The sequence below is a fragment of the Eleutherodactylus coqui genome, chromosome 9, assembly GCF_035609145.1.
Source record: "Eleutherodactylus coqui strain aEleCoq1 chromosome 9, aEleCoq1.hap1, whole genome shotgun sequence".
In the NCBI taxonomy this organism is placed as follows: Eukaryota; Metazoa; Chordata; class Amphibia; order Anura; family Eleutherodactylidae; genus Eleutherodactylus; species Eleutherodactylus coqui.
Genome location: NC_089845.1, coordinates 36,342,764 through 36,486,942, shown reverse-complemented (window position 1 = coordinate 36,486,942; position 144,179 = coordinate 36,342,764). Strand labels below are relative to the sequence as shown.

The window sequence follows — 144,179 nt, the reverse complement described above, 5'->3', positions numbered from 1 at the left end:
CATCGTTCTCTTTCAGCTTGCTGAAAGACAACGATGAACGACTCGTTAACGAAAACTGCACGTTGTCCATGCAGTTGGACCCAACGATTCTTGTTCAGAAGACTGCTTTAAGCAATTTTTGAGCGAGAATCGTTGGGTCTAAAGGGGCCTTTAGTCTAAGCACTACAGCTGATTTGATTAACCGGTATAGCAGACTACCAATGTATACTATGGGCAGTACGCATCAGGTAGAAGCTTTGCGGCCATCTTTGTCCAGGCCTGGAAGGTCAATTCAAATGTATTTAAATGAAGTCCCAGACATGGCCAATGTTCAGTGTTCAAAGCTTTATTATGTAGCACAGAAATGCGGTAGAAAGGCATGGACGCACATCCCGTATACTATACATTGATCTAGTGCTTCTTAACAATATTTATTAACACAAGGTTCTTTGTTGTATTTGATCAAATTGTATAAGTCCACTAGCCACTTCATGGCGAACGTGTTTTTTTTTATTTTTTTATTTTTTAATTTTGAGTGGGTCCCTGCGTTACTGGGTGCAGCGCCAGATAGCAACCCCCACCACCACAAAAGGCTGGGAGCTGGTGGGAGGCATCTCCTCTGCTAGGACAGAGCTGTAAGGAGAGAGTGCCCTGAACAGAGCCACAGTGTGCAGTGTCTCCTGTCATGGTGGTCCACCAGGGAATTCACCGACTACTGGTGGGCGAGTCCACATCTTGAGTTCTATTGATTTGTAATGGAGTTATGTTTATATTGGTATTCACTGCAGACTTTGCTATTCTTGCCATCAGAAATACCAGATTCATTCCATCCATCCATCCATAAATTGCATATTTCTCTGTACATGAGAGAACGCAATAAGAGAGCAGAATCTCCTCTTCCCTCTGTGTGCAGGGCATAGCAGATATCATTGCAGCTAGTCTCCACTCACCAGCTCAGGGAAAACTGGGAATGAAAGAATTAGAGATGGAGCCTACAGACTGGAAACTGCTAAAATGCAGAATACAAGTCATATGATGGGCAGAAATCATGCTATTCTTCATGTACAGACACATGACGGCTTATTACTGAAAATCACATGAAAGTTTAGGTATTCTTTAAATTGATCATGTGCCTATAATTCTATATTTTTAAAGTAGACCTGTCATGTACGTGCAGCCCTGTTTTGTCAGCAGTATGGTATAGAGCAGAAAGACCTAAGACGGATAATATAGAATTTTATAGAAAACTTTAAATCCCTGCTCATTTTTTACTTGGGAGTCCGGTGGGCGGTTCCATCAGTAATTGACAGCTAACTGTGTGTGTACAGTCACAGAGGGAAGGCTGTCAATCACTGATAGTACCGCCCACTGGACTCCTAGGCATAGAGTGAGCAGGCATTTAAATGAATAAAATCTAAGTTGTACTGAATCTTCCCCCATGAAACTATACATCCGTCTGCTCGGCTCCTCCTGCTCTATAACATGATTCCTGCAGACAGGTAACCTTCAAGTTTAGGAAGGTTCTAGATCTAACCAACCTCAGTTTCTCAATTGACTCTGAATGCTACGGCGTATTTCTGGCCCACAACATAGTCGAACTTTTCTTGTGTCTGCTAACAAGTTATAATATTATTTCCCTTCAGTGTGTACATATGCAAGAGAAGGGCAAACGTTTCTGTCATGGCAGTGCCACAAAACCAATTTGGCTGAAGACTAGATCTGGGGTTGCACCTGGAGTTTCCTGTTTTTCACCCTTTAGCCCCACCAATTGTGATCTGGCATTCACTGCAGTAGACCCCAGACCAGAACGCCCAGAAGTAGTCTTGGTTATGAGTCAGCTGACACAAACTGTTAGAAGTTTCCATAGTGTGGTACTGGAGGGTGTAGACCGAGACATGGTCATAAAACAAAGCTGAGGTCAAGACAGGCGGAATACTTTTGTAATGATGAACAGGCCAAGAGCAGGTAATTTATAAGTCAGGAGTGAAGGGGATGGGAAAGCTGAGTGGAACGGAGAATTATTAGAACTACTAGATACTTTTTGTATACGATAAAGATTGATTGTTCAGGCATTCTCTAATAGGAGGTGTAGCCCTAAAAAAGCCAACACCGGGTAGGATTGCCCAGAAACTGGAATATTGGGTCTGCACACTGGCCCTTTAAGAGGCAGACCATCTGCACGATCACACCCTATGTGACAGCTAGTATGAAATGGAGGGGAATGCAGTGTCTGCCGCCAATGACAGATGCAGGACAGGGAGGACCATGATCATAGTAGAGAGGTACCCCAAGCTTATTTGTTTCACTGTTCCATGTGCCCTCTTTAAAGAGTGCCGCTACTCCTGCTGAGCCCCTCACAGGGTTTTGTAGGTCCGAGACCCCTGAAAAGTCCCAGCAGGGATCGGCTGCCATCACTGTCGCCTCCAACTTGCAGCCTACTTCCGCACTCATCCCAGACACAGAGAGTTCTCTCGGCTGTCTAGCACTGTCAGTCTATCTTAATAATTTGTGTTGAGGAGATTAAGGTCGACACATCCTTGACCCGACAAGATGCCCAGCAAATGTGAGAAGGGTCACAGAAATTGAGCACCGAGTTAGCGACTTGGAAGATCTGCGATTACCAATGCAAAGCTCCCTGGCACAATTGGCAGAGCATATAGAGAGGCTGCGCCGAGGGCTGGATGAGCAAGGATCATCTGTGGTGGTGCAATCTCAGATTTGTGAAGGGGACCGTTCAAGTAGATGACAATCACGTAACTGACCGCTTGAGGTTCAGCGCAAATGTGCACCATTCTCACAAGCTAAATAACACCTCAGTGAGGTAAATTGTAAATATTCCATGCTGTTTCCTTCCAAGTTGCTTGCGGTGGATGGCGACCAAACACGCTTCTTTAAGACCCCTGAAGAGCTGTCCCATTGGCTCAATGAGGTGGCCTAACCTGCTCCCCTCATCATGATGGGGATTATTGACTTTCCTTTGTCCGATGTAGAGACCTTGCTATAGGTTTGTTTAGGTCAAGTGACGTCAATTGCTGAACAGGAAGATGTTTTTTCTCCTCTTACTACTGTGCTACACAATCTCTTAGATCCTCTCATTTCACTGCGTTTTGGGCAGATAACCGGCTTTATTTAGGCGGTGGAATGCCGTTAGACCCTACTTATATTGTATTGGGGGTATATGCCTCCACAAGGTGGAGGAGTGCAGTAGGCCGGGTGTGGGTTGTTCTATGTTCTGTAAGTATTCTGGTTGACCTGCTAGGGCCATCTTCTACTGGACTCATGACAGGCCTACCAAGTCTTACAGATGTTTATGCCCAGATACTAGAACTTAGCCATGAAGTTCTAGCATCTAGAAAAGATCTTTTGCTAATGGATAATGGTACTGTACCCCAGGTTCAGACAGCAGAATATCACTTCTATTCTTTATCAGATCATACCCTCTATTGGTGACTGTGGAGATCGCCCCCCCCCCCCCCTCGGTATTCCCATTAGAAGCTACATCCTTTTTGGCGCACCCAATTGCCAGTAGCACCCTACTTCCTAAAGAAAGGAGATAGATTTCCAGTAGACCAGGACCCAGCTGCTCCCCTACTTAACTGTTGGGACATCTATAAGGCATTTGTCAGAGGCGAAATGTCCCTGGCAATCAACGATTTGAAACAAGGTCTCCCCTCTAGTATCACAACCCTCGAAAAGAATCGCTACTGAAGCTGAACTATGTTACATTCAGGGTCCTACCCCACAATCCAAACCGCACTGGTTTGCCAAGAGTGAGATCCGCTAATGCTCTTCAGGAGAAGGGCCAAAATGAACAGTTTTTCACCTGCCAGAGGCAGATGGGGTGTTCTGTTAGCCCATATGGCTGCAGTAGATAGGAAGCCCTCGTTGGTCTCACAGAGCCATGACTCTGGTAGCCAGCTGCTTTCAAACCCTCAATAGGTATCGCATGAGTTTGGGGAACTATATCAATGCTTATTGTCCCACCTCAGTGCTTCATGGCAACCGGTGGAGGAGTTCATTGCCGGTACTCCCTTGTCTAGTAAAACACCGCTCTCTGCACCCGTAGGCCATTGCTCCCCTTGTAATTCCAGGTACCACAACTTGTTAACCATCGCCTTGCCATCTGCTGGTTAGTCTATACATTTGGCACGTGGGTTTACGTGCACCCTTTCTGCTTCTGTTCATGCTTTACTCTCCACCTTCTGCAATAGAGTATCTGAGGTCCCTTCTTGTTAACAAATGTTATATTTCACGTTGACTCCAGCCGTGTTTACATTCAGGAATATAATAAGCTTTATTGGTTTGTTTAAAAAAAAATTGGAAATGTAACAATTTTATTTGGCTTTTAAATTTGTGCGTTTTAGAAGCCAATAGTTCCCAGGTAACTTTTCTAGTCTGCAGCCCCGACATTCAATGAGTGATCGGTGCATGAAGGAGGATGTAGAGAAAGGAGCATTTTACTCTAATTAGGTATTTTACCAAGTTTCTTATATCAATTTGTACTACTGATTTCTGAAAGAGTTTAAAAGTTTAATTCCACCTTACAACATGGGTTCAATTACTTACCATTCACTGATCCAGAATTACAGGCTGTACTGTAGTCCACAGCCGCATTCACTTCAGGGGGAACTTTCCCAGCATTCCTGCTTCGTTGGCTGCAAAAAAAGTCTTCTTATGTTCAAATGGAAGTATAGAGTCTTCTACTAGAGTCTATGAGAATATCATGGCCTGTTCCATCCACTGAGATTACTGAGCTACACCTCGAAACCAAATGGGAGGCACGTAGACCAACACGGTTTTATGGCAGACCCAAATTACAGTCTGTATGCCTCCGTTGTTAATGTGCATGAAGCCTTGTTCAACTATATAACTAGATTGTATGTATATTCTATAATATATATATATATATATATATATATATATATATATAATATATATTCACGCACTGTTAGCATGTTGGTCAGTTTGTGTATTTTTAGGTTGTGAAGTCCTGTTAGCTACATTTGTAGCTTAACCCTTTCCAATCCACTGTCTGACCTCTGAAGACATTATGATTTAAGGCTGTACAGCTCCGATGTTGAAAGACATCCGTCAGGGTTCTCTTACTGTATATTGCCAGCCTCTCTGCTGTTGGAGCTTATGCAACGTGGTACCTCATGCAGTACTGGCTTTAGCCAGCAGATAGCGCCGTTGTATAACGGCAGAAAAGTGTAAGCCCCCTAGTAAAACCAGGATACAAATTGGATTGGAAAGGGCTAAAACCATATGAACCCTTGGGTAACTATGCAAATGTGATTTCCCTTCTTTGAGAAGGACTGTTGACCTAACAGGTAATCGGGACATTTACCACGCATTTCTATCCTAATAATTTGCAGAAGAGGAAAAAAGTTGAATGACTTTATTGAGAATAATGCAATTTACCAGACTTTACCGGTTACTATTTTCGACTCCTTCGCTGTTCCCAGAACGCCTGCAGTCACTTCTGCTGAAGTCAGGCTCAACTGGGAATTCGGGGGATATTTTCTGCAAGGAAACGATTGCTTTAGATAGAGATTTCTAAAAATAGTGGCGCTCGGATCGTGCGTAGGCCTCATGACATCACATCTCTGGACAAGGGTATATGGATTATGTATGGGTTGGAGATTGCATCAGGAAAGCAAGCAAAGTGTTAGCAAACTTAAACTGCAAACTTTATCAATCCAGTCATTCATTTTCAACACATAAGGAATTATTTTTACACACTTTTGCATTTTTTTTAACACCTTTTGAAGACTCCTTTTATAATGATTGTTGCAGGGAAATCATTGCATCCACGTGGAATCCACTTCAGGAATTCCCCTTGTGGGTTTGCTCATTGAAAGGGTCTAAATCCATGAGCTGATCTGCATAGCTGCAGTGGAAGTCTGCGGATTGCCGCCATTGTTTTTATGGGCAGAGTCCAGGTTGTTTTGCTCCGCCGGAGCTTTCTGTCCTCCCTCGTCTTAGGATACCTTTGTTACGGTGTGGCAGGGTTACTGCCCCCGTCAAACTCCCCAGCCGTCACGGTCCTCAGTTTTCAGAGGTGGAATCTGCGCTGGCGAAATGCAGCAACCTGACATTGCATTGATTCCACAAGTGGACAGAAGATGTCTGGAGGGAGGTTGAGCCGTCTGTATAGCCACCCTGCTTTGTAATATTTGTAGGTGCAAATGGACCTCTCCACCACATACTATAAATGCTGGACTGGGCTCATGTCGGTAGAGCGTGCAGGTCTCACCATCCGTAGGAATTCTCCAGTAGGCTCCTCGAAGCAATTCTGGACAACATGGGCCCAATGGGACGGTGCATTATCCTGCTGGAATATCCCATACTAGTGGGGGTACATGAAGCCCATGAAGGGCTGCAAATGGTCACAAAGCAGTAATAACGTAGCAGGCATCGGTCTATGAAATGTTTAGTGGGCCCAATCCATGCCATGAGAACACACCCCACACCACTATTGAACCACCACCAGTGCCTTGTTGACAACTGGGGTCTGTGCCACACACGAACTCTACCATCAGCCCGAAACAATGGGTGCCACGACTCCTCGGACTACGATTGCCTGTCTTCTAGAGTCCAGTTAGCAACCTGACAAGGTGAGGTGCTGATTTGGTTCTGGGTTTAATCTGGGGGCAACATCTGGGGAACCCTGCTATTCTCCCTTTACCCTGCCAATTTGGATCTGGTCTTCGCTGCAGGGTCCCCAGACCAGATAGTGTAGATTCTACTCTAATCTTATCCTCTTGGTAATACCTGGTTTAGACACAACGATTATTGCTCAAAAGATGTCTTTTAAGTGATAATCGTTGTGTGCATTTACAGGGCAAGATGATCGCTCAAACGTTGAGCGATCACTTTGCACTCCGAGCGGGGGATGCAGAAGACAAGCGGGGCCGCTTGTTTTCTGCATCCAGCTGTTCTCTGTTCGGAGTGCTCAGCTGTTATATATAATAGACCGGCAGCGCGGGGAAACTGGGAGAGGTGAGTATTGGCTCTGTTATTATTTTTACACATGGGGAACACATTTATACAAAAACTCCACGAAGCACTTTAATGCCATCTTAGTTGTAATACGGACAGCTCAGATAAGGTAGGACACTATGTATACAAATGGGTCTCTAGGCATCAGCCCTGTCCCTCTCTGCTCTCTGGAGGAAGGACCCCATCCCTTCCTGGAGTCTGTAATAGTTGGTTACATATCTCTGTTAATTGACTCATATCCTGCTTTACTGTTTAAACAGACAATACAGAAAGGGAACGTCTCCAATCCGGCTGGCCCAGGGAGGTTTTCAAGAAAAGAAATAAATAGCTATAAAATACAGATTTAAGGAGTAACTACACTTTTTTAAATACAATTTTAACATGTCAAAAGTTTTGATCAGTGGGGTTCTGGGGGCGAGACCCCCGCCGATCACTGAAATGATCGTTCCTTCTCAGCAGCTGAATACCTACACATGGACGCATAGAAGTCTATAGAAGTCAATCCTAAAATGCCGAGATGAGACAAAAAGCCATTGTTCTTTTTCCTTCCATACTGCCTAATCGACTACAGAGTAACATAGTATGTGAGGATGAAAAAAGACCGTTGTCCATTTAGTTCAGCCTACTACCTCATGTTGATCCAGAGGAAGACAAAGACCCCAGTGAGGTAGAAACCACATTTCCTCATCTTTTTTTGGGGGGGGGGGGATCTTTCCCAATCTGGCAATTGGAATAATCACCGGCCCTTCCGAGTAATCAGTAATATAACATGTAATATTGTAATGTTCATGAAAGGCGTCCAGAACTTCTTGTAGGCCTCCTGCAGACGACCGGGTCGGATCCCCCTGAGAGAATTCTCGTAACGGGATCTGACCCATGCCCCTGCAGTGACCACTGCGGCTCACCCACTTCCGGCGTCTCCCCTCCCTGCTATATGCCGGCTGCAGCCTAGCCAGCACATTTGCACAGAGCGGAGCCGCAAGACCCGCACAGAAATAGGACATGCCACGCGTGTTTTCATGCAGACAAATCACGGCTGTCTTCATTGGATTGCATTATCTAATGCAATCCTATGGTAGCGGGCACAGGCGGAAATTCTGCAGGAAATCCCGCCGCGGAATTTCTACCCATCTGCAGGAGGCCGTACTCCTATCACATTTGCCTTTACCACGTCCTCAGGCAGAGAGTTCCATAGTCTCACTGCTCTTACAGTAAAGAACTTCCTTCTATGTTGCGTAGAAACCTTCTTTCCTCTAAAAGCAGAGAGCGCCCCCTTGTTACAGTCCTCTGTATAAATAGAGGGGAGAGATCTCTGTACCGACCCCTGATATATCTATATATAGTTATTAGAGCGCCCTCTTGTTACAGTCCTGGGTATAATGGATGATGGGAGAGATCTCTGTATTGTCCACTGATATATCAATACATAGTTATTAGAGCGCCCCCTTGTTACAGTCCTGGGTATAAATACGGTAGATGATGAGAGAGATCTCTGTACTGTCCCCTGATATAGATATATTATAGTTATTAGCACGCCCCCTTGTTACAGTCCTGGGTATAATAGATGATGGGAGAGATCTCTGTACTGACCCCTGATATATCTATACATAGCTATCAGAGCGCCGCCTTGTTACAGTCCTGGGTATGACAGATGATAGGAGAGATCTCTGTACTAACCCATGAAATATCTATATATAGTCATTAGAGCGCCCCCTTGTTACAGTCCTGGGTGTAACTAGATGATGGGAGAGATCTCTGTATTGTCCTCTGATATATTTATATATAGTAATTAGAGCGCCTCCTTGTTACAGTCCTGGGTATAACAGATGATGGGAGAGATTTCTCTATTGTCCTCTGATATATCTATATATAGTTATTAGAGCGCCTCCTTGTTACAGTACTGGGTATAATAGATGATGGGAGAGATCTCTCTATTGTCCTCTGATATATCAATGCATAGTTATTAGAGTGCCCCCTTGTTCCAGTCCTGGGTATAAATACGGTAGATGATGAGAGAGATCTCTGTACTGTCCCCTGATATAGTATATATATATTATAGTTATTAGTGTGCCCTCTTGTTACAGTCCTGGGTATGACAGATGATGGGAGAGATCTCTGTACTAACCCGTGAAATATCTATATATAGTTATTAGAGCGCCCCCTTGTTACAGTCCTGGGTATAGCAGATGATGGGAGAGATCTCTGTATTGTCCCCTGATATATTATACATAGTTATTAGGTCGCCCCTCAGCCGTATTTGTTTCTAAACTAAATAACCCCAATTTTGATAATCTCTCTGGGTGTTGTAGTCCACCCATTCCATTTATTACTTTAGTTGCCCATCTTTGTACCAACTCAACCTCTGATATGTCCTTCATGAGTAGCAGTGGCCAAAACTGTCCACAATACTCCATGTGTGGTCTGACCAGTGACTTGTAAAGAGGAAGAACAATGTTCTCATCATGTGCCCCTAGACCTCTTCTGATGCCTCCCATGGACCTATTTGCCTTGGCAGCAGCTGCCTGACATTAGATGCCATACGGCCGCTGAAGCGTGCGCATTCAGTGCGTGAATTGAGCAGGAGTGTAAAGCTGGGCACTAGTGAAAAAAGACATGTCCTGCATAGGTTGAAATACGCAAAGAAAAACATTGACTGGCCCAAAGAGAAATGGCGCAACATTTTGTGGACTGCTATGAGCAAAGTTGTTTGGGTTTTTTTGGGGTCTAGTGGTCACCGACAGTATGTTGGACAACCCCTGAGCACTGAATTGAAGGAGCAAAAATGTGAAAAAATTACCCCATCCATCTAGTTTCTATCGCGCCAATTTCTGCATAACAGCACCACATATGCGTAAATTGCGTCAGTTTGCAATGTACCTCTTTATTTCCACTGAATTTTATTAGCCCCAGTTCTTCTGGCACCTTTTTGTATTAATGCTTCATAAATGTGTCCAAGATGGAAGCTGGCCACACCCACTTTGGGGGGGGAGAATTGGTGCGCTTGTTGGATCGGTTTCTTCTTTTTGGCGCAAACTATTTGTACTTTTGTCTAAAACTCCACGTGCCTTAATAATGGCGCAGGTTTAGACACATTTGTTGGAAGCGTATTGATGGGAGCCCTGCAGTGTAGCGGCATACTGGGAACAGCGCTTGTAATGTGCTCCACTATTCACCTACGATACTTCTTCTTCTTCTCCAGCCTTCGGTGTGGGCTAACTGGTACGGTGTGCAGGATGACAGCTCGCTGGGTGAACCGTCTGCACCACTCCCTCCTGCACCTTCCTACAGCCAGCTGGAAGTGCCCCCTCCATATGAAGCCATCTCTGCAGGTATCGTTCACCATTATTCTAAACTCATTCAACAAGTCTATCCCGAGGCTAGAAATATGATCTTAACCCTTTAGTGACTCGGAGGCGGAGCCTAATAGACTGGGTTATATGGCAGACGTAGAGGCTTTGTCAGGCTTCTGGTTGACCATGGGAACCCATTGGTACCTACTGTAGGGTGCCGATGGGTGACAGAAGGATCCCCCTACCCCTGTCATCTGCTTACATGTTGCTATTGATTGTGGCATGTAAGGGGTTGAATTGCCGGGATCTGAGGTTTCTTCCCTCCTTGCAGTTAGAGCAGGAGCCTGGCTGTCAGTAGTCAGCCAAGCTACTGACTTAAAAGATGTATGTGTACATTTAAGGCCTCATGTCCACGGGTGGATCAGATTCCACATGCAGAAGCCTGCAGCGAAATCAGACCCTGCCCGCGCCTGAGGACACTCCATTACTTGTCCAGGTCTTCTGCATCCTGTCCGGGTCTTCTCTTTTCTGGTCTGTGGATGCGTGTGGGCACACCGCCGCACATGCGCAGTACAATATTTTTTATTTTTTTAACTCCTGCTGCCCTGCCGAATCTACAATTCAATTGCGGACAGGCCGTGGATCGGATGGCTTCCATTACCTTCAATGGAAGCTGTCTGTGCTGGATCCGCACTGAAAAGGAGCATGCTGCGTTCTGTTTCCCAGACCAAAAGGTCTGCAAAACAAATCCGCATGCTTTAATTCCAGTGCGGACACCCATGTTTAAACTGCAACTTGTCCGCGCGGGTGACCCACGCAGATTCTGCAATTTCCTTTCTTCCGTGAACATTGGGCCTAAAGCCCATTAGTGAGTGAAGGAGTATTGGCTATCAGTAAAGGGGTAAAATATGCCGCTACTTAATGATGAGAGATTACTAAGAAATCAGTTATATTTTGCTTAAGTAATCCAAATCTACTGCGTTGCTGAAGTAGAAATGCGACCGGCAGTGCCCAGCGTAAGGCTGGGCGCCCACGTAGGGTGCGGTGTTGTCATGGAAATTACAGTTACTGGCATGTAGATTTTAAAGGTAAAAACAAGTCAAAAACCAAGTGTTATCTTTAGAAATCTCACAGCCAATAACCACAATACAAATGCGCAGCAACGCATGCGAAAACCTGTGTGGTGATTGGCTGGTGGCACACATCCACTATGGGGAAGCCCTATGGACACTGCCACCTTTTCTGTTTTTTCCTCCCACTTCCTGCTCTAACGTTTTTATTCATTCTTTGACATAACTGTGGGTGGGAGAATGTTAACGAAACGAGCTGTTTTTTTTATTGGTAGTATTTAATGTACCATATAATGGACTGAAAAACATTAAAAAAATTTAAGTGGGTTAAAATGGGAAAGAAAACAAAACACAATTCCGCCATCTTTTTGTGTGTCTTATTTTTACGGCACACATACTGCAGTAAAAATGACCTGATAACTTAGTTCTAAGGGTCAGTACAATTACTACAATACAAACTTTTATAGTCCTTTTTTTTTTTTCCTGTTCTACTTTTACCCCTTAGTGACGGCCCAATAGTGTTTTTACGTCCTATCTCTCTCCATACAGTGCGGGCGTCAGCTGTTTATTACAGCTGACACCCGCGGGCAATAGCTGCGATCGGCCGCTATTAACCCCTTGAATGCCGGGGGTCCCGTACACCCCCCCTCTTCCCGGTGAGATCGGGGGAGCCATACAGGTGTCATGGCAGGGCTGCCTTGGGAGACTGTCTATCAAGCTATCCCCGTGGGGTGGCTTCATAGACTGCCTGTTAAATGGCAGTATGACGTAATGCTATAGCATTACGTCATACTGCAGGAGCGATCAATGCATCACTGGTTGTAGTTCTCTAGGAGGACTAAAAGAAAGTATAAAAATAGTTTTGCTAATTATTAAAAAACAAAAAATGAAATGCACTTTTTTGCTCACCCTATCTCTAAGAAAAAATGTAATAAAAAGCGATCAAAAAGTCAATTGCTTGCAAAAATGGTACCAATGGAAACGACAGGATGTACCGCACAAAATGAGCCGTCACTAAACTATGTCAGCGGAAAATAAATAAGTTATTGTGCGTAGAAAATGGACACAAAAAATAATTTTAAAAAATTAAATAGCTTAAAAAAAAAATACAAGTACTACAGCAAAAAAAAACTATACAAGCTTGGTATCGTAGTAATCACACTGACCCATAGAATAAAGTTCATTTTTGTTGCAGTTTGTGCGCCGTAGAAACAAGACGCAACGAAAGACGGCGGAATGTGGTGTTTTTTTTTGTTTTGTTTTTTTCATTTCTCTCCACTTAGAATTTTTTAAAAGTTTTTTTAGCACATTATATGGTACATTAAATAGCACCATTGAAAACTACAACTCGTCCCACAAAAAACAACAAGCCCTCATACAGCGACGTCGATGGATAAATAAAGGAGTTACAATTTTTTAAAAGGGAGGAGGAAAAAACGAAAGTGGAAGAAGGCAAAAAAGCTCTGTCACTAAGGGGTTAAAAAATAAGATATCTTTGGCGGAAAAAAAATTCTGCCGCCATCCTGTGACAGCCATAGCTTTTTTAATTTTTCGTCTTTCGTTGTTGCAAGACGTCCGGTGGTTTCTATTGGTACCATTTTGAAGTACGTACGACTTTTTGGTTGCCTCTTATTACATTTTTTTTTGGAGACTGGGTGACCAAAAAAAGCGTAATTCTGTCAGTGTGAGTTTTTTTTTTCTGACAATATTAACCATGCCAGATAAACAAAGCATTACGATCATATATCGTGGGTCAAGAGAGGTGTCGACTTTCCTTAAGGAGAGCACCCAAAAAAGTGTGTAGAATCACCCAGGGGGTGATTGGGTCGGGGGGGGGGGGGGGCATCGTTTCACACAGCACATGCTGTGTATGGAGCTGGCTTGGGAGGATGAACCCTCTCCATGCACAGCGGGTGTCGGCTGCCGACACCTGCTCTCACAACAGCTGCAATCAAAGAGATCTTTTATTGTTAATAAGTAAAACTTTATTGTTCTTATCTTGACTTTCTTTCTTAGTCCCCCTAGGGGACCACAAATTGTGATGCTTTGATCGCTCCTACAGTATGATGTAATTCCATAGCATTACATCATACTGCGACCGGGCGGGCATTCTGCCATGATAGCTCTGGTGTCTTTCACAAGGCCCCCTGCTGCCATGCCACCCGCACAGCTCCCTGCGATCTCCTCATACATGTGACTCTTGTAGAACGCCCTTTACCCATTGTTTTTGTTCCCTATATACAGCAGATGATCTAAAGCCTCCGCCATACAGTGAGCTGACTCCAGAACCACATGACCAAGACTCCCAGTTTCTGAACATGACGGACAACTATGAAGTCTCCAGCTTGAATGAGGCGCCCCCACCTTATACACCTGCCATAGTCATAGAAGAGATGACTGCCCCTCCGTACCATCAGAGCAATACATCCACACACACATGTGGCTCTCAGAACGCTGGCCCTTAGCTCTTCCATTCCTCAGATGTAACATGCAAAGTATTAAACAACCTCCTAGATTTCATACAATGGATTATTTTCCTAGACCGGGGAACAGTCCTATCTTGGCGCCAAGGTGAACAGAAAGCTCTCGGTCCTGAAGGAAGTCTTTTTTTTTTTTTTTTTTTGTATGTAGGTTTTTTTTTTTTTTTTACTCATTTGCTATTCATCATTTTCTATGCATACAGACTATTTACAAGAAACCAAGGAAACATTTATCCGTCTTTCCAATACTACTGCCATTTTACAGTGTCGGCATGGAAACCGCTTGTCACAAAGAAACTTTTTCTAAAAATTTTCATTCAATGGGAAATTATTTTTTTAAGCGAATCTGAAGAGGACAGAAGAGCAGCCGTCCTACCGCCGGCATGTGGAAGGGGACGTAGAACGCCTTTACGTGCCGCCCACTGACTGCCGTTTCCTTAAGACTATGTGCAGTCAGTCCGGGGGCACCGGATAGGTTCCTGCTGTCAGTGAAGACGGGAACAATGTTGCAATGTCTTAGTGCAGGAAATAAACTACAACGTTTTATGTCACTACAGCCTTTATACCTTTATCAGCCTTCAAAATCCATGGACGGATCCCCACAACTCAAGAAGCAACGTTCCGGATTTCGTCCGTCTTCGCAGGGTTACCTCAAGGCTGTAGCCTGTGCATTCATGTTTGTAAGCACAAAGCCAGCAACCCTTTAAGGGACATTTAAAGCTCTTCGGTTGGAAGTTGGAGCACCATTTGCACTGGAGGACAACTGGAGCGTAGCTTGTATAGAGGCGCTTCAGCTGAAGAGCCAAGTCATCCTTTCCATGTCAAGGGTTTCCGGTTGCCCGTTCTTGTCTGCGGTAGATCTTGTTTGTGAATAGTGTGACATGTTACAGGCGAGTCTTGTATGTGCTTCTAGGGCAAAGCCTCTGGATCCATGAATCGTACCGCTGTCTGGGGCTTTTATGTAACCTCTAACTGTTCTTAGGAATCCAGACATTGTCAAGGATGTAGGTTGTGGGATGCCCGCGGCACAGGAGCCGGCCTAGTGTTGGGTAAGGGGGTAGCATTGGATATGAGCAGGAAGATAAATAGTGGGAATAGATGACCCTTTTATATGAATGCTGGCCAGTAACGACTTTTGGCACTTACCCCCTAAATCTGACATGGGATATCCACTGAACGGTTTGCAATAAAATGGACGTTTTAAAAGAACACTACATGTAGAAATAAGTGAGAAGCGTAAACAGGAGACGACTTGAGTCATCCAGTAAGACTGTCTGCACGACTCTGAATCAACTAATTTTGAAGAAATCCTCCAGAGAGCAGAGAGTTAGAATGGGGTTTCTGGCCATTTCTAGGATAGGTCGTCAATACTTGGTCAACAATTGGGGTCCGTATGCTCAGGACCCCAGCTGATCAGCTGTTTGTTTTGCCGTTGACAGAGGTCATCCAAAGAGTGGAAGCGGCTAGCTCCGTCCCCTGCGTAGTGGGCAGCAGCGGTAATTGCATGCACAGCTTTCACTGATTTTATCAGGACCTGCAATTACCAGCGCCGGCCACTTCAGAGGAGGTGGCGCCATCTTCTTCTGCTCCCTACATTGTGTTTCTGGCACTGACCGTGGACAAAATAGGTAATTGATAATTTATCAAGATTTTTACTCTTTGGTCCACACACGTCAGGAAATGGTGCTGACGGTCGGGAGAAAATGGCCCAAAATGTCTATTACATGGGCAGTTTAAGAAATAGTAGAATTACTTCTCCCCACATTTGCCATGGAATGCAAAGCAGCACCGTATCGAGAAGCAAGCATCTTTTACACGGCTTTCTGTAATTACACAATGTCGTGAAAAAGAGAAGCTTGTGGAGACGAACAGCGCTGGTTGTAAACGGCACATTTCACCCTTACAGGAAGGTATAGTCCAGTGTTTCCCACCTCCCGTCCTCGGGGACCCCAACCGGTCATGTTTTCTGGATTTCCTCAGTGTTGCACAGGTGATGTAATTATGATCTTCGCCTCAGACATTGCCACAGGGGTTCATTCTATAGGATATCCTAAAGACATGACCTGCTGGGTTTCGTGAGGACTGGAGTTTGGGAACCACTGGTGTAGAAGCACTAGAATCTATTGGGGTTGGATTCCGAATAACAAAACTGTAAACCTGCAATACCTATGAATGACTGACTGTGCTGCCAAAGCTGTGAGGTGTGAGTATTATAGGATGTGTTATTAGCCTATGACTAATTGCAGTCAAATGTAATCTTTAAACGGAAGTGATCGTTGACTTACACAGGGGGTGGACAAAAATATGGAACCGCCAAACACCAAAGCTCTAGTCTGCTTCTTTTTCATCACAACCCTACGCAATGATTGTCTGTCACTCAACACACATTTCCGTCCACGCTGGTCGGATGTAGTTTTTCCAGTCTTGCTGTATGCGGTCATAATCTTGGATACTGCGCCTAGTGATACTGCAAAAACTTCCGCTACCTTTGTTAGAGGCGCCCACCATGCAACCCCAACAATTTGACTGCGTTGGAATTCCATCAGCTCTGCCACGATTCCCTCACAACTGCGCAGAACGCCGTCTCGAAGACAAATGACGCTTACCACGCATTGACGCTCTTATACAGATCATTGCCTACTAAGTCCGCTGTAGTGCACATGTATGGATCCCAGATCATTAGGCAGGATCTGCATGGGATTTTATTCGTTAGTAGAGTTGAGCGAACATACTCTGCTGAGCTTGATGCTCGTTCGAGTATTAGCGTACTCGATGGTGCTCGTTACTTGAATGAGCATCAAGCCATGTTCGACCCCCGCCGCAGGTTTTGGCTCCTCCCGCTGTGACGTGCCTGTTTTGGCCCCTCCCCGCCGCAGCGCGCGTCAATGGCAAATTTTTTGGCAGAGAGAGACTGACCGACTGACCTAGACAAGAGAAAAAAAAAGCTTAGCACCCAGCGTCCCACATACAAAAATGTTCGAGTCTCCCATTGTAGTCATTGTAGTAGAGCTCTCGAATTTTACGAAAAGCTCGAATCGAATAACGCAGACCCAAACATTTGGGTGCTCGCTCATCTCTATTAGTTAGCACTGAGCTGCTCGTTTGATATAGTTCAAAGTTACTGGTAGTATTGTGAAATAGGATTCATAATCCCAGGTAGCTCAAGGCATGCATTTCGTAAGGTGTTTCCATATTTTTGTCCACTCCCTGTTACTCAACCCATAGACGATCCTTCAGTTCCGCGAAATAGGCTAAAAGCAGTTGGCGTGTTTCCATCCACTAATAATAGAAATGGAGTTACTTATTTATCACAGTAATGTTCTTTACATGATCATGGGAAGTATTTGGCTCGGCTATCTTTTTGGATCGTCCATTTTTAGGATCTTCTAGTTCCCTTAACTTTCAAATAATCTTTAGTTTAAATTGGAGCTAATCGAGTCTATATTTTCAGTAATTACATAGCATAATAGTTTGTCCTTTCCCATCCACATTTGTGGATATTCGTATAGGTGAAGTTAGTGTTCCCATAAAGCTCCCAGTAATTGGGGTTATACTGCTGTGACTTCGTAGTCCTTCTAAGACCTCATCCGTTCTACAAGACCAACGCCTCTTAACTGCTCCAAAAGTTCTATGTTTTTACCCTGCTGGCCCAAAGCAATACTGTAGTTGTGATTTCCCTTCAAATATTGGGTCAAGACAATGGAAAAAGGACCTGTTAGACATAATGTAGTACGGTGTCGGAAATTGACACCTATTTAATAAATGTAGAAACCTTCAGGGTTTTGTAGCTGAAGCCGATTTTCGGCTATTCCATATAGTAGGTGAATGGTAAAAATCATTTAATACTCGGCAACCAAATAATCACCTGAATACTAATGATCTATGGAGATATAAACCCTCTATTGGATATGAACTACCCCAGAGGTGCAGCAAGTGGGTTATTGTATAGATCAACTGCCTTCACTAGAACTCAATGGAAGAAAGTGGTGGTGCTATCATAGTAACATAGTATGTTAGGCTGAATGAAGACAATGTCCATCTAGTTCAGCCTGTTTCCACCCTCTAGTTGATCCAGAGGAAGGCAAAAACCCCAAGAGGCAGAAGCCAATTAGCCCATTTGGGGGAAAATTCCTTCCCGACTCCCTAATGGCCGTCAGAATAATCCCTGGATCAACCTTTGATAGTTCCTACCTTACTGGAAGACCCAGAACTACAACCCCGCTGGTCACCTAATGTCTACATCCTGTAATATCATAGCGCTCGAGAAAGACATCTAGTCCCCTCTTAAACTCCTCTATGGATTTTGCCATCACCACATCCTCAGGCAGAGTGTTCTACAGTCTCCCTGCTCTTACAGTAAATAACCCCCTTCTGTGTCGGGAACAATACTTCATTTTTGGTTGCACTATTACAAGCTTTATACATAAGCTTATGTATTCTTACATTCCCCGGAATATTCCTGCCAGTTGTACACATTGATCGGAATCCATTTACTGTAAAGCTAAGGATGGAGTATTCACACATGGCAGACTTTGTCCAACAGTCTCAGTTCTTTGAATGGGGCTTGCAGAAGGCCACGAGACAAACCACCCATTCAGATGTGAGAAGCTGATTTTCAGCTGCAGTGATCTTAACAATAAACATGGCGTCGGTAAGTTGACCCGAACTAAGTTGGAGACAAGTGTTACTACAGATTTGTGAACTAAGAATTTATATGACTATAAGGTCTTTGTGAAATGAACTGTTAGTATTTGTTGTTGGCCATATATAAAGCAGAAAGGGCGAGGATTTCCTAAAAAACAAGTGTGGAATAGATGTCATCTGCATAAGAAGTGGCCGATGTGCCCTAAATTATATTGTAGGGGTCGTCCCACAACTGAATATCAAGTTTCTCTTGTTAGGTCTTGCAAAACATAACATTTACTACGTTAGATGCGCCAAAATTCTCAATGTGTGGCAAAAAATGGGGCCTGTGCCTTACACCACACTTATGTGTTTTTAGAGACTTTTTCTGTGTCTCACTCAACAGAGAAATGTGGTTTAGTGGAGGGGAACTGAAGTGTGCACAAACCGAGCTAACCAATAGTCAGTAGATACGAAGGGGAAAGTGTCTAAAGATGCCCCAAAGTCCTCCAGAAAAGAGCCACTGCGATAAAGTTCCCGTTTCCACTGCCTATTAGACCGTTTCCAGACTGCCTATTAGACCGTTTCCAGACTGCCTATTAGACCGTTTCCAGACTGCCTATTAGACCGTTTCCAGACTGCCTATTAGGCCGTTTCCAGACTGCCTATTAGACCGTTTCCAGACTGCCTATTAGACCGTTTCCAGACTGCCTATTAGACCGTTTCCAGACTGCCTATTAGGCCGTTTCTAGACTGCCTATTAGGCCGTTTCCAGACTGCCTATTAGGCCGTTTCCAGACTGCCTATTAGGCCGTTTCCAGACTGCCTATTAGGCCGTTTCCAGACTGCCTATTAGGCCGTTTCCAGACTGCCTATTAGGCCGTTTCCAGACTGCCTATTAGGCCGTTTCCAGACTGCCTATTAGGCCGTTTCCAGACTGCCTATTAGGCCGTTTCCAGACTGCCTATTAGACCGTTTCCAGACTGCCTATTAGACCGTTTCCAGACTGCCTATTAGACCGTTTCCAGACTGCCTATTAGACCGTTTCCAGACTGCCTATTAGACCGTTTCCAGACTGCCTATTAGACCGTTTCCAGACTGCCTATTAGACCGTTTCCAGACTGCCTATTAGACCGTTTCCAGACTGCCTATTAGACCGTTTCCAGACTGCCTATTAGACCGTTTCCAGACTGCCTATTAGACCGTTTCCAGACTGCCTATTAGACCGTTTCCAGACTGCCTATTAGACCGTTTCCAGGCTGCCTATTAGGCCGTTTCCAGGCTGCCTATTAGGCCGTTTCCAGGCTGCCTATTAGGCCGTTTCCAGGCTGCCTATTAGGCCGTTTCCAGGCTGCCTATTAGGCCGTTTCCAGGCTGCCTATTAGGCCGTTTCCAGGCTGCCTATTAGGCCGTTTCCAGGCTGCCTATTAGGCCGTTTCCAGACTGCCTATTAGGCCGGACTTAGAAATCTGTCAACTGAATTCATTATAAAATGCTCCTGTGTCTCGCTAATGCTGTTCTTACAATCATAGTTAACGTTTCCTTCATGTGCTCTATGTAATCGTTGGGTTGTTGTCATCGGATGTACAGTATACTATTCGTTTTCATTCATTGTAATTCCGTATCCTAGTTTTTAATTGTTTTTTTTTTTTTTTTAAACTGTGGATTGAAGTGATTCAAATGAATATACAACATACATACAGTAGTAGCTGCTGTAGTTCAATTGGTTTTCTGGGACTTTAATATTGATAGCCTACCTTTATGCTAGTCCCTCAATACCAGATCAATGGGGTTTACTTCCTGATGACCCAACTGACTGGGCTACGGTGCTTGTCATTGTTTACCAGGCACAGCTCTGCACATTTCATAGAGGCCACGCCTGGTACTGCAGCTTACTCCCATTTCTTTGAATGGGTCGGAGCTTCGGTGAGCTGCAGTACCAGGCGCAGCCACTAGAAAATCTATGGAGGTTTGCCTGATAAATGATAGAGGCTGCAGCATTTGTCCAAGCAATGCAGCCCCTTTAATCAGCTGAGATGGGTGGTGATGGCGGCAATCTGATTTTGATTTCCTACGTTTAACATGAACCATCAGTACTGAAATCACAGAAAACCCCTTTAAGCTGTAAAACATGTTGTGCCAAAATGAGTTGTATGATAAGAAGACAATTACATTCCATGACCAGAACTGCGGGTATTTCACGTCCATATTGGATTGACTGTAAAGCACAATTGGAACATTTTGCAGGTTATCATTGTAACTAATATAAGCATGTTTTACTTTTACAAGTAAGTTTATATAGGATAACGCTGTTTATTAAATGGTGCCATAGACAACTTGTGCCAACTTAAAGACCAACCCCATCCAAGCCTGAACATTTAGGTTTAAAGGGCTCTATAACTGGGCTCTTGGCTGCTCCATCTCCCCTGTGCAGGACAGGCACATGTTTAGCAAGTAGCACCAAATTACAGACCTTTCCCCTCAACCACAATCATTGGTGAACATCTTTTTCGCCCCATGTCTGTTCTACAGGGCCACCAAAGCAGAACCTAGATACAAGCCATCCCAAGAAGATGTCCGTGGGTTGGTGGCCGTGCCGATTCTGCATCCTCAGACTACTTTCAGGTTCAGGGTGGAGGTGGGATTTAATCCGATCCCTATGTTATTGGGCCCATTACGTTACTTAGTAATATTTGCCTCAGTACTTGCTCATGTATTTCTCTACCGCACTAGGGCTAGGATTACTTAGTAGGATTAAGTACCGACAATACTATTAGTCTTAACTGTTTTTATTAAAGGTGTACTTCTTTCAGAAAGCACACTAGCGTTTTTATGGTGTACAGTATTTCTATCTAATGTACAAATGTTCTGTTGTCAGTTTGCATATTTCTCAATAAAATATCAAAAACGGATACATTTCCCTATTTTCTGACTTTATTTGCACGTTGAATCTGTAAGGAATCTACTTGTGTAACAAATCATTGTGTTATGTTCGTTTGGGCAAATAAGTACCGGACCCTCAGGAACGTGCCCAAAACAGGCTGGGTATACACAAAGAAGGAAACCTAAACCGAATTCAGACTGGACATGGTGACGGAAACACTAACTGAACAGAGAGCTGCGGACTGGACAGACAGACATCACTGAGGGACTGACTAATGACCAAAACACTCACCATGCAGTACACATAAAAGGATGATACACCTATAAAAATACATTAGCCAATGAACTTAAGCCGCAAAGCCACGACAGCTGCAGAAACATGACCGGTGCCTCTATTTAGGCATTAGAAGTAATTGTGAGGATTGATGCCATGCAAAGGAATTCTGGCATGCGGCATATTTGTGCCACACCTGCTTGTGTGAATGGACGAGAAAATGCTCATTTTAGCTACAACTCAATCACAGCTTTTTCCTGTTCGTGCGACTTTTGCCCGCGATGTGGGCAGCGTAAAAAAAAAAGTAAAAGTTTAAAAAAAATACAAATTTCATAATGCGGGAGCAAAGCAAACCGTAAAGGCAGTGGAGGTGGTACATAGCTCTGCATCCGTGCTCGGCCGACCCTACTTCTGGTTTTGTTTTCTTCATACTCCTCCTCATTCTCCCATATGGGCTCTTCATAGACGTGGCTCCTGCTGCTGCAAATCTGTCAATGAATGGTCCCCACTGCTATCTGTCAATGGGTGAGGTCATTCCATCGCTGCGGATCATCCACCGAGTTGGATCTATGAAGAGCCTGTGATGGTGGGGCCACGGCTCCAGAGCTAAACAGTCACACTACCTTTACCACATGACACGGCCTTCATAATCGTATTACAGGGGAATATTAGCCTCTAGGAGTTCTAAAGAGTAACAATCATGCATTATGGGATAATTACCCTTGTTGCTGAACACGGACTCAGGCTCCTTTTTAGAACTCCTCTCTCTACTTATATAGTTGGAGACGAGTATGAATATAGAACTCCCCAAAGCAACATTTAGTCTTTGGGAACCAAAGGTTCTCACTAACGAGCTGCTCATTATGGGGATTCTACAGTCACTGGGAGGATAAAGTGCAGGAATCACAATCACAGATCCTTCATGCTATTCCACTTTGTATTGGTAAGACAGACAGCTTAGGCTTCTTTCCCACAAGTGTATATTGGCCACCGTTTTCATGGCCGGCCGATATACGCTATGTTGGGAGAGGTAAAACTGGTGAATGGGCGCACAAATCAAATGTTTGTGCGCCCATTCAGACGCCATGGGTCCCGGCGCATATACGCCAAGACTAGCATGCCGTCGCCCCTTTTCCCTCCCTCCCCATCGCAGGCTCACCTCTGCTCTCCTCCCCGCTCGTTGTTCGCAATGGGTGGGGGCGGAGCTAAGCGCTGGGCCATCCCGCCTCCTATTGATGGCTATGGACAAGGGGTGGGAGCTTAGCTCCGCCCCTGCATCTCATTGCAAAGAATGAGCGTGGAGGAAAGCAGAGGTGAGCCTGCACGGGGGGGGGGGGGGGGACAGAGGGAAGAAGTTTAGCAGCCACGCTGCTAACTCCCTTCCACCTCCTGCCGCTGCCATGCAACGGCCCCCGTATTCTGGCCCAAAAGATAGTTCAGGGACTATCTTTTGGGCCTGACGTAAAAACGCCTGGTGCTATATTGGCTGGCCGGGCGCTTTTATGTCACGAGAATACGGCCATGTGATTGGAATTGGGATTGATACGGCCATGTGATTGCATTGGAATTGAATGCATCAGATCACGGTGTATATCAGCCGACTGTGAAAACAGCGGGCTGATATACGCTCATGGGAAAGAATCCTAAGGCTAGAGCAATACCTGTTCTCCCTCACGTAACAGTTCAAATATTTTGCTGAGATGATGTTAAACAGGTTAAAAATCTCTTCTAAACTGCTGCACTCTGTAGCAATATCCTATTATTTGCTATTTTCTGAGCAATTTCTGGGTTAAAAAGCCTTTTAGAGGTGCTCCTAAGTTGGAAAAAGGCTTCTTATATATTGGAAAATCCGTTGGAGCCCGAGACCCTAGATGTTTCAGTTGCATCCCTTGCTTCTTCTCTCGTTACCACCTCCTCCAGGAGATGTTAGAAAGTAGAGAGTTAGCAGCACTCATCAACACCCAACAATGGGGAGGCTTTTTTCTTTTGTAGATTACTGCATGCCAAATAGATGGATCAAATCCAAGGTTTCATGAATTAAGAACAGCTCGACAAAGACCCATGTGAAGGGTCGAAATGTCGTGTTCTGTCTATGATATCTGAGGAATAAAGAAGCGTCCTCATGGATGCATGAAGTTGCAGCTTAATCTGCTGCCATCCTTTGTTCTCCAGGAGATCGCCATGTTCTGGTTTTAATCGGGGTAGTGCCTCTCCAATAAGTCTTACAAAGACTAATATTACCATCATACAAAGATCATTTACTGGTGATACCAGTTCTACACAAGTGATTACAGTACAATTATATTTAGAGACTCACAGGCGATGTCCTCTCTAGACTTGTCCACTTTTCCGGTTATTTCCATCCAGCCCAGACCACCATAAAGATTTTTTCCAACCATGACTTGTTCCTGCAAAGTTTCCAACAAAAATATCTTTGGCTCCTCGCTTTTCCAGCACCCCACTAACGTTTTCAGAACCTACACAAACTACATCCGTCTGCTTCCCCAATTAGGTACCGGTCGACCCCCTGATGCCCCTATTAAGGTACCTGTTGTGTGTACCCGGCCCCAAATACTGTACTTCAGAAATTTCATTAATAAAGTTTCCCCTCCAAATAGAGCCATATAGACAGCACCCCTGAAATTAATAGTGCCAACAGATGCCCATATTGTGCCACAGTTAATTGTAACATTGCCCCCTGTGCACTCACATAGTAATAATACCCTCTTTATACCCCGACATAGTATTAATGCTCACCATAGTGCCCTTTACAAAAGATTAGCATCTGCAAGTATCCTTAGTACAGTAATAGTGTCTCCTTAATAGTAACAGTGCCCCTATTGTCTGCTCTTTTTGTTATCTGATGATCTATCTAATGCATAGGTCATCAGTAGTGGAGGGAGGGGGGTCCGCTGCCCAAGACATCCATTCATCAGCTCATCATCTGACCCTCTGTCCTGTGCAGCAGAATTAGCCATGTAGGGTTAATAATGTAATTTTTTTTTTAAATGGGACCTTTAACCCCCTTAATGATGCGGACCCTTTTCTTTTTTCCATTTTTGTTTTTATCTCCCCTCGTAAAAAATCGTAACTCCTTTATTTATCCATTGACGTCGCTGTATGAGGGCTTGTTTTTTGCGGGACGAGTTGTATTTTTCAATGGTGCTATTTAAAGTACCATATAATTAGAGATGAGCGAGCACCAAAATGCTCGGGTGCTCGTTACTCGAGACGAATTTTTCGCGATGCTCGAGGGTTCGTTTCGAGTAACGAACCCCATTGAAGTCAATGGGCGACTCGAGCACTTTTGTATATCGCCGATGCTCGCTAAGGTTTTCATTTGTGAAAATCGGGGCAATTCAAGAAAGTGATGGGAACGACACAGAAACGGATAGGGCAGGCGAGGGGCTACATGTTGGGCTGCATCTCAAGTTCCCAGGTCCCACTATTAAGCCACAATAGCAGCAAGAGTGGGCCCCCCCTCCCAACAACTTTTACATCTGAAAAGCCCTCATTAGCAATGCATACCTTAGCTAAGCACCACACTACCTCCAACAAAGCACAATCACTGCCTGCATGACACTCCGCTGCCACTTCTCCTGGGTTACATGCTGCCAAACCCCCCCCCCCCCACGACCCAGTGTCCACAGCGCACACCAAACTGTCCCTGCCCAGCCTTCAGCTGCCCTCATGCCACGCCACCCTCATGTCTATTTATAAGTGCGTCTGCCACAGGAAAAGCAGGCGTACACTGCAGAGGGTTGGCAAGGCTAGGCAGCGACCCTCTTTAAAAGGGGCGGGGCGATAGCCCACAATGCTGTACAGAAGCAATGAGAAATCCAATCCTGTGCCACCTCCATCTGGAGCTGCACACGTGGGCATAGCAATGGGGAACCTATGTGCCACACACTATTCATTCTGTCAAGGTGTCTGCATGCCCCAGTCAGACCGCATTTTTTTATATATAGTCACAGGCAGGTACAACTCCGCAATGGGAATTCCATGTGCACCCACAGCATGGGTGGCTCCCTGGAACCCACCGGCGGTACATAAATATATCCCATTGCAGTGCCCATCACAGCTGATGTAATGTCGTGCTTAATGCAGGTGGGCTTCGGCCCACACTGCATGCCCCAGTCAGACTGGGGTTCTTTAGAAGTGGAAACAGATGCATTTACAACTCCCTGTGGACCCACAGCATGGGTGGGTGCCAGGAAGCCACCGGCGGTACATAACAATATCCCATTGCATTGCCCATCACAGCTGAGGTAGTAATGTCATGTTTAATGCAGGTGGGCTTCGGCCCACACTGCATGCCCCAGTCAGACTGGGGTTCTTTAGAAGTGGAAACAGATGCATTTACAACTCCCTGTGGACCCACAGCATGGGTGGCTCCCTGGAACCCACCGGCGGTACATAACAATATCCCATTGCATTGCCCATCACAGCTGAGGTAGTAATGTCATGTTTAATGCAGGTGGGCTTCGGCCCACACTGCATGCCCCAGTCAGACTGGGGTTCTTTAGAAGTGGAAACAGATGCATTTACAACTCCCTGTGGACCCACAGCATGGGTGGGTGCCAGGAAGCCACCGGCGGTACATAAATATATCCCATTGCATTGCCCAACACAGCTGAGGTAGTAATGTCATGTTTAATGCAGGTGGGCTTCGGCCCACACTGCATGCCCCAGTCAGACTGGGGTTCTTTAGAAGTGGACACATGTAGTTACAACTCCCTGTGGACCCACAGCATGGGTGGCTCCCTGGAACCCACCGGCGGTACATAAATATATCCCATTGCATTGCCCATCACAGCTGATGTTATGTCAGCTGTAATGCAGGTGGGCCAAAAATTTATTGGATTACACTGTAGGCGAGGGCCCACAAAAATTGGTGTACCAACAGTACTAATGTACCTGAGAAAAATTGCCCATGCCCAACCAAGAGGGCAGGTGAAACCCATTAATCGCTTTGGTTAATGTGGCTTAAGTGGTAACTAGGCCTGGAGGCAGCCCAGTTAAAATAAAAATTGGTTGAGGTGAAAGTTTCAACGCTTTAATGAGCATTGAAACGTATAAAAATAGTTTAGAAAAATTATATGACTGAGCCTTGTGGGCCTAAGAAAAATTGCCCGTTCGGCGTGATTCCGTGAGGTTTCAGGAGGAGCAGGAGGAGGAGGAGGAATATTATACACAGATTGATGAAGCTAAAAGGTCCACGTTTTGGATGGTGATAGAGAACGATGTTTCCATCCGCCGGTGCAGCCTACGTATTGCTTAGGTATCGCTGCTGTCCGCTGGTGGAGAAGAGAAGTGTGGGGAAATCCAGGCTTTGTTCATCTTGATGAGTGTAAGCCTGTCGGCACTGTCGGTTGACAGGTGGGTACGCTTATCTGTGATGATTCCCCCAGCCACACTAAACACACTCTCTGACAAGACGCTAGCCGCAGGACAAGCAAGCACCTCCAGGGCATACAGCGCGAGTTCAGGACACGTGTCCAGCTTCAAAACCCAGTAGTTGTAGGGGGCAGAGGCGTCACGGAGGACGGTCGTGCGATCGGCTACGTACTCCCTCACCATCCTTTTACAGTGACTGGGGACCGGTGACACAGTCTTGCTGGGGAGCCATAAAGCTGTCAAAGGCCTTAGAGAGTGTTCCCCTGCCTGCACTGTACATGCTGCCTGATCTCTGCGCCTCCCTTGCTACCTGGGCCGCGGAAATGCGCCTTCGGCCACTAGCGCTGTCGGATGGGAAGTTTACCATCAGTTTGTCCACCAGCGCCCTGTGGTATAGCATCATTCTCGAACCCCTTTCCTCTTCGGGAATGAGAGTGGAAAGGCTCTCCTTATACCGTGGATCGAGCAGTGTGTACACCCAGTAATCCGTAGTGGCCAGAATGCGTGTAACGCGAGGGTCACGAGAAAGGCATCCTAACATGAAGTCAGCCATGTGTGCCAGGGTACCTGTACGCAACACATGGCTGTCCTCACTCGGAAGATCACTTTCAGGATCATCCTCCTCCTCCTCCTCCTCCTCCTCCTCTGGCCATACACGCTGAAAGGATGACAGGCAAGCTGCATCTGTACCCTCAGCAGTGGGCCAAGCTGTCTCTTCCCCCTCCTCCTCATGCTCCTCCTCCTCCTCTGGCCATACACGCTGAAAGGATGACAGACAAGCAGCATCTGTCCCCTCAGCAGTGGGCCAAGCTGTCTCTTCCCCCTCCTCCTCATGCTCCTCCCCCTCCTCCTCAACGCGCTGAGATATAGACATGAGGTTGCTCTGACTATCCAGCGACATACTGTCTTCCCCCGCCTCCGTTTCTGATTCCAAAGCGTCTGCCTTTATGCTTTGCAGGGAACTTCTCAAGAGGCATAGCAGAGGAATGGTGACGCTAATGATTGCAGCATCCCCGCTCACCATCTGGGTAGACTCCTCAAATTTTCCAAGGACCTGGCAGATGGCTGCCAACCAGGCCCACTCTTCTGTAAATAATTGAGGAGGCTGACTCCCACTGCGCCGCGGAAGTTGGAGTTGGTATTCCACTATAGCTCTACGCTGCTCATAGAGCCTGGCCAACATGTGGAGCGTAGATTTCCACTGTGTGGGCACGTCGCACAGCAGTCGGTGCACTGGCAGATTAAACCGATGTTGCAGGGTCCGCAGGGTGGCAGCGTGCGTGTGGGATTTGCGGAAATGTGCGCAGAGCTGGCGCACCTTTCCGAGCAGGTATGACAAGTGGGGGTAGCTTTTCAGAAAGCGCTGATCCACCAAATTAAAGACATGGGCCAGGCATGGCACGTGCGTGAGGCTGCCGAGCTGCAGAGCCGCCACCAGGTTACGGCCATTGTCACACACGACTATGCCCGGTTGGAGGCTCAGCGGCGCAAGCCAGCGGTCGGTCTGCTCTGTCAGACCCTTCAGCAGTTCGTGGGCCGCGTGGCTCTTCTCTCCTAAGCTGAGTAGTTTCAGCACGGCCTGCTGACACTTGCCCACCGCTGTGCTGCCACGCCGCGTGACACCGACTGCTGGCGACGTGCTGCTGCTGCTGACACATCTTGATTGCGAGACAGAGGTTGCGTAGGAGGAGGAGGAGGAGGGTGGTTTAGTGGAGGAAGCATACACCCCCGCAGATACCACCACTGAGCTGGGGCACGCAATTCGGGGGGTGGGTAGGACGTGAGCGGTCCCAGGCTCTGACTCTGTCCCAGCCTCCACTAAATTCACCCAATGTGCCGTCAGGGAGATATAGTGACCCTGCCCGCCTGTGCTTGTCCACATGTCCCTTGTTAAGTGGACCTTGGCAGTAACCGCATTGGTGAGGGCGCGTACAATGTTGCGGGAGACGTGGTCGTACAGGCCTGGGACGGCACATCGGGAAAAGTAGTGGCGACTGGGAACCGAGTAGTGCGGGGCCGCCGCCATCATGCTTTTGAAAGCCTCCGTTTCCACAAGCCTATACGGCAGCATCTCTAGGCTGATCAATTTTGCAATGTGCATGTTTAACGCTTGAGCGTGCGGGTGCGTGGCGGCGTACTTGCGCTTGCGCTCAAACTGTGGCGCTAGCGACGTCTGGACGCTACGCTGAGAGACATTGCTGGATGGGGCCGAGGACAGCGAAGGTGAGGGTGTGGGTGCAGGCCAGGAGACGGTACTGCCTGTGTCCTCAGAGGGGGGTTGGATCTCAGTGGCAGGTTGGGGCACAGGGGGAGAGGCACTGGTGCAAACCGGAGGCGGTGAACGGGCATCGTCCCACCTTGTGGGGTGCTTGGCCATCATATGCCTGCGCATGCTGGTGGTGGTGCCTCCCCAGCTGATCTTGGCGCGACAAAGGTTGCACACCACTGTTCGTCGGTCGTCAGGCGTCTCTGTGAAAAACTGCCACACCGTAGAGCACCTTGACCTCTGCAGGGTGGCATGGCGCGAGGGGGCGCTTTGGGAACCAGTTGGTGGATTATTCGGTCTGGCCCTGCCTCTACCCCTGGCCACCGCACTGGCTCGGCCTGTGCCCACACCCTGACTTGGGCCTCCGCGTCCTCGCCCGCGTCCACGTCCTATAGGCCTACCCCTACCCCTCAGCATGGTGTATTAGCAGTAGTGCAGAAACAGAACGCTGTAATTAAATGTGCCGCTTATTGGCCTGTGGTTGGAGGCTGACTTCGTTTATGGAACCCCAGGAAATAATTTGGCGCACGCCTGCTGTAACACTTAGCTGGCTGCGTATTTATTTGGAGAACTACTACCCCCAGCAGACACAGACCCAGAACACTGAGCAGAGTGACAGGCAGGCCAAATAGATTTTTTTCAAATATTTTTTTCTAAAGGACCACTGCGTATATTCAATCTATAATATATGTCTTCTGGCCCTGCCTACACAATTCTGTCCCTGGAGTATTACTGCAGGGCGCAATGCTCTGCACGGCCGATATACCAAAAAAAAAAATATGTGCAACACTGCTAAAAGCAGCCTCCACACTACTGCACACGGTTAGATGTGGCCCTAAGAAGGACCGTTGGGGTTCTTGAAGCCTACACTAACTCCTAACACTCTCCCTGCCTAACCACCACCCCGTTGGGGTTCTTGATGCCTACACTAACTCCTAACACTCTCCTTACAGCAGCTCCAACACAATACCACTGTCCCTCAGCTATCTCACAACGCATCTGAGGCGAGCCGCGGGAGGGGCCGATTTTTATACTCAGGTGACACCTGATCTCCCCAGCCACTCACTGCAGGGGGGTGGTATAGGGCTTGAACGTCGCAGGAGGAAGTTGTAATGCCTTCCCTGTCTTTCAATTGGCCAGAAAAGCGCGCTAACGTCTCAGAGAGGAAAGTGAAAGTAACCCAAACATCGCGTGGTACTCGTTACGAGTAACGAGCATCTCGAACACGCTAATACTCGAACGAGTATCAAGCTCGGACGAGTACGTTCGCTCATCTCTACATATAATGTATTGAAAAACTTTTTAAAAAGTGTAGTAGTATGAAAAAAAACAACATTCTGCCATCTTTCAGTGTGCCTTGCTTCAACGGCGCACAAACTGAAACAAAAACGACATGATAACTTTATTCTATGGGTCAGTATGATTGCTACGATACCAAACTTGTATAGTTTTTTCTTACTGTACTATTTTATTTTATTTTTTCAAAGACCTTTAATTTTTTTTTTTAATAATTTTCGGCCGCCATCTTCTGCGAGCAAAAACTTTTTTATCTTTCCGTCAATGTAGTTGAGCGAGGCCTCCGTTTTTGCGGGATGTCCTGTAGTTTACGGTAATACCAATTCAGAATACATACGACTTTTTGATCGCTTTTTATTGGATTTTTTCTGGGAGACAGGGTGACTAAAGAAGTTCATTGCTGGCGTTAGTTTTCTTTTTTTTTAGACCAGGTTCACCGTGCGGGATAAATAATGTGCTACTTTGATAGATCAGAATTTTACGGATGTGGCAATAACAAATATGTATTTTTTTTTCATGATTTAGATTTTTTTATTATAGATATGGCAAAAGGGGGGTGATGTAAACTTTAATGAATGCAGGGATACCAATTTTTACATTTTTCTTAGATTTTTTTTTTTTGATGCAACAACTGGGAAAAGGTCTTTTTATAAACTTTTAGTTATTTTTATAATAATAAAAAAATATTTTACTTATTTTTGCACCTTTTTTTATTAGTCCCCGTGGAGGACTTGAATTTACAATCATTTGGTAACTTATACAGTATAATGTAATACTGTGCTTTAACAGGTTTCCTATTAAACGTGTTACAGGCGCATCTTAATAGTTAGAAATAAATGGCAGCCCTTGGGGTCTTCAGAAGGCTGCTATGACACCCGGATGGCACCCTCCTGATCTTATTTGGGCAGGGCTGTTCGAGACATTTAAATGGCGCTGTCAAAACGGACAGTGGCATCAAAAGTGTTAACGGCCAAGATCAGAGTCATATCTGATTATGGCTGTTGCAAGTAGGTGTTGCGTGTTAGAGACAGCCATTACCCGCTGTGTATGGGGCTGGTTTAGGTCCTGAGCCCGCTCCATATGCTGTGGATGGATGTATATGTGCAGATGTATAGTTAGGACGTAGATGGCTGTATGTGTTTTGGGAAGGGGTTAATATATGGTGGTAATATTTGCTTCTGGTATAGTGTCACCAATGCTATATGATAACTGTATATTATTTGTTCTTGAGAGGGGGCACAACATCTGCCTTGAGGCTTGTACCCCTGATTTTACATGACCTTAGCAACACACCTGGGTCCTCACTCTATGGTAGGTCACCTAATTCACGCTCCCTAGAAAGTTTTTAAAAATTGGGCATTTCCTCTATAAATCATTTTTGATTAAAGTGGCATACCCTACTGTAAAGTAAAGAAAAAAATGAATACTTTTTCCGGCAGTGCGTCGTCCAGCGCTACAACCCCGATACCTGCCTCTTGAAAGAAGCGTCACATTCCGTTTATTGTGCACGTGATAAATCGACCAATCACAGGCTTCGGCATCCATTATTAAATGCCTGCTTAGTGGTTATGCGCACAACGAATTGCACATGACCGCGGCAGATACTGGGGCTACAGCGCTTGATGAACAGCCACCGGGACAGGGGAGCGTTCAGGGTTTATTTACTTCACTAATTTAAGCCTGTAGTATTTTTGTTTAATGTCCCGGAAACCCCCGAAATACGTTGTGTGTGGATTGTTAAATAAAACCATCTGGAATAATGGTGACTTTTTCACACAGCCGAAAAAATAATACTAACCGCTCTTTCCCACGAGCATATATCAAACGCCGTTTTCACGTCCAGCTGATATGCGCTGTGATCTGATGCATTGGATTCTAATGCATCAGATCACATGGCCGTAATCCTGAGACATAAAAGTGCCCGGCAACGCCAATATAGCGCCGGGTGTTTTTACGTCGGGCCCAAAAGGTAGTCCTGGAACTATCTTTTGGGCTGCAATACGTCGGCCGCTGCATGGGCTTCTATGGGAGGCCATGGCAGCGGCTGGAGGTGGGAGGGAGTTTAGCAGCGTGGCTGCTAAACTCCCTCCCTCTGCTCTCCTCCCCCTGTGCAGGTTCACCTCTGCTCTCCTCCCCCTGTGCAGGTTCACCTCTGCTCTCCTCCCCGCTTGTTCTTTGCAATGGGTGGGGTTGTGGTAGGGGGCGGAGCTAAACACCGGCCCATCCCCTCCCATTGCTGGCTGCAGACATGGGGCAGGTGTGGGTGGAGCTAAGTTCCCACCCTCTCCCCTTGTCCATAGCCATCAATGGGAGGAGGCGGGATGGGCCAGCGCTTAGCTCCGCCCCCACCCCCTCCCATTGCAAAGAACGAGCGGGGAGGAGAGCAGAGGTGAGCCTGTGATGGGAGGGAGGGGAAAGGGGCGACGACATGGTGACCTTGGCGCATATGCGTCGGAAGCCATACCGTGTGAATAGGAGCACAAACGTTAGATTTGTGCGCCCGTTCATGAACTTCTACGCCCCGGATGGTAGCGTATATCGGCTGGCTGTGAAAACGCTGGCCGATATACGCTCGTGGGAAAGAGCCCTAAAGAGAATTTGAAGCGCTGAATCGGCCACACGAGGACTTCTATTTTGGTAGTTCCTGCACTAATGATCAGAGCTTCTCTCCATCATCGTCTTCTCCTAATTTCCGATGTAATGTCGCTCTCTAAATCTCCTTATCTTCATTAGGATAAATGTAGGTTGGATTAATGCAGGATTATTATCTTCTCACAAACTTTATTACATTTAACGAGCAGCTCATCCGGGAATATAATGAACTTAAGGAAGAAGGAGATATGATGTGTCCGATTGTAACAGGCAGAGGAAGCTGGAGCAGCCGCGGTCAGTCGCAGAAACAACCATTCATCTTCTTCATGTTGAGAATATAATAGTTAGAATTCTTGCTTCCACAGGGTCCAGGCCTGACGAGCTGCAGACGGATTGTTCTTCTTTTGTATGACGGATTCGAGAATCAAGGATGGCGAATATTTCTACGGAGCAATTGGAAAAGCAAAACAAATGATAAAGATTCTCGTTTTTGCACTATATGGACAAAAGTATCGGGATGCTGCATGTTTTTCAGAACCAGTGCTTTGTTATTCTATTTAGTAAGGTGTCGGCCCTCCTTGTATTGCAGCGGCGATACGTCGGGCATACTTCCCACAAGTTCTCTAAGTCTGGGCAGGAATAGCTCGCCATTCCTCATGCCAGGCTGTGAGAAGAGATTGTTGTGAAGATGGGCGTGGGTGGCGGTGTTGTAGCCATTGCTCCAGTCCGTCCCATAGGCGCTCGATCGGATGAATGGTTATTACAAAATGAGCAGCTTTTTATTTTACCCATGCCCTTCCCAGCATGCCGTTCAGCTAACTCAGTATTTGCTGATTTTCTGCAGTGTCCAAATACTTTTGTCCAAATAGTGTATATGTCTATAGCTCAATATCCTCCTATCAACTCTTCACCAGCAGAGATGAGCGAGTATACTCGCTAAAGGCAATTGCTTGAGCGAGCATTGCCCTTAGCGAGCACCTGCCCGCTCGAGACGAAAGGTTCGGGTGCCGGCGCGGGGGAGCGGTGAATAGCGGCAGTCAGCAGGAGGGAGCGGGGGGGGGGGGGGAAGAGGGAGAAATCTACCCTCCGTTCCGCCCCGCTCTCCCCCGCAGCTCCCTGCCCGCCGCCGGCACCCGAACCTTTTGCCTCGAGTGGGCAGGTGCTCGCTAAGGGCAATGCTCGCTCGAGCAATTGCCTTTAGCAAGTATACTCGCTCATCTCTATTCACCAGCATTTACTGTGAGCTGTAGAATGACCAGCACAATAAGTGCCTCCAACTACCACCAGCCTAAAGAAATCACAGACGCATCTATTTAGTTTCATGGACACTGGAAAACCTTCTCTCTTTTTTCCCCCCAGACTGTCCAAAACCTTAGGTCAAGATGAGCACCTAATAAGGATGCCGCGTCCGATACCAGCTTTTAGCACTTCCCATCATTGATGAGGTGTGCTAAACACTGAAAAATAGAACAGACTCCGCTGGAAAGCACCGCAATCGAGTGCCTGCCTGAGAGACTCCATTGAAAACAATGGGTGCATTATACCGCTCATGCTGAGGTGGCGCACGTCTGCCCTCCTGTATCTGTAAGTATATGGCTGTTTTCAGTGATCTCCCATCTGTTTTTACATTTCCCTTTCAGTGATACTTTATTTATATGAGTGTAGGCACTCACAATAAGCGAGGAGCCTTGTCATGGCTTGTGAGCGCAAGTGTTTTGGCCAAAATATCATCTAATACCTCAGTTATTCACATGCAGTGCAGCTTTTAAACACTGGGGGACTCTGGGGTGCCAGTACCAATGTGGTTCATCCTTGGGGTGCGGGGCAGCCCACCAGATAGATATATATAGACGCACTAATAGGTTGCTAGCCTGCAAGGTGCACTACATGTACCAGAAGGTCTGACACCCTGTATTTACTACTGTGTGAGAGTATACACTAGGCAGCCACCCCCTCTATATTAGGAGGTTGTGTGAGTGGCTGTCTCATCGGTGTCCTCCACAGGTGTATTTGGCTCCCTCATTTGGTATTTTGGCTGTCTGCATGCTGAGGTGGTGCACATGTCTGCGCTCCTGTATCTATAAGTATATGGCCGTTTTCGGTGATTGCAACATCTTACAAAGGCTACAGGGGCTTCTTTTATGGATCAGACCTTTGTCACACCCAACCGTGCATTGGCCTCTGATGCTTCCTTGCGCTCTTCAACACCATGGCTACACAACTAGACAACACTTCATATGAGACAACATGTCCTCTCATTCATCCACTGACGAACAAGTCCTGCCGAGCACGATAAGCAGTGCTGTACACCCTCCAATGGTCACTGGGTTTGGGTTAAAAAAAAACACACGTCTGCATGGGCCATGGCAGAGACTGTTACAAACATCTAACTATACAGTTAAGCATAAGTGATATAAGCTTTACTTTGTGGCCACTGATTGGCCGCAGCAGTCACTTGCTTCTGCCCAGCCATCTATCGGTAAGCTGGAAAATGAAATTCGGGAACCCGGACTTTAAGACTTTGCATATAAGCTGAAACGCGTACTCCGCATTTTGGATTTTGATCTTTGTAACAAGCACTGAATAAAGGCATATAGGATTTCTTCATAAAGTCTGGGCTCCCGAATTTCATTTTCCTGTATCTACAAACCACTGAGGATCAAGTGGATCTGGACTAGAAGATTTCCTAGGCAACTGAGACTGTTGCAAACAAAGCCGGCACTGACAACATACAAGGTGAGAGCTTTTTCCTTGTTCACTATCCGTAAGCTGGTACTGGGGTAGTGTGAGCCGCTCAGCTCTGCTTCGGGGGTCCGAGGAGAGGTATGGTCTATTCCTTATTTTATAATGGGCTTGGCTGCCGGCCAATACTCTGACACCTGTTTACTATGCACATTATCATTAAAGACCTTGTGCTTGCTACGCTAGTATCTATGACCCTTTCCAAGCTATGAAATGTATGGCGCTGCCTGTATGTAGAGAAGAGGCCACAGTGCTTACACCTCTTCATAGAGCTGATAAATGGAGGTCCGGGGATAGGAATCCCACTGATCAGACATTGATGATCTACTCAATCCTTCCAAAATCCCTACTATATTGATGGATAATATGGGAATAATTGTCCTTCCTCTTCTGCCTTTACTTATTTATGCATTATCTTACAGAAAAACAAACATTTACCAAATCTCTTCCCTTGAATGACACCAACGACTCCCCTTGACAGGCACCAGGGAATCCACATAGGGGCTCTGTGTGTATAAGAATGGATGGCAGATTACTGGGATACTTGGGAAAGTCACAGCAAACACCAATAGAATTTTTTGGTGCAAACAGTGTTATTACTGTAATTTTCACTTTATAAGACACACTTTTCTTACCCCCCAAGTGGGGGATAAGTCACTGCGTCTTATAAAGCAAATGTGGCAAAATTCATTGCAGCTCACTAAATCGCGGTCATGCAAACAAACTGGCGATCACGTAAACATATGTGCGACCAGTTCTCTCTCCTCCCCACTGCCGCTGATTGGTGGTGAGCACCGGTGAGAACTGCTGCTTCCCCGTCTCCACCAATCTGCTTCTTCCCTTCCTTCTGCCGAACAAGCGCCGCTGTAACACGGAGTTCCAGTGTTTCAGACCTCTGCTGCTCCGTCACCCGATACGATCCCCTGCACTGTCCCTAAAACGGGGGCGCGTCTCATCTGGTGCGTCCTATAAAGCGAAAAATAAGGTAATTTTTTTTATTTATACAGACCTTCTGCTTCCAGTTCCGTAGATTGTTGAAGTAGTTTGGTGAACTGCTGATCGGTGGGGGGCCCTTGCTGATGACTAGAGATGAGCCAAGGGGAGATCTCTCTCCCCCCGCTCACTCCCGCAACACAGCACTCACCCCCGCCAGCACCCGAATCTTTGCAGGCGAGCAGGCAGGTACTCGCTAAGGACGATACTCGCTCGAGTATCTGTCCTTACCGAGTACGCTTGCTCATCTCTACTGATGACCCATCCTCAAGATAGGTAAGTGATGGCGAACCTTTTAGAGAACAAGTGCCCAAACTGAACCCAAAACCAACATATTCATCACAAAGTGCCAACACGTCAGGAGCGGGGCTTATCACGACGTGCAATTTTTACCTCCGTCGTTATGAAAAGGACAGGGCTGTTTCAAAATAGACAGCCTGCAAATTTCTGCTGAGGACATTCTGCAGCATTTCTACCACGTGTAAATATACCCCAGCGGTAACCGTGACATCCCACGGCGGCCCCAGTAGTAATAGCACCACCCCCTTCCCCGAGACCCATATACTTACCCCCTCCTCTGCTCGGCGCTGCTAGTAGCACTGATCCCAGGTGCACACTGATGTCAGTGTGCTGCCGGACACCTCTTCCCCCTGCTCTCGCGGAACCAAGTAGGAGACGTCAGGGGAGGAGGATCCTGGCTGCACACTGACGTCACAGTGTGCGCCGGGATCAGTGCTGGTGAGTAAATGCCGGCAGGGGAGCCGCAGCCCCTGCCGGTATTCACTAACATGGTGAGCGGCCAGCAGGGAGGGCTGTGCATGCCATAGCTTCGCCGCCACTGGGATAGGTCATCAATAGTGCAAAGCTAAGCTGCTCCTTTAACCCTTTCTTTCATTTGACGTACATGTGCGCCATGGCAGAGAAAGGGCTCACGTGAAATGTCATACATTTATAGCATGTAGATGACGAGGGTTCAGGAGGTGAGCCCACGCCATTCACAGTGGGAGCTAACTGTAACTGACAGTCAGGGTCCTGCCACAACGGCGGGTTGCAGAAAATGCCGATCCCCGCTGTTGACTCCATATATGTAGCAACCAATTTGGATTGTGGCCTATCAGTAGTTAAAAGAGGGAAGAAGGTCTTTCTGTGATATCATCGGTCCTCTGCCACCAGGCAATGGTCTCCAGGTAACTAATGGTGAAAGAAATGCATGTGGGGGTAAAAAACACTTATTTTTGCACATTTTTCTTTTTTTGGCAATAAAATGAGTAAAGAAAGATACAGATACAACAAAATCAAAAATGTAACAACCCGTGAAATAAATCTAACACACTTTTATCCCACACAGCAAGTACTATTAAAAAAGCCAAAGTACAGAGTAAATGCTTTTTGTTCATTTTGCGTCTTAAAAATGCAATAAAATTGATCAAAAACATTATGTACCCTGTGGCAACCTGCAGGGTACCCGTTCTCTAGGATCGCCATGTTCTCTACTCAAGAGGGTTGGCACCACACACATAAAAGCTCAGAACCACCGGATTACTTCAAATTCTGGCTTCCACCTGTTTTATTTCACCCCCAGCCAACACATACTGGAACATAATATGATTTCAGTGTTTCCAACCCCACTCAGGGTGTCCTCCTCTGTCAGACCCGCGCCGGACCGCAGCCTCTGACTCTAGCTTTCAGCCTGGGACTGTATGTGTCTGGAAATATTACCTCCTCCAGACATACCCGCACAGCCATTCCTGCTGATTAACACACCTTCCAGTGACAGAAGGCCTGTTTACAGCCCCCTGCAGGCCATTCTGTGCACCGCCTTGCCACAACCCCAAAGCAGTACCAATAAAACCTACAGTTCGATGCATAAAAACAAGCACTCATACAGATCTGTCCATGGAAAAATAAAAAAGTCAGCATGCCATTAGTGAATGTCATTAAAAATGGCAGAATTTATGTGTTCTTCCATCCAGCCACCCCCAAAAATGTAAGTATTTTTGGTGGCCATTTACTGTCCTCAGTTTACTTTATCAATAGCTGATCGATGGAAGTCTGCCGCCTGGGATCCCCGCCCATTAGCTTATCCTCTGGCTGTTGTCCGTCTGTGGTCAGAGCCAGAAGTGTAACAGAAAGGCTTCGCTCCTACTGAGATTAATGGGGGTGATGCCTTCCTTTACACTTCCAGCTCCTGATTCTGGTCATTGCCCAAAGTGTAACAGAACGCATCGCTCCCGTTGCAATGCCTGCGGACGTCTAGCTTGCTGCACCAACAGCGACCAGAGTATGGGCTGATCGGTAGTGATCACGGGAGGCAGACCGTCGCCGACCAACTGAGGTTAGATCATCCATAGTAAATACCCAGAACACACCTTTAATAAAAGTTATCTAATCCATTATATTCACCCCAAAATAGCACCAATAAAAACAGCTCACCGCACAATAAACAAACTCTCACAAAAGAGTTATGGCGTCTGAATAGTGGGTATGAAAAAAAAAAAAAAATGTTGCACTTTTAAAGGGGTTACCCCACTATTATAAAAAGTGAACAGCCGGGCATCACATAGAATAACAAAAGAGACAACACTCCCCTCTCTCCAGCGCCCCTGGGGGACAGCTGAGCGGCTCGGCTCCCGGGATGTCTGGTGGAAGGCAGGTGACTGAGGACGGGTATTGGCCGTTTTTTATTCTGTGATGCCCAAAAGTTATTTTTTAACTTTATAGTGGGACAACCCCTTTAAGTACCAAGAAGGGCTGTGTCCTTAAAGGGATTCTGTCACACCCCTACAGTGCCATAGCCTTTTTTACACTCACCCGATCCCTGGATCCAGTAGTGTCTCGCGGTGCACAAAAATCGGACTCTTTTCTGAGTCCCGTGCGCGTGCTCCCATAAACCTGTACAGGAGAGCACAGGACTCTTCAAAAAGAGTCAGATTTCCGTGCTGCGCACCGACTTCAGAGCGGGAAGCGCTGGATCGGTAACAGTAGGATGTAACACGCAGTGAGGGGGCGCTGCCTCCTGCCCATTGGGAGGTTTATACGAGAACCTGTTTCTGTCGCTATATTGGAGGCAGCAAACACTCCGTACCAAGATGTAGAATGTAGTGGAAGAAGTTTATGTTAACCCCTTAGTGACGGCCAAGACGCCTTCTTACTGAACTCACTAATGGGCTTTAAACCTGTACATACATTCTTTAAAGATAGTGGCTTGGCTGACTACTGACAGCCCGGCTCCTGCTCTAACCGCAGCTGTCGAGAAACCTCCGATCCTGACAGTTTAACCCCTTACATGCCACAATGAATAGCAACTGCAGCCTGTAAGCAGATGACGGCACTCTGTCACTCATCAGTACCCCACATCGCGATTGCAAGGTATCAATGAGTTCGCATGGCAGACAAAGGCCTGACAAAGACCTCCGCGTGAGCCGTGCAGCCGTCAGAGTCTAATGGACTGCTGTTATAGGCTTAGTAGGATGCACTACATAAGTAATGCAGTGTAGTATCCTAGCGATCACATCTTCAAGTCCCCTTGAGGAACTAGGGGTGTTTTCACATCTGTGTCGGGCGTTCCGGTTTCCTGCTCCATTCGGAGAACAGGAAAGGGGAATTCCCCCGGCCAAACGGGTCCGTCGTATCACGGAAGTGAACTGCGCCAAACGGACCTCCTAGACTATAATGGGATCTGTTCGGCTGCCCCGCATTTTAGCGGATGGAAAAGCTCTGCATGCAGCGCTTTTTCTTCTGGTATTTTGCGCTGCATCTGCTTCCAGCGAAGACGTGAAACCACCCTAAAAAATAGTGTAAGAAAATTCAATAAAGTTTTATTTCTAAAAAATATTTTTTTAATTTTTCCACTACAAAAAACAAAAATGTGTAAAATATTAGCAATATTTTTTTTAAAGCAGCAGGTAATACGTATTACCGCGGTCGCCATGGCCCAAACCATGAAAATAATTTTATTGATTGCTGTAAAAAAAAAAAAAATTTTTAAGTAATGCAAAAATTGGATTTTTTTTTGTTTGCATCCCCCCAGAAAAACTTAATAAAAAGCAACCCAGCCGTCGCCCGTAGCTCAAAGGGTACCAATAAAAACTACAAGTCTTCCTGCAAAACACAAGACCTCCATACATCCATGGTAGGAAGACAGGAATGTTTCGGGTCTGTGAATGCCGCGTTGTGGGCAGTCGGGTGTCTTTAAAAACATGTTTTTATTGTGCAAAAGTAGTAAAAAAAATCCCTCACAACCCCGTATGGCAGCGATCAGGTAGGAAGGGGATCGGCTTAGCTTACTGAATAGCGAACTAAACCCAAAACAATGGTGGGATCTCTGAACCTTCCCCTCTGCCCCCAACAGATGGAATAAAGGTCCCCGGGGGCCAATATACACCCTCCTAAAACACCAAGGACGACCCGCACATGGCCGGCAGTTAGTTGTGGTTCTTGCAATGCGAGCATAAAGATCACTTAGAGCGTAAGGCCTCCTTCCCACGAGCGTGACGGGCTCCGCCGCGTAATATTACGCTGTGAAGCCCGTCACGGCGCCCCCCAGAGCCCCTATACTTACCTGCGGGAGATAGCGTGAAATCGCTTCCCCGCCCACCGCCGCCGCGTCACCGCCCACCGCCGCCGCGTCACCGAGCGTGTCACGTGACGCGGCCGGCCGTGTCACGTGACGCGGCCGGCCGCGTCATATGGCGTCATATGACGCGCGGCGGTGGGCGGGAAAGCGTTTTTTCACGCTATCTCCCGCTGGTTACAGCGGGAGATAGCGTGAACGGACGGCTTCCATTGACTTCAATGGAAGCCGTCAGTGCGTACAGCCCGTCCTCACCCGCAGAAAATAGAGCATGCTGCGGGTGACGACGGGAGAAATCGCGGTGCGTAATTCCGCGGTGGAATTACGCATCGTGAGCATTGTGCTATTAGGTTCAATAGAATTACGCGGCGGAAATCCGTTCGTGGGAAGGAGGCCTAAGGCCTCCTTCCCACGAGCGTGACGGGCTCTGCAGCGTAATATTCCGCTGCGAAGCCCGTCACGGCGCCCCCCAGAGCCCCTATACTTACCTGCGGGAGATAGCGTGAAATCGCTTCCCCGCCCACCGCCGCGCGTCACCGCGCGTCACCGCCCACCGCCCTCGCGTCACCAGCCGTGTCACGTGCACGGCCGGCCGTGTCACGTGACGCGGCCGGACCGCGTCATTTGGCGTCATATGACGCTCGGCGGTGGGCGGGAAAGCGTTTTTTCACGCTATCTCCCGCTGGTTACAGCGGGAGATAGCGTGAATGGACGGCTTCCATTGACTGCAATGGAAGCCGTCAGTGCGTACAGCCCGTCCTCACCCGCAGAAAATAGAGCATGCTGCGGGTGAGGACGGGAGAAATCGCGGTGCGTAATTCCGCGGTGGAATTACGCATCGTGAGCATTGTGCTATTAGGTTCAATAGAACCTAATAGCTGCGGGCAACGCAGCGGATTTTCGCCGCGAATTACGCGGCGGAAATCCGTTCGTGGGAAGGAGGCCTAAGTCTGTTCACTGAGGGGTTAATGGGGACAAACTGGCAGCTGATGGGTTCCGCTACAACCCAAACAACCAATCACTATGACTCAGCCAACCCAAACAACCAATCACTATGACTCAGCCAACCCAAACAACCAATCACTATGACTCAGCCAACCCAAACAACCAATCAGGTTGTGACTCGAGCAGAAGTGTTGTGGAATATAAATATACGCATCCAGCTGCGACAGATTCCGCCATAACATTACTGCGGCACGCCCCCGTCTGTATTACGTCACTGAGAACCCACCAATCACATGATTCTTTGCAGATGTCCGTCGAGAGGTCAGCGGCGCGCAGGAAGTGACGTTGCATCACTTCCGGGTTAGTAGCTGATAGAGACGGAAGCGCGGGCAGAGCTGTGTGAGTCCGAGAGTGTAATACCTATAACGTGCATGTCCTGCCGGCATGCCCTGTGGCGAGGGAGCGTAAGAGGTGTCTGTCACTGCACAGGTGCTCCTTCCTCCTCGCCCTGTACTGGCATTGTATGGGTGACGTGCCCCCTCCGGAGGTACATGGGGGTCCCAGCTGGAGGTGCCCCTTCTCCCTCACTCTGTACTGGAGTTGTAGGGGTGATTTGCCCCTTCTGGGGGTCCCAGCTGGAGGTGTGCCTTCTCCCTTGCCCTGTACTGCAATTGTATGGGTGATGTGCCAGCTCTAGGGGTACATGGGAATCCCAGCTGGAGGTGCCCCTTCTCCCTCGCCCTGTACTGGAGTTGTATGGGTGATGTGCCAGCTCCAGGGGTACATGGGAATCCCAGCTGGAGGTGCCCCTTCTCCCTCGCTCTGTACTGGAGTTGTAGGGGTGATGTGCCCGCACCGGAGGTACATGGGGGTCCCAGCTGGAGGTGCCCCTTCTCCCTCGCTCTGTACTGGAGTTGTAGGGGTGATGTGCCCGCACCGGAGGTACATGGGGGTCCCAGCTGGAGGTGCCCCTTCTCCCTCACTCTGTACTGGAGTTGTAGGGGTGATGTGCCAGCACCGGAGGTACATGGGGGTCCCAGCTGGAGGTGCCCCTTCTCCCTCACTCTGTACTGGAGTTGTAGGGGTGATGTGCCCGCACCGGAGGTACATGGGGGTCCCAGCTGGAGGTGCCCCTTTTCCCTCGCCCTGTACTGGAGTTGTAGGGGTGATGTGCCCGCACCGGAGGTACATGGGGGTCCCAGCTGGAGGTGCCCCTTCTCCCTCGCTCTGTACTGGAGTTGTAGGGGTGATGTGCCCGCACCGGAGGTACATGGGGGTCCCAGCTGGAGGTGCCCCTTCTCCCTCACTCTGTACTGGAGTTGTAGGGGTGATGTGCCCGCACCGGAGGTACATGGGGGTCCCAGCTGGAGGTGCCCCTTCTCCCTCGCCCTGTACTGGAGTTGTAGGGGTGATGTGCCCGCACCGGAGGTACATGGGGGTCCCAGCTGGAGGTGCCCCTTCTCCCTCGCTCTGTACTGGAGTTGTAGGGGTGATGTGCCCGCACCGGAGGTACATGGGGGTCCCAGCTGGAGGTGCCCCTTCTCCCTCACTCTGTACTGGAGTTGTAGGGGTGATGTGCCCGCACCGGAGGTACATGGGGGTCCCAGCTGGAGGTGCCCCTTCTCCCTGAACTGGAGTTGTACAGTGTTGGGGTATGTATGAAGGGAGATCACTGGGTGATCTCCCTCCATACAATGCGAATGCTGGCTGTTTCTTACAGCCGACACCTGGTGGCAACAGCTCTGATTAGCCGCGTGGCTTATTTGAGTTGTTAACCCCATATATGCGGTTGTTAATTCTGACAGCTGCATATAAGTTCCTCACAATGAGATCACAGGTGTCTGTTTGGGTGTCATGGCAGCCAGGGGCCTTCTAAAAGGCCCCAGGACTGTCATGGCAGAATGCCTATCAAACAGTCCCCATGGGGGATTGCCCATATATGGATATTGTGAATGGCGAATCCTGTATTAGGTGATGGTTACAGCTCACCTCTTCTCCCTCCCTGCATAATCGCCTTTGCCTATCTCAGATAGCATGCCCACTATATTCCATAGAAGTCAATGAACATCTCCAGTCTATAGATTTCTATGGCAGCTGTAAACGGTACTACTGTATCTTGTTACCACCGCAATAATGGGTGGAGACCTACACTGAGAGCTTAGGGTTAGGGTACGCCTCCAAAGGTCCTCATTGGCTGCTTGCAGGAAGGTCCTAACAGCGTGGGGATGTAGTTATGGCTGGGATGGAGGGTTAGGGTTAGTTTGAGTGTTAGGCCGCCTGCAGACGGCCGGGTCGGATCCAGCTGCGAGAATTCTTGCAGCGGGACCCGCCCCAGCGTCTGCAGAGAACTCACCTGCTCCCGCGGCCCCGGCTCTTTCATGTGCCGGCACATGCGCAGAGCGGAGCCGGCGGCCGGGGAGTGACGTTTCTGTGCGGGGCTCATACCGCGATTTGTTTGCCGCGCAAGATTTTGCAAGGCCAAATCGCGGCCGTCTGCATAGGATCGCGTTTGTTAACGCAATTGTATGGCAGCTTCCAAGGGCGGAAATTCCGTGGGAAATCCCTCTGCAGAATTTCTGCCCGTCTGCAGGCGGCCTAAGGCTTACATTATTAGCTGTACGGCCGCAGTAACATCAAAGTATTCACAGCAAATAATGTAAGTCTTAGAAACTAACCGTAACCCTCCATCCCAGCAATAAATCATTGCCCACTCCGGGAGCGGAGGTGGGAGACTGCCAACGGGGCCGGTAAGGGGAGAGGAGGTGGGAGACTGCTGCCGGGATGAGAGTGACAACGGGGTGGCCAGTTAGGGAAGTGGAGGTGGGAAACTGCCGTCAGGGAGACTAACAGCAGGGCCGGTAAGGTGAGTGGAGGTGGGAAACTGCCGCTGGGACGAGAGTGACAGTGTGGCCGATAAGGGGAGAGGAGGTGGGAGACTGCCGCCGGGACGAGAGTGACAGTGGGGCCGATAAGGGGAGAGGAGGTGGGAGACTGCCACCGGGACGAGAGTGACAGCGGTGCCGATAAGGGGAGAGGAGGTGGGAAACTGCCGCTGGGACGAGAGTGACAGTGTGGCCGATAAGGGGAGAGGAGGTGGGAGACTGCCGCCGGGACGAGAGTGACAGTGGGGCCGATAAGGGGAGAGGAGGTGGGAGACTGCCACCGGGACGAGAGTGACAGCGGGGTCGGTAAAGGGAGCAGAGGTGGGAGACTGCCGCTGAGACGAGAGTGACAGCGGGGCCGATAAGGAGAGTGGAGGTGGGAGACTTCCACTGGGACGAGAGTGACAGCGGTGCCGATAAGGGGAGCGGAGGTGGGAAACTGCCACTGGGACGAGAGTGACAGCGGGGCCGATAAGGGGCGATGCAGTCACAGCAGCGCTGCTGGGAGGGCACAGTCGGCGGCTACAGTCGGAGGGGGAGGGGGGGGGGCAGGAGCAGCACCGCCGCAGCAGCACACGCACATCTGCAGCTTGTGTGAAAGGCAGCGGGACACTCTCATCGGAGACCGGAGTGTTGTGTGCCAGGACCTGTGAGGCTGAGGAAAGGGAGCCAGCTGTGCAGCCAATCAGGAACAGGGGGCATCACCAGCCTGTCAATCTTGTCTCCACTACTACTTCTGGTGGTGACAAGATACAATAGCGCCGCTGTAAACTACAGCTCAGACAAGATGGCCAGTAGTAAAAAAAAAGATATATATATAAAAAGATGATGCATTCTGTTTAAATGGTCACCATGCTTTGGGACAACTTATGTTTATGTGATTGTTCAATCTTTTTATTAAGGTTTTTTATGAAACAGACAAACATATCAGGGCTCACAGAACCTCAAAAATATAATAAGTAGCATACATAATGGCTAAACCGTTATAACTTCCACATCCTGCAGGACAGCGTATGATATACCATCAAAGCAAGTTTAAGCTTAACTTATCATCTGTCTTATGTTTATGTGATAACAAAAGTGTAAATCACTTTACATAAAATTATGTTTTTGCTCTGAAAAATCTCTTTAAGCTACTGTACACTAGGGGCCTCCCTTCTAATTTGCTGTCCACTGCCTGTTATCTAGTAATGGGCATGGAGACGGAACACAGAAATTGGAAGATGGTGATGTCTTGTGCTGCCCATAGGAGTCTGTGGAAGGAAGGGGGGAGGGGCAGGAAGGAAACGGAAGCAGATACTTATGCAGATGCTGTGGGGTTTAACTGGTTAGTGATTTACAGCTACTGAAATCACATCTACACTGCTCGAGTGTCCTCCATGTCAAGGATACAGAGAGTTATGGAGCAGAATCTGCTGGTTTCTCCATGTTTAGTTAATGGGAAACTTGATATCAGCAGTATCCGCACCGGCTCGGGGTAAACTGAATATTAGCGACGACCAAAGAAAAGTTACAGCTGGAAATATTAACTTGTTTGGGGTGTCTCAAAATATCACAACTACAAGTTAAGTGCCTATTGTGTTTAATGTCTGAGCGTTCTTAATAAATGACAGTTTAAAGAGCCTCTGCACTTTCTGAAAACTTTTGACATGTCCTAGAGGCATGTCAGGAGTATTAATCAGTGGGGGTCCTGCTGCTGAGACCCCTCACCCCCCAATTACTAGAACGAGGGGGCTGTAGCATTCACCCGAGCCTATGCTGCTTCCCTCCTCATAGGTATATGCAGAAGCTTCCTATGGAGCCCGACAGTCGTCCCAGCCTTTACACAGGAGCGGTCATTGCTCAGTAAATGGAGGCGGAGCGGCCAGGGATTGTTGCACTCGCCCGCCTCCATTCACAGCAAACAGGCCATCGTTTATAGACGAACATATGCCTGTTTTCATGGCCGATCTTTGTTTGTGCAGGAATTAACCCTTTCCAATCCAATGCCGGGGCTGTCCCGACATCATCATTTTCCTCTATAGCTCTGATGTCGGGACAGACCCGACATGCTGTTTCTGCACTGCTTTCTCCCCCACTCTGTTGCTGGAGGCCACCCGACACACTTATGTGAGTAAGTGAGCTGGAAAAAGCACTGGACAGCGCTGGATTCTTCATTTACTGAATGCCAGATGTTCCTTCTCCTCTGCTGCCGTGTATTCTCCGACAATACAGGAGGGGTGAAAGAACATGAGTGCAGTCAGTAAATGAAGAATTGAGCGCTGTCCAGTGCTGTTTCCAGCTCACTTACTCACATAAGTGTGTCGGGTGGCCTCCGGCAGCAGAGCAGGGGAGGAAGCACATGGGGGCATTCACTATCAGCACTGATCAGCGCTGGGCTCTTCATTTACTGAATGCCTCCACGTGCTTTTTCCCTTCCCTATTACCGAGAATACACGGCAGCAGAGCAGGGGAGAAAGAACCTCTGGCATTCAGTAAATGAAATATCCAGCGCTGATCAGTGCTGTTTCCAGCTCACTTACTCACATAAAAGTGTGTGGGGTGCCCTTCAGCAGCAGAGCGGGGGAGAAAGCACATGGGGGAATTCAGTAAATGCAGAATCCAGCGGTGATTGCGGTTTCCAGTTCACTAACTCACATAAGTGTGTCGGGTAGGCTCCAGCAGCAGAGTGGGGAAGGAAGCACATAGGGGCATTCACTAAATGCAGAATCCAGCACTGATCAGCGCTGGATTCTTCATTTACTGAATGACAGATGTTCTTTCTTCCCCCGCTCTGCTGCCAGAGCCTACCCGACACTTACACGATGCTTTCCCACACAAAATAAATTGGAGCTGGGGAAAATGCACGTGGCAAAAAAATTGGATTGGAAAGGGTTAAAAAAAAAATCGGACCGCTGAACGAATTCTCTTTTCCTCTTCGAGCATTTACACTGAACGATTATTAGATTCCTGTGATCTAGCAGGAATCTACCGTGTTTCCCTGAAAATAAGACAGTGTCTTATATTAATTTCTGTTCAAAAAGGCTTAACTTTTTTACATGTATAGCTGCCTGGACACTATTTAAATTGACTTTTTTAATTAACTGTTAGCAGGGCTTAGTTTTCGAGTAGGGCTTATATTTCAAGCATCCCCAAAGTCTGAAAAATCATTTTGCATCCTCAAAAATTCTGGAAAATCATGCTATGTCTTATTTTCAGGGAAACAAGGTAAATACTAGTAGTTCGGTGTTACAGGGCCCTTAAACTAAAAATCCCTCTTCTATTGTAGCGTTGGCACAAACGTTCTACGTGTATCTTAACGTGATGTTTTTCTCTGCAGATATCCACAGCCGGTGATCTATGACCACAACGGCGAAAATGCAGGTTTGGAAAATGTGTGATGTTTTATGAGTCTGTAGAAAGGCCTGAAAAAGATTGCTAAAAATTAATCGTCTCCCTCAACAATATGCAAAACACCTAAATTCTGTGCACAAGCCGATTTCTCAGTTTTTGGATTTTAGGTTCATATTCCATGTTTTCTAGTATATCCCGTATTTTACAGATTTTCAGATGGAACACACAACGGAGCCATTGCCTTTAAAGAGGCAAATTAGTTCAGAGGTGCAAAGCTCTGGACGCCGCTTGATCTGGTTCCTGTCTTTTTCGAAGGACGGAATAGCATAGCCCACTACAGGGTGAAACATCATTATAAGTTTGCATCTTTGGATTTGTTTACCTTTATTAAAGTCAATTGGTCTGTGCGTATACCATTTTAGTGTATCCAGACGGAAGCCCCTGCTGGAAAGCACAACGGAGAGCTGTAAGACCATGTGAATTTACTTTTACATGGACCGATTATCGCCCGAATCCTCACTGGATATAGTAATTTCAGGCTATAGTTGTCCCGTTTACATGTAGCCACCGACAGGGCAGAGTGACAAATCGCTCACCTGTCAGTTGCTTGGCTTTTGGCTCCTCTATGAACGACTGCCGTTTGCAGTGAATGGAGGCGGGTGGCCGGAGCAATCTCCAACCCGCTGCACCAAGATTTTCTGACCCGCTCTGCTAGAGTCTCTGCATGACTGTCGCTACTGTGTGAAAGCACAGGAGTGATAGTCTGGGGGACAGTTGGCAGGCGCCCACGTGCCGGACAGTCTGGGGGACGACTGGCAGGCGCCCACGTGCCGGACAGTCTGGGGGACGGCTGGCAGGCGCCCACGTGCCGGACAGTCTTGGGGGACGGCTGGCAGGCGCCCACGTGCCGGACAGTCTGGGGGGCGGCTGGCAGGCGGCCACGTGCCGGACAGTCTGGGGGACGGCTGGCAGGCGCCCACGTGCCGGACAGCCTGGGGGACGGCTGGCAGGCGCCCACGTGCCGGACAGCCTGGGGGACGGCTGGCAGGCGCCCACGTGCCGGACAGCCTGGGGGACGGCTGGCAGGCGCCCACGTGCCGGACAGCCTGGGGGACGGCTGCCTGGCAGGCGCCTGGCAGCCTGGGGGGTGGCTGGCAGGCGGACGCCTAAAGAGCTGACAGAAATTGAATGCCTTTTGAGGGATGCACTTTTTAAAGTGGCATCATTTATGGGGGTTTCTAATATGTTGGCCTCTTAATTCACTTCAGAACTGAATTGGTACCTTTAAAGAAAAAAAAAAAAATTTTGGATGTTTTAATCAAAATGATAAAAGTAGCTACTATAATTACACACTGTCTGGCGTCCAAAATAAAAGAGCGCTTTCAAAATGGTACCAACGTACCGTTAATGTTATTTATTAACTATTTTGCATTAGGGGTTATCCAGCCTTTCAAAATTGATGATCGGACCTCAGGATATCCCAGCAATATCGGAGCGGTGGGAGTCCATCGCTTGGGGTCCCTGCCGATCAGCTGATTGAAGGCACCACAGTGCTCGTGAGCGCTGCAGCTTCTTCAGGGTTTACAGCTCAGCCCAAGGCATATTGTTCATAGCGGCCGCTTTAAGTTCCACGGGCTTGTTCTAGTCACTTCAATGGGACAAGCTTGTAGTAGTGCGAATGGCCCCTATAAATAATATGGCATTCAGAATGTGAACAGGATTGTACTCGGATGTAAACACTGAAGGAGCCGTAGCACTCCCATGAGCGCAGCAGACCCTTCATTCTGCTGACTGCCGGGGGTCCTGAGCAGCTGACCCTCACTCATCAGCGATGGGCCCCCACCAATCTGAGGGTAGGTCATCAAATTCTGAAGGCTGGATAATCCTTTTAAATCAAATGTTGATGTACCCAATACACAAGTTTTTGGTAAATTAAAATGCGTGTGGCTCATATCCAGCGAGAGAAAGCTTTGTGTCCTGCCAGTCGACGATAACTCTTAGGCCACCTGTCCACGGGCAGTGTGATATACCGCTACGGATTGCCGCTGCTGGGGAACACTTAGGTTCATCACAGAAAATCGCAATGACTATCGTAATTCACTGCGTTACCCATGTGCAGATTATGGCCACGGGTAACGCAGTGAAATATCTCTCGTGGACAAGAGTCCTAAGCCACTATCTACTGTCAGCAGCTTATGAGGGATCGAATATTATGACTGCAGATGTAGAGGAACTGTATACTAATGCAGCCACAACCCTTGTATGCACAGTCTAACAGAGCGCCTCTCTCCGCAGAATCCTGAACCCGGCAACCGAAGTCCTAGTCCTCCACCAACCACAGCCGACAAAATCCAGGTTAGAAAGATGTGTCCTCTTTTGTGGCTCTGCAGAAAAAAGTGTTTGGATTGTAGTATTTTCATTAAAAGGGTTTTGCAGAACTGTAATATTGTAGAGATGGGTTGGTGAAGCGCGTCTAAGCTGCAAAAATCTATAAAAACCGGAAATCTTTTGCGTTTGTTGTAATTGTTAAAAAGAGGCAACTCCCTCATTTATGTATAAATGTTCCAGAGAAGGGACTCCATCGCCATCAGTATTGTGTCCGGGAGATCCAACAGTTGTGCTAGAGACCTATTTCTGTAAAGTCTCGAGAGCGCTACCTCTGTCCCCCTATTCCCCATCACCAGATCTGGGTGGCTAGTCTATAGCTAATTATTGCTTAGTCTATGAGTCCGGGTGTTTCATTACGCACAAAGGGATATTTCTGATAGGAAGTGTATCAGCCGGGGGTCGGCATTTGGCAGGGGGTCTTCAGAAAGCCAGAATCGTATCCATCGTTATTGACTTGCTACATAATAAAAATTTACAATCCAGAAGGGCCGTACCGCCATGTCTGTGGGACACCGCAGGCTTTCTAGATGCAATTTGGCGTCAGACTTCCCCACACATACTAAGGAGTTCACTGTGATGAAGAAGTTTAGTGCTCCTGCCGCATCTGTGTTCTAGACTGGACAAGAAGTTTGGAAGTATTGTCATTCTAACTACATTCTCCCCGATACAGGAGGGGCACCCAGACTTTACATTTAGTTTGTAGAAAAAGAAGTAAGCAATATTCGTGTCATGCCTCTAAATAGGGTCTCTGGAGATATTAATACCAAGGTATTTAAAACTAGACAGTATCTGGAGGTGGCAGATCTCTTCACCCACGGACCGTTCTCGTACCTGTAGCGGCGTAGATGTAGCTTTCTGCCAGTTTATGTGGAGACCAGAGAAATGACCAAAACGATCAATAAGTGAAATGGCCTATGGGAAGGACTTCCTGGGGTTGGATTAAAAAAAAATCATCATGTTGTCCACATAAAGGCTAGTGCTCCCTGGGTGCGATGCCAATACACGATGATTAAGGGTCCTGCTGAACAATTAAAACAAGGGGCTCTATAGCAATCTCAAACAAAAATGGCAAAAGTAGGCAACCCTATTGTGTACCTCCGCTCAAAGCTAAAGGTGTAGAAAGCAATCACCGAGGCTTGGCAACTGGAGTGCCCTACATAATGGAAACCCATCTAATGAAGGAATCAACAAAACCATGCAGCACCTCCAACAGGTGAGGCCATTCAGCAGAGCCGAAGGCCTTAGTGACTTCTGGAGATGCCAAGGTCCAATCACTCTGCCGGCAACATTTGTGTAATCGCCTGGACTCTTAATATTATCAGAGGTAGATCTCCCAGGCATAAAACCTGATGGGTCGGGGTGTACAATGTCATGAATGGTGCAGTTTAGTCAGGATGCCAGGAGTTTGGTTAGAGTCTTATAATCGGAGGTTTAGAGGGGGATGGCCGATGAGAGCCACGCTACTCTGGGCTTTATCAGGATTTAATATCCGTACTATAGCAGCCTTAGAAAATGAGTCCTTCTGCAAATCCCCTCTGATTGCTCATTGATCACATGGCCTGCGAGCGGCTCCGTCCCATTCAAGTGAAAGGGACAGAAGTGGCTGCAGCGTTCACCTGGGGGGCACTGTCCCTGCAATCAGCTGGTTGGCAGGGATTCCCAGCAGTAGACCCCTGCCGATCAACTATTTGTGACCTATCCCAAGGGTATCAGTAGTTTAGTCCTAGAAAAACCCCATTTAAAGATAGCAAAAGACCAATCAAATATCAGTAATCAAGAATTGAAACACATTGGGGCAGATTTACTATTCAAAATACAGATTATGCCAGAAAACTGTTTTGTGATTTGCAACACATTTGTGTTTTTTAGACAGTTTTGGACAGTTTTTAATCTGATCTGAAAAGAGGCATGACCCAAATTGCAGAATTTGCACCACAATTGCTCATAGTAAATTGTGCTGGATGGTAAATCTATTGATTTTATTAGACCGTATTAGTGAATGTGCCCCAATGTGTGTAAGTATACCATGAGGATGTGTCATAGATGTATCTGAGGTCAGACATGCCAGACACATTGTAATCCATTTATATGAGGGATGTTCAGATACAGTGTGGACATCAGCCCGACCTCGTTCCCTCCAAGGAACATCCTGCCATGGAGAAATACCTTCTGAGGAATCTCTTAAATAGGAGGTAAGGTTCAGAACATCTATATAGTGAGAGAGTGCATGTCAGCGATCTTATACCCCCATCTAATACTCTCCCACCCCCAAAATTAAGACACTGTGCTATATTAATTTTTTCCTCAAAAGAGGCACAGGGTCTTATTTTTGGTGGGTACAATAAGCAATACTCAACTAGCCGCCGGCGTCTGTGTCCCTCGCACTGGTCTCCGGCGCTGTGGCAGGCTGTAGTACACAGCGCGGACAGGATTCTCTTCTGGTGACGGGGCTTTGCCCAATCTTTTGGCCACAATCAGCCGGCAGCTCCCAGAGAAAGCTATGGGAGCTGCTGGCAAAGTGAGGGGTAGGGAGTTTAGCAGGGGCTAGCACTGCTAAGCTATGTCAGCTGGCTCTATTTAGCTTATTGACTGATTTCTTCCCGGTCGACGAAATTCCGGGCTGCAGTGTATATACAGTTTCCCCTCAATAATAAGCCCTACCCCTATCTTTGGGGGAAGGGAGGGGGCTTAAAATATAAGCCTTCCCCCAAAAATAAGCCCTATCTACACTAGGTAAAAAAAAAAAAGCAATACTCACCTGGCCACCGACGTCTGTGTCCCTCGTGCTGGTCTTCGGCGCTGTGGCAGGCTGCAGTCCTCAGCGCTGACAGGATTCTCTTCTGGTGACAGGGCTTTGAATATCCCACCTCTGGTAACAGAGCGCTGTGATTGGATTGAGCGCCAGCCAATCACAGCCATTCAGTGATGTCATTCACTGAATGGCTGTAAATGATCGAGCGCCGGCTTTGATTAGCTGGCGCTCGATCCAATCACATCGCTCTCTTATCAGACCGACACAGACGCCGGGGGCTAGGTGAGTAAGTATTTATTTTTTAACCTAGTATAGCTAGGGCTTACTTTCAGAGGAGGGCTTATATATCAAGCCCCATAAAAAATAGGTATAGGGCGTATTATCGGGGGAAACGTGGTAGGACTACTTAGGCGCACTGTAGGGCCTTGTGAGGGTTAGCGCTGTGTGTGGGCACTAATTTCACCAGGGCACTGCGCTGGAATGGGGGCCCCAGTGAGTATAAAAAACAGCTCCCCGGACCCCCGTTCTTTACATTGTGAGGACAGATGCTCTATAAATCCTTGTGCACCTTAGGGCAATGGGCATGGTGAAGGACTTCTATTTTTTTTCATACAAATGTACTTTCTAGTTTAGTTGCACCATTCTCCATCTTCATTTACCAACTGCCAAATAAATGGGTAGCACCCCTTACATTGCCGGAGGCACCTAACTGGCTCACCTCCCTGATGGGTGATGTGGGAAATGTGGAGCGTGCCCACAACACTCGCCCACAGATGTTACTGAGTCGTCCTCAGCATTCATCTTCTTGTGTTGTGTCTGCTGTAAAACAAGTAGTTGAACTGCTTTTCCCAACTTGGCGGAGCAGCGGAAGCAGAACGGCAGTTCCTATAATCATCTGCACTAAATAAAAACTGTGCAGAAAAGTTAGTTACAGCATCCGGTTTAAAAGGTAAAAATGTTCCAAACCCCTGCCATTTACTGTGCAATATAATGAAGAGCGCCCCCTGCCCGCCAGCCGGCGGACCCCCACCATGCAGGTCTTTATGGTTGGTCTTCGATTGTAATTTTCACTGAAAGATTAAAACTTAAATATTTCACTTTCCAGGACGATAATAAAGGCGGTCAGGATACACCCAGCCAGGGGGGCCCGAAACCAAAGTCGACAGGCGAAATCTCATGCTCCGTAAGTTCTCTGGTGTGCGTCTGCCTGGATGCGTGTTAGAATTGGGGCTAATTCACACAACTGTTTGTCCCTGTGGGATCCACTCTACGGGTAGCGTACTGACTCTAGGACATGATATTGCTCAGTTTTGCTCTTTTGAACGAATTTTGACCAATAAATGTTGCGTGTAAATGGGCCTTTAGTCTGTGTGCAGCGCTGTGAGACATGTTAGCGCTATAATACAGAAATATTGAATCCTGCTTTTTAGGGTCTTTCTTTGTGGCTATCAAGATCAGAAGCAAATAGAGATGAGCGAGTATACTCGCTAAAGGCAATTTCTCGAGCGAGCATTGCCTTTGGCGAGTACCTGCCCGCTCGAGACGAAAGGTTCGGGTGCCGGCAGCGGGCGGGGAGCTGCGGGGGAGAGCGGGGTGGAACGGAGGGGAGATCTCTCTCTCTCCCTCTCTCCCCCCTCCCTCCTGCTGACTGCCGCTACTCACCGCTCCCCCGCGCCGGCACCCAAACCTTTCGGCTCGAGCGGGCAGGTACTCGCCAAAGGCAATGCTCGCTCGAGCAATTGCCTTTAGCGAGTATACTCGCTCATCTCTAGAAGCAAATCATGTGTTACCTAGAAACACTGAATAGAGAAACAAACTTGACGGAGGGCCCAAAGTTCAGCACCGTAGGCTTGGAATAGAAAGTTGTATTTTCAAGTAGATTTAGGCCCAACGTCCACAGGCGGATTTCAACAGCGGAATCAGCGTGGGGCACACACACGGAAGATCTGCAATGCAAGCCGCCCATAGGGAAGCATTGGCGCCCGCACATGAATTAGAGCATGCAGATTTGTTTTGTGGATCTTTTGGTCTGGAAAACAAATCGCAGCATGCTCCATTTCAGTGCGGTTCTCGCTGAAGGCAATGGAAGCCATCCGATCCGCAGCTGACACAGATCCCGCGGGAAAGCAGGAGTCTAAAAAAAAATCTCCACTTCGCATTTGCAGCGGTACGCTGGCTAGCGCCTCCGCACACATCCGAAGTGAAGAAAATAGAAGACTTGAATAGGCATGTGGAAGACCCAGACGGGTAAGTGGTGTCCTCGGCCGCTGTCAGGGTCTGATCCCGTCAGGCTCCTGCATGTAGAATCCGAACTGCCAATGGACATTGGTCCTTACTGATTCAGAGAGCGAATAGTTCCCATCTGCACCAGAGCCTGGCACAGAATCCTGGCTGAATGGGTGCAGCACAATGTGCTCTTTTGTCTTTGAGAATGTCAGAAGCCGGACGGACAAAGTTATCGAGGATGGAGTCCATCTGACTTCGTTCATTTCCAGCATATACCGGAAGCCAAAACAGTGTAATCAGCTCTTCCCGGGCAGAGCACAGCGTGCGGTCCGTCTTATCAGCTGTTCTGCTGAATGACTGATTTCAAGCCATACTAAAATCCATCGTTCAGTGGAAAACTGAAATATGGGCACATTTACACGCAACGATTATCGCTCATAAGATGGCTTTTGAGCGATAATAGTTGTCTAAATGGACCTTAATGTGAAAGTTTTTAGAAGGAGGAATATTACAGTCACCTAGCTTGTATTTTTGGTCCCATATCTGAAGGTTTCATTACAATGACCTTTTCACTGAGGCAGGAGCAGTCCAGATCTTATCTACAGAACCTTTTCACTGGTTTGGACTATAAAACATAGCCTTTAATAATGGGATTAAAATACAGACCGAGACTCCCATACATACATCTCACATAATCAGTGGGATTTGGGGTAATTCTCACTTATTCTTGTAATAGAATCGGATTCTATGTGGACTAGATAGAATGTATCGGTTGTGTTAGGTGCCGCTGTAAGTCATCAGGGATCGAAGAGAGTGACTGATCTTATACCTCCCTGAGGCAAAGGGGAGTCTCCGTATAATCTTAGGGCTCCTACACACTTGGGTTTTTGTATCGCTGCGTTTTTTTAACGCAAATGTCAATGGGACTTTCTAATGTTAAAAACGCATCGCAAGTTTGTGCTTTGTGTTTTTTTTTTTTCGTGTGATGCGTTTTTAACATTAGAACGTCGCATTGACATTCGAGTTAAAAAACACAAGTGTGTGGGAGCCCTTAACGGAGAATTTAAACTTAGGCAATAGTTAGGTCTCGGCCCGACGCGTTTCACTCCTAAAAGGAGCTCTTCAGGGGCCAAATGTACCTCACTGAGTAGAATACAGACAATTTCATGACACCATTGTTAATTACTTCTCATCTATCTTAAACCAGTATGAGGTGGTAGAGATTATTAATATGAGAGGCGAGATACTGATCGTATTGCACTGCTAAATATGTCCCTCCGTTATCTGCAGGGTAGATTAATGTTCTGTGCAGGAGAATATTTTGTGTTACCACCTCATTTGGTTTGTAAGTAGCCCCATCTACGTACCATCTCTGCTCAGTGAAAATGTCATTGTAATGAAACCTTCAGATATCTGAGGAAAAATACAGGATAGGTGGATGTAATATTCGTTTTTCTAAAAACTCCACTTTCACATTAAGGCCCATTTAGACAACGATTATTGCTCAAAAGCCATCTTTCAAGTGATAATCGTTGCGTGTAAATGTGTCCGTCTTTCAGTTTTCCGCTGAACGATGGATTTTAGTTTGGCTTGAAATCTGTCATTCAGCAGAACAGCAGATAAGCGGACCGCACGCTGTGCTCTGCCCGGGAAGCGCCGATTACATTGTTTCAGCTCCAAAATATAAAGTAGTGCAGTAATATGCTTGAGGCAGTTGAACCGTTGCTATGCAGTGACTGTATGGATAAGAATAAAGGACTTGTTGTGAGTGATCCCCATCTGTTCTGCAGCTTTGCTGCCGCTCCACTACTTTATATTTGGGACCGCATACACATATAATCTGATTATATTACAAGAATAAGTGAGAATGACCTGATATCCTACTTATGTGAGATGTATGTATGGGAGTCTCTGGCTTTATTTTAATCCCATTATTAAAGGTTCTGTTTTATAACATTACAGGATGATTATAAATACAGGATATATCCTTCCATGGTTACGTTACAGGGTCAGATCCTTGTGCTCTTTAACTAGTTCCTTATAGAACTTTCTGCTCACGTGAAGGAAGTACAAACTGCAAGATTTTCTCCTTTTTACCATAATGCAGAAAGTTTTCTACAACTAAGCCCATCTCCGTTATTGGTGCACACCCCTATGGCTGTTTGTTCACATGTTTTCATTTTTAACTTTTTTTTTTTCTTTCCAGCTCTGCAGCTATACGTGTCATTTATATAGTATCTTCAGGGCACATTTCCGAAGTGTACATAACAAGAAGCCAATCACAAAAGCTCAGGTACCAACGTTTTCACGGCACGGTTTCAATCATGTAATGTTTAACTTCCTTTTTGGTGTGCTGTATCCTTCTAATAATACTAAAGGTGGCCGTACACATAGGCTCAGTCTTGGTTGAAGCTGGCCATTCCTGCAGGACCTGCTGACTAATATTTATGGGCTGTCTCAACTAAGACCCCCCGAAGCAGATCTAGAGGGGATCGAAAGTTCAGGAATGTGTACTGGGGAGTCGCAGGAATATTTGTCAGATGAACAAGCCTTTGATCGTGCGGCTGTCGGCTTTGTATGAACACCTTAACAATATTTCTATAAATGCTCTCGCTGGGAAGGCCTGGATAAATTGGGGAAAAAACAGTTTTTTTCCCCAAAGCCATTTTTTGTGTTCTATGGTTTGAATACCATATTATTTATCATTGGAAAAGAAAACCTTTTTTTTCCCCCATTTTTTTTTTTTCCTCCAGGCCTTCCCATCTTTAGCTTTAAGTCTTTATCTTAACCCCTTAGTGACCACCCCATAGACTTTTTACGTCCTGCTTTAGTGGGCTTTAATCCCCAGGGCCATAAAAACACACTCGCTCTGGGGATTAAAGCTACGTGGACCGTAGACGTGACAGCTTCATACTGTTGGTTACCGGAGGTAGCCAACAACCTGGAGCTGTTATTGCGGGGTGGGGTGACACCTGATGTTGTCTTCTGCACATGTGCGTCTGACGTTAAACGTCGGGGTCGCGCCCCGGGAAATTTAAAGTCCCTCTGCTCCCGGATAGGATGTGTAGCCGAGAGCAGAGAGATATCACCGGGAGCCACTGTATGTAGTTCCTGGTCACACGATCATTTAAAGAAAAAAGAAGTTTACGTTTGCTGTCCCCTCATGGATCATATCCAGAGGGGAGATGAAATTACGTACCTAAGGCCCCCGGATTTATCCGCGGACCTTACCCCGGCTTCTGCGCTCTTGCCTGTTACCAAAATGGCGGACGCACGTACAAAAGCTGCAGATTGCCGGGGTAATTAAAAATTTCCGTGCTCCTGGCTACTAGACGTAGCCTGGAGATTTCACGGTGGTCCTTGGTCATGTGATTGCCATTAGCCAATGGATAACGGCGATCACGTAAAAGTTTTTTTTTTAAAAGTTAAAGTCACGGATCCCGTCTCGGATCCGATCCTTGAGAGGAGGTTAAATTACTTACCCAAGGCATCCGGCGATGTCCCCCAATGAGATCCTTATCCGTGGATTTTTTCTCAGCTTCTGTGCATGCGCCTGTCGTGGAAATGGCGGACGCAAACACCAAAGCTGGGGAGGGCCCAGGAAATATAAAATCTCCTTGCTCCTGGCTACTAAAGGTAGCTGAGAGCCTGGAGCAGTGACCGAGGGTTAAAAACCAATGGGGTTTGAGCCCCGTTGTGCATACGGACATGAGATTAAGACCACAATGGGTATATTTCTGAACACGGGACAAACAGGGGGATCCATTTTGGGGTGCAAATCCTAATTTTCATGTGCACTATTGAAAAAAATCCTGTCTTTAAAATGACATTTGCAAAAATATGACATTTTATTTTTTCTCCTCTAAATTGCATTAATTCTTGAAAAGAAATTGTGGAGTCACAGAATACTCCTGATCTACCCCCCCCCCCCCCCCTCGCCATCCCCTCGGTAAATACATTAAGGGGTGGCGTTTTTTAAATGGGGTCATTTGTGGGGATATCTAGGTAACGGATGTCTAGCAGTGGCTTTCTCCCCGATCGAACGTGTATGGAAGAGGGGACAGGTGAGACCGCTGTTGGCTGCACGAACATACACTCAACCCCCACGTGATATGTATGTCCAGCCCTCTGCTTTATAACAAGCCTGTGGCCTCCAGCTCTCCTCTCACATTGGGTTTAGACTGAAACGCTCCCAGCGCACTGGCTCATGAAAGGGGTTTTCCAGGCAGCGCTCGCCAGGGTATACGGGGGTCAGAGCTGAAGCGCTGCTCCAACCTCTGTGTCGTGGCCAGCGCTCGTAATTGCAGGCACATCTTTCATTGGGAGCTGCACTTGTAATTGCAAGCTGTGGTCCTATTGATTTCAATGAGAGCTGTGCCAGCGACTACACGGGTCGGAGCAACACTTCCGCTCTGACCACCGTGTATCCTGCCAAGTGCTGCTTGGAAAACCCCTTGAATGGGCTAAATACATTGCTGGGGATAGCAAAATATTGCAACGTGTTTACATTACAGGGTTTATTCAGCAGGGACCAACCACCTTTTTACAGTGCGATGGGCACTGCACGTTGGGGTGACCACAACCCGTCCCAGCAGATACCAATGCTAAGGGACGCAACCAGGAATGCCCTGGCTGCTACCACAAGAGGAATGAAGTCCAACATGGCTTTTGTTGAAATTAGTGGGCCTTCCGTGTTGTTGAAAGACACGTTGAGTTTGCCAGAGTGATGCCGTATCATTTTGGCTAATGTCTTTTAACCCTTTTCAATTCATTTTTTGGATTGAGGGCTTCTTAGGAGGCTTGTTGTTTCTGCCGTTATACAACGACACCATCTGCTGGCTAAAGCCGGTAACTACATCATGCGACACGTCGGAGCGGCGCTGGCAGCAGAGCGCCCAGCAAAATACAGTGAGTATACCCTGTCTGACATCTTCTGACATTGGAGCTGTAAAGGCTTCAGTGATTATGTTGGAAGATGTCCGGCAGTGGACAGGGAAGGGTTAAAGTATTGCTGGTTTTGTCAGTTGTGACTTGTGGACTTCTAAGTCTATGCTTCTCTACACATGGTCATTAAAAGCATGTTTCTTGAACTCCCACCTAATATATTACCGGTACACATGGTGGTTTGGTAAGTCTAAACTGTTGGAGTGGGTTCAGTTCTCGTGTGATGAAGGGTCTCGTTGCATTAGTGGACTGTACATTCTGTGTCCATCTACCCCTCCCTCCCCGTCATTAAGCCGTCCATCTGCTCTGACCGTTCATGACCGCCGAGAAGTGAAGCAGGATGGGAGAATCTACAAGGATGAGAAGGTTCCACAGAAGAACTTCATGAGAAAGTAAGAACGTCTTCTGGAAGTGTTCTATTTGTGTAAACGTAATCATCCCTGGAAGCTGGATCCTTCCATGGAAACGTGAAGGTCCCCGAAGTACCATGAAGTGTTGACTAATTCTCAAAAGTTCAGCCGTAGAATTCAGAGATCGTATCTAAAACAGAAATGGATCTGGACGGGCCAACAAACAAAGCTGTCCGCTGCTGGATATCTGGAAATCCCTACTGGAGGGTCATTAAAGAAGGTTGGATCAATATGTGTGATCTTGTCTTGACATATTAGATTGCATCTTCTCAATCCAGAATGGAAGCGTAATACGCAATAAAAGAACGCTGGCGTGAAAGAGCCCTATGAGGATAGGGCGAGGAATATGGAATATGGGGTACCGAAGTTCGAAATTGAGCACAGCACGTTTATTGTTGAGATCTTCTATCCCGCGTAGACACCCTCTACCCCCTAGTGGAATCTATACCCATAGGAGGTTCCTAGCGCACTTCTACGTAGTTGGTGTGAGGTTTGCAGTTCATGTATTGGACCCTTTTATAGGCATTTCATAGAAGTACATCAAAGTTTCCAGAACAGATTAGAACTATAGACCAGATTTGGATGAGGCAGCGTGACACATCAGCAGAACAATTGGTGTAATGAGAACGGGCCATCCTATATCTGCATCTCCTTGGTGTCTGTCTTGGCACAGTATATAGTTCGCGATCGTATTCTCGCACTAAAAAGGGAAATTCCACTAATTGAGCCTGGTTATGTCAGAATTCTGTGTCTGTTTTCTATCACTGGAGATGATATCCTGCTCTTTAAGACGCCCTCTTAAGGCATCCGGATGTCTGTGTTCTCCATGTGGGACTGAACTCTGTTGGGGTGGAGCTCCGCTCACAACGAGCAGTTCCTCCAGTCACCGGTTTGATATTTGATTGATGTTACATTTTCGGGCAGTGGCCATTGCAGAGGACATATAGGGTTGGGTACATCCTCCCCAGGCGATAACCACTGATGTCTGGGGCTTTCTAGAGCTGGACCTGCAGTGATTGCTACTTGCTGGGCCAGCTTCCCTTCATGTCAAAGTGCTTTATTTAGGAAAATATTGGTAACCTACAGCATTGTTCACCCTCCACTTCCCAGGCAGGGGGCGACTAGTATATCCTCTGTCATTGAAAGGATAGGTTACTCTTGAGACGTGAGTAAGCATTTATAACAATGACTCATTGTTGTGCAGAACATCTAAGTCCTATGCACTCGCAGAGGTCAAATAATAAAATAAGTGTAAGTTTTGCATGGATGTATAATTAGTTTAGAAATCATGAGAAGGTAAATTATTTTTGGAATGAGACAACTTTTTGTGCTCAAGAAACTTATGTGATCAAAAATTGCATGGTGAGTTCAGGTGAGCCACAAGCTTTGGCCTAAGAGGGTCAGAATATCATTGAGTGTGGCATAATGATTGTGGTATATTACAGTGATCACTGGGCTTATTTAGCACTCTATCCATATTGGATACTAAGATTATCTAAGGCCGCCTGCAGACGAGTGGGTCGGATCCAGCGGCGAGAATTCTTGCCGCGGGACCCGACCCGAGAGCCTGCAGGGACGAGCGCGTACTCACCCGCGCCTGGCGGCCTCGGCTCTTTCATGTGCCGGCTGCCGGGCAGCCGGCGCATGCGCAGACCGGAGCCGGCGGCCGGGTGAGTGATGTTTCTATGTGAGGCTCTGCGAGCCCCGCACATAAATAGGACATGCCGCGGTTTGTTTGCTGCATGAGATTTCGTGCGGCCAAACCGCGGCCGTCTGCATAGGAGTGCGTATTGTAATGCACTCCTATGCAGGCTTTCAGTGGCGGAAATACCGCCGCGGGATTTCCGCCCCGTGTGCAGGCGGCCTAAGGCTAGCATTTGTGTAATAAATAACTAGTTACACAAATGCTAGCCTTAGATAATCTTAGTATCCAATATGGATAGATGCTAAATAAGCCCAGTGATCACTGTAATATACCACACTCAATGATATTCTGACCATCTTAGGCCAAAGCTTGTGGCTCACCTGAACTCGCCAGGCAATTTTTGATCACATAAGTTTCTTGAGCACAAAAAGTTGTCTCATTCCAAAAATAATTTACCTTCTCATGATTTCTAAACTAATTATACATCCATGCAAAACTTACACTTATTTTATTATTTGACCTCCGAGTGCATAGGACCTTCACAGGCATTGATATTTTCCATCTAGAAGGTCTGAACTGACATGGAATGACCTATGTACCCCTAAATGGTACCAATAAAAACCGCCGGTTGCTCTATGAAAGCAAGTCCTCAGACGGACAAATATAAATGTAATGGGTCTCAGAATATGGTAGCGGAAAACTAAAAAAACTTTACTTTTTTTTTTTTTTTTTTTTTTTTAATAAGAAGCAATATCACATTTAAGAGAAACCTAAGCGGAAATTTACTAAGGCTAGCACTTCCACCTCTGGCCTTAGTATAATTTCCCTGAGCACACGATGCACTTAGTGCATGACGAGGATCAAGCCTCTTGGCACCTCCGTGCACCTTCATGGAGATGTACGCCAGACCCAACCTGGCATGCATTTCTGCCATAATTTGTCAGTTTCGGACCCAAACAGGGTTGTTTTTATGTACAGAATGGCACTTTGGGCTGTGTGGCTCCCAGGCCATCTGTTGTGCACCCCGGATCTAAGGAAGATTTCATATATCCTCCGAGGGCAGCTAGTTGTGTGTGGGTTGTACTTCTGCCCCTCGTACCCGCCTACTCTACACTATGAGAGGTCCTGGTAGGCCTGTAGACACATTATTGCTATTCTTTATAGCATTGACCCCGATAACTGTTAACCACTTCTTTGTGAACAGTCTCCAGCAGTTGCCTCGTTGGTTACGTCTTTGGGTTTCTCTTTCCCCCCATACAGCAGAGGATTCCTTCCCGCATGAAGATAATGGGATCGTTCTTTCCATGGAAAAAGTTGTCCATTACTCAGTTGTCCCAAGTAACTGTGAACATGTTTTCTTCATAAGGTTAATTGTTTGTTTTCTTTTGTTTTGGGACTGATTTGCTTCTTCACTTTAAAGGCACAGAACGCATTACAAAAAGCAGGTAAGTGTGTTTTACTTCTCACGGGGGTCCTTGCATTTGCTAGGGAGACTGTGAGCTTCTGTGCAATGCTCTTGTCTACTATACAACTTACGTACTTCTGACTGTAACTGGTATGGGAAGTCGGATCATTTATATACTTTTTGGACAATTTCCATCCAATCAGGTGGGATCATGAAGATGCAGCGCTTTCCTTTCCCCTTGGGGGAGAGTTCACACATTCTTCTAGAAGTGCGCCTCACTGACTGTCATAGTATTCTTATAGCTGCTTTTAGAAGCATTCTCCTTGAGCGCTCCGGTGACATTCTGAGGACGACATGTTTGTTTTAAAGCGGACCGGTTTATGTTTTCATAGATTGGTACGATTTGTGAAAACTTCTTATTGTTTGCAGAAACTGTCCTCTCCCAGCAACCTCCTAGATCCCTTCTTCTTGCAGGGTCTCTGTGAAGGTGGAGAATCCTTCTGGGGATGGCCATCTAGTGCTGAAAAGCGAGTAGGTGACCAATGGAGGGGGATGCAGCTGCACTTTAACACCCAAGTGTTTCAGTTACGCAGCATGGGGATAGAGGATAGGGAGCAGTGTCAGATTGGTCAGGAATGGTCCACCCAAAGGTGATTGGTCAGGAATGGTCCACCCAAAGGTGATTGGTCAGGAATGGTCCACCCAAAGGTGATTGGTCAGGAATGGTCCACCCAAAGGTGATTGGTCAGGAATGGTCCACCCAAAGGTGATTGGTCAGGAATGGTCCACCCAAAGGTGATTGGTTAGGACACACATCTCCTACAGTAGGAAGAGCCTGCCGCTCAGCTGGTGAGCGAGAAAACGTGCATTTAAAGGGACCAGTAAAAGCAAGGAACAGGACCTACGTTTTTTTCCCCCTTTTCTTGTAGCACTCTAATATTTCAACATGTCATCGAAACTGAGGCGTATGGACCTAATATCTTGGGAAGAAATCTTTCTGTGCTATAAAATTGTAATCATGGTTTTAGTTAAAATATAATTTGCAACTAAAGATAAGTAATGGCCATACATAAAGTGGTTAACTTTTAATATTACGGTCTGCTGCTTATTGCACAGTTTAAAGTGCCCCCCTAATGTAGTACCGAGGAACAGGGGGGCACAACTGTCCAATAACCTCTAAGAATGGGGCTCAAAGGATGACATACAGAAAAGTACAAGTAACACAAAGACTTGTTGTGTGACCGTCACACCAGAATGTTACGTGCAGCGAAAAGCTGATTAGTAGAAAAGCCTGCAAAACACAAACGTGTAGAAGTCCCAAAAATGAGTCCTAATACATATTAGAGTCAAATACACAATACTAAACAGTAAACGTCATATCCATGCAAGTCTGCAAATGTAACCGGATGACAGTAGAACTCGGCAACATGCTGGTGGAATACAGCAATTAGAATAGAAGGGTTCAATTGGTGCCAACCGTTTCATATGCGCTCAGCAGATGGTGGGAACTTTTGTAACGATCCACGATATAATACCCAAAATCTGGGGACGGGCCAAACGGGAATAAGTAACTAATAATATATAGAGTATGGCATCAATGCATAAAGGTATTCCATCAGTGTTACGGAGGTCTACTGGAATCTGGTTACATTCACAGGCTCCTATTGGTCTGGAGCTTACTGTCTAGGGCTCTTGTGCATTTGGCTCTAACATGTATCATCACTCTAGTTTATGGGATTTTTAAATTGTTTTTTTTTTTTTTGCAAGTTTTTGTACCAATAGACTTTTTTTTATTGAACATAACCTTTCGGTGTGCCTTGTGATGCTCACACAACAATTCTTGTGTTACCTGATTTCCAATATCTGCCTAATCTGACATCGAGAGGCGCTAGTGCTTGTTGAAGACATTGGGTAATTAACCCCTTAATGACACGACCTATTTTGGGCTTAAGGACGCAACAATTTTTGGGGGATTTTCATCTCCATTTTTCAAAAGCCATAACTTTTTTTATTTTTCTGTCGACACGGCCAAATAAGGGCTTGTTTTTTACGTGGCGAACTGTAGTTTTTATCAGTGCCACTTTTGGGTAAATTGACTATATTGTAAAAGTTTTTTGTTATGATAGCAGGGAGAGAAAACGCATCAATTCTCCCATAGATTTTTTTTTACAGCGTTAATCATGCAGCATAAATGATACAACACATTTTTTTCAGCGATTACAATACCTAAATTCTTCTTTTTTTTTTTTTTGTTTTTTAGATTTTTCCACCTTTTTGCAATAAAACCCCCTTTTTTTGGAAATCTTTTGTTTTTCTCTATCGCTGCATTCAAAGTCCTGTAAGTTTTTTGTTTTTCTATGTTCGGAGCCCTATGAGGGCTTATTTTTTGCGAGACGAGCTGTAATTTTTATTGGTAGCATTTTGAGGAATATAAGGCTTTTTTGATCACTTTTATTGCATTTTGTGGGAGGCAAAATGCTAAAAATTAGCATTTTGCCTCTGTTTTTTAGCACTTTTTTTTTACACTTTTTGCCGTACAAAATAAAAAGCGTGTTCAACTTTTTGCACATGTCGTTTTAATTTTTTTAACCTTTTTTTAAATGCTAATATTAGAAAAAGCACCAAAAAGGTTTTTTTTTAACTTTTTTTTTTTTTACACTATTTGTGTCCCTCTGAGGGACTTGCAGCACTGTGCCTATGATCGCTGTGATAAGGTATGGCAGGACTACTGCTTTGCCATGCCTTATCACTTATACAGCAATCATAGGCATTGGCACTACAGGACGCCAGTGTCTGGCGTCCTGTTGCCATGGCGACAGGCCGGGCTCTCGCGATAACATCGCGAGAGCTGGCTGGAGACACAGAGGGAGCATGCTCCCTCTGTGAACTCTTTCTCTTCCGCAATCTACTTAGATCGCGGCAGGGAAGGGGCGGGAAGTACTAGCCTGCCATGACGTACCCTTACGTCATGGGGCGGGAAGGGGTTAATGGGACTCATGTTGTGCATAAGTCCCATTAATTAGAGTAAGACCTGTACACAATACTTTCCAGGTGCCATAAGGTCCACTTGGAAGCTGCATCACTCTGCATGCACTAGCGTCCTTCCACGACTGATCCGACATCAAAGAAACACTTAAACTAATGGATCCTTTAAATGGGAACCTGTCACATTAAACAGACGGTCTGATATGAAGGCACATGCTATAGAACAGGAGGAGGGGAGTAGAGAACTGGATAGTTTTGTGGGTGAAAACCTAAATAGAAATTGTATCTTACTAATTTAAATCCATGATCTTTCTATCTTAAAGGGGTTGTCCTGCGAAAGCAAGTTGGGGTATACACTTCTGTATGGCCATATTAATGCACTTTGTAATGTACATTGTGCATTAATTATGAGCCATACAGAAGTTATTCACTTACCTGTTCCGTTGCTAGCGTCCTCGTCTCCATGGTGCCGTCTAATTTTCAGCGTCTAATCGCCCGATTAGACGCGCTTGCGCAGTCCGGTCTTCTTCTTTTCTGAATGGGGCCGCTCGTGCCTGAGAGCGGCTCCTCGTAGCTCCGCCCCATCACGTGCCGATTCCAGCCAATCAGGAGGCTGGAATCGGCAATGGACCGCACAGAAGCCCTGCGGTCCACCGAGGGTGAAGATCCCGGCGGCCATCTTCACCAGGTAAGTAAGAAGTCACCGGAGCGCGGGGATTCAGGTAAGCACTGTCCGTTTTTTTTTTTAAGTCCCTGCATCGGGTTTGTCTCGCGCCGAACGGGGGGGCTATTGAAAAAAAACAAAACCCGTTTCGGCGCGGGACAACCCCTTTAATGTGCATTTAGACTGAAAGATGCCCCCTTCAATATTGCTCAAACGGCAATTTGAGTGAACGTTTTGATTGATCATCTTTGCATAACTCTAAAGTAGCTAATTAGTTACTTAAAAAAGTTGAATGCAGGCGGAGCGAGATACCGCTGATAACTCAGAGAAAAGCAGCTGCTTTGTATATGCTAACAGCTGCTTTGTTCTCGCAGTTATCAGTGGTGAGCTGATAGCTCCAAGACACAGCAGGAGCACCAACAGCTCCTTTGTTCTCCAGCTCTCAGCTGGTATCCCGCTGGGAATAATACTATCAATGCCGCCCGCTGAGAAAATTAGCATATGGCGCTGATAAGAGTCATCATTGATTTCTAGCTTGCTAACAGCGGTGGACAAATAGTGCACATGGCCACGCATTTAGACACAACGATTATCGCTCAAAGGATAGCTTTTGAGCAATAGTCGTGTCTAAATGGGCCTTTAGTCCAGTAGGCAATCCTAATTGGTGACTGACCACAATGGTAGTGGAAAGGCTGCCGATCGTAAGTGAGACCAGTTTTAGTAGATCAACCGTCTGACCCATCATGGGCACAAGCAGCAGCTCTCTTCCCCATGCATTACATTGCAGCTATGTATGTGTTAAGCCTGGCTGTGGTGTATAAGGACAAGCTATCCAGGATCTGCACCACTGCACGGGGGGACCGTGATTAAAGACAAACCACCACAGAGAGACTTCTCTCTACTGAATAATGGGGAATCTTGGAGCTGGTCTTGAAGGATTGACAGGTTTGGACATTCCCTTTTTCTTAAAAAGATCCTCTGGAAAAAAAAAAATAACTTCCACCGAACTCCAGCAATCGACCATAATCTAGAGAATCGGGTACAAGCAAGTGTTCAGGTCCATTGAAATGATTGACCTGTATATTACTGCTCAGCTACATGATGGCGGTCCCAAATGAAGAATGCAGGAGATGGGAACATCCAAGTAAGTGGGGTGTTGTAGTTCCTTGCACAGCGGGTTACTCAAGCGTCCTTGGGTGAGGACAGCCTGGAAGTTCGTGTAGCACGTAACTAGTGCCGCAGCCTTTCTGTGGGGCTGTCCTGGGGCATTAAGAAGTTTTTGCCTAAATGTATTTGCTTACTTTACAGAGTGAAACTCCAAACCCTCTCTGTAGCGAGACCTGAGGTAGCGGACCCTCCTCTCTGTATTGTGGCATTAGTCACGGTCAGAGCTGGCTGTTATGGCGGAGCTGTTGTAATCAGACATCCCATGATCCTAAGGGGGTTTGCAGGGTGCAGAACTCATGCACCTTAACCGCTACTCCTGCAGCGAAGTTCTGCCGGGTCTCCGGAGGGTCTCCATTCTGATACTTCTGCCCCTGGAGGGAAGTTAGAAGTCAACAGCATCAACATCTCAATGTGTTGCTTGGCCTGGAATTGGTTAAAAAAAGGGAAACCTTTCATGTTTGCCGGTTACGGTTTTTCTGTTGTACTTTTTGAAATTGTTTTGAATTTAAGTTCATGGCAAAATTACGTGGACTACTAAACACAATGACCACAAATCTGAGGGGATGAATGGACAGATTTAGGAGCGGTCTAATGACTAGCCTTAAATATGTAGATCACAGCTGCATTGTCCGGTGGGTCAGAAGACCACTGGGTACCAGACTTATGGGTGCCATTGGCATTCTTCTTCTGTCTCTCTGGTGACGTGACAATGCTTGACGTCTTTAGAAGAAGATGCTTTCGGGTGGCTATGGGGCTAATCTCGCCTCATCCTTGCTGCAGTTTGTTCTGACTGTGAATGAAGGATCTCGTGAGCAGAAGTGAGTAACTTCCTACATTACCAAACTTGTAGTAGAGGGTCCTGTTCCAAGGACCCTGAAGTCATTCAGATTCTAGTGATGCCACAAAATCTGGGGCAATTAGTTTTTTTGGTTTTTTTTGAGTAACCTCTAAAGACCCAACGAAGTGGAGGGAATTTTATTCAAGCCAGTGCTTGAGGAAAGTGGAGTACGTGGCCATAGCAGATTTTCTGGGGCTATTTGAAAAAGTAATGGCTTAGTTGATTTTCCCGGGACAACCGCTCCACCTTTCCCGTGTGATCGTCTTGATTAGGGTGCGTTCACACGGGGCGGCTTGGATGTTAAAATTAAACTGCAAATGCAGCAAAAATGCTTGTGGTTTTGCTGATGCAGTTTTTACTACATCCACACCGCCCCGTGTGAATGTACCCTTAATCTAGCCCATTGTCCTTGAGCGTCACATGTTGTATAAATACATAATCCTGTCCATCGGCCTATGACAAGTACATGGAATGTCAGATTTATCAAGGACCTGCCATGCCAGTCTTCATCATGGCTTCTGGGGTTTCCATGGCTCATGTGATTATTTTTCCCAACAATTCCTAAAGTGTTTGGACAGATTCCATTCACTTATGGGTTACTTGGCCTTCCTTCAGGTTACTAATAGTTTAAGACGGTTCTTTGGGAATTGGTGCCTGATTGTTGGGGGTCGTTGCTGGTCTGTAAAGTTCCCAGAGATTCGAATTAAAGGGGTTGGCCACTTTATGTAAACTATTTTCAAATGTTTGTAAGGCATGAATATAGACCGCTTATATACAGTACTTATTAAATCTTCATTTTTTTGTTTGTCCGAAAAACTATATCACTGGTTGCTAAAATGGCAGGATATGGAGGGTCACATGACTCTGCCCCTCTGGGGGTAATCACTTATTTGAGTCTTTGTTCAGAGACGTGAATCTATCCATGTGCTGCTGTCTTTCTGCACCTGGTCGTTATGGGGAAATGGGATAGGAGGGGGCTTTACTAAATGGTAATAGGCTGAGACGGACAACCATGTGTCTTCTTTGGCCTTATCAGAGTAGCAGAAATGATAAGAGTTGCGAGACCATATTTAAGGAATGGAGGAACCTTTTATTACTTAGAGACATTTGATGGCAATTAACATGGCGGGCGAGGATAATGAAGAGTTCCGTGCTGCCGTAGAGCTATAATCCCCGGGAGTGAGATGCCGCCTGCTCCAGCACTGAAGCAGTGTTGGGTCGGAAAGGTGCGTCTGACTGCAGAGCGTGACGGGTATTCTGATACGAAGAGTGCTTCACGATCTTCATTGTATTGCTTTAGGCTACTTTATAATGATAGTAGCAAGCCCTTTTAAGAGCGTGGCATCTTCCTCCGTCACACAGGCACAGTGGCTGTGCGTGGTACTGCAGTTAAGTCCCATGATTGCTACAGCCCCTTCATCCTGATCAGCAGCGATCGGACCATCAGACTCTGATGGCATGCTCTAAGGATATCACATCAAGCCCCCCAATACAGCTGTCCATTGAACTAGACGCATTCTCCATGATGTAAAGTTGTACAAAGGAAAGTGGTTTTGCTCAGATTTGTTGAGTGATGTCCGTATGTACGTTGCTGCTTATGCGCACCCTTTCTTTTTTTTTTATATTTAAGCAAAACAGGCACGGAAACGGAATCGGAAGAACAAGCCAGGTAGGAAAATATTTACTTTGTTGATTTAAAAAGTTTTTTTTTTTGTTTTTTTTTTTAAATATACATATTGAAGAAAAAAATCCTTCTGATCAGCAGGGATCCGACCTTCAACCATCATAGACTTTATAGCCTGTTCAAAGGATAATGCATCGTTTAAGCCCAAAATACCCCTTTCAGTTAAATGTGACACATTCTTAAGAATGGGAAGTTGTACACAAAGGAAAGGGGTTGTGTCACAATTGTTGAGTGATGTCCGTATCTGCGTTGGTGATTAACGTTTCTTTTTTTTTGTCCATTTTATATTCAAGGAAATCTAAAAGGGAAACCGAATTTTCAGCCTGGTATGAAAATACTTTCTTTCTCTTTTTTGATAAAAAAAAAAGCTTTTAAAAGCTGCATGTATGCTGATCTAGCTGTAAGCCTCGAAAGCGTCATTATAGGAGTTAAAGGGGTTGTCCCGCGGCAGCAAGTGGGGTTCAGCACTTCTGTATGGCCATATTAATGCACTTTGTAATATACATCGTGCATTAAATATGAGCCATACAGAAGTTATTCACTTACCTTCTCTGCGCTGGTGTCCCCGTCTCCATGGCTCCGTCTAACTTCAGCGTCTAATCGCCCGATTAGACGCGCTTGCGCAGAAGGGTCTTCTGCCTTCGGCTCGGTTCGGCAGCAACGGTGTTCTGGCCCCGCCCCTTCTACGCGTCATCACATAGCTCCGCCCCATCACGTGTGCCGATTCCAGCCAATCAGGAGGCTGGAATCGGCACACGTGATGGGGTGGAGCTACGCGATGACGCGTAGAAGGCGGCGGAGCCAGAACGCCGCTGCTGCCGGGCAGACCCGAAGGCAGAAGACCCTTCTGCACAAGCGCGTCTAATCAGGGGATTAGACGCTGAAGTTAGACGGAGCCATGGAGACGGGGACACCAGCGCAGAGAAGGTAAGTGAATAACTTCTGTATGGCTCATAATTAATGCACGATGTATATTACAAAGTGCATTAATATGGCCATACAGAAGTGCTTAACCCCACGTGCTTTCGCGAGACAACACCTTTAAGCATTGGCTGCTATCATGTGATATCCAAGTTTAAGAATTGGCACTAGTTATGATCAGTGGGGGGCCTGGGTGCTGAGACCCCCACCAATCGCTAAAATAAAGAGGAGCGCTTTGGCAGTTCAGGTCTTCTCGGAGTGTTGTATAGGCTCAATAGAACTAGTCGGTGCAGCGATCACCGATCACAGCTGAAATGGCGCAATGCTCCGCGGAGTGCTTCTGCCTCTTTTAAATAAGGGAGATGGAATAAATCCTCCACAGTGCCACCTACTGAAAGGCAGCATTCCTTCGAGTCAAAGTGGGACTTTTTATACAAGTCTTGCTACAATGACTGGGAATCAAAAGCAAAGCCAGACCCCATGTACATACAGCTGTTTCCGGGTTATTGCCCATCATCAGTGTACAGTAGGAGTCTGGCTTTTGCTAGTGAGAGGCCAGGGACAGGGGTCAGAAACGCTCTTTTCTCCTTAGGGAGAGCAACTATATATATATATATATATATATACCTCTGCCTCTTTTAGTGATCAGTAAGGATCTAAGCCTCATGCCCTTCACCGCCATATTACTAGGACGCGTTGGAAGCTTTCTGTAAGGTTAGATACCCTTTAACAATTTGTATTAAACGTAACGTGTGTTCGGTACAATATTTTCAGGGTTTGTCCATGTTATATAATCGCTGTTTCCAACATGCGTCGTCTATGCTCTGGCGGCACATCACAACCGTATGACATCACCGTTTCCCTCCGTTCCAGTGACGTCCCGTAGACTGATCACATGGGCTAGTTCTTGCCCGGTATGTGGTACGTTATCGTTGACGTTGCATTTTGAGAGCGTGTAGTACGCGTTTCAAGCCAACATATTACACTTGTTCACAGCATGTACAGACGTAGAACTGAACAAAGGGCCGATCCGAGTACCCAAACTTTCACAGAGATGTAGCCTCATTTAACCTTTTCATCACCAAAGGTGCTCCAGCGTCCAGGACACATTCTGCAGTTCTGGTATTCCCACTTTCAAAAAATCATAGCTTTTTTAAGTTTCTCCAGTGACCTATCTACATGAGGGCTTGTCTTTTGCTGGGCGAGTATTTGTCAATGGTACCCTTTAACATAACATATATAAGTTACTGGAAATTTTTTTTAAATTTCCAGGTGGGGCGAAATATGGAGAAAAAAAGTAATTGCACCACTTGGGTATTTATACGGCCTTCATGGTGCAGTAAAAATGTTGTCCTCCTTATTCTGTGAGTGAGTCTATTACAGCGATACCAAACTTCTATAATATTTTTTAAAATCTATATCTGCTGCCACTTTTGGAGCCCCACAATTCTTTTCCATGAGGACTCTTCATGAGCTCCTCTTCTTCCATAACTGCCTAAACAAAGGCGGGGTACAATAACTGTTATATATATTATAGCTCTATCTTGTTCCCTATCGGACTAACCTAATTACTCAGGGGGACAGTAGGGGATGCGATATATGCTAAATATCTATAAGCCTCCTTCTGTCAGACGGTTGGGGTCGCGGTGAAGGGGCGTGAGGCAGGCTTCTGGGCCTTTTACACGGAACGATTAATTGCTCAGATTCTGAATGGATTCGGCAATGACTAATAATGCTAAAGTTTATACAGGCATAAAAACCAATCGATCCGATTGGCTAAAACTGCATCCAAAAGCACATCCAAAAAATGCTGTTTATGAAATCGCTCTACAGATCTCCATACAGTCCCCGGTGAGGAGGCCCGCACCGGCAGACACCATTGTGCCAACGTCTGTATACAGTTGTTGAGTGATGTCCGTATCTGTGTTGGTGCTTACGGTTGTTTGTTTTGTTTATTTTATATTCAAGGAAATCGAAAAAAGAGACCGCCTCGGAATTTTCTGGCTGGTATGAAGATATTTTACTTTCTCCATTTGATTTTGTCCACAACTAGCGTTGAGTGAGACGCCTGTCATAGAAATGGGCTCCATACCCGTGATCTGTCGTGTAGATCAGGTTATTAGGCATTGGCTGCTATAATGTATTATTGGCACAATTCTTCAAATCAAACTAAACCTTAAAGCCTCATGCCCGCGGGGCGGTTAGAAATCCACTTTCCTGTGCGATCCGTGGCCCATTCGCAATTCAATTGTGGACAGTCCGCAGATCGGACTGCTTCCATTGACTTCAATGGAAGCCGTCCGTGCGGGAATAGCAGAAAAATGGAGCATGCTGGGATTTGTTTTCCGGACCAGAAGGTCTGCAAAATTGATTTGCATGTTTTAATTCAGCTGCGGACGCCAATGTCTCCCTATGAGCAACTTGAATTGCGGATCGTCCGCGCGGGTGCACCGCAATTCAAATTTTCACGTGGGCATTGGAAAACTTTTGATATGTCATAGTAACATGTAGCCAGTTCTGCACAATGGGGGGCGGTGCTGAGATATACACACATTTATTTATTTTATCTCTAGAATAGGTCAGCAGTTTTTTCCCCCATCTCTGCCCCCCTGTCACTCTGGAGGTCTCCTCTGTGTATTCCAACCAGTTCCCTGTAGTATAGCCCCTCATTAGCCACCATCTTCATGCTGAAAGATTTTGGTCTGTCTTCCACATCTATCCCATGATGCATCAGCACAGCTATTTTCCGCAGTGGGGGACAGTTTCATTATCATCAGCTTCTATAGTCTTCTTAATAAGCTACATACTCTGATGGCCCTTCTACACGGGATGGCAGTCTGGTGAACATCTGCACGAAAGCTGACGTCCTCACTAAGCTCATTAGCGCTCGTGCAGCGTGTATACACTGAAGCGCTGCGGAATAAGTTGGCGCTATACAAATAAAGATTATTATTATGACGTACTTCACAAGGTGAAGCGCTGAGCGGCGAGCTGTTACACTGGACTACAAGTCCACCATCCAGAAATGGTTTTTATGCTGATTGAAAGTCACCGAGAAGAAGCTGTGAACGAATGATGAGCAAATGTTTCTTTTTACTTTGCGTTTGCAATGCACGATTATCGCTCAAATTTTGAGGTGATAATTGTTCCATGTAAATGGCCATTAGTCTGCAGTCAGGAGGATGAGCTGTGATCTCCTCTATCACCTATCTATCTCCTCTCTAAAACTGACCTGCTGGTATTTCCACCCTCCACTAACCGACCTCCTCCTGACATCTCCATCTCAGTGTGTGGCGCCACCATAACTCCTAGACAACATGCCCGCTGCCTTGGGGTCATATTCGACTCCGATCTCTCTTTTACCCCCTACATCCAATCTCTGGCCCGAAGATGTCAGCTACACCTCAAGAACATCGCAAGAATCCGCTCTTTTCTCACTGTGGACATGTTAAAAACGCTTACTGTTGCCCTCATCCACTCCCGGCTCGATTATTGCAACTCGTTGCTGATCGGCCTCCCCTGCACCAGACTCTACCCTCTCCAATCCATCCTGAATGTGGCAGCCCGGCTCATCTTCCTGTCCAGCCGCTACTCGGACGCCTCTGCCCTGTGCCGGTCACTGCACTGGCTGCCCGTTAAATACAGAATTCAATTTAAACTCGCTACCTTCATCCACAAAGCCCTCCACAGTGCAGCGCCCCCCTATATCGCCTCCCTCATCTCAATCCATCAACCAGCCCAGCCTCTCCGCTCTGCTAACGAAACCAGACTGAGCGCCCCTTTAATTCGATCTTCTCATTCCCGCCTCCAAGACTTCTCCAGAGCAGCATCGGTCCTCTGGAACGCACTACCAAAGGCTACCCGAGCAATCCAGGACTCATAGAACTTCAGGCGTGCTCTAAAAACGCACCTCTTCAGGGAGGCATACCGAATTCCCTAAACAAACCCCTCTGTACACCCCCTGATAACATGCTCCCTGACCTACTGACTGCAATCCCTGCTAGCCACCATAAACTGCTCCTGCAGTCATACTGTTTCTGCCGTCACACGGCTAAATGTCTGACCATTGTCTATGTGTATAGCATCCCTCACTCTCCACCTCGCCATACCGTGCACATCTCTAGCCCTTTACCTTCTGTATCACCCCATTACTTGTAGTATGTAAGCTCGTTGGAGCAGGACCCGCACCCCTATTGTTTCCATCAACTGATTACTATGTAACCGTGGTTCTGTAATGTTTGTACTTTTGTCTTTCTGTATCCCCTGTCTATGTAAGCGCTGCAGAATATGTTGGCGCTATACAAATAAAGTTTATTATTATTATTATCATACCGGTGTGATCACCATCAGTAACTATGACAGGAATGACTGCGCCCCCTTCAGTTAGGTCCTGTGTAACAGCATCACACAGACTGAGAAATTGACTAGAAAACGAATACACAACTTCTAACGGAAATGAGATCACATGACCAAATTAAGGAAATAAAGGTTGGAATATTCAGATAGAAATAACGAAGGTAACGCAAACTCACTTTTATACTGGGAGGATAGCTACATATTGGGAAAAAAAAGAAATTGCCCAAGTGGTCCTTTTAAAAACCTGGAAAATCCCTTTTAGTTCAGTCACATGATCCTTACAGTCCCTTCATTCTGACCAGCAGGGATCCGACCTTCAACCATCAAAGACTACTGTTTGAAGGATAATGCGCCGTTGTTTAAGCCCCAAATACCCCTTTCAGTTACACTAGACACATTCTGGAGAATGGGAAGTTGTACATGAAGGAAAGGGGTTCTGGTCACAATTGTTGAGTGATGTCCGTATCTGTGTTGGTGCTTACGTTTTTTTTTGTCTATTTTATATTCCAGGACAACAAAGGGGTAGAACGCCTCCGAATATCCAGTCAGGTAGGAAAAAATATTTACTTTCTCCCTTGATTAAAAAAAACCTTTTATAAGCTGCATTTGCTGATGTGCCGATCCAGCGATATGCCACAAAGGCTACGTTATGGTAGGTTAAAAGTTCTCAGGTTGCAAAATGTTGTCCACAACTAGCGCCGAGTGCGTGTCCTGTCACAGCAGTGGGCTCTACACCCGTGATCTGTCGTGTAGATGAGGCTATTAAGCATCGGCGGCTATCATTAATTGATTTTAAGAATTGGCACAATTCTTAAAATCAAACTAAACATTTAGAAAACTTCCGACATGTCATAGTAACGTGTCACTAGTTATGATCAGTGGGGGTCTGGGTGCTGAGACCCCCACCTATCACTGGAATGAAGATGAGCGCTCTGTTCAGGTCTTTTCAAAGTGTTGTATTAGCTCAATAGAAATAGTCGGTGCAGCAATTACCGATCACAGCTGAAATGGCGCAGTGCTCCACGGGCAAAGTCAACTTGAAAAACTCCACACAGCCATCACACTAGGTCAAATTTGACCTACAACTCCAGCATTGCAAGGTAACAGTGCTAAAGACTGGGACATCATGCTTGTTTTTTTCCCTCCTTGCTTCTCCAGAGAAGAATAAAAAGAATAAACCCAATGAGAAGATATAAGCTCCATGCAGATGTTGTCCACAGTCCATTAAACCGCAGTGCTAGCCACTAAGCCATCAAACTTTCTCTTCTTCCGCCTCCTATTTCTTCCTTCTCCAGAGGAGGAGAACAACTTCTTCTCCTTCGCTCTATTTGTATTCTCAGAAGGAGAAGAAAGAGAGCATGGTGGCTCAGTCCTTAGCACTGCCGCCTTGCAGTTCTGAAGTTCTAGTATCAGATCTGACCAAGGGTGACAGCTGTGTTGGTTTTTATGTTCTCGTTGTGTTTTATTCTTCCTGCTCTTCTTTCTCTGGCAATGAAAGAACAATAAGAGGCTCAGTTGTTGGCACCGCTGCATCGCAGTATTGAAGATATAGGTTCAGCTCTGACCAAGGGTTAGAACTGTATGGGGGTTTTCGAAGTTGATGTTGCCATTGATGAGATTTGAACCTAGGACCCTGGCATTGCTAACCATTGAGCCACATTCATTGAAGAAGAACCTCCGCCTGTTATCAGCTGCACAAGAAAACGTATTCGTTTTAAATGCTGAAAAACTGATGGAAGCTGAAAGTTTTACTCCAGTTTTCTGATTTCCTTTTGTTGTGAAACTGTCAAAAAAAACTTGCTGGTGTGAACGAGCCCTCAAATTGCGTTATCACACTTTGATATTGAAAATATTGTACATATTATAGAGGGCCTATCCATCAATAGGTCATTTACCGGGACCTTTGCCTGACCATTCATTTCAATGGGCGCTGTTCCTGCATTACCATGCCGGGCCACTGCGTTGCACTGTGACCGCCGGGGTCCTGAGCGCTGCGCCTGCGCTGATCAGCTATTGATGACCCTCCCTGAGAATTAGCAATAGCATATCGGCTGCAAAAAAATTAAAAAAACATTGTATCCCTTTTCCCCAGCATTGTTTCATCTACATTTGTCTTATATCAAGCCTTTTTTATCCTAATGCCATATGCTTGAAGATTTGCTGCTGACATTTGTTCGTCTCCACATTTTTATCCTGAGGATAGGTCATCGGCTTTAGGAGCTGATAAACCCCTTTAAGACCCTTTTAAAAGTAATTTCTAGACCATTGCCGAGTACAGCCAACACCTCTCAGCTGGCCATGTGTCTTCTTACAATTGGTTTGTTTTACAGGAAGCGTGCCTAGAAACAGCGGAAGACATATTATAAAGTTGAAGGATTACGTATCCAGAGCGGACAGGGAGCCTCTCATTGGTAGGTCTTCTCATTAGGACCCCCCCATTACAAGCTATATGCTAAGGGAAAGAAGAGGGATGTCAGCCCCTCATCAATAGAAAAAACGTTTTTCAAGGGAGGAAGATTCCTGTGCACCACATAACCGCGTCGACGAACTTCAAATCATCTCTCTACGAGAAGCTTCTCTATAGGGGTGTTGGCAGTTTTGAAAAGGGGTCTTTCGTTTATACCGAACAATAGGTTTAGCAGCTTTGGATGGACTAAAGATATTTCGCTTTTCTTAAAGAAGCTTAGAAGGCATAAGTATTTTGCCACCCAAGGCCGTAATAAGTGTCTGGAGTTGGGCATCGAACCTAAAGAGATTGATACTCTAATTTTCTAGAGGAATTATCTCTAGAGGGTCAAAGATACTTGGGAGAGGGCCTTTTCACTAACCTGAAAGTGAAGAACACCAGCACTCCCCCCAACTTGTAAGTGTCCATATCTACAGATCTTTGAGGTCATGATCAATAATGAACTTATTACACTCTCATAAAGTAACGTATATCGTCATCAGAATTTATCCACGGGAGAATAAAGCTCTTTTGTCCTATGAAAATGATATGTCCATCATAGTGAAGCCCTCGGATAAAGGGGGAAATATTGTCCTCTTAGATGGAGAGATGTGTATGAACATTCTGAAGGACAGCTGCAATTATGCTAGATTGACACAAGATCCAACAGATGCTTTTATTCAGGCCCTGAGAAAGATCCTAATACCAGCAAAAGAGGCCTGTCTTATAAGTGAGAGGGGATATCAATACCTTTGTCCCCAACAGCCCCAGATTGCGACCTTCTACGGGCTATTGAAATTCACAAAAGAACCATCACCCATGGCTTGGCTGGCATTCAATCCGATTAAGGGTTCTTATCCCTGTTTACATTGCAAAGCCTGCAAATACATGAAGAAAGGGTCCACCTTTTGTGAGTTCTGTAACTGGAACAAGTTACAGTATTAGGGACTTCATAAATTGCAAACCTAGTGGGGTCATTTATTTGGCCTCATGTCCATGCCTGATGGACTACATCAGAAAGCCTAGACAACTACGACTAAGGATTTTGGCCCATATTGGAAATATCAACAGGGAGGAAGAGACGAGCCTGGCGACTCATGTGCGAGAGCATCATAATAGCAACCCCGATACGATCAAATTCCAGCGAAATGAGCTCCTAAGAACTAACAGTCATAGGGGCAATATAGATCAAAAGCTTCTAAGAAAGGAGAGCGCCTCGATTTATAGGATGGGATCTTGCTCTCCTATAGGCAGCTTTTAGAAGAATGAGCGCTAGAGACGGGCAGCTTTTAGAAGAATGAGCGCTAGAGACGGGCAGCTTTTAGAAGAATGAGCGCTAGAGACGGGCAGCTTTTAGAAGAATGAGCGCTAGAGACGGGCAGCTTTTAGAAGAATGAGCGCTAGAGACGGGCAGCTTTTAGAAGAATGAGCGCTAGAGACGGGCAGCTTTTAGAAGAATGAGCGCTAGAGACGGGCAGCTTTTAGAGGAATGAGCGCTAGAGACGGGCAGCTTTTAGAAGAATGAGCGCTAGAGACGGGCAGCTTTTAGAAGAATGAGCGCTAGAGACGGGCAGCTTTTAGAAGAATGAGCGCTAGAGACGGGCAGCTTTTAGAAGAATGAGCGCTAGACGAAGGCAGCTATTAGAAGAATGAGCGCTAGACGAGGGCAGCTTTTAGAAGAATGAGCGCTAGAGACGGGCAGCTTTTAGAAGAATGAGCGCTAGACGAAGGCAGCTATTAGAAGAATGAGCGCTAGACGAGGGCAGCTTTTAGAAGAATGAGCGCTAGAGACGGGCAGCTTTTAGAAGAATGAGCGCTAGACGAGGGCAGCTTTTAGAAGAATGAGCGCTAGACGAGGGCAGCTTTTAGAAGAATGAGCGCTAGACGAGGGCAGCTTTTAGAAGAATGAGCGCTAGACGAGGGCAGCTTTTAGAAGAATGAGCGCTAGACGAGGGCAGCTTTTAGAAGAATGAGCGCTAGACGAGGGCAGCTTTTAGAAGAATGAGCGCTAGACGAGGGCAGCTTTTAGAAGAATGAGCGCTAGACGAGGGCAGCTTTTAGAAGAATGAGCGCTAGACGAGGGCAGCTTTTAGAAGAATGAGCGCTAGACGAGGGCAGCTTTTAGAAGAATGAGCGCTAGACGAGGGCAGCTTTTAGAAGAATGAGCGCTAGACGAGGGCAGCTTTTAGAAGAATGAGCGCTAGACGAGGGCAGCTTTTAGAAGAATGAGCGCTAGACGAGGGCAGCTTTTAGAAGAATGAGCGCTAGACGAGGGCAGCTTTTAGAAGAATGAGCGCTAGAGACGGGCAGCTTTTAGAAAAATGAGCGCTAGAGACGGGCAGCTTTTAGAAGAATGAGCGCTAGAGACGGGCAGCTTTTAGAAGAATGAGCGCTAGACGAGGGCAGCTTTTAGAAGAATGAGCGCTAGACGAGGGCAGCTTTTAGAAGAATGAGCGCTAGACGAGGGCAGCTTTTAGAAGAATGAGCGCTAGACGAGGGCAGCTTTTAGAAGAATGAGCGCTAGACGAGGGCAGCTTTTAGAAGAATGAGCGCTAGACGAGGGCAGCTTTTAGAAGAATGAGCGCTAGACGAGGGCAGCTTTTAGAAGAATGAGCGCTAGAGACGGGCAGCTTTTAGAAGAATGAGCGCTAGAGACGGGCAGCTTTTAGAAGAATGAGCGCTAGACGAGGGCAGCTTTTAGAAGAATGAGCGCTAGACGAGGGCAGCTTTTAGAAGAATGAGCGCTAGACGAGGGCAGCTTTTAGAAGAATGAGCGCTAGACGAGGGCAGCTTTTAGAAGAATGAGCGCTAGACGAGGGCAGCTTTTAGAAGAATGAGCGCTAGACGAGGGCAGCTTTTAGAAGAATGAGCGCTAGACGAGGGCAGCTTTTAGAAGAATGAGCGCTAGAGACGGGCAGCTTTTAGAAGAATGAGCGCTAGAGACGGGCAGCTTTTAGAAGAATGAGCGCTAGAGACGGGCAGCTTTTAGAAGAATGAGCGCTAGACGAGGGCAGCTTTTAGAAGAATGAGCGCTAGACGAGGGCAGCTTTTAGAAGAATGAGCGCTAGACGAGGGCAGCTTTTAGAAGAATGAGCGCTAGACGAGGGCAGCTTTTAGAAGAATGAGCGCTAGACGAGGGCAGCTTTTAGAAGAATGAGCGCTGGAGACGGGCGGCTTTTAGAAGAATGAGCGCTGGAGACGGGCGGCTTTTAGAAGAATGAGCGCTGGAGACGGGCGGCTTTTAGAAGAATGAGCGCTGGAGACGGGCGGCTTTTAGAAGAATGAGCGCTGGAGACGGGCGGCTTTTAGAAGAATGAGCACTATGTAGCTAATCTAAATAAAGAGACAGGGAACAGCAAATGGAAAGAAACCTAGCCAGTCTAGTTTAGAAAGAGGGAAGATCCGGGACAGTCTTATAGAGTGACAGTGCGGTATCTTTGGTGCTGGTACATAAGGCAGCATCCTTATACTCTTACGCCACAACTATTACTTTCCCAACGGTTCTATGCATTGGGGTCACACATGTTTTCATAAATATAACATCTAGGTCTATTTAGGTTCTACTCTTTCATTCAATGACTTTCTTGAAAAAGATTTCAAGTTGTAAACAGGCATTTGCTTTGGGATCTATGTGTCTATATTAATAAAGAGACTGATATTAGTCTCTCTGATGGCCAATTGATAGAGCGAAAACTGTAATAGGACACAAAGTCCTGCTGATGGCGGTACCTATACTGATGTCCGTACCTATACTGATGTCCGTAACGGAGTTGGACATCCTTTGACGGTTAATTGAGATAGATAGAACATCAGGATATCAAACCTTGTTGATTGTGGTACCTATACCGGTGTCATCAACCTAGTAGGCATGTGTCTAGCGTCTATATGAGTGAGTATTTTGATCCTCGTATTGATGAGTCGTTAAAGGGGTTGCCCCGCGCCGAAACGTTTTTTTTTTTTTTTCAATAACCCCCCCGTTCGGCGCGAGACAAACCCGATGCAGGGGTTTAAAAAAACAAACAAACGGATAGTACTTACCCGAATCCCCGCGCTCCGGTGACTTCTTACTTACCTTGCGAAGATGGCCGCCGGGATCTTCACCCACGGTGGACCGCAGGTCTTCTCCCATGGTGCACCGTGGGCTCTGTGCGTTCCATTGCCGATTCCAGCCTCCTGATTGGCTGGAATCGGCACACGTGACGGGGCGGAGCTACGAGGACCAGCTCTCCGGCACGAGCGGCCCCATTCACCAGTGAGAAGACCGGACTGCGCAAGCGCGTCTAATCGGGCGATTAGACGCTGAAATTAGACGGCACCATGGAGACGGGGACGCCAGCAACGGAACAGGTAAGTGAATAACTTCTGTATGGCTCATAATTAATGCACGATGTACATTACAAAGTGCATTAATATGGCCATACAGAAGTGTATAGACCCACTTGCTTTCGCGGGACAACCCCTTTAAGGTATGTAAATCATAGATTACATTAGGAAAGTTCCCTCTTGGCCATCACTATTATATTAATGAATTGCACTCTGTCATATTCTAGGATCACAAATGATGATCCGTTAAATATATGACTAATTATATGTCTTGTGTGTGCGCCATTTTCGGTTTTACTAGTATATGTTACATTTTAGTTCTTTTCAGTGACCTGTCTTCAGAAAAACCAGTCTAAAAGTAGGCGTCATAAGATGTGTCTATTGGAACACTGAGACAGTTCAGCTGCACCATTGGAGAAACCTTTTGCTTAAGATGTGAAACTTAAAAAATTAAGTTGTCTTGTAGAACTGGTGTGCAAACAGCTGATTAAAGGCGTTTTCCGAAACTTAAAAAAAAAAAATAAAAAAATTTCCTGTGCTTCAAATTGTGTAAAATAAAATAAAAATGCACACGCTCTTACTTCAGCGACCATGGATGAGTCACCGCCTGTGATTGGCTGAGCAGTCACATGACTGCCCTTCGATTTCTTGAAGGGTCCAAATGGCAGGCTTCGGGGCTCCAGTGCTTAAACGGGCACCCTTTGACGTAGGGGAGTTTACATTCTTCATTTTATAGAATTTTAAGCCTGGGATTCTTTAAGTCCCAGGAAACCCCTTTAACGGCTGGTGTTGAAGGGGTCCTCTATGAAAAGCAGCAGCTACTAGGAAGCGAAGTGGAGTAAATAGTGGGATGTATGGGGACCTGTGTCAGATCACTAATTACAGTGTTGGTGACATGTACAGTTACAACTGACTGAAGTTTTGCCATCTCTTCCATGTTCTGTACTGATGTACCGTAGCTTTCAGTTTAAGTACATGTTTAGTTTTTGTTGTGACAGAAACAAACAGACTGTTGGTGACACCCTTATAATACAAGACGCACTTGGAGAAAGAGATTAACCTGGTTGTTCTTTATTAATTAATTGCTTAGCAACACATAGGTTAATCCGTTTGTCTTTATGTTATAGGGGTTGCGCCTACAGTCTAGTTTCTTCCTTTCGCGACTAGCACTGTCACGGCCCCTACCTATGGTGACAGGAATTGGATTGACAGCACCCTACCACCTTTCTCACAAAGAACACTTTACTACTAATAGTTGCTCCACACTTCCTGCTCATGGATATTTAGTTTTTGTCATGATTTTCAATATCCCCCCCCCCCCCCCCCCCGCAATTGTGTAATTTTTAAAAACCGTTTTTCTACATCACACATATGAATGAAGATGTGCACCTCAGAATGGATCCCCCTGTTTGTCCCGTGTTCAGAAACATACCCATTGCGGCCCCAATCTTATGTCTGTATGTACAACATACAGGTTATGTCAGGTTTGTGCTTCCTTGGAACTAGCGATCAGACAATGTCTCTTGCTTGGTGGCATTGACACCAGTGGCCGGTTGGGTTTGCCCTTCTATAATCTCTAGTGCAGATGCCGTCATAATAAGTTCTACTACGAGATCTAGCGGTAACAAGTAGTGCGCGCTGGCCGGGGTGTTTAGGAATAATTTAGGCTCCTACCGCATGGTGATGCTTATGGTAAACTGCACATTATATAGTTCGTATGCTGGAAAGAAAGAAGAACCCAACAAGTTCAAACGGGGGCGGAAGAGGATGTGGATGAAGGGAAGTGGAGGGGGCTGTTTTAAGATAAAATTCTAGAACGGTTAACTTGTACCTCCATTTATAACCAACTTTCCATAAATCGGTAAACATTCATTAGTACAAGCAAAGACCGAAGAAACGTTGTAATATATCTTATTGGAGAAGAATGCCTCTTCCCCACTTTATTGGCACTTTCTTCCCCCAGGTTCACACTCTTGTATTGACCACGATGGAAAATGTTTCTTCTATGGGTTTTATCTGCATGAAATAAAATTCAAAACCAGAAAACTGTGCAGAACCCTGCGGGGGGAACAAGTCCTTGAAGGACATTTCCATCCAAAATGTAGAACCTTAAGGCCTCTTACACTTTAGGAACAAGTCGTGTCAGTTGGCCCACTGTTTGTATGGAAGGCCCCCTAATATTTCCCCATGGACGAAGTGAAGTGAAGGAGAAAGAAGGATCAAGCATGTTGACTCAAGTGTTTTTATGTAGATGCGGAGCTGGGAGAAATAACGTTGGCCGAATGAGCGCTCAGGTGACGGCCAGTGACTGCGTGGCCTTAGAAAAGCAGTCGGGGCTTGTTAGGGTTTTTGTTTTTTTAACTTAAAGATATTTGGTTGGGTTGGTCATATTTCCAAGTGGTGCAATCATGCTGGCTGTCTTGTAGGACTTTGCTTCTCGGTACCTGATAGGCAAAGTTACTTTCTTGACATCTGTCCTATGTTTTGTACAAATCTACCTACAGCTGTACCCCATTTCTAGAAGAAGTCTGGGCCGTTGTACAGAACAAACGCTGGTACCTCCTTATGTTGCCCTTGTTTCCTCCTAGATTGGGAGCAGAGCCGGCCTTCCCATTGTTGAACTTGTTTCTTGGGTTACTGGCTGATTTTTGCCCGTACGTGTACTCGGATCTGTAACATTCTGTGGAATATGGCGCTGCTCTATAATGATTGTTCTAATTGGCTACTGCAATTGGATATCACCGTTTCCATAAACTTAGCAGCTAAAGTCAGATTCTTAGGCTTTGTGTGGGAATCCTCTTTCGGGTAACTTTCTCTGTTTCCACAGGTTTGGAGTATGTGCTGGAGTATCGCTTGAATATAAGAGGAAATCAAATTGAAATAAAATATTTTTGTGAGCTTTGTGAGTGTGACGCAGATGTTGACCCGATGGTGGAGCACTTGGCTGGCTTCCGTCACCGAAAACTTTATCTGGTGAGTATTTGTGACTTTTTTCTGGAATATCAGAATGTTTGCCAGTTTATTTGAAGGAAGAAAGAGTCATATATGACTCTCCAACGCTGTGGACTTCCTACACTGGTGTTTCTGTGACGTTTTCTCTCATTGAATCATTTTAACCCCTTAGTGACCGGCCTTTTTTGTGCCTTGAGGATCAATAAATTTTCATTGCCACAATGCAAGAGCCATAAGTCATTAACATTGCCATATGCAGGCTTGTTGTTTGTGGGATGAGTTTATTTTTAATGGCCCCACTCTGGGGTACATGTGTGTTATAAGCAATTGAATTTGCATTTTAGGACCCGTAACATTTGTACTTCTTCCTGTAACTGAGCTATGTGAGGTCTTGGGGTTTTTTTGGGGGAAGAGTTGTTTTTATTGGTTCTATATTAAGGTAGATGTGACTTTTTGGATTTTTTTTGGGGGGGGGGGGGGGAGACTAATGAAAGAAAAATGGTAGTTCTGGCATTATTTTTAAAATTTTTATATTGCAGTTTTCACCACGTGAGATAAAGAATAAAATCTTTTTATTGTTTGGATTTTTATGAATGCTGTAGTACCTATTATGTGTTGTTTTTTAAAATTAGTTTTTGGTATTTTTATCAATTTTGTAAGACTTTTTAAAAAAAATTTTAATTAAATTTTATTAAACTTTTTTTTGACCCTATATTATAGTCCCTCAGGGGATGGACTTGAAGATGCGGTTGCTTGATTGCCAAGATAGGACAGTGCTTTACTTATGTACTACATTGTACTAAGCCTATGGCAACAGTCTATTAGATCCTCCTGTTAGGCCAAGTTACATGGCAGACATGGAGGCCTTTATCAGGCCTTGGTCTGACATGGCAAAACATTGCTACCTTGTGATTTTATTGCAGAGTACCAGTGGGTGATAGAAGCAGCGTCCTTGCCCTGTAATCTGCTTACATGCTGCAGTTGCTATTCATTGTGGCATGTAAGGGGTTAAGCTGCCGGAGTCTGAGGTTTATCCCCTCCTACATGTTAGAGCTGGAGCCTGGCTGTCAGTCCGCCAAACCACAGCCTTAACGAGATGTACGTGCAGGTTTAAAGCCCCTTAGTGAGGTCTGTAATAAGGCGTATTGGCCGTCACTAAAGGGTTATAGAAAAAAAACTTCCTTTGTGGCCATCAGCTTTGGATGTTTGATTTGTAGCTCCTCTACACCGACCTAAAAGTTACATTATAGTGAAAAACTTTTGACAGACTTATTAATGACTCCTTTTTTTTTTTCTCCCTACTGAAGTGTTTTTTGCACAAGTTGCCAGAAATAAGTAACAATTCTCCCTATGGAGGTAACATGCAGCTTAAATCTGGTTGTAGGAAAAACTAGTTAGGATTTTACTGTACCGTCTACTAGAATGCCGGCCGACCAAGACCATTTCAGAACCATCTAAGGGAATAGAAAACAAAGCAGCGCTCCATGTGTGGGAGAGTTGGGAAGGATAGGGTTAACAAGAGGCACAAACTCTTCCATGGGACAAGGCCCAGAAGACATTATTTAAAACTATTAGTGTTAAGGGCCATTTACATGGGACGACTATTGGCGGGTTTTTTTTTTTTTTTTTTTAAATTGGATAATTCTTGGGCTGGGTTCACACCGGGCGTATTCCCGTCGGAAATCTCGCAGCGGCTTTGAAGTGGCCTGGCCGCTCGCTTTTCCGTTGCGGCCGATGCTCCCATAAAGGACAGCGCGGCCGCGACGTAAATAAACAAAAAAGGAAAGGTAAATAGACATGCTGCATCTTTTGAAACCGCGGCTGCGGGGGCCGCAGCTGCCGTTTCAGCCGGACTTACCGCAGCGGATTAGCCGTCCCGTGTGGACGAAATTTCTGAGAAATCTGGTCCACATGGCTGGCTAATCCCGAGATTAGCGGCCGCGGGCGGATTTGCCGCGGTGAAATTCCGTGCGGCAAAACCGCGGCAAATCCGTCCTGTGTGAACCCAGCCTCGGTCTTCCAATTTAAACAACTAACTAAAAGTGCGAACAAACAAAGACCGGACCCCAGACCCCCAACATGCAATACTTGCTGTATTGCAGTACAGTTGTTTTGCAAAAATGGTTCATCTTCCACTCGGTACAGCCAGCACAGATACAAAGATTCTCAGAGAAGTATTTAGAAGCAATACGTAGAAATCAATACAATATAATATGCGGAATCCAAGACTCCGAGCGTGACAGCAGCAGCCGTCATAGTAACAGAGGATGTTAGGTCAAAGAAAGACACATGTCCATCCAGTTCAGCCTAAGGTATGTAGCTTCAGATTTTCCTTCACACCCACGTGAATGATTTGCGTATTCCACGAGCGGAAGAAAAACGCAGCATGCTCTTTTTCACCACTCCATTGATGTCAATACATGCGTGTGACCTGCAGCCCATACACAATTAATATTATGTATGGGCAGCAGGTACCAGCGTCATCGCTAAGCAACTGCACGAGAAATATGAACACATTCCCCCCCACCCCCCTGTAGTGTGTATGACCGCCTGCAGGCCTACACAGTCATACGCATTACAGTTACTTGTCATATGTAGGGTCACAGGCCGGAATCTGCTGCGGGCCTCCCACACGTGGAATCCAACCTGGTCGCAAGAGCCTGGCCTAAGGCCCATTTAGACACAAAGATTATCGCTCAAAAGTCATTTACAGCGCAAGATGATGGCTCAAGGTTAGTGATCACCTTGTGCTGCGATCGGAGGATGCAGAAGACAAGCGGGCTGTCACCGCTTGTCTTCTGCGTCCAGCTGTTTCCCGCTCCGAGCGCCCGGCTGTTATACAGCCGAGTGCTCGGAGCAGAGGATGCAGAAGACGAGGGGTGTCCCCGCTTGTCTTCTGCATCCAGCTGCTCCCCGCTGGGAGCGCCTGGCTGTTATACAGCCGAGCGCTCGGAGCAGAGGATGCAGAAGACAAGCGGTGTGTCCCCGCTTGTCTTCTGCATCCAGATGTTTTCTGCACGGAGCGCCCGGCTGTCATACAGCGGAGCTCTCCGAGCCGGGTATGGAGCACAAAGCTGGAACGCTGTGTTCTTCATACCCAGCCTGTCTTCAGGGAGCGGGATATAGTATCAGCTGTATGCCGCTATAATTCCCTGTTAAAGGGGTTGTCCCGCGGCAGCAAGTGGGTCTATACACTTCTGTATGGCCATAATAATGCACTTTGTAATGTACATTGTGCATTAATTATGAGCCATACAGAAGTTATAAAAAGTTTTTCACTTACCTGCTCCGTTGCTGGCGTCCCCGTCTCCATGGTTGCCGTCTAATTTTCGCCGTCTAATGGCCAAATTAGACGCGCTTGCGCAGTCCGGGTCTTCTGCTGTTCTCTATGGGGCTCCGTGTAGCTCCGCCCCGTCACGTGCCGATTCCAGCCAATCAGGAGGCTGGAATCGGCAATGGACCGCACAGAAGAGCTGCGGTCCACGGAGGGAGCAGACCCCAGCGGCCATCTTCAACCGGTAAGTATAGAAGTCACCGGAGCGCGGGGATTCAGGTAAGCGCTGTGCTGTTTTGTTTTTTTAAGTCCCTGCATCGGGGTTGTCTCGCGCCGAACGGGGGGGGGGGGGGGGGGGGTTGGAAAAAAAAAAACCCGTTTCGGCGCGGGACAACCCCTTTAAGGCTCATTGTTGTCTGTCAGCACGCTGAAAGACAACGATGAGCGACGGCTTAACAGAAACTGCATGATGTCAGTGCAGTTACACACAACGATTATCACTAAAAAGATGGCTTTTCAGCGAATTTTGAGTGATAATCGTTGTCTAAATGGGCCTTTAGGCTGTGTCCCCACCACCTTGTCATTTGATCTAGGGAGGGCAACGTGTTGTAACCAACCAGGCTTATCTGTTCTACCGCCACCAATCTCTCCCCAGCTAGTAAATGGTAAAGGAGAGATGGCATTGTGTAGTATTGAGCGGGCGTGGCTACACCGCCTCTGCGGCCACTTTCTAAACATGGCGTCTCTTGTTTTGAACTGCAATTTAAAAAATGCATCCAGAAAAAAGGGTTTTCAAGTTTTTTTTTAAACTGTATGCATTGTTAAAAACCGCATGCATTTTTTTTTTTAAAACATGCTTTTGAAAAAAATAAATGTTTCTTAATTGTGGATGAAAATCGCAACCAAAAATGCCATGTGTGAACCTGGTCTAACAGAGGGGAGGGTTCATGAGAGAGACCAGCCCCATCCACCATCTCATTGGAGGACATGAGGCAAAACAAGTATGTTTACTACATGCATCAGAATGAAAACTAAGTGCTTATTGATTTTTCATGCACAAAGGTTTTCATAGCCTTTAAATTCTCAGTAAAAGTGATTTCACAATAAACTTATAAATGTTCACTTTCATATTCTTGTTTGAAGTATTTTCGTTTATAACACTTTCCAAAACAGGCAAGAGTATATCCGTATGTCCTGAAGGCTCAGGCCAGCAGCAAAGAAGATCAGTCGCGGTTCATCCGAAGAATGGCGCTGGAGATAGAACGAGAAGAGGGAGCAAAGAAGTACATGGTATCCGTTTGTTTTTTCTATTGACTTTTTGTGAGGGAAGCTCTGTTGTACTTAACGGATTTGCTGCCTGAAAGTGTAACCTGTTTAAAGTTCATTTCTTAGCTTTAGTGGCATGAATACTGCTGGTTAGCTCCCGTAGTGATGCCTTTTAGGTGAAGAAGTATGATTCTGCTATACATATATTACCTGGATCATATATGGCTGATCAGTACACTGGCTGCCCAAATCACCATAGGCTGCCATTGATCTGGCTTGTGTGACTTATAGGTGATTGTAGAAACTTAAAAAATTGACGGTAGAAACAGTCAGCGTGGTCCATGCGGTCTGCCCTTATATTATTAGAATTACTGTTCACATGGGCGTATTGTCACCACGCGTATTACGCACGTGTAACATGCGGTGAATGGAGGCAATGAAAGTCAATGGACTTTCGTTGTTCTATTCACACCTGCGTATCGATACACAAGAGAAGTAAATCGCAGCATGCACTATTTCTCGGCGTATCATACGCAGACCTAGAATGGGCTACGGATAAAAGCTGTCCATATGCAGCTTTTGCAAAAGGGGCAGCTTTTCCACACGCATCCCTGCTCTGAACAGAAAGGGGGATTAAGGTCACACTGCACATATCCATGACGTCAGATTCCTAGGTATGCGCAGTGACAATCGCAGCCCATATGCGGTTTCTGCCGGCAGAGCGCCTGTGTGAACGTGCCCTACGACGCAGTTTGCTGCTTTTCCCTGCAGTTTATAGCAAGATGAAATCATCCAGAGTCAGGGGGGTCTGATAGATCCAGAGATCCCTGACCGCTAACTAAATGATTCAACAATTCACGATCGATCCTTTGGAGAATTGTGCAGCCATACATACCGCGGCTTCACAGCCCTCTCTCTCCCCCTGTCCGATCCCCTCCAGCACATAATACTGGAGATCACTCACATATCTTATATACACAGAGACAGACCATAGCAAAGATCAAAGTTCTTGCAGAATCAGCAGGACCTTTTGATGATGTCATGTGACCAGGAAGCAGATAGAGAGGGTCATGTATTACTACAGGTGTATGTGGGCATTTAGTATTTAACATGCCAGCTACAGGTATGTGTGTGTACGCACGCACATGCATGTAACAGGGCTGTGTGTGTGTGAGTGCACGTGCATGTAGCAGGGCAGTGTGCAGTTCTATGCCGTATCAGTAATGGGAATTGCAACGGTAGCAGAAAAAAAAGTGAGGGTGGAGCAAAACCCGATGGATGGTGATATAACAAAAAGAATCTGGGATATTGGAGGTTCAGTAGGTGTTTAACATGGTAGAGGTGCTGCCTACCAGATGGCGCTCCACCTAGATGGGCGTAAATAAAGAGGGAGAAAAGACTAAAAAGTCTGGTGAAGAGGCATAACACTCTAAACTTGGTGGTAATTGGAGATCATAGATGGTCTAATATAAACTTCTCTTGTATTGAACAACGTGTAAAGCCAGCATATGAAAACGCATTTCGGGGTCACAGCGCTTCATCCGTTTGACTGGTTAAAACATACAAACTAAGTGATCAGTACAAGAAGTAACGTTCAGAATGAGAAAAGTTGGTAAGAAAACGGAAAAAGAAAAGTAAATATAAATAAAAAAAGTGCATACATAATATGTATCGTTTAAATGTCGATAGAACTATAAAGCACATATTTATATCTGCTGTTAGACTGTATATATTACGTATGTAACTCCTGTTTTTAAATTTTTTTTAATTTTTCCATTTTCTTATCTTCTTTTCTCATTCTGAACGTTACTTCTTGTACTTATCACTTAGTTTACATATTTTAACCAGCCGAACTGATGAAGGGCTGTGACCCCGAAACACGTTTTCATGTGCTGTCTTTACACGTTGTTCAATTAAAGATCATAGATTGTGTAGTACGAACGTCTCTTGTTTTTTTAATTCCCACCAGGCTTAGAGCGTTGCGCCTCTTCACCAGTTTTTTAAGTCTTCTCTCCCTGTATCTGCAATGGAATTGCCTGACGGCGGTCCCTAACGCAGATGTGAACATAGCCTTAACGGGGGATGAGGGGGGGTGGTGGTGCTGCGTCAGAGTACAGAGTTGGAAGCGCAGTGCTCCATTCACTTTTCAGTGGTCCAGAATGGTGCTGCAGGCAAAGTTCCCTTTCAAGAGAGGAGATATTAGGGACGTGTCTGTTCATCAACTGGTTATGTATTTTATATGTAGTCAAAAGTGTAAATGAAGGTTTTCTCTGCACAGGTAGCAGCGGTCACCAGGCCTTTGTCACACTGTCAAATCCTGTGACCAAGTGTGAAAGGAAGTAACTTTAATGTTAGAATCTGCTGTTGTTTTGAATGTTTTTCAGGTTGACAATTCCATATGGATGGAGTCTATGATGACTCTGAGGGCAGCAGACAAAAGTGAGTGTGCCTTGTACTTTACTCTGTTTTGTTTCTTCTGTTAACAAGTTAGGATGCTTTTACACGGGACAACCTGTAGGGCGCACATGCCTGAGGTTGTCCCGGCGATGATCGTTCCTGTATGATCATCACTCAGTGAAGAGAGTCGGAGCGGCCGTAGGCCCTTCAGCCCGCCCATCTCTGTTAGCGGGCGCACATACCAGGCAGGTCGTTCTGGCGATGATCGTTCCTATGTGGTCATCACTTAGTAAAGAGAGTTGGAGCCGCCGCAGGCCCTTCAGCCCGCCCATCTCCGTTAATGGGCGCACATACGAGACAGGTTGTCCCGGCGATTATTCTTTTTGTGCAGTCATCACTCAGTGAACAAAGTCGGAGCGGCCTTTCCAGCCCGCCCATCTCCGTTAACAGGCACACACACTCGACGACAGATTGTCCCGGCGATGTTTGTTCCTGTGCAATCATCACTCGGTGAAGAGAGTTGGAGCGGCCGTAGGCCCTTCAGCCCGCCCATCTCCGTTAACGGGCGCACACACCCGACAGGTTGTTCTGGCGATGATCGTTCCTGTGCGGTCATCACTCAGTGAACAGAGTCGGAGCGGCTGTAGGCCCTTCTAGCCCGCCCATCTCCATTAACGGGCACACATGCCTGACAGGTTGTCCCGGTGATGTTCGTTCCTGTGCGATCATCACTCAGTGAATAGAGTCGGAGCGGCTGTAGACCCTTCCAGCCCGCCCATCTCCGTTAACAGGCGGACATACCAGACAAGTCGTTCTGACGATGATCGTTCCTGTGCAATCATCACTCGGTGAAGAGAGTTGGAGCCGCCGTAGGCCCTTCAGCCTGCCCATCTCCGTTAACGGGCGCACACACCCGACAGGTCGTTCTGGCGATGATCGTTCCTGTGCGATCATCACTCAGTGAACAGAGTCGGAGCGGCCGTAGGCCCTTCCAGCCCGCCCATCTCCATTCACAGGAAACAGGCGGTCACTCATTATGGAAAGTTCTGAAGGATATTGGTTATATGGTTGCAACTCCAATTACTCCACAGGTAAACTTTGCCTCCCATATTTTGCCTTGGAGACGCTGGACAGTTTGATGGGTCAGATTTTGTACTTCTGACTTCAACTAGTCCTGTTTTCTTTTCTAGTCCGGGTTTGGTACGATCAGCATTCTTTTTTGATTTTCTATAAAATCCATTAAACTCTAATTAAACATGAGGGGCCTTCTCCCCTTAAGGGAAGACTTGTATCACACGTAACATTAGTATTTATGTTGATCATATTCTAAGGGACTGCGTTGCGGCTCTTCCCTCATACACACGTGACAGTATGGATCTGTTACTGAAATTAGATGCAATCACAATAGAATCCCAGAGAAGAGATATGTTGATTGTACTAAGAATTCCACCATCGGACTGATTGGCACATTGGGACATGTTACAGGCAGATAGTGATATTGATGCTCTGACAGGCCCTCTGTGACATTTAGGAAGGGACGGAGTCTATGGGATTGGCTCATTCACAGCCTACTTTGGATCCCAGAAGACTGTGATTTGGCTTGAACGGCGCCCCCTTGGTATCTTTAAATGTGGCAACTGTAAGACCTGTACTTTTTTAGGAGTTACCAAATCTGCTACCAGATCTGTAACGAGTCACTTTTTTTTTTTTACCTTAGATTTTTGTAGTTGCCGCAGTAATGGCCTAGCTTATCTTTGCCATTGGGCTTGCCGTACGGATTACATTGGGGAACCACATGGGAGTATAGAAGACATGCCTTGGAACATGTTGGGGGGTATTGAGAATTTAAGAAACAAACCTGTGTTTAGACATGTCAATGAGGTCCATGGTGGAGATTTCTCTCTTTCAAGGTCATCGAAATTGTGTGCCCTTCACCTTTTTGGGGTGATTTTGGATGTTACTCATGGCTTTATTGATTGGTTTTCTCCCTTCTGTTGCCTCTTTGTCAGTTGATTTGGTTTGTAGTTTGCGTTATATACTGGACTCCTGACTATGTATTGGCATATAATAATGCCTCTCTTAGATAATTGGTTATCATTGTACCACCCCTGTATTGTGTTTGATGATCAGCCCCTTGGCAACAAACCTTTGCATGTAACTATATACTTAGCATTAGCATATTATTATTGTTTGGGTGTACCCCTATTGCGCTTTTGTGGCTCGGTGTTGTGCGCTTCTATTGCCCTGCACACTGATCCCCTTTGAGACTCTTATATTGATGTGATACGGGATTCACATTCGCCTGCAGCGTCTTTTCAGCTGGGTGCTTACTCTTGTGAACTTGGGTCTATCAGAGCCTCTCCACACATGGCAGTGCCTCCTTGTCTGATTCCCAAGCGGTAGTATGGGCAGTCCCATACATGTGATTGGTTGATTTGGTGCTTAGAGATGTGCCCCTCATCCTGAACGATTCTAGTTTGGACGACGTATCTGTCTAAACAGGCTGCACAAGAGCGAAGTGACGTCATTCACTTGGGCAAATGATAAATCGCCTTGTCTAACAGTGTTCTTCTACAGATGTGGGCATTCCCAGGCCGTCATTCGTGGGAACGCCACTTGTAATCACTTTGCATACTGCTACCCCATAACGTTCGGCATGTCGGTGTATACCGCCCAGTACAAATTGTATTATTAGCGCTAATACTCAATATAAGAAAACCTAGTGTGCTGACGGAGGGCAGAGGGACTCTCCTGATTTCATTTGGGTGTATGGGGTCCTGTGTTTACATACAACATACATACATACACGTGTTCACACAGAGCAACGTGAGGACAGTCTAAGATTTAATTTTTTTCTTTCTTTCTGTTTGTGTTCTGCAATATAATTAAATATTTTTGTGTTTCTTTAACAGGAATGATTGAAAGGAGAACAAGGTAAGGCAATTATGTGCTTATAGTCATTCTTTTGCGCACAATTGTTGGACATGTTCCAAATAATTGTTTCAGATGCGATATCTATTTCTCCCTTTTCAATATTTGCTATGCCCATTTTTTGCCTTCAAAACCCCATCAGTTCCTCTCGGTATACTCCTCAGCAAGGAGGTTGTTCCAGACAGCTTGGAGGACTATTAATCCTGATCGGAACACCAGCTGCATTTGCTAAAATGCAGCTTCACGTTTGCAACAACCTCAACCATGCTTCACTGCTGCCTGCAGACACTCATTATTGCACCGCTCTCAACCATGCTTCACTGCTGCCTGCAGACACTCATTGTACCGCTCTCCCCCATGCTTCACTGCTGCCTGCAGACACTCATTATTTACCGCTCTCCCCCATGCTCCACTGCTGCCTGCAGACACTCATTATTGTACCGCTCTCCCCCATGCTCCACTGCTGCCTGCAGACACTCATTATTGTACCGCTCTCCACCATGCTTCGCTGCTGCCTGCAGACACTCATTATTGTACCGCTCTCCACCATGCTTCGCTGCTGCCTGCAGACACTCATAGTATGTTAGACTGAATGAAGACAATGTAAATCTAGTTGTCTGTTTCTACCCCCCCCCCCCTCTAAAAAGATGTCTTGTTCCCTCTTAAACTCCTCTACTGATTTTGTTATCGCCACGTGCTCAGGCAGAGAGTACCACAGTCTCACTGCTCTTACAGTAAAGAACCCCCTTCTGTGTTGGTGATGAAACCTGCTTTCTTCTAGACATAGCGGATGCCCTCTTGTTACCGTCGCAGTCCTGGGTATAAACAGATCCTGGGAGAGATCCTTGTATTGTCGTTTTGTCGCCCCTTAACCGTCTTTTTTTTCCAGGGTAAATAATCCCAATTTGGATAGCCTCTCTGGGTATTCCAGTCCCGTCATTCCATGTATTAGTTTAGTTGCCCTTCTTTGAACCCCCTCAAGCACTGCAGCATCTTTCCTGAGCACCGGTGTCCAGAACTGTGCGCAGTATTCCATGTGAGGCCTGACAGGTGCCTTATATAGTGGGAGGATAATGTTCTCGTACCCCGCCTCTATACCTCTTTTAATGCACCCCAAGACTTTATTTACCTTTGCAGCAGCTGACTGGCATTGGTTACTCCAGTTTAGTCTACAATCCACTAGTACCCCCAGGTCTTTTTCCACATCACTTTTCCCTAGCAGTATATAGTGTATATCGGTGACATCCGTTTCTGCTGCCCATGTGCATAACCTTACATTTATCACCATTGAACTTCATTTGCCATTTTTCTGCCCAAGCCCCCAGCTTATCTCGGTCCGTTTGTAGCCGCACATTGTCCTCCGTTGCATTGATTATAATTTTGTGTCATCTGTAAATATTGATATTTTACTGTTCAGTCCCTCTATCAGGTCGTTGATAAATATATTGAACAGAATGGGGCCGAATACTGAACCCTGTGGCCCCCCGCTAGCAACGGTGGCCCAATCAGAGTATGAGCCATTTATTGCCACCCTCTGCTTTCTATCTCTGAGCCTGTTCTTTGCCCAGATACACATGTTTTCACCCAATCTGAGCTGCCTCATTTTGTATATCGGCCTATTATGTGGCACAGTGTCAAATGCTGTAGAAAAACCCAGATATACGAGATCAATAGACGCTCCTAGGTCCAGCCTAGAGCTTACTTCATCATAGAAGCTGATCAGATTGGTCTGATATGATCGACCCCTCATGAACCAATGCTGATGAGCAGTTATACCATTGTTTTCCTTGAGCTATTCTAGGATGGCGTCTCTCAGAAACCTCTTGAATATTTTTCCAATTATTGAAGTGAGACTTACCGGCCTGTAGTTACCAGGCTCTCTTTTAGACACTAACAGTGCACCAATCTAGTGGTACAATCGGGTCTCAATGGTGTCCCTAAATATAAGAAATCGCGGTCTATCTATCACATTACTTAGTTCCCCTAGAACCCTTGGGTGCATTTCATCTGGGCCCGGTGATTTACCGTTTTTTTTTTTGTTTGTTTTTTTAAATCCTCTTAAACCGACTCTGCACGTCCTCCTGTGTAGGCATGCAATATTTAATGGGGGGTTCGTTTTATTCCCCTGCATCTCATGTGACATTTCTTTTTCATTCGTCTATACACTTGAGAAAGAGCTATTTAATAGTCCCGCCCCCCCCCCGCCCCATCATTGTCTACGGCTTCTCTTACATTATTAGTTAAAGGGCCAGTGCTCTCAGTGCAAATCCTTTTACCGTTTATATAACTGAAGAATAGTTTAGGGTTATTTTTGCTCTCTTTGGCAATCACTCTCTCTGCCTCCTTCTTGGCAATTTTGATCTTTCCTTTACATAATTACTTTTTTTCCCCCTGTATGGTTTTAGTGCTTCTTCGCTGCCTTCTTGTTTTAGTAATTTAAATGCCTTTTTCTTTCGTTTATTGCCCCCCTTACAGTCTTGTCGAGCCACATTGGTTTCCTCCTACTTGTAGTTCTTTTATTTTTAAAGGGTATGCACTGCTCACATGAGGTGATTAGGATGCCTGTAAACTTCTCCCATTTGTTGCCTGTACTAGTCTTTTTGAGGATGTTGTCCCAATTAATGTTCCCAATAGTAGTTCTGAGCTGATCAAATTTTGCTTTCCTAAAGTTGAGTATTTTTGTCCCTGATGAGGTTTCTTATTGAATGACAGCTGGAAATTAATTATATTGTGGTCACTATTTCCCAAGTGTCCCTTAACCTGTACCCCCTTTATTTGGACCGGTTTGTTAGTTAATAGGAAGTCCAGAGTGGTCCTTCCTCTAGTCGGCTCCCACACAAGTTGGGAAAGGTAGTTGTCTTTTAACCCTTTGCAATCCACTGTCTGACCTCTGAAGACATTAAGATTTAAGGCTGTACAGCTCCGATGTTGGAAGACGTCCGTCGGGGTTCTCTTACTGTATATTGCCAGCCTCTCTGCTGTCGGAGCCTATCCAACGTGTCACCTCATGCAGTACTGGCTTTAGCCAGCAGATAGCGCTGTTGTATAACAGCAGAAAAAGAGTAAGTCCCCTAGGAAAACCAGGATACAAATTGGATTGGAAAGGGTTAATTGTTCTCAAGAACTTATCACCCTTGTAAGATTTGCAGGTTTTGTCTTTCCATAATATATCTAGATAATTATAGTCCCCCATTAATGATTACTTAATTGCGGTTTGAGGCCACTTTTTTTTTGTCTTCATAATAAGTTTTCAGTTTCTTCTGTTCCTTTTGGTGGCCTATAGAAAACCCCTATCAGTATTTTTTATTTTTTTTCTCCCTGTATTTCTACGCACAGAGATTCCACGTGTTCATCTCCCACACCTATATCTTCCCATAGCCTCGGCATTAAAGGGGTTGTCCCTCGAAAGCAAGTGGGGTTATACACTTCTGTATGGCCATATTAATGCACTTTGTAATATACATCGTGCATGAAATATTGGCCATACAGAAGTTATACACTTACCCCCTCCGGTGCTGGCGTCCCCGTCCCCATGGCGCCGACAAAAGCCGCCTTCTGCCCGGATTAGACGCGCTTGCGCTGAAGGGGCCACTCCGGCGTGCTCGCGCCGCACAGGTCTTCTGCGCATGCGCGTCTAATCCAGGGAGAAGAAGGCTTCGGTCTGAGCCATGGAGACGGGGACGCCAACACCGGAGGGGGTAAGTGTATAACTTCTGTATGGCCAATATTTAATGCACGATGTATATTACAAAGTGCATTAATATGGCCATACAGAAGTGTATAACCCCACTTGCTTTCGCGGGACAACCCCTTTAAGTATGATTTAACGTACAGACATACCCCTCCCCCATTCTGGTTTCCACGGTCTCTTCTGAAGAGATTGTAACCTTGTAAGTTCACCACCCAATCGCACTTATCAAGCCATGTTTCAGTTATTCCCACTATATCGTAATTTACTTCAGACATTTTCGCTTTGAGCTCACTCACTTTACTGATCAGACTTCTTGCATTCGTTGCCACACAATCTATACGGTGGTGGTGGTTCTTTTATTTTCATTATTTTACCTCCTGGTCCTATTAGCTGTTCTGTCAGTTCTAACTGTACTAACTCCACTCCCTGCGAGACCCCCCACTGCCATTACATGGTCCAAGGTCGCGGGCTACATTGTCTTCCTCTCTGTTACTCGTTTGCCCTCCCCAATCCCTAGTTTAAACACTCCTCCAGCCTTCTAGCCATCTTCTCCCCAGCACAGCTGTCCCTCCCCATTAAGATGCAGCTCATCCCTATGGTAGAGCCTGTAACCGACAGCAAGGTCAGCCCATTACTCATTATTGTTCCGCTCTCTACTATACTTCACAAAGTGATGATGATTATCACCAGTTTGATATAATTGGTTAATCATACACCAGACTACAATCATACAAAATTCCTGACTCTGTGCGAATGTACCGAGAAGAACTGATGCTGTTGTGAAGGTGACGGGCGTCACGCCAAATAATGATGGGATTCCCATTTCTTTTCTTTTTTTTTCATTCACTTTGTATTTTAATTGACAAAAATAAACTAACACAACTATTTCTGAAAGCGTTCTCACTTTTGCAGCACTTTTTCTACACCTGCCTAAAACTTTTGCACCGTACTGCATATGTAGGCAACGTTTATGACCCATATCTGGAAGTGCCAGTAAATGCCCAGACATTATCAACGCGTGGCCTGTTCTGTATGAGCTATGTTTATTAAAGCTTCAGATGTTTTCATTGTGTGTAATCTGTTAAAAAGTACCTGCCCAGCTTCCTGACATGTCGGTTTTAGTAACTACTTGTATTCTCTTTACTGCTCAAGCATCTTTTCTTAAGGGCTTATTCACACGTCTGTATATTGGCCGGGTTTTCACGCCTGGCCGATATATGGTGTCCCTTTCTGCAGGGGGAGGAGATGGGCCGGGCCGAGAACAGTGCACTGAACACCCGCCCCCTCTCCGCCCCTCACCACTGTTTGCAATGAGAGGGGCGGAACGGAGATATGTTCCGCACCCTCCCATTGCATATAGTGGCGAGGGGCCAAAGCTCAGTGCACTGCTCCCGGCCCATCTCCTCCCCCTGCCGAAAGGGACACCATATATCAGCCAGGCGTGAAAACCCGGCCAATATACGGACGTGTGAATAAGCCCTAAAACTAAGTGAAATTTCTAGGAGGAGTAATGTGAATAGCACAACTAGAGATGAGCGAGCGTACTCGCTAAGGTATACTACTCGAGTGAGTAGTGCCTTATGCGAGTACCTGCCCGCTCGTCTCTAAAGATTCGGCTGCCGGCGGGGGAGAGCTATGAGTTGCGGGAGTGAGCCAGGGGGAGAGTGAAAGAGAGATCTTCCTCCCCACTCTCCCCTGCCGCTCCCCGCCCTCCGCCAGCACCCGAATCTTTAGAGACAATCGGGCAGGTACTGGCATAAGGCACTACTCGCTCGAGTAGTTTGCCCTAGCGAGTACGCTCGCTCATCTCTAATGACAACCCATCACTATATAAGCCTGAAGAAGGACTCCGTCTGAAACCCTGCTGGATGTGATGAGACCTAGATGTTAGGAAGTATTCACCCAATGCTTGCATCAGGTCTGCAGTGTGGTTCCTTGTCCTCTGGCAGTGAGAACTGGAGCGGCAGTAGTACACCGCAGTAACCAGAGCTGCGGGATCATAGATTGCTACAGCCATTCCATAGGGTTCCATCTTTTTTCAGTAGGAATAACAGTAATGGCACATTGTAGAGTCTTGAAGAAAAGTATCTAGTATGGATATTTAATGGGTCCTTATTTACTAAAACGGACAGATCAGAAAAGCTGCAGGTCCTCTTTGATGCAACTTCCACTTCAGCTTTACTAATTGCAGTGTATTGTTTTCCTCTATTTGCAGATGGGAAGAGAGGACTGTAAGTAACATGTTTATTTTATATATGCGTCAAACTTGCACCGTCATTAATAGCCTTCTGCCGCTGGGAGCCAGAAAGCTAGAGGAGTCCTAAGACTACTTCTCAGATGGGAATCTTTATGAGCTTACATGGGGATTTATCAAAGGAAAACTGGTGTACGAAGCTCACAATTTATGGCTCCAGACCAACGTGTGTAGCCAAAAAAAACATTTAATCTCGCTGGGTAAAGAGGTGTGGCTTGTTAGGAGGGGCGTGGCTGCCCATTTGTGGCGTTGCGTCTTCTGCATCAGTGGGGTTTAAGATTTCTGTATTACATGCATAAAAGTTACAAGCGTAATACGGAGCGCAAATATGTCCATGGGAATGAGGCCTTAGGCACACTTTCAGCCATTATTGTAGTTGTTATACAATGTACATATATACGTTGTTTACTTATGTATGTTTGCACAGGATCCAACAAGAATGAAGAAGGCTCTCAACTATCTGGTAAGGGTCACTCACTGCTATGTTTGATTACCGATTCGCGCTGACCTTATCCTAGTAGAGACACAGCCTCTCTTGCACTTTTCGTTTGGGTTGATACTGTATGTGATTTTTTTTTTTCTTCTGTAGATGGCAAGCATAAGGCCTGCTGTCCACGGGCGATATTTCATTGCATTATCCGCAGGGATAATCTGCACACGGGTAGCGCAATGAACACTTTCCATAGAATAACTATGGAAAGCGCAGCCCGATGTACACGAGCAGAAAATCGCGCCGATTTTCCGCTCGTGTATAAAAATCGCGGCATGCTGTAATTTTCTACGCTGAACCTGTCATGATAGGTTTATCGCAGAAAATCGCGGTGATGGTGTTCTCCCGCAGCAGAAATCCGGGGTGGTATATCACAATGCCCGTGGACAGCCGGCCCAATACTAGAAAAGGAAACGTGTTTATAGAATATTAAGACTGGTACATAGAAGCATTTACTACATTGGAGATGTCACCAAATAAACAATATTTATAAAGAAATGGCACAAAAACCTTTGTAATAGCTAGTGGCAGCCTCTGTAAATGATGCCTTGACCTGACACCTATTGTGGAATAGGAATATGCTTAGTATGACCTTTGTTGTCCATAGCAACTAAACGCTGCGCAGCTTTCATTTCACCTCAGCAGTACAAGAAATGAAAGCTGCGCTGTAATTGGTTGCTACGGGCCACAAAGGTTTTCTTTTAGACACCTTTCATAAGTGTGTGGTGTCGGGCTACTTTTTCCGTGGTCCACCCTGTAGATGCGATGGCGACGGCGACATAGCATGTAGTTATGTAATGCATCCACATGAGGGCAGAGCTGTTATAACAAACTGCACCACATCAGGCTAAGAGAGGTTTCAGATTTGCGTTGGTGGGTCCACCTTCTGGTCTGTTCAGGAAGCAGGAAAGGCGAATCCCCACGGCCGAACTGTTCTGTCTCTGGATGGGACCGAACAGCAGTGAACAGACCGCATTGACTACAATGGGGTCCGCCCAGCTTGATGGCATTTGCATGGAAGAAAAAGCACATGCAGCGCTCACTCTTACGGGTATTTTCAGCCACTTCTGCAACAGAACCTCCAGACGGAGCTTCCAACGCAGATGTTAGATTGTCCTAAGATGTATAGATATTAGATACTGAAAATGAGGTCAGTGGCAATAGTTGTTCTGCTCCCATCTCCCAACAGTATGCACCTGCACTAGTGGCCAAAATTGTGGAAACGTTTTGGAAAAGTGCATTTTTGATGGTTCGTAACTAGAGATGAGCGAGCGTACTCGGATAAGCACTACTCGCTCGAGTAATTGGCTTTATCCGAGTATCGCTGTGTTCGGGGCTAAAGATTTGGGTGCCGTCACGGAGCGGGGAGCTGCAGGGGAGAGCGGGGAGGAACGGAGGGGAGATCTTTCTCTCCCTCTCTCCCGCCCGCTCTCCCCTGCTCCCCGCTGCGACTCACCTGTCAGCCGCAGCGGCACCCGAATCTTCAGACCCGAGCACAGCGATACTCGGATAAAGCAAATTACTCGAGCGAGTACCGCTTATCCGAGTACGCTCGCTCATCTCTATTCGTAACACCAGTTTTTTATAATACCATAAAATTATTTGACATTGGAAAGATAATTATAATTTAAGGCTGCCTATCCACGGGCAATGATCCGCCGGCAATCATGCTGTGTGAAGCTCTCCATAGCGTTGCTATGGAAAGCGCAGCGCCGGCGTCCACGAGCGGAGAACATAGCAATTCTCAGCTCGCGGGATCTAAGTCACAGCGTGCCGTGATTCTCCGTTGTGAGCCTATCAGTTAGTCTCACCACTGAGACCTGTCAGCGCTCCACCCTCGTCCCCCGCGGAGGAATAACCCTAGCTATATTCCGCTTCGGCCGTGGACAGGAGGCCTAACCCTTTCCAATTCAATTTCCCCTCCACCCTCCTGAACATTTCCCATCTCTTACTTAGTTTGAGTGGGAAAGTTCATTGTGGAACCCTTGGAATTGCTCAACAGAAACGCTTAATACCGACCAATCATGATGATCTTATTAGCAATTGTTTGAAAATTAAACGTGAGTTATGAGTGTTTCTACATGGGGAACATGTAATATACATAATGATGACTTTATTCACAATACATAGGCATACTATAACTGCATGCAATGTGAACATTGACGCCGGAGACTGTTCTGCATAGGTATATTACACTGTGCAGGACAGCGCTCCACCATCGCAGCGCTGTCCTGATTAGTGTAATGTACATGTGTCATAGACCTCTCAACATCAGAGCTATGCAGGGAAATCTCAAGGTCTGACACTGGATTGGAAAGAGTTAATAGGCACCATAGCTTTTTGATGGGGTTATGGTCGGGGCCATTTCCAGGCCATTCTAGTAGTGTAATAGGATTATCCTGAATCCACTTTTTGCAAACGGCTTCAGCGTGATAGGGAGCTGAATATTTCATGTTCTGTATTTTTGGCCTTTCCAGTCCCACACCTGCTGCCGAACATCCCCAGATCATAATACTGACTGGGTGGAAGATTATCAGGGGCCACAATTCCTCCAGAATAGGTGGCTTCTGACCTCACCGCTGACTATTCTTCTGTCCTGGTGACATGGGATTTGGCCCCCTGCAATCTTTTCAGCTATGGAGCGAGTTCTTGCAGTCCGTGCTGAGCAGTCCTTGCACTCGGCTTCACGCCATATTGAGAACGTTCACATTCTAGAACTTCAGATGAGTTTCTTCTGTTTCTTAGACACAATCTTTTAACCCTTCTATCGCCACCTGCTGCTGTGCGCCTCTTCCTGCCCTTACTGCTGCCCTTACAAGCGCAATACACAAAGGGGAAACAAAGTAACCAAACTGATAACAATTACCCATTGCAGTCACAGAGGCTCTCCACATGGGCAGTCCCCGGCCCAGTATTTATGAACGCCTGCCCTCAGCAATACTGAAGAAGAAGCCTTGCGTTGCTTTGAAACGTGTTTTTTAAGTTGGTTTTACCAAATAAAAACTGAGAACTTTTAATGACCACCAACCTGTATATGTGCATGTCTATTAAAGGGTTGGTCCTTATTCCCAGCCTATTGGTCTATACCAGATGTTCCACTGTTTGATCTAATACGTGACCTTGGGGTTTGAATGCTACTCTGACCTCATTGGCTCCCTGCCAAAACACCATAACACCTGATTGGCTCTAAACAGTGATGCTCATCGGTTGTGTTCCAGTCGAGGAAAGGCGGTTCATATCAGCCTCAGGCTGTCGCTCACTCTTTTCCTGCTCATTTTGCTATAGCTTCCAATAGAATTCAGATAATGGAACTAAATGCATTGCATTACATTCTACACTAAGTTATCTTTCCAGTGATATATAATTACATGGTGGTATTGTGAGATAATCAGGGGTTATGAGCTATCAAACATGCACTACTTTCAAAAGGTTTCCACAATTTTGGCTACTAGTGTACAGCAGCCCCTCCAAGCAGGTTACTTAGCCGCTGTTTATTGGAGCTGCTCTGTGACGCACAGGGGGTGGGCAAACATTATGGAAACTCCTACAAAATGCATGGGATTTTAATTATTAGCACTGAGCTGCCCTTTTGACCCCTCCTTGGCTGAGAGCTTTCCCACCAAATTTGTGTTTACTTCACCTCTTGCCCTGCTCTGGGTGGTTTTGGTAGTCGGCTGGTAACCGCAGCTGAGTGGCTCAAACCCCTGACCAATTGAACCTTTTGCTCTGGCAGATGTTCACTTCTACCCGGCAGCTTCTGTATCATGTTACCTCCACTTAAATTACATGGGATTATAAATCCTATTCCGAGAAGACCTGTAGAGACAGATTACAAGGCATGCATTTCGTACGATGTTTCCATATATTTGTCCTCCCCCTGTACATACAGTGATATATTTCTTTGCTATAATGTCTAACCAGCTTTTTTTGATCTACGGTAAAGGGAATGTTTGAGATTGAGAGTGAAATTGAAGCAACGACTGTAACAAGACTCTGTGAGAAGCTGACGGCTAATCTGAGGGTTTACAGTAACTACCCGAGGCAGGATGCAGTAAGTCTTGTTAAGCTTCTTTTCCCAGACGAAGCTCACTTTAATGGCTCACTAACCAAGTATGGATGTATCGCTTCTTATTCAGGCCGCTGCCCGAAAGTGTGTGCGCGCGTGCGTGTGCGTGCGTGCGTGCGTGTGTGTGTGCGTGCGTGTGCGTGTGTACACACATATGTACAGTTGCAATCCAAATTATTTAGCCCTATTTGCAGATTAGGTTAAAGTTACAAACTTCAAGAACAGTTTACATAGTCCCACACAACGGATATAACAAGAGGGTTCTCCAAATCCAATGCAGAATGACTGCTGCAGTCCTAGAATTATTCAACCTCTTTATGACAAGTCTCTTCAGTACTTACTAGAGAAGGGGTCCCCAACTCCTGTCCTCAGGGACCACCAACAGGTCATGTTTTCAGGATATCCTATGGTAGGAACACCTGTGGCAATGTCTGAGGCATCGGCAATAGTGACATCACCAATAATGACATCACCTGTGCGATACTGAGGAAATCCTGAAAACATGACCTGTTGGCGGTCCCTGAGGACTGGAGTTGGGGAACACTGATCTAGAGAACCGTTTGCTGTTATAATCTGAAGCATATCCAGTCAGCAGCTTCTGAGGAATCTTGTCCCGTTCCTCATGGGCAGAGCGCCCCTCCCCCACCCCAGTTCACTCGTATTCTTGCGTTTGTGTACTGCAACTGCCTTCTCCAAATCCGATTTTCTATGGGGCCACTGAAGAATCTTCTAGAATTTCTTCAAAGGTCGTACCTCGGTGGACTTGTTTGGGAATATTGTCCTAAGATATTGGAAAAAAGAAACCAATCGGACTTCAACTGTCCCTTTAAAAACTGCACGTAGGGTACGTCCACAAGTGGCAAAAATGCTGCCGATGAAAGATTGTCTGCAGCAGAAAATTCTGTAGCATTTTTTTGCAAAAGAAATGGTGTCAAAATGATGAAATTTCTATTGCGCAAATTCTGCTGCATCTCTGCCCGGTGTGAACATCCCCCAGGGCTAAAGCCACACGTATCCTAAATTAGGCTGAGAAAACCCTTCACAAATTCGCTGCGGGACTTGTGCCTCAATCAATGCCCAACCCTGTTTTAGTGTGTAGTTTTTGTCGCAGATTTTGCCTTATGCAGCCGGGGTGAAATGTTGGAGCAGAAATCTGCAGAATAAAATTGACATACAGCGGATTTAAAATCTGCATTGCGTGGAGTTCAGCAGCTGTGAATGAGGTTTGTTACAATGTTAACAGTAGCTAATTAGCTACTATAGAGCTATGCAGGCAGAGCGGGACACCACCGCTATCGCTTGGCAAACAATACAGCTGTTCTGCATAAGCAAACAGCTGCATTGTTCTCTGCGCTTACAGCTCGCGTCCCGCTGTGAAGTACCAGCTGGACACGAGCTAATAGAATCTTAGCAGCGCTGCGGACTGTGATAAGAGCCTGCACCGCTGATGAGTTCATCGCTCAATTCAAGAAAACTAGAATTGAGCGAGGAACGAACCGTGCACGAAAACTGTATGACATCCGTGCATTTAGACGCAATGGTTATCGGTGAAAAGATGGCTTTGAGCGATAATTGTTGTCTAAATGAGCCTTTAGGGCTCATTTACATGGTTGTATGCAGCGTCTGTCTCTGAAATACGAAGTGTTTTCATGGACCAAAATGGTGCATATTCACTGCGTATTTATGTGATTTCATAGACTTTAATAGGCTCTTCCAGTCCGTAATACTGAAATGTCAAAATAAGGTACGCTGCGTTTTGCGCTTTTTGTTTTTGTTTTTTTTTTTGGTGGTGGTGGTGGGGGGGGGGTTACACACTCTTAACAACACCTGTCTGACTACCCCAATGCAAATCAATGGGGTTTCAGCTCTCCATATTGGCATAAAACGGAGCGCAAATACATCTGTTTGAATGAGGCCTAAAGGGTATTTTCACATGACCCACATAGACATTGGAAAAGTCAGGTGTGTATTTGCATTGACGGAGCCTTGGATTTCCAGCTTGCACTGTGGGGCATCCACACGTGACCATCCGTGCAGCTACCGTCGTGAATTGCATGCGGTTCCCACTTCAATAGGTAACAGGTCACTTATTTGAACTACAGAATGGCACAAATTTCCAATGAAAATATAATGGGATATGGCAGAACTTGCTGATTTCGAGGCGAAATCCGCAGGGAAAAAAATACACACGTGGTCTAGTTTCACCTGGTATTCAAAATTCTGACAGCGCCCACAACTACACGTTGGCGTTTTCTCAGCCTGGTTAACGCGTTGAGTGTGAGTTTATAGTCCGATTCTGAGCTTCAGCCATATTGAATGTGGCAAAGCTGTGTTAGTTGAACTTGTTAACACTGGAAGTTATGGGCTGTAAGACCCCTTCTCCGAGGCACTTAACATATAACTTTACTGCAGACTTCTAATATTATATGCTTTGAGCTTACAGATGTATAAGCCTGGTTATTATATGATGTGTTGCTGATTGCTGTGTCTTTGATAAGCTTTTCCCAGCTAGAGTTGTCAGAGCGCAGGATGTGGTGAAGTCGCTGCTCCAAAATGCTGTAAAACAGCGCACATGTGTGCAGAATCCAATGCAGAAGAAAGAAAAACCCCAAGCACCCCCAAAATTCAACAAAAGACCACCACGTAGGTTTTGATTTTCAGTTCCATTATATATTTGTGTTCTGGCCGTTTGGGATGGCATGACTGAAGGCTGTAGGTAGAGGGTAACTTTCAGATCGGTGGGGGTCTAAACGCTAGAGCCCCTACTGATCCCTAGAAAGAGGAACTGACTTGCGAAGTGAGTGCACTGGTCGTCGCTCAAGCAGATCCCGACTCCATTCATTTCATTGGAACCGTTGGAGATGGTAGGGTTAAAGCGCTCAGTTACCTCTAGAATTCCCACTGAGATGGGAAGCCACCACTGCCTTCACTTCAGGACATGTGGCGGTCCCAGCAGTGAGACCACCACTCATCTGAAAGTTACATCCCATCCTGTAGATGAGGAATAACTTCAATCGTAGCATAACCTCTTTCATTTATATCTGATGACCATTCTTTTTGTGTTTACAGCTCATCCAGAAAATGCCAGTTTGAGACACAAGGCCGGCATGCAGAGAGGGCATCCTGGGGCAAATTCTAAGAACATCAACGCAAGAGAAAATATGCCAACGAAACCCCCGTATAAGCAGGCACAGAAATATCCATCTGGTCCTTTAAAGAAAAGACAAGAAAAAACAGAACCTTCAATGCCCCAAAGGAAAGAAACCCCCCAGAAGGCTGAGAAGCCTGACCAATCCTTCCTAAAAAACATAAGCCAAGAAGATACTCAGTTTTTTAAGAAATTAATGGCGTTGCTTGATGTTCTTCCACGAAGTGTCTCACCGCCTGAAACTACAGAAGACAGTTCCAACCTGCTGATGTTAAAGTCCTTGTTGGCGAAGGAAAAGAACGCAGAACATGAACAAGCAAACAGTAAGATGATGATGCAGATCGCCTCCATAATGCAGGATACGCTCAGTGCGCAGAACGCGTCTCTGAACCAACAACTGATGTTAATGACCTCTCAGAATAGCACCGCTATGGTCATGCAGACCGCCTCCACAGGGGGTTTTGTTCCAGGAATTCACGGTTTGGGAACTGTGCAGGCAAATGTGAATTCATTGATGCCTTTTAACCAGAGCTTTGCGAGTCAAACATATGGACAGATGGAGGTGAATGCATCCGGGCCAACGAATCCGAATGCTTATCAAGGTCCAATGCAAAGCTACTCTGGCCCGCCTCAAAGCTACTCTGGCCCGCCTCAAAGCTACTCTGGCCCGCCGCAAAGCTACTCTGGCCCGCCGCAAAACTGCGACGATTTTGGATATGGAAATTCGATGGTGGGGAATTACGTAGCGCAAGGAAATCCAAACGACACTCAGCATGATGGTATTGATAACTCTCTAACCACCAGACAGAATGAACGAAAACGTATTCCACATACTGATGTGGATTATGAATCTAGTGCGCCAGAGACTAGATATGCTGACCGCTCAGAAGAAGACGCCGCATATACCAGAGTGCGTCTCTCTCCAAGTTCTCGAAGAATTCCGTATGATTCTAATGATGATACAAGAAGAGAAATCCGAACACAAGACCAGAGGCGTCGAGAGCGCTCGCGATCGTACAGCGCTGATGGGTGGGATGAGCAGGAGGAGGATATGCGCTATAGTAAGCGTCCGAGATTGGGCATGGATAACCAATCCCATAGATCAGAAAGTGTTACTGATCAGTTACTTGAGTCTCTTGGTATAAATTCAGCCGACATACCTCCGGAGCTCCTAAGGAGGATTCAAGGAAAGGATTTATTCACCGCATCAGCAATTATTAGTGAATATTCAGAGAGCCGTTTCGGGAAATAAAGTAAGTGTAACAAGTGTCTTCACGTCACACGGACCTTTGTGTTTTTGGCATGTACTTGTTACATGGTTGGCTGCCACACGGCACTAGGATGTGTTTGAAAAGCAAATCTAGCAGCATTACATACAAAATCTCCCTAAGGCTGGGTTCTCACAGGGCGGATTCTCAGCGGAAATCTCGCGGTTTGGCCGCAGCGAAAAACTGCGAGATTTCCGCCGGGAGAACCGCTGCTGCAAAACCCGCAGCGGCTTTGAAGCGGCCCGGCCGCTCGCTCTTTTGCTGTGGGCGGCGCTCCCATAGAAGAGAGCGCGGCCGCAGCAGAAAAAAAAGAATGGACATGCTGCAGTCGGCAAATCCGCGCCGCAGCGGCTTCTGCCACATGGCTGGCTAATCCTGGGATTAGCGTCCGCATGCAGATTTGCCGCGGCGAAATTCCGCACGGAATTTCTGCGGCAAATCCGCCCCGTGTGAACCCAGCCTTGGTGTGCAGTGATAAAATGTGAAATTTTTTTTTAAATGGATGACTAGTAGCGATTCACGTTAGCGTTCACACCGCAACTGGCTTGTATAGTGGTAGGTCTTATGTGTGCCGATTGATATGGCTCTACATAGTATTTCTATGACTGTAATGAATCTGGTACAAATTAGAAGACCCCTCTAGAAATGTTCTGAATAAATTGGTATTACCGTTCCCTGTATCACAGGGAGTGTTCCTGCAGAGTCCGGCACCACTGATTGGGCAATGTCAGACTGTAAGGACACACCCCCAACTGCTGATTCTGGCACCACTGATTGGGCAATGTCAGACTGTAAGGACACACCCCCAACTGCTGATTCTGGCACCACTGATTGGGCAATGTCAGACTGTAAGGATGACGATACCAAAATTATAAAAAATTTTTTTTTAGGTTTTTCTGCTTCTCCATAATAAAAACCCTTCCTTTTCGAAAAAATAAATACTGCATCTTTCCCATTGTTGGAAGTTTGTGTGTGTGGGGGGGGGGGGGGGGGGGGCTTGCTTGTTGTGCGATGAGCTGTAGTTCTTATTCTTTATCATTTTGGGATATATATGGCTTTTTTGATCACTTTTATGGTGTATTTTTTTTGGAGAAAACGAACAAAATAAATCCTAAAAAGTAGGGGCAACATGCGTGTGTTGAGTTTATTGTACCTGTTACAGATATGATGATACCAAATATGTGGGATTTTCAAAATGAAAAAAGAAATCATATATATATAAAAAATATAATTTTTTTTTCTATTTATTTTTTAGGGGCAAGTGTGATTTTCTCAGGTGTTGCAGTGGGAGGTCGGCTTTCTGTAACAGCTGACTCCCACTGCAAGATGGTGCCGGCTCAGCTTCTGACCCCGGGCCATCCACATGATGTAAGTTTACATCCTGGTATGATAAGTACTATGCTGCCAGGACATAAACTTATGTCATATAGCGTTAAGGGGTTAAGAAACTAACTTTACAGGTGACTTCACATGTTTTGACCTCATTTTGAAAGCCTTATGAGATTTCCAATTTTGGATCCAGTAATGTATCGTAAAGGAGAAACAGTCTGTTCAGTGGTGTGTGATGCGGACAGCAGATAAAACTTCATGTAAGTCGGTGTTAGTTGAGCCCGAGTCTCCTATTACTAAATAGGAGATAACTAAATACCCCTTTAAGTGTATAAAATAAAGCATCTCTATTGGAGTAGTGCTTGCTCTAGGGCAGTGGTGGCGAACCTGCGGCACGCGTGCCAAAGGCGGCACGCAGAGCCCTCCCTGCTGCCGCTCACCGCGGCCGTGAATAATGGCCGTGTGCCGCAGCTCACCTGCCGGTATTCACTCAGTGGTGTTGCTAGCAGCACTGATCGCAGACGCACGCTGTGACATAAGTGTGCAACCGGAACCCTCCTCCCCCTCCCCTGACTTCTCTTCCAGAGGGGAGGAGGTGTCCAGCAGTACACACTGATGTCGGTGTGCACCTGAGATTTAGCGCCAGCAGCAGCGCCGAGCAGAGAAGCAGCAGTGCTTTGATGAGGAGTAGGGGTTAATTATGGGTCTCATGGGGCACTATTACTACTGGGGCAGATACAGGGAATGCTATTAGTAATAGTGTTCCCTATATCAGCCCCAGTAGTAATAGCATTACTACTGAGGCCACTGTGTAGGTCACTATTACCACTGGGGCCGCTGTGGGGTGTAGGGGGGGGGTCACTATTACTGCTGGGGCCTCTTTGGGGGGCACTATTGGGGCCGCTCTGGGGGGGTCCCTATTACTACTGGGCTATGTTTACACATGGCAGAAATGCTGTAGAATGTTCTTAGCGGAAATTTTTGTGGCAAAATCCGCAGCATTTCCGCATCCGAAGAGCAGTCAAAATCTGCACGCTGTCTATTTTGAAAAAACCCTTTCTTTTTTATAACCATCGGAGGTAAAAATCATATGTCGTGATAAGCCCCGCCCCCTGACATGTTGGCACTATGCGATATATAAGTGGGTTTTGGGTTGCAGTTTTGGCACTCGGTCTCTAAAAGATTTGCCATCAGTGCTTTAGGGCTTCAGTTTCTGTTTTTCATGTTCAGCTATATAACCCAATTTTCCCAAAATTTGAAATGGCATGTCTAATTGTAAAGGAGCCTCAATAATTCTGCACACTCGGCAGTCTGGAAGAAGCGGCTGATGCTAATGGTTATCAGCTAGCGGCTGTAGTTAAATTCCGAACAAGAAAAGTGGAGGACAGCTTCAACCACTAAAACGAACTTCTTTATTAATAAAACAGAAAATCAGGACAGCGCTCCACTCGATGAACTAAGATAAATATAGAACATGAGATTAATGGGACTTATCCGGTACCCAGCGAAGTTCCCTGAGGGTACACCCCCACTAGTACCCGCAGATCCCGGCAGGCGTATAAAAATTAGAAGATATGCCTTCACAGTCCTTCCCTCTATCCTGAATGGTCAGGAGAGCCGCTTGGTGTTTTGTGTCTTCCAGAGGAAGACCCAATATGTAGGTAAACAAAGAAGAACAGGAGAAAAATCACCTAGCGCTCCCGAGGATAGGCTGCCAAAACTCTTCCATCATGTGTCGTTTTTTCTTTATTGAAATGCAACGTGTTTTGGCTTGTTTACCGCTTGGTGATCAGGTTACAGAGCATGCCTAAAAGACACTGCCATAAAAGTCAGTGAATAATCTCCAGGCTACAATTTTCTATGGCCCATGAGACTGCTCTAAAGTATCTCTTTGAATGAGTAGTCTTAGAGCGGTCTCATGGGCCACAGAAAATTGTAGTCTGGAGAAAAATCGACACATGACGAAAGTTTTGGCAGTCTATCCTCGGGAGCGCTAGGTGAATTTTCTCTTGTTCTTCTTTATTAATAAAAGAGCGATATGCTCACAAACATTTTATACAGGAACGCTGTTGAAAAAGGCCAGGTCTGTTCTGTGTATAACTTGTTCATCACAATATGACTGATGGTGTAGTTGAACTATCAAGTTAATCATGTTTTGTTCTTTCCACAGTATACCAGTTGCCATGGACAGCCATTAGAAAACACAAGCTGATGATCCTTATCGCCATGAAGAGTCCTGTTGGTTGTCCGTCCGACGGGGGGGGGGGATTATTTTTTAAGCAAATAAATTTGCCTAGTTTTATGAGAAAAAACTGTTTAAAGTTGGGATGTTTTCACATGTACATGCGTTTTGAGTTTTCATCAGATGGAAAAAGTCTGAATTTGGTGGACAGTACAATGTTGCGTCTGTCTGCAGGTAGACATGAACAATAAATCTGTAAAGGCAATTGATGTGACGTTTAAGTCTTCAGTAATATCCTATAGTGGTTGGTCGTGTCTAATGTGACATTTTTTTTTCTAGTTTATCACTTTGCCATTCTCTTTCAGCAGTGGCTGTTGACTGTATATATTCATTAAACCCCCCTTGGGTCCCATGTGTACTTGATCTTATTCTTGATTTCATGAAATACATGTTTAAAATAAAAGTTGGAGGGGGGGGGGGGGGGCTTTCAAAATTGTGGTAAATGCTTAGTAATTAACAAATTGCTTTATGAAACTGGGGCGTTTTAGTAAATGCAGCTGATTCTGGATGTAATAAACAATGCAGAGCCAGAAATGTAATAAAAGGCATCACACCTGATGATTTTTATTGTGAGCGAAGCTTTTCTAGTATAGTTGTGGTTCCAACTGCAATGGCCATGTTCATACACACTGCACAGACAGCAGATCGGTAGGGAGCCTGAGTGGTGGACCCCCGCCGATCAAACTACTGTAGCAAATGCCCAGCATATCCCTTTAACTGTCTCTACACTATAGATGTTAAAGGGTGTTATGGTAATAAATCATATTCCAGAAGATTTCACTGATCTGCTCCAGATTGGTTATAATGAGAAGCTTCATGCATGAATATATGTATTTGAACTGACTGATGTTATCCGTCAGCCCCCAATACTCTTCTGATTTATTCAAAGGAAGTACAATACAAATATAATTGACCATAGCCAGCACTGAAATGGCTACCGAAGGCGTGGCCTGACTGGGCGATGGTGACGGGCAGGTCCAGGAATACTGGATACTAAACATGTATAAAGGTATGCAGACAGCTATTGGCCACAATAACAACACGGCCATCTAGGGGCAGGGCAATAGGAAGAAAAAAAAACATCATCCCTGACACGGCCAGGGCGGTGCCCTCAGATGGTGAAGAAGGGCTGGCCTTCCTTTGTCTTTAAACCAAAGCACATGAACGATCGCCATTTTGTAACTGCAGCTATCTTACTTTAACTTCACGTCACTTACTGAAACATTCTTCTCTGCAAACTTGAGCAATCGTTTGAACCAAAATTCCTGCATTATCAGCTAACACACTTCACAAACCTTCTGATCTAAGCAGTCTGCTTTTGCCATCAATCATTGCCTTTGCAACAGATTGCACTCTTTCTTCAGCTGTGAACATCCTATCCTCATCATCTTTTCACTTGAAAGTCAGCGTTACCTATTATTTACGACAAAAAGCAGCCGTCTATGGCTGTTGAAGTACTCTACTTAGCAATCTAATGCCTGAAGCAGTTAAAATTAACCTTGAGACTAAACATTTCCTAGATACGATCACCTTATCTCAAGAAGCCATCAAATATTCGTCAAGATTTGGAACAAAGATAAACACTACTATGGCCGCCTGCAGACGAGCGGGTCGGATCCGGCAGCGAGAAATCTCGCCGCGCGATCCGACCCCAGAGCCTGCAGGGGCAAGCGCGTACTCACCCGCGCCTGGCGGCCCCGGCTCTTTGATGTGCCGGCTGCCGCGCAGCCGGCGCATGCACAGACCGGAGCCGGCGGCCAGGTGAGTGCGTGCCCCGCAGAAAATTAGAACATGCCGCGGTTTGTTTGCCGCGCGAGATTTCGCGCGGCCAAACCGCGGCCGTCTGCATAGGAGTGCGTATTGTAATGCACTCCTATGCAGACTTTCAGCAGCGGAAATCCCGCGGGAAATCCCGCGGCGGGATTTCTGCTCGTCTGCAGGCGGCCTAAAGGTGATGAGACACCTTATGTCATGTCTAAACAACAATTTCACAGCACATAGCAACACAGAACCAGTGAAATCACGAATCAGGGTTATTATATAGACGAGTGACCATGTAACAAAAATGAACCCTTTACACAGAAATTGCTCACCTAAGCCTTGGCAAGCGGAATGACGGACGCACAATGGGGGAGGGAGAACAAAACTCACCCGCCTGCTGCAGTCTGTCCCCATTTTGGACGTCTGTCAAACCGCACACCCATCGGTTGGAGTCGCATTTCAAAAGATCACTCATCAATTTTTCCATATAAGCTTATAATGAGAAGCTTCATGCATGAATATATATATTTTAACTGACGGAGGTTATCGTCAGTCCCCAATCCTCTTCTGATTTATTCAAAAGAAGTATAATACAAATACAATTGACCATGACGCACCAATTACATGCCCCCCCCCCCCCCCCCCCCCCCTTGAGCACATTTTTTTCTCCCCTGTCCTCCTGCACACAGGACCTCCGATACATCTTTGTAATCGTGTCACCCCTAGGCATCCTGTTGTCCTATCCAGCCGAACTGACGAAGGGGTTCTTCCCCGAAACGCGTATTCCATTGCTGGTTTTTAATTTCTGAAAAAATAATAAAAAAGAAGTGCTTTCACCATCACACATTGGACTTTGATCTACATCTTCTAGTAGCTTAGAGTGTTGCGCCTCCATACCAGTTCTTTTCACATCCTTTTCGCTACACTTACGCCCACACTGGTGGAGCGTCATCTGGTTGGCAGCACCTCCACCATTCAAAATAATCAATCATTGAAAACTCTTTGTACTCCATAAATATTCCACTACCCTCACTGGGTCTTGCTCCACCCTCCTTTTTCATTTCTTTTACTCGCCTCCCTTTGTTGTCCGCTTTCGGGGCTCAAAACAAGTGCAATTGGTACGGATAACACTGTCAATGTTTGCGCAGAATCTCACACACCGGTGGATGCAGGACGTCCAATTCTCAACAGGTCAAAACATCTCAAGGATGTGTGATGTGTATTTATTCCCTCACGTTCAATAGCCAGGCAACGTTTCGACAACTATTCCGTAGTCTTTGTCAAGCTCATGTAGACACCATTATATAATACAGCGCACCAATCACAACACGACAGACATTAAAACAACATATAACACCTCTGTGAATCTTCTAATTCATCCTCCGATGTGGATTGCCGTTCATCACCACATGACCCTCCGTATCAGCGTCCAGCCCCCTCCTTTGCGCATGTCCGGAAGTGAAAAAGCTCTCTCCGTCATGTTTCTCCCACTGCATCCATTGCGCATGTGCAGAGATGTACGGGTCGCCGTAAAGCTACCTGTCAGACTCTCGCAGCGTTACCGTGGACATCATGTACTCCTAATGTCTTATTTACACTATCCGCACATGTGCAGAAAATCGAGAGTCCGCACATATATGTAGGGCATCATCGGGCAACATTACAGTATGGGTTTCTGGTGTCATCATCCTCATAGACGTTACACTATCTCCAAAAGTATCACAAAGAGATGCCAGGATAACATACAAACAATCTATATAATATATACTTTGTCTTATCTGTCTTCTTGTATCAGGATCCCACATATCAGATATCACCATACTCCTACAAGTAAGAGAAAAGGGTACATATATGGAAGCAACCCTTATTTGATATAGTTCTTCTTAGCGTGTAATCACAAAATCAGCCCTATATATCGATATATTGTTATCGTGCAGGACCGTAACCATCCGGGTCATAAATAACATCACTTACAAAAAATGGTGACACCAGAGGTTACAGATACTAGAACTCTATAAAAATGGTAAGATATTATATTCGATGTTAAGCCCATTAGGGGTCAACAGATCCAAATCGGGTATCCATCTTGCCTCCTTTTTCTTTAACCCCTTCATGACATGGCCTATTTTGGGCTTAAGGACGCAACAATTTTTGGCGGATTTTCTTCTCCGTTTATCAAAAGTCATAACTTTTTTATTTTTCCGTCGACGCGGCCGTATGAGGGCTTGTTTTTTGCGTGGCGAACTGTAGTTTTTATTGGTGCCACTTTTCGGTACATAGACTATATTGTAAAACTTTTTTTTTTTTTTTAATGATAGCAGAGAGAGAAAACGCATCAATTCTGCCATAGATTTTTTTAATTTTTTCTTTACAGCGTTAATCATGCAGCATAAATGGGACATTCCATTTTTTCTGCGGGTCGGTACGGTTACAACGATACCAAAATTCTTACATTTTTTTTTAGGTTTTCCTACTTTTCTGCAATAAAAACCCTTTTTCTTGGAAATCTTTTTTTTTCGAAATCGCTGCATTTCAAAGTCCTGTAACTTTTTTATTTTTGGATGTACGGCACTCTATGAGGGCTTATTTTTTGCGAGACAAGCTGTACCATTTTGGGGTACATATGGCTTTTTTGATCACTTTTCTTGCGTTTTTAGTGAGGCAAAATGCTAAGAATTAGCATTTTGCCTCAGTTTTTTAGCGGTTTTTTTTAGCGGTTTTTTCCGTGCACAGTCAAAAGCATGTGCAACTTATTGTACGCGTCGTTACGGACGCGACAATACCAAATATGTGGGATTTTATATTTTTTTTACCTTTTTTTATGCTAATCTGAGAAAAAGCATAAAAAAATGGTTTTTTTTACTCTTTTTTTACATTTTTTTTTAATTCATTTTTTTAATCTTTGTTTTTTTTACACTGTTTGTGTCCCTCTGAGGGACTTTAACCACTGCCCTGATGATCGCTGTTATAAGGCATGGCAGAGCTACTGCTCTCCCATGCCTTATCGCTTATACAGCGATCCTAGGCATAGGCAATACAGGACGCCAGTGTCTGGTGTCCTGTTGCCATGGTGACAGGCCGGGCTCTCGCGATGACATCGCGAGTTCCGGCCGGAGACACAGAGGGAGCCGCGCTCCCTCTGGGAACTCTTTCCCTGCCGCGATCTACTTAGATGCCCCCCCGCTGTTGCAGCGGGACGCCGGCTGTGACTGACAGCCGGCTCCCACTGCGGGATAGCGCTGGATCATATGTGATCCCGCGCTATCTCCAGGACGTAAGTTTACGCCCTGTTGTGGGAAGTACCAGGCTGCCAGGACGTAAACTTACGCCCTGCAGCGGGAAGGGGTTAATAGATGTAATCGATGACCTCCTCTAATGTCAGCTGATACATGATCGATTACTCTTAATTTGAGTTGACATATACTGTGTCCTGTTTCCAAAAAATGCTTGGGGATAGGAAGTTTTATGTTAGGCATTCTGATCGTACTCTTGTGCTTCGTAATCCTGGAACAGATCTCCATTGTGGTCTCCTCACATAGGGGAGACCACAAGGACACGAAATGATATACACTACTAGACTTACAAGTGTATCTTGCTTCAATCTGGAATGTGCGTCCCGTTACAGGGCGAGAGAATCTATCGCCTTTGCTCATATATCCGCAGCACGCACAACTAAGGCATTGGAAATTGCCATTTTTAATAGGAGCCAAAACTGTCTGTCTAATTTCTTGCTTGCCGTGGGAATAGGAGTGTACAAGGCGGTCCCTCAAATTAGAGCCCTGCCTGTATGCCATCATGGGCATCTGTTTGAATTCTTTAATGTGTGTGCAATATTTTTTTGTAATATAGGCCAATACCGTCTCAGGATATTAGAGATTTGGCCATTACAAGAGGACCGGGCTCAGGCTCCCGAAAGGCAAGATGACCTGGGCTCAGGGGCCCGGAGGACACGATGGCCAGACTCAGACTCAAGGATTTTGACTATGTAATGTAATGCTTGGACAGATCAGTGGCAAAAAAAGACCTTGTGCCAAAGAACACGATGGCTAATACTGTCAGAGGTGATACTGGCATATATATCACACAACTGAAAGAAGCAAAACCGGAAAACATGGAGGGAACTCGATTTTAGGATTGCAGAGAGTCGTGTACGACTAAATGGCTAACAACTTTGCAGTTATAGAGTTGCAGGTTCACATCTAGCCAAGCACAACCTTCCCCAGGAGCTCTAGGTTTCAATCTGACTAAGGGCTCACACCCACTGGCGTTTCATTCTCTCTTGTGCTGCGAGAGCAAGTGAAAACACTCGCTTCGCAGCGCAAGAAAAACGCTGTGATATCGCCAGTGTTTTCAATGGGGCCAGCGACAGCAATGCTAGCCCCATTGAAAACATGGGGAGAAGACCACGGACTTCTGTGACAGCTGTGGCAGAAGTCCAGCATGCTATCCCATTGCTTTCATGAATAGCTAAGCGCTGGCTGTTATTGGCTGAGCACTCAGCCAATCAGCACAGCCCTTTCAGGAGGCAGGAATTTTTAAATCCCCGCCTGCTGAAAATGCAGGACAGCAGTGCAGGGGAGCCAGCCAGAGGACGTGTCTGAGCGGCGGAGAGGTGAATATTTTTTTTTTTTTTTACTAACTGATGGGGATTTTCAGGGAAGGGCTTATATTTCAAGCCTTTCCCCGAAAAATCATGCTGCGGGGATTGCCACAAACCACTGCTTTCAATGGGGCCGGCAGCAGCGCCCACCCCATTGAAAGCAATGGGATAGCATGCTGGACTTCTGTCACAGCAGTGGTAGAAGTCCGTAGTCTTCTCCTTATGTTTTTAATGGGGCTAGCGCTGCTGCCCCTGGCCCCATTGAAAACACTGGTGATATCACAACGTTTTTCTTGCGCTGCGAGCGTTTTCACTTACACTCGTAGTGCAAGAGAGAATAAAACGTCAGTGGGTGTGAGCTCTAAGGGTGACCTCCACCCGAAGCTGTTGGTCTAGATGTGGCCAAGGGCGGCCTCAGCCCTCAGGATGGATTTTTGAACTTTCCATTTCTCTTCTTGCAGTAAAGCAACCTTAGGCTGGCTGTCCACAGGCGAGGTGTCATTGCAAGATCTGCATCGATAAATAGCACACGGAGCTCCCATGACAAGCTTTATATAGGATAACTATGGAAAGCGCAGCCTACTGCACATGAGTGGCAAATCATAGCGACTTAACGCTTGTGCGATTAAAATCACCGCATGCCGAGATTTTCCGCGGTAAGCCTATCATTAACATAGGCTCATCGGGGAGACCTTTTAGTGCTCCCCACTCCTCCCCCGCGGCAGAATATCGCTAGCGATATTTCGTCGCGGCCGTGGACAAGCGGCCTGAGAACGTGTTCACATGTTGCGGTCAAATTGCATTTTTCACAGTAATTACTGCAATAATGCGACATTTGCTACAATTTCATGGCACCCTTACCACAAAACATCCAGGTGTTGCCCTCGCCGTCGGGACAGAACTCGGGGTACATAGTTGTTGTACTCATGGTGGCGCGCTCTGAGCCCGGGCACAGTGCCCAGATTGTGGCCGTGGTGCGCTCTGAACTATCTAACTAAAACTGCAGCAAAAAAGCGATGGTTTTCTTGCATTTTGGAAAACCACGTCAAAAGCGACATTGCAGCGAGGGGAGGCTGATTGCTTGGTGTACTGCCCAAGTTTGTGATTGTTTTGACGTCGGTAAGGTGGAATTTGCGGCAGATTTCTGTGCGGGCCCCCTGTACGGGAGAGCCTTGCCATTTACAGTAGCAGCAAAGTGGCTGAAGTTTTCAAAATTTCGTCCACAAGCTGCGGAAAAATCATTCACACAAAATCCGTGCAGAAATTGACATGCGGTGCGGAATTTAACTGTACCGCAGCGGGATCCATGTCTTACTGAGGGGGGTGCTGCCCAATGCTGCAGACGGTCCGCGCCGCGTGATGCCAACGGCTTGTTCTCACAGGTACAAGGGCATTTCGGTCATGTAAATATGCTGCACAAGTCGCCTGCGGCTGTGGGTTTTTGCGCATGGAGAACTATAAGAGGGACACTTGTATTCATTGTGCAAATACATACGTTTCCTACATATGTGTGTCGGCCCGTAGTCTTCCATGGCCTGTCGCAGTGTGTAACACGTACAAAATAGGGCGCGCTGCGCATTTTCTCACGTGCTCTAACATTACATTTAAAAAAACTGCTCAGGTGAAGGAACTGTTGGATGCAGCGGGTTCTATTCACTGCATACGAGGGCTCAAGCAGATGGCGTGTATTTGTTCCGTTATGTGTCCGTGATAAAGATGGCCGCATAACGGGACAAAACAAAATCACTGATTACAATGGTTTTGTTTCCATTAGCGATATTCTCGATGTAAATAGAACGGGACAGAACAAGAGGACATGCCCTGTATATAGTATTGTATAGCACCCGCCCTCTATATAGTATTGTGGAGCACCCGCCCTGTATATGGTATTATGTAGCACCTGCCCTGTATATGGTATTGTATAGCACCTGCCCTGTATATAGTATTGTAGAGCACCTGCCCTGTATATGGTATTGTAGAGCACCTGCCCTGTATATAGTATTATATAGCACCTGCACTGTATATAGTATTGTAAAGCACCTGCCCTGTATATAGTATTGTAGAGCACCTGCCCTGTATATAGTATTGTAGAGCACCTGCCCTGTATATAGTATTATATAGCAGCTGCCCTGTATATGGTATTGTATAGCACCTGCCCTGTATATAGTATTGTATGGCACCCACCCTGTATATAGTATTGTAGAGCACCCGCCCTGTATATAGTATTGTGGAGCACCCACCCTGTATAAAGTATTATATGGCATCCGCCCTGTATATAGTATTGTAGAGCACCCACCCTGTATATAGTATTATATGGCACCCGCCCTGTATATAGTATTGTAGAGCACCTGCCATGTATATAGTATTGTAGAGCACCTGCCCTGTATATGGTATTGTATAGCACCTGCCCTGTATACAGTATTAAATAGCACCTGTCCTGTATATAGTATTATATGGCACCCGCCCTGTATATAGTATTGTAGAGCACCTGCCCTGTATATAGTATTATATGGCACCCGCCCTGCATATAGTATTGTAGAGCACCTGCCCTGTATATAGTATTATATGGCACCCGCCATGTATATAGTATTGTAGAGCACCTGCCCTGTATATAGAATTATATGGCACCCGCCCTGTATATAGTATTGTAGAGCATCCGCCCTGTATATTGTATTATATGGCACCCGCCATGTATATAGTATTGTAGAGCACCTGCCCTGTATATAGTATTATATGGCACCCGCCCTGTATATAGTATTGTAGAGCACCTGTCCTGTACATAGTATTATATGGCACCCGCCCTGTATATAGTATTGTAGAGCACCTGCCCTGTATATAGTATTAAATGGCACCCGCCATGTATATAGTATTGTAGAGCACCTGCCCTGTATATAGCATTGTAGAGCACCCGCCCTGTATATAGTATTGTAGAGCACCTGCCCTGTATACAGTATTATATAGCACCCGCACTGTATATAGTATTGTAGAGCACCTGCCCTGTATATAGCATTGTAGAGCACCCACCCTGTATATAGTATTGTAGAGCACCTGCCCTGTATACAGTATTATATAGCACCCGCCCTGTATATAGTATTGTAGAGCACCTGCCCTGTATATAGTATTATATAGGACCCGCCCTGTATATAGTATTGTAGAGCACCTGCCCTGTATATAGTATTATATAGCATCTGCCCTATATATAGTACTGTAGAGCACCTGCACTGTATGTAGTATTATATAGCTCCTGCCCTGTATACGGTATTATATAACAACTGTCCAGTATATAGTATTATATAGGACCCTCCCTGTATATAGTATTATAGAGCACCTGAGCTGTATATAGTATTATATAGCAACTGCCCTGTATACAGTATTATATAGCACCTGCCCAGAATATAGTATTATATAGGACCCACTCTGTATATAGTATTGTAGAGCACCTGCCCTGCATATAGCATTATATATCACCTGCCCTGTATATAGTATTGTAGAGCACTTGCCCTGTATATAGTATTGTAGAGCACCTGCCCTGTATATAGTATTGTAGAGCACCCGCACTGTATATAGTATTATATAGCTCCTGCCCTGTATATAGTATTCTATAGGACCCATCTTTTATATAGTATTATATAGCTCCCGCCCTGTATATAGTATGATATAGGACCCGCCCTGTATATAGTATGATATAGGACCCACCCTGTATATAGTATTATATAACTCCTGCCCTGTATATAGTATTATATAGGACCCGCTCTGCATATAGTATTGTATAGCACCTGCCCTGTATATTGTATTATATAGGACCTGCCCTGTATATAGTAGTATATAGCTCCTGCCCTGTATATAGTATTCTATAGGACCCGCCCTGCATATAGTATTGTATAGCACCCGCCCTGTATATAGTATTATATAGGACCTGCCTGTATACAGTATTATATAGGACCCACCCTGCATATAGTATTATATGGGACCCACCCTGTATATAGTATTATATAGCTGCTGCCCTGTATATAGTATTATATAGCACCTGCCCTGTATATAGTATTATAAAGCACCTGCCCTGTATATGGTATTATATATGACCCACCCTGCATATAGTATTGTATAGCACCTGCCCTGTATATAGTATTGTAGAGCACCTGCCCTGTATATGGTATTGTAGAGCACCTGCCCTGTATATAGTATTATAAAGCACCTGCCCTGTATATAGTATTGTAGAGCACCTGCCCTGTATATAGTATTATATAGGACTTGCCCTGTATATAGTATTATATAGCACCTGCCCTGTATATAGTATTATATAGCACCTGCCCTGTATATAGTATTGTAGAGCACCTGCCCTGTATATAGTATTATATAGGACCCGCCCTGCATAGTATTGTATAGCACCTGCCCTGTATATAGTATTATATAGGACCTGCCTGTATATAGTATTATATAGCACCTGCCCTATATATAGTATTATATAGGACCCGCCCTGCATATAGTATTATATAGGACCCACCCTGTATATAGTATTATATAGCTCCTGCCATGTTTATAGTATTATATTGGACCCACCCTGTATATAGTATTATATAACTGCTGCTTTGTATATAGTATTATATAGGACCCGCCCTGCATATCGTATTGTATAACACCCGCCCTGTATATAGTATTATATAGCACCTGCCCTGTATATAGTATTATAAAGCACCTGCCCTGTATATGGTATTATATATGACCCACCCTGCATATAGTATTGTATAGCACCTGCCCTGTATATAGTATTGTAGAGCACCTGCCCTGTATATGGTATTGTAGAGCACCTGCCCTGTATATAGTATTGTAGAGCACCTGCCCAGTATATAGTATTATATAGGACCCGCCCTGTATATAGTATTATATAGCACCCGCCCTGCATATAGTATTGTATCGCACCTGCCTCGTATATAGTGCTGTAGAGCACTTGCCCTGTATATAGTATTATATAGCACCCGCCCTGTATATAGTATTGTATAGCACCAGTCTCGTATATAATATTGTAGAGCACCTGCGCTGTATATGGTATAGTATAGGACCCGCCCTGCATATAGTATTATATAGCACCCGCCCTGCATATAGTATTGTATAGCACCTGCTTCTTATATAGTATTGTAGAGCACCTGCCCCGTATATAGTTTTATAGAGCACCTGCCCTGTATATGGTATAGTATAGGACCTGCCCTGTATATAGTATTGTAGAGCACCTGCCCTGTATATGGTATAGTATAGGACCTGCCCTGTATATAGTATTATAGAGCACCTGCCCTGTATATGGTATAGTATAGGACCTGCCATGTATATAGTATTGTAGAGCACCTGCCCTGTATATGGTATAGTATAGGACCCGCCCTGTATATAGTATTATATAGGACCCGCCCTGTATATGGTATTATATAGGACCCGCCCTGTATATAGTATTGTAGAGCACCTGCCCTGTATATAGTATTGTAGAGCACTTGCCCTGTATATGGTATAGTATAGGACCTGCCCTGTATATAGTATTGTAGAGCACTTGCCCTGTATATGGTATAGTATAGGACCTGCCCTGTATATAGTATTGCAGAGCACTTGCCCTGTATATGGTATAGTATAGGACCTGCCCTGTATGTAGTATTGTAGAGCACCTGCCATGTATATTGTATTGTAGAGCACCTGCCCTGTATATAGTATTGTAGAGCACCTGCCCTGTATATAGTATTGTAGAGCACCTGCCCTGTATATAGTATTATATAGTACCTGTCCTGTATATAGTATTGTAGAGCACCTGCCCTGTATATAGTATTATATAGCACCTGCCCTGTATATAGTATTATAGACCACCTGCCCTGTATATGGTATTGTAGAGCACCTGCCCTGTATATAGTATTATATAACACCTGCCCTGTATATAGTATTATAGAGAACCTGCCCTGGTTATGGTATTATATGGCACCCGCCCTGTATATAGTATTGTTAAGCACCTGCCCTGTATATAGTATTATATAGCACCTGCCCTGTATATGGTATTGTAGAGCACCTGCCCTGTATATAGTATTGTAGAGCACCTGCCCTGTATATAGTATTGTAGAGCACCTGCCCTGTATATGGTATTGTAGAGCACCTGCCCTGTATATAGTATTGTATAGCACCTGCCTTGTATATAGTATTGTAGAGCACCTGCCCTGTATATAGTATTGTAGAGCACCTGCCCTGTATATAGTATTGTAGAGCACCTGCCCTGTATATAGTATTATATAGCACCTGCCCTGTATATAGTATTGCAGAGCACCTGCCCTGTATATAGTATTATATAGCACCTGCCCTGTATAAAGTATTGTAGAGCACCTGCCCTGTATATAGTATTGTAGAGCACCTGCCCTGTATATAGTACTGTAGAGCACCTGCCCTGTATATGGTATTGTAGAGCACCTGCCCTGTATATAGTATTGTAGAGCACCTGCCCTGTATATGGTATTGTAGAGCACCTGCCCTGTATATGGTATTGTAGAGCACCTGCCCTGTTTATAGTATTATATAGCACCTACTTTGTATACAGTATTATATAGCACCTGCCCTGTATATAGTATTGTAGAGCACCTGCCCTGTATATAGTATTGTAGAGCACCTGCCCTGTATATGGTATTGTAGAGCACCTGCCCTGTATATGGTATTGTAGAGCACCTGCCCTGTATATAGTATTGTAGAGCACCTGCCCTGTATATAGTATTACATAGCACATGCCCTGTATATAGTATTGTAGAGCACCTGCCCTGTATATAGTATTATATAGCACATGCCCTGTATATAGTATTGTAGAGCACCTGCCCTGTATAAAGTATTATATAGCACCTGCCCTGTATATAGTATTGTATAGCACCTGCCTTGTATATAGTATTGTAGAGCACCTGCCCTGTATATAGTATTGTAGAGCACCTGCCCTGTATATAGTATTGTAGAGCACCTGCCCTGTATATAGTATTATATAGCACCTGCCCTGTATATAGTATTGTAGAGCACCTACCCTGTATATAGTATTATATAGCACCTGCCCTGTATATGGTATTATATAGCACCTGCTTTGTATACAGTATTATATAGCACCTGCCCTGTATATAGTATTGTAGAGCACCTGCCCTGTATATGGTATTGTAGAGCACCTGCCCTGTATATAGTATTGTAGAGCACCTGCCCTGTATATGGTATTGTAGAGCACCTGCCCTGTATATAGTATTGTATAGCACGCGCCCTGTATATGGTATTAAATAGCACCCGCCCTGTATATGGTGTTGTAGAGCACTTGCCCTGTATATAGTATTGTAGAGCACCTGCCCTGTATATGGTATTGTAGAGCACCTGCCCTGTATATGGTATTGTAGAGCACCTGCCCTGTATATGGTATTGTATAGCACCTGCCCTGTATACAGTATTATATAGCACCTGCCATGTATATAGTATTGTAGAGCACCTGCCCTGTATATAGTATTGTATAGCACCCGCCCTGTATATAGTATTGTAGAGCACCTGCCCTGTATATGGTATAGTATAGGACCTGCCCTGTATATAGTATTATATAGCACCTGCCCTGTATATAGTATTGTAGAGCACCTGCCCTGTATATGGTATTATATAGCACCTGCTCTGTATATGGTATAGTATAGGACCTGCCCTGTATATAGTATTGTATAGCACCTGCCCTGTATATAGTATTGTAGAGCACCTGCCCTGTATATGGTATTATGTAGCACCTGCCCTGTATATGTTATTGTATAGCACCTGCCCTGTATATGGTATTGTAGAGCACCTGCCCTGTATATGGTATTGTAGAACACCTGCCCTGTATATAGTATTATATAGCACATGCCCTGTATATAGTATTGTAGAGCACCTGCCCTGTATATGGTATTATGTAGCACCTGCCCTGTATATGGTATTGTATAGCACCTGCCCTGTATATGGTATTATGTAGCACCTGCCCTGTATATGGTATTATATAGCACCTGCCCTGTATATAGTATTATATAGCACCTGCCCTGTATATAGTATTGTAGAGCACCTGCCCTGTATATAGTATTATATAGCACCTGCCCTGTATATAGTATTATAGAGCACCTGCCCTATATATGGTATTATATGGCACCCGCCCTGTATATGGTATTGTAGAGCACCTGCCCTGTATATAGTATTATATAGCACCTGCCCTGTATATAGTATTGTATAGCACTTGCCTTGTATATAGTATTGTAGAGCACCTGCCCTGTATATAGTATTATATAGCACCTGCCCTGTATATAGTATTGTAGAGCACCTGCCCTGTATATAGTATTGTAGAGCACCTGCCCTGCATATAGTATTGTAGAGCACCTGCCCTGTATATGGTATTGTAGAGCACCTGCCCTGTATATAGTATTGTAGAGCACCTGCCCTGTATATAGTATTGTAGAGCACCTGCCTTGTATATGGTATTGTAGAGCACCTGCCCTGCATATAGTATTGTAGAGCACCTGCCCTGTATATGGTATTGTAGAGCACCTGCCCTGTATATAGTATTGTAGAGCACCTGCCCTGTATATAGTATTATATAGCACCTGCCATGTATATAGTATTGTAGAGCACCTGCCCTGTATATAGTATTATATAGCACCTGCCCTGTATATGGTATTATATGGCACCCGCCCTGTATATAGTATTGTAGAGCACCTGCCCTGTATATAGTATTATATAGCTCCTGCCCTGTATATGGTATTGTAGAGCACCTGCCCCGTATATGGTATTATATAACACCTGCCCCGTATATGGTATTGTAGAGCACCTGCCCTGTATATAGTATTGTAGAGCACATGCCCTGTATATAGTATTGTGGAGCACCTGCCCTGTATATGGTATTGTAGAGCACCTGCCCTGTATATGGTATTGTAGAGCACCTGCCCTGTATATGGTATTATATAGCACCTGCCCTGTATATAGTATTGTAGATCACCTGCCCTGTATATAGTATTATATAGCACCTGCCCTGTATATAGTATTGTAGAGCACCCGCCCAGTATATGGTATTATGTAGCACCTGCCCTGTATATGGTATTGTAGAGCACCTACCCTGTATATAGTATTGTAGAGCACCTGCCCTGTATATAGTATTATATAGCAGCTGCCCTGTATATGGTATTGTATAGCACCTGCCCTGTATATAGTATTGTATGGCACCCACCCTGTATATAGTATTGTAGAGCACCCGCCCTGTATATAGTATTGTGGAGCACCCACCCTGTATAAAGTATTATATGGCATCCGCCCTGTATATAGTATTGTAGAGCACCCACCCTGTATATAGTATTATATGGCACCCGCCCTGTATATAGTATTGTAGAGCACCTGCCATGTATATAGTATTGTAGAGCACTTGCCCTGTATATGGTATTGTATAGCACCTGCCCTGTATACAGTATTATATAGCACCTGCCCTGTATATAGTATTATATAGCACCTGTCCTGTATATAGTATTATATGGCACCCGCCCTGTATATAGTATTATATGGCACCTGCCCTGTATATAGTATTGTAGAGCACCTGCCCTGTATATAGTATTATATGGCACCCGCCATATATATAGTATTGTAGAGCACCTGCCCTGTATATAGTATTATATGGCACCCGCCCTGTATATAGTATTGTAGAGCACCTGCCCTGTATATAGTATTATGTGGCACCCGCCCTGTATATAGTATTGTAGAGCACCTGTCCTGTATATAGTATTATATGGCACCCGCCCTGTATATAGTATTGTAGAGCACCTGCCCTGTATATAGTATTAAATGGCACCCGCCATGTATATAGTATTGTAGAGCACCTGCCCTGTATATAGCATTGTAGAGCACCCGCCCTGTATATAGTATTGTAGAGCACCTGCCCTGTATATAGCATTGTAGAGCACCTGCCCTGTATATAGTATTGTATAGCACCTGCCTTGTATATAGTATTGTAGAGCACCTGCCCTGTATATAGTATTGTAGAGCACCCGCCCTGTATATAGTATTGTAGAGCACCTGCCCTGTATATAGTATTGTAGAGCACCTGCCCTGTATATAGTATTATATAGCACCTGCCCTGTATATAGTATTGTAGAGCACCTGCCCTGTATATAGTATTATATAGCACCTGCCCTGTATATAGTATTGTAGAGCACCTGCCCTGTATATAGTATTGTATAGCACCTGCCTTGTATATGGTATTGTAGAGCACCTGCCCAGTATATAGTATTGTAGAGCACCTGCCCTGTATATGGTATTGTAGAGCACCTGCCCTGTATATAGTATTGTGGAGCACCTGCCCTGTATATGGTATTGTAGAGCACCTGCCCTGTATATGGTATTGTAGAGCACCTGCCCTGTATATAGTATTGTAGAGCACCTGCCCTGTATATGGTAATGTAGAGCACCTGCCCTGTATATGGTATTGTAGAGCACCTGCCCTGTATATGGTATTGTAGAGCACCTGCCCTGTATATGGTATTATATAGCACCTGCCCTGTATATAGTATTGTAGATCACCTGCCCTGTATATAGTATTATATAGCACCTGCCCTGTATATAGTATTGTAGAGCACCTGCCCTGTATATAGTATTATATGGCACCCGCCCTGTATATAGTATTGTAGAGCACCTGCCCTGTATATAGTATTATGTGGCACCCGCCCTGTATATAGTATTGTAGAGCACCTGTCCTGTATATAGTATTATATGGCACCCGCCCTGTATATAGTATTGTAGAGCACCTGCCCTGTATATAGTATTAAATGGCACCCGCCATGTATATAGTATTGTAGAGCACCTGCCCTGTATATAGCATTGTAGAGCACCCGCCCTGTATATAGTATTGTAGAGCACCTGCCCTGTATATAGCATTGTAGAGCACCTGCCCTGTATATAGTATTGTATAGCACCTGCCTTGTATATAGTATTGTAGAGCACCTGCCCTGTATATAGTATTGTAGAGCACCCGCCCTGTATATAGTATTGTAGAGCACCTGCCCTGTATATAGTATTGTAGAGCACCTGCCCTGTATATAGTATTATATAGCACCTGCCCTGTATATAGTATTGTAGAGCACCTGCCCTGTATATAGTATTATATAGCACCTGCCCTGTATATAGTATTGTAGAGCACCTGCCCTGTATATAGTATTGTATAGCACCTGCCTTGTATATGGTATTGTAGAGCACCTGCCCAGTATATAGTATTGTAGAGCACCTGCCCTGTATATGGTATTGTAGAGCACCTGCCCTGTATATAGTATTGTGGAGCACCTGCCCTGTATATGGTATTGTAGAGCACCTGCCCTGTATATGGTATTGTAGAGCACCTGCCCTGTATATAGTATTGTAGAGCACCTGCCCTGTATATGGTAATGTAGAGCACCTGCCCTGTATATGGTATTGTAGAGCACCTGCCCTGTATATGGTATTGTAGAGCACCTGCCCTGTATATGGTATTATATAGCACCTGCCCTGTATATAGTATTGTAGATCACCTGCCCTGTATATAGTATTATATAGCACCTGCCCTGTATATAGTATTGTAGAGCACCTGCCCTGTATATAGTATTATATAGCACCTGCCCTGTATATGGTACTATATGGCACCCGCCCTGTATATGGTATTGTAGAGCACCTGCCCTGTATATAGTATTGTAGAGCACCTGCCCTGTATATGGTATTGTAGAGCAGCTGCCCTGTATATAGTATTGTAGAGCACCTGCCCTGTATATAGTATTGTAGAGCACCTGCCCTGTATATAGTATTATATAGCACCTGCCCTGTATATGGTATTATATGGCACCCGCCCTGTATATGGTATTGTAGAGCACCTGCCCTGTATATAGTATTGTAGAGCACCTGCCCTGTATATAGTATTGTAGAGCACCTGCCCTGTATATGGTATTATATAGGACCTGCCTGTATATAGTATTATATAGCACCTGCCCTATATATAGTATTATATAGGACCCGCCCTGCATATAGTATTATATAGGACCCGTCCTGTATATAGTATTATATAGCTCCTGCCATGTTTATAGTATTATATTGGACCCATCCTGTATATAGTATTATATAACTGCTGCTTTGTATATAGTATTATATAGGACCCGACCTGCATATCGTATTGTATAACACCCGCCCTGTATATAGTATTTTATAGCACCTGCCCTGTATATAGTATTATAAAGCACCTGCCCTGTATATGGTATTATATATGACCCACCCTGCATATAGTATTGTATAGCACCTGCCCTGTATATAATATTGTAGAGCACCTGCCCTGTATATGGTATTGTAGAGCACCTGCCCTGTATATAGTATTGTAGAGCACCTGCCCAGTATATAGTATTATATAGGACCCGCCCTGTATATAGTATTATATAGCACCCGCCCTGCATATAGTATTGTATAGCACCTACCTCGTATATAGTGTTGTAGAGCACTTGCCCTGTATATAGTATTATATAGCACCCGCCCTGTAAATGGTATTGTATAGCACCAGTCTCGTATATAATATTGTAGAGCACCTGCCCTGTATATGGTATAGTATAGGACCCGCCCTGCATATAGTATTATATAGCACCCGCCCTGCATATAGTATTGTATAGCACCTGCCTCTTATATAGTATTGTAGAGCACCTGCCCTGTATATAGTTTTATAGAGCACCTGCCCTGTATATGGTATAGTATAGGACCTGCCCTGTATATAGTATTGTAGAGCACCTGCCCTGTATATGGTATAGTATAGGACCTGCCCTGTATATAGTATTATAGAGCACCTGCCCTGTATATGGTATAGTATAGGACCTGCCATGTATATAGTATTGTAGAGCACCTGCCCTGTATATGGTATAGTATAGGACCCGCCCTGTATATAGTATTATATAGGACCCGCCCTGTATATGGTATTATATAGGACCCGCCCTGTATATAGTATTGTAGAGCACCTGCCCTGCATATAGTATTGTAGAGCACCTGCCCTGTATATGGTATAGTATAGGACCTGCCCTGCATAGTATTGTATAGCACCTGCCCTGTATATAGTATTATATAGGACCTGCCTGTATATAGTATTATATAGCACCTGCCCTATATATAGTATTATATAGGACCCGCCCTGCATATAGTATTATATAGGACCCACCCTGTATATAGTATTATATAGCTCCTGCCATGTTTATAGTATTATATTGGACCCACCCTGTATATAGTATTATATAACTGCTGCTTTGTATATAGTATTATATAGGACCCGCCCTGCATATCGTATTGTATAACACCCGCCCTGTATATAGTATTATATAGCACCTGCCCTGTATATAGTATTATAAAGCACCTGCCCTGTATATGGTATTATATATGACCCACCCTGCATATAGTATTGTATAGCACCTGCCCTGTATATAATATTGTAGAGCACCTGCCCTGTATATGGTATTGTAGAGCACCTGCCCTGTATATAGTATTGTAGAGCACCTGCCCAGTATATAGTATTATATAGTAACCCGCCCTGTATATAGTATTATATAGCACCCGCCCTGCATATAGTATTGTATAGCACCTGCCTCGTATATAGTGTTGTAGAGCACTTGCCCTGTATATAGTATTATATAGCACCCGCCCTGTATATAGTATTGTATAGCACCAGTCTAGTTTATAATATTGTAGAGCACCTGCCCTGTATATGGTATAGTATAGGACCCGCCCTGCATATAGTATTATATAGCACCCGCCCTGCATATAGTATTGTATAGCACCTGCCTCTTATATAGTATTGTAGAGCACCTGCCCTGTATATAGTTTTATAGAGCACCTGCCCTGTATATGGTATAGTATAGGACCTGCCCTGTATATAGTATTGTAGAGCACCTGCCCTGTATATGGTATAGTATAGGACCTGCCCTGTATATAGTATTATAGAGCACCTGCCCTGTATATGGTATAGTATAGGACCTGCCATGTATATAGTATTGTAGAGCACCTGCCCTGTATATGGTATAGTATAGGACCCGACCTGTATATAGTATTACATAGGACCCGCCCTGTATATGGTATTATATAGGACCCGCCCTGTATATAGTATTGTAGAGCACCTGCCCTGTATATAGTATTGTAGAGCACTTGCCCTGTATATGGTATAGTATAGGACCTGCCCTGTATATAGTATTGTAGAGCACTTGCCCTGTATATGGTATAGTATAGGACCTGCCCTGTATATGGTATTAAATAGCACCCGCCCTGTATATGGTGTTGTAGAGCACCTGCTCTGTATATGGTATTATATAGCACCTACTTTGTATACAGTATTATATAGCACCTGCCCTGTATATAGTATTGTAGAGCACCTGCCCTGTATATGGTATTGTAGAGCACCTGCCCTGTATATAGTATTGTAGAGCACCTGCCCTGTATATGGTATTGTAGAGCACCTGCCCTGTACCCTGTATATAGTATTGTATAGCACCCGCCCTGTATATGGTATTAAATAGCACCCGCCCTGTATATGGTGTTGTAGAGCACTTGCCCTGTATATGGTATTGTAGAGCACCTGCTCTGTATATGGTATTATATAGCACCTGCTTTGTATACAGTATTATATAGCACCTGCCCTGTATATAGTAGTGTAGAGCACCTGCCCTGTATATGGTATTGTAGAGCACCTGCCCTGTATATAGTATTGTATAGCACCCGCCCTGTATATGGTATTAAATAGCACCCGCCCTGTATATGGTGTTGTAGAGCACTTGCCCTGTATATAGTATTGTAGAGCACCTGCCCTGTATATGGTATTGTAGAGCACCTGCCCTGTATATGGTATTGTAGAGCACCTGCCCTGTATATGGTATTGTATAGCACCTGCCCTGTATACAGTATTATATAGCACCTGCCATGTATATAGTATTGTAGAGCACCTGCCCTGTATATAGTATTGTGTAGCACCCGCCCTGTATATAGTATTGTAGAGCACCTGCCCTGTATATGGTATAGTATAGGACCTGCCCTGTATATAGTATTATATAGCACCTGCCCTGTATACAGTATTATATAGCACCTGCCCTGTATATAGTATTGTAGAGCACCTGCCCTGTATATAGTATTATATAGCACCTGCCCTGTATATAGTATTATATAGCACCTGCCCTGTATATAGTATTGTAGAGCACCTGCCCTGTATATAGTATTATATAGCACCTGCCCTGTATATAGTATTATAGAGCACCTGCCCTATATATGGTATTATATGGCACCCGCCCTGTATATAGTATTGTATAGCACCTGCCCTGTATATGGTATTATGTAGCACCTGCCCTGTATATGGTATTATATAGCACCTGCCCTGTATATAGTATTATATAGCACCTGCCCTGTATATAGTATTGTAGAGCACCTGCCCTGTATATAGTATTATATAGCACCTGCCCTGTATATAGTATTATAAAGCACCTGCCCTGTATATGGTATTATATATGACCCACCCTGCATATAGTATTGTATAGCACCTGCCCTGTATATAATATTGTAGAGCACCTGCCCTGTATATGGTATTGTAGAGCACCTGCCCTGTATATAGTATTGTAGAGCACCTGCCCAGTATATAGTATTATATAGGACCCGCCCTGTATATAGTATTATATAGCACCCGCCCTGCATATAGTATTGTATAGCACCTGCCTCGTATATAGTGTTGTAGAGCACTTGCCCTGTATATAGTATTATATAGCACCCGCCCTGTATATAGTATTGTATAGCACCAGTCTCGTATATAATATTGTAGAGCACCTGCCCTGTATATGGTATAGTATAGGACCCGCCCTGCATATAGTATTATATAGCACCCGCCCTGCATATAGTATTGTATTGCACCTGCCTCTTATACAGTATTGTAGAGCACCTGCCCTGTATATAGTTTTATAGAGCACCTCCCCTGTATATGGTATAGTATAGGACCTGCCCTGTATATAGTATTGTAGAGCACCTGCCCTGTATATGGTATAGTATAGGACCTGCCCTGTATATAGTATTATAGAGCACCTGCCCTGTATATGGTATAGTATAGGACCTACCATGTATATAGTATTGTAGAGCACCTGCCCTGTATATGGTATAGTATAGGACCCGCCCTGTATATAGTATTACATAGGACCCGCCCTGTATATGGTATTATATAGGACCCGCCCTGTATATAGTATTGTAGAGCACCTGCCCTGTATATAGTATTGTAGAGCACTTGCCCTGTATATGGTATAGTATAGGACCTGCCCTGTATATAGTATTGTAGAGCACTTGCCCAGTATATGGTATAGTATAGGACCTGCCCTGTATATAGTATTGTATAGCACCCGCCCTGTATATGGTATTAAATAGCACCCGCCCTGTATATGGTGTTGTAGAGCACCTGCTCTGTATATGGTATTATATAGCACCTACTTTGTATACAGTATTATATAGCACCTGCCCTGTATATAGTATTGTAGAGCACCTGCCCTGTATATGGTATTGTAGAGCACCTGCCCTGTATATAGTATTGTAGAGCACCTGCCCTGTATATGGTATTGTAGAGCACCTGCCCTGTATATAGTATTGTATAGCACCCGCCCTGTATATGGTATTAAATAGCACCCGCCCTGTATATGGTGTTGTAGAGCACTTGCCCTGTATATAGTATTGTATAGCACCCGCCCTGTATATGGTATTAAATAGCACCCGCCCTGTATATGGTATTGTAGAGCACCTGCCCTGTATATAGTATTGTATAGCACCCGCCCTGTATATGGTATTAAATAGCACCCGCCCTGTATATGGTATTGTAGAGCACCTGCTCTGTATATGGTATTATATAGCACCTGCTTTGTATACAGTATTATATAGCACCTGCCCTGTATATAGTAGTGTAGAGCACCTGCCCTGTATATAGTATTGTATAGCACCCGCCCTGTATATGGTATTGTAGAGCACCTGCCCTGTATATAGTATTGTATAGCACCCGCCCTGTGTATGGTATTAAATAGCACCCGCCCTGTATATGGTGTTGTAGAGCACTTGCCCTGTATATAGTATTGTAGAGCACCTGCCATGTATATGGTATTGTAGAGCACCTGCCCTGTATATGGTATTGTATAGCACCTGCCCTGTATACAGTATTATATAGCACCTGCCATGTATATAGTATTGTAGAGCACCTGCCCTGTATATAGTATTGTGTAGCACCCGCCCTGTATATAGTATTGTAGAGCACCTGCCCTGTATATGGTATAGTATAGGACCTGCCCTGTATATAGTATTATATAGCACCTGCCCTGTATACAGTATTATATAGCACCTGCCCTGTATTTAGTATTGTAGAGCACCTGCCCTGTATATGGTATTATATAGCACCTGCTCTGTTTATGGTATAGTATAGGACCTGCCCTGTATATAGTATTATATAGCACCTGCCCTGTATATAGTATTGTAGAGCACCTGCCCTGTATATGGTATTATGTAGCACCTGCCCTGTATATGGTATTGTATAGCACCTGCCCTGTATATGGTATTATATAGCACCTGCCCTGTATATGGTATTGTAGAACACCTGCCCTGTATATAGTATTATATAGCACCTGCCCTGTATATAGTATTGTAGAGCACCTGCCCTGTATATGGTATTATGTAGCACCTGCCCTGTATATGGTATTGTATAGCACCTGCCCTGTATATGGTATTATGTAGCACCTGCCCTGTATATGGTATTATATAGCACCTGCCCTGTATATAGTATTATATAGCACCTGCCCTGTATATAGTATTGTAGAGCACCTGCCCTGTATATAGTATTGTAGAGCACCTGCCCTGTATATAGTATTATAAAGCACCTGCCCTGTATATAGTATTGCAGAGCACCTGCCCTGTATATAGTATTATATAGCACCTGCCCTGTATAAAGTATTGTAGAGCATCTGCCCTGTATATAGTATTGTAGAGCACCTGCCCTGTATATGGTATTGTAGAGCACCTGCCCTGTATATAGTACTGTAGAGCACCTGCCCTGTATATGGTATTGTAGAGCACCTGCCCTGTATATAGTATTGTAGAGCACCTGCCGTGTATATGGTATTGTAGAGCACCTGCCCTGTATATGGTATTGTAGAGCACCTGCCCTGTATATAGTATTGTAGAGCACCTGCCCTGTATATAGTATTGTAGAGCACCTGCCCTGTATATGGTATTGTAGAGCACCTGCCCTGTATATAGTATTGTAGAGCACCTGCCCTGTATATAGTATTATATAGCACCTGCCCTGTATATAGTATTGTAGAGCACCTGCCCTGTATAAAGTATTATATAGCACCTGCCCTGTATATAGTATTGTATAGCACCTGCCTTGTATATAGTATTGTAGAGCACCTGCCCTGTATATAGTATTGTAGAGCACCTGCCCTGTATATAGTATTGTAGAGCACCTGCCCTGTATATAGTATTATATAGCACCTGCCCTGTATATAGTATTGTAGAGCACCTGCCCTGTATAAAGTATTATATAGCACCTGCCCTGTATATAGTATTGTATAGCACCTGCCTTGTATATAGTATTGTAGAGCACCTGCCCTGTATATAGTATTGTAGAGCACCTGCCCTGTATATAGTATTGTAGAGCACCTGCCCTGTATATAGTATTATATAGCACCTGCCCTGTATATAGTATTGTAGAGCACCTGCCCTGTATATAGTATTATATAGCACCTGCCCTGTATATAGTATTGTAGAGCACCTGCCCTGTATATAGTATTGTATAGTACCTGCCTTGTATATGGTATTGTAGAGCACCTGCCCTGTATATAGTATTGTAGAGCACCTGCCCTGTATATAGTATTGTGGAGCACCTGCCCTGTATATGGTATTGTAGAGCACCTGCCCTGTATATGGTATTGTAGAGCACCAGCCCTGTATATGGTATTATATAGCACATGCCCTGTATATAGTATTGTAGATCACCTGCCCTGTATATAGTATTATATAGCACCTGCCCTGTATATAGTATTGTAGAGCACCTGCCCTGTATATAGTATTATATAGCACCTGCCCTGTATATGGTACTATATGGCACCCGCCCTGTATATGGTATTGTAGAGCACCTGCCCTGTATATAGTATTGTAGAGCACCTGCCCTGTATATGGTATTGTAGAGCAGCTGCCCTGTATATAGTATTGTAGAGCACCTGCCCTGTATATAGTATTGTAGAGCACCTGCCCTGTATATAGTATTATATAGCACCTGCCCTGTATATGGTATTGTATAGCACCTACCCTGTATATAGTATTGTAGAGCACCTGCCCTGTATATAGTATTATATAGCAGCTGCCCTGTATATGGTATTGTATAGCACCTGCCCTGTATATAGTATTGTATGGCACCCACCCTGTATATAGTATTGTAGAGCACCCGCCCTGTATATAGTATTGTGGAGCACCCACCCTGTATAAAGTATTATATGGCATCCGCCCTGTATATAGTATTGTAGAGCACCCACCCTGTATATAGTATTATATGGCACCCGCCCTGTATATAGTATTGTAGAGCACCTGCCATGTATATAGTATTGTAGAGCACCTGCCCTGTATATGGTATTGTATAGCACCTGCCCTGTATACAGTATTATATAGCACCTGTCCTGTATATAGTATTATATGGCACCCGCCCTGTATATAGTATTATATGGCACCCGCCCTGTATATAGTATTGTAGAGCACCTGCCCTGTATATAGTATTATATGGCACCCGCCATGTATATAGTATTGTAGAGCACCTGCCCTGTATATAGTATTATATGGCACCCGCCCTGTATATAGTATTGTAGAGCATCCGCCCTGTATATAGTATTATATGGCACCCGCCATGTATATAGTATTGTAGAGCACCTGCCCTGTATATAGTATTATATGGCACCCGCCCTGTATATAGTATTGTAGAGCACCTGCCCTGTATATAGTATTGTATAGCACCCGCCCTGTATATAGTATTGTAGAGCACCTGCCCTGTATATAGTATTAAATGGCACCCGCCATGTATATAGTATTGTAGAGCACCTGCCCTGTATATAGCATTGTAGAGCACCCGCCCTGTATATAGTATTGTAGAGCACCTGCCCTGTATACAGTATTATATAGCACCCGCACTGTATATAGTATTGTAGAGCACCTGCCCTGTATATAGTATTGTAGAGCACCCACCCTGTATATAGTATTGTAGAGCACCTGCCCTGTATATAGTATTATATAGGACCCGCCCTGTATATAGTATTGTAGAGCACCTGCCCTGTATATAGTATTATATAGCATCTGCCCTATATATAGTACTGTAGAGCACCTGCACTGTATGTAGTATTATATAGCTCCTGCCCTGTATACGGTATTATATAACAACTGTCCAGTATATAGTATTATATAGGACCCTCCCTGTATATAGTATTATAGAGCACCTGCGCTGTATATAGTATTATATAGCAACTGCCCTGTATACAGTATTATATAGCACCTGCCCAGAATATAGTATTATATAGGACCCACTCTGTATATAGTATTGTAGAGCACCTGCCCTGCATATAGCATTATATATCACCTGCCCTGTATATAGTATTGTAGAGCACTTGCCCTGTATATAGTATTGTAGAGCACCTGCCCTGTATATAGTATTGTAGAGCACCCGCACTGTATATAGTATTATATAGCTCCTGCCCTGTATATAATATTCTATAGGACCCATCTTTTATATAGTATTATATAGCTCCCGCCCTGTATATAGTATGATATAGGACCCGCCCTGTATATAGTATGATATAGGACCCACCCTGTATATAGTATTATATAACTCCTGCCCTGTATATAGTATTATATAGGACCCGCTCTGCATATAGTATTGTATAGCACCTGCCCTGTATATTGTATTATATAGGACCTGCCCTGTATATAGTAGTATATAGCTCCTGCCCTGTATATAGTATTCTATAGGACCCGCCCTGCATATAGTATTGTATAGCACCCGCCCTGTATATAGTATTATATAGGACCTGCCTGTATACAGTATTATATAGGACCCACCCTGCATATAGTATTATATGGGACCCACCCTGTATATAGTATTATATAGCTGCTGCCCTGTATATAGTATTATATAGCACCTGTCCTGTATATAGTATTATAAAGCACCTGCCCTGTATATGGTATTATATATGACCCACCCTGCATATAGTATTGTATAGCACCTGCCCTGTATATAGTATTGTAGAGCACCTGCCCTGTATATGGTATTGTAGAGCACCTGCCCTGTATATAGTATTATATAGCACCTGCCCTGTATATAGTATTGTAGAGCACCTGCCCTGTATATAGTATTATATAGGACTTGCCCTGTATATAGTATTATATAGCACCTGCCCTCTATATAGTATTATATAGCACCTGCCCTGTATATAGTATTGTAGAGCACCTGCCCTGTATATAGTATTATATAGGACCCGCCCTGCATAGTATTGTATAGCACCTGCCCTGTATATAGTATTATATAGGACCTGCCTGTATATAGTATTATATAGCACCTGCCCTATATATAGTATTATATAGGACCCACCCTGCATATAGTATTATATAGGACCCACCCTGTATATAGTATTATATAGCTCCTGCCATGTTTATAGTATTATATTGGACCCACCCTGTATATAGTATTATATAACTGCTGCTTTGTATATAGTATTATATAGGACCCGCCCTGCATATCGTATTGTATAACACCCGCCCTGTATATAGTATTATATAGCACCTGCCCTGTATATAGTATTATAAAGCACCTGCCCTGTATATGGTATTATATATGACCCACCCTGCATATAGTATTGTATAGCACCTGCCCTGTATATAGTATTGTAGAGCACCTGCCCTGTATATGGTATTGTAGAGCACCTGCCCTGTATATAGTATTGTAGAGCACCTGCCCAGTATATAGTATTATATAGGACCCGCCCTGTATATAGTATTATATAGCACCCGCCCTGCATATAGTATTGTATAGCACCTGCCTCGTATATAGTGTTGTAGAGCACTTGCCCTGTATATAGTATTGTATGGCACCCACCCTGTATATAGTATTGTAGAGCACCCGCCCTGTATATAGTATTGTGGAGCACCCACCCTGTATAAAGTATTATATGGCATCCGCCCTGTATATAGTATTGTAGAGCACCCACCCTGTATATAGTATTATATGGCACCCGCCCTGTATATAGTATTGTAGAGCACCTGCCATGTATATAGTATTGTAGAGCACCTGCCCTGTATATGGTATTGTATAGCACCTGCCCTGTATACAGTATTATATAGCACCTGTCCTGTATATAGTATTATATGGCACCCGCCCTGTATATAGTATTATATGGCACCCGCCCTGTATATAGTATTGTAGAGCACCTGCCCTGTATATAGTATTATATGGCACCCGCCATGTATATAGTATTGTAGAGCACCTGCCCTGTATATAGTATTATATGGCACCCGCCCTGTATATAGTATTGTAGAGCATCCGCCCTGTATATAGTATTATATGGCACCCGCCATGTATATAGTATTGTAGAGCACCTGCCCTGTATATAGTATTATATGGCACCCGCCCTGTATATAGTATTGTAGAGCACCTGCCCTGTATATAGTATTGTATAGCACCCGCCCTG

At 45.4% G+C, this 144,179-nt stretch overlaps 1 protein-coding gene across 1 annotated transcript; it reads left to right on the top strand.

The window, feature by feature from the left end:
- Positions 1-42,761: 42,761 nt before the first annotated feature.
- On the top strand, positions 42,762-115,440 carry LOC136579000 (uncharacterized). Its single transcript, XM_066579242.1, has 21 exons — positions 42,762-42,804; positions 48,607-48,650; positions 50,916-50,975; positions 54,866-54,943; positions 58,193-58,279; positions 64,406-64,430; positions 71,675-71,713; positions 72,022-72,054; positions 74,618-74,656; positions 77,516-77,554; positions 79,336-79,416; positions 86,602-86,747; positions 91,174-91,290; positions 93,651-93,705; positions 96,576-96,597; positions 102,501-102,516; positions 102,967-103,002; positions 106,973-107,080; positions 109,594-109,738; positions 110,165-111,496; positions 115,011-115,440. The coding sequence occupies exons 2-20, from the start codon at positions 48,627-48,629 to the stop codon at positions 111,493-111,495; spliced, it is 2,481 nt and encodes an 826-aa protein (XP_066435339.1). The 5' UTR covers positions 42,762-42,804; positions 48,607-48,626; the 3' UTR covers position 111,496; positions 115,011-115,440.
- Positions 115,441-144,179: the final 28,739 nt, after the last annotated feature.

What these genes read in the sequence shown, in the direction of transcription:
- LOC136579000 (XM_066579242.1), top strand. Translation starts at nt 48,627, where the DNA reads ATGACCACAACGGCGAAAATGCAG. An exon ending in AGGGAGCAAAGAAGTACATG is followed by an intron (nt 91,291 to 93,650) that starts GTATCCGTTTGT and finishes AATGTTTTTCAG; the next exon opens with GTTGACAATTCCATATGGAT. An exon ending in ACTACCCGAGGCAGGATGCA is followed by an intron (nt 107,081 to 109,593) that starts GTAAGTCTTGTT and finishes GTCTTTGATAAG; the next exon opens with CTTTTCCCAGCTAGAGTTGT.